The following is a 141,690-nucleotide window of genomic DNA, read 5'->3' on the forward strand; positions in this document are numbered from 1 at the left end:
AATCGTTTTCTTGGTTTGAAGACCATGATAAGAACATATCTATTCTCACATAAGCCAGCGCATATTCGGTCCTCTCAATTTTCATGCATGCATCGTACTCGAAACAAATTTTGTTGGTTTGTTAACAACAATTACATTCTTCTGATTTTTTTTAAAGTCTGCACAGATCAACACCAAGTAAAACGTTCAATGTAGATAAGTAAAGTCGAGTTGCCGAAGAGATAGTTCAATTCGGATCATTGAAAGTTTGAAATGAACCAAGCTTAACTAAAGTAGCTTGAGTGTAACTTGAAGTCCGTTTAATAAATTGAATATTTTATGTAGTTATATTATTATTGCTTTATTATTTACCTAGCTAACCAATCATCAAGATTGAAGAGACATTCTCTTGATAAAGTGTTTCCTTTCTATCCGAAATGTAAGAGGTTTAATTTTTGCAAAAATACATGTATAGTTATTAACAAAAGTAACCAGAACAGATTACCTAACTCATCAAAAGCTATGCATCTTTATCAAATGGGCTATTCCGCATTGATATTTTAACCTTATTTGTTTTGTATTGCTCAGCGCATGTAAAATGTGTATCTTATAAAGGGAGAACTTCCACCGTATTGTTAGGGATATATTTTTAATAACTATGGATTACATATCCTTAGGTCAGCTTGGATCATTGATTCTCAATGAATAGTGCAGAAAGACTGAGGATCCCGAATCCTTATTGTTATCCTAATTAACTAACAATTGTTTACTGTTTCATTAGCTTCATTTCGCAGGTATATTACGAAGTGGACCTATTCTAAGCCGGAATATCAATATCGGGGAATATGCTTCTATTCGAGCACGTGTATGAAGCTGATGACCGTTAGTGGTGAACATGGGTGGTTTGCATGAATTTCGGATAGTTAGTTGGCTAGGATATTCTAGTTATTTGAATGGGATATTGAGCTTGATTAGATAACAACACTACATTACATACACTCGCATATTGAACTCTCTCAAAAACAGATCTCATACACACTAGAATTCTCTTGTAACAAGCTCAATATCATCCAAAGTTGTAACCTTTTTTGTGCAATATAGTTGGTGATCGGTAGTTTCCATCACCCGAGAGGTTTTTGTGCCGGAGATCAATCATTGATCAAGGTCTTTTTCCTCATATAAATCTCGATGTTCATCATTGTTTACATTTCATATTTGTTCACTCAATTGTTCAACACATAAACACTCTACATCACAATCAAAGTTTGGTTACATTATCCTTAATCAGATTTTTGACCAAAACACGTATCACAATATATTACTTTTTATATCTGGATTTTATCTAACCGTTTTTTGGTACACATCTACGTTTCCGTCATGCATTACTTGTGATATGTGACCATAACAATAGTGTTTTGCATTGGTAAATGAAATTAAAACAAAGGCTATATTTGCCTAACGACATTGTTGATAATGGGTACTTAGGTGGTGTAGAATTAGAGAGTGTGTGTGATGTGGCGCAGTTCTTAAAAATAAGAAAAATAAAGTTTTATTTATTTATTTATTTATCCTTGTTATTAATTAAGGAAATTAGATATTTTAATACAACTCTGTAAATCACTAAGATTTGTTAAACTAATCATTAAGAAATATAAACTTTAAATACCATATTTGATAGTTGATATGAAATTATTTATCTGCCTACCTTTTTTTTTTAACATTAATACGATTTTTATTCTTTTTTTTTAACGACCAACAAAATTATTATTAATCAACCTAGCAAGACGCTAGACGCCAAATTTACAAACCATTTCACCCCAAACGATTTTTATTCTCTTATGCCTACCTTTTTTAACATTAATACGATTTTTATTCTCTTAAAAAGTAGATACAGTGATTAAATTATTTATCTACTTTTTTCATCCTAAAAAGTACATGGAAAGAGTTTAAAGATTTTCATTTATTAATAAAATATTTCTTTTTCAAACATCATCTGACTGGATTCGAGCCCTCCTCGCAGAACAAAAAGAGCTCATTGTGTCATATAACCACAAATCACAATCTCCTGAAACTTTAACATACTTGTTTCATAAATAAAAAAAAAAGAAATAAAAGAAATACCAACACAAAACATACAAATGTTTGTTTTTCTATATATATAAGATAACATGTGAAAGCCAGCCGTCTTTCTTTATAAAATATATTTTCTTATCACATGGAAAGAGTTTAAAGATTTTCATTTATTAATAAAAAATTTCTTTTTCAAACATCATCTAACCATGCATACATATATCCACAAATCACAATCTCCTGAAACTTTAACATACTTGTTTCATAAATAAAAAAAGAAATAAAAGAAATACCAACACAAAACATACAAATGTTTGTTTTTCTATATATAAGATAACATGTGAAAGCCAGCCGTCTTTCACATGGAAAGAGTTTAAACATTTTCATTTATTAATAAAATATTTTCTTATGATATCATCAAAGTAAAGCATGATTATTTAAGCAAAAATAATATACTTGTTATTTAAGTAAAAATAAATAAAAGAAATACCAACACAAAACATACAAACGTTTGTTTTTCTGTATATAATGTGAAAGCCAGCCATCTATTTGCATAAAAATGGACTCCCAAACAAATGAAGTTCATCATCCTGTCTTAGAACCTGTTCAAGATTGTTCAACTTCTGATCAATCTGCCGCCAGCCATGGCGGTAGTGTGGAGTTGGAGAGGGTGCTTAACGATACTGAGACACCGTTGATTAGGCGGCTTGTAGCGGCATCCAGGATTGAGCTTAATCTACTGTATAAGCTGGCTGCACCCGCGGTGATGGTTTACTTGATCAACAACGCCATGTCTATCTCCACCAGAATCTTTTGCGGCCATCTTGGAAACCTCGAGCTTGCGGCTGCCTCCCTCGGCAACCAAGGGATCCAACTCTTTGCTTATGGCCTTATGGTGAGTTTCTGAATTCAGGTAATCACGAATCTAGCCAGGGGCGTAACCGGGGGGTCAAGAGCGGTCATCAGGCTTTATTGTGAGTCTGCTTGTCAAAGAACAGACTCAAGTTCAGAAGCATTCATTGATGAGACTAAGGAGACGAGACACATATTCAATGAGCTTGCTTGCCAGGAAAGCGGTTTGAACTTTTAACTAGAGTTGCTTATTGAAGTAGCTGATTACCTAGAAACCAACATGACTTACAAACACTTTTACAATTTCTACAACATGTAGATATAAATTAAAAAAAATTATTTGACACAATGCTTATATAATTATATATGTGTGATTCTAGCTGGGAATGGGGAGTGCAGTGGAGACGCTATGCGGTCAAGCATTTGGGGCACGAAAATACAACATGCTTGGAGTATACCTCCAAAGATCCGCAATTGTTCTCTTAGTAACAGCCATCCCGATCACTATAATTTACGTATTTTGTACACCAATTTTAATTTCACTTGGCCAATCTCCATCAATGGCATCAGCCGCATCACTATTCGTCTACGGTCTCATTCCTCAAGTATTCGCTTATGCCATCAACTTTCCTATACAAAAGTTCCTTCAAGCTCAAAGTATTGTGGCTCCAAGTGCTTATATTTCTGCTGGAACACTAGCTGTGCACCTGATGCTTTCTTGGATCATGGTGTACAAGTTAGGGTTGGGGTTGCTAGGTGCTTCTTTGACCCTAAGTTTGTCATGGTGGATTATAGTTGTTGGTCAGTTTGTTTACATCTTGATGAGCCATAGATGCAAGGCCACATGGACCGGGTTCAACTCGATGGCGTTCGGAGGGCTATGGGAGTTTGTAAAGTTGTCGAGTGGGTCCGCGGTGATGTTATGTTTGGAGACATGGTATCTTCAGATCTTGGTGTTGATTGCAGGGTTGCTTGAGAACCCTGAATTAGCATTGGATGCACTTTCGGTTTGGTAAGTGTCATCTTTAATCTTTATCATGTTTTGTTTTATAGATAAAGAGTTTTGGGCCTTTTTAATTAGGCCAACTCGTATTATTTGCATTAGTACCAATCAAGTGGGCAAATGGGCCTGAATGCATTGCCACGCATATCATGTTACTAATCAATTATCAATCATCTTTATTTTGTCAAGAGGCTCACACCAATTGAGTTACGTTAACGTACAAAGAGCTTTTTCGTAATTATTTACTCGTAGGGTAATTATCAAAATTACTTTACAACTGATCTTGTACGGTAGTTTTGATCTTGTATGGTAATTTTGTAAAATGATCTTTTAGGGTAATTATAAAAATAACTCTACAAGTTTATCAAACAACATACAATTCAAATTTACCCTACAAGATCATTTGTAGAGTAATTATGTTATTCTACAAAATTACCCTACAAGATTAAAATTACCCTATAAGATCATTTGTAGTTAATTATGATACTCTAAAAGATCAAAATTACCCTACAAGATCATTTTACAAAATTACCTTACTAAAATCAAAATTACCATACAAGATATTTTTAGTGTAATTTTGATAATTACTCTACGAGTAAATAATTACGAAAATGCAACTGCATTTTTTTTAACCTTTTCACCATATTCGTACGTTTTGTATGATAAGGGTATTTGTATTTAATCTTTTGTCAATATACTTCTTGTTTTGTAAAAAGATATGTAGCATACTGACTTGTTGTTTTGTAAAAAAAAAAATATGTAGCATGGGTGTCAATGGGTTGGTGTTCATGGTCTCAGCTGGGTTCAATGCAGCTGCTAGGTGATTTCTCTTATGCAAAGATACACTACATGAAGAATAAGTATCGTCAACGGCTGGTATTCGTACCAAAAATAATAAAAAATGGAAAACTAAATTATGTTTGAAATGTATTTTCCACACCCATTTTACTGACAGAGAATCACAGACATATTACTATCAAGAACCACTTTTATCAATGGTTCTGTCTTCCAGTGAAAGTCGCTTGTTTTGTAGTGAGAGTTGACATATCTTTTCTTTTAAAAAACAGTGTTAGGGTTGGAAACGAGCTTGGAGCAGGAAACCCTAGAGCCGCAGCCTTTTCGGTGTTAACGGTTACTATAGTCTCATTTCTCATTGCCTTAGTTGAAGCGATGATTGTTTTGTCAGTACGACATGTTATTAGTTACGCGTTCACAGGTGGTGAAACCGTTGCACATGCAGTCTCTGATCTTTGTCCGCTATTGGCCATCACCATCATTCTTAATGGCATACAACCCGTTTTATCAGGTATATACACGTATATGTGTGATGTGATTATTTGAATGTTCATGCATATGTGTCAACCTTTATATATTAACATGATGGATACATCAAAGGTGTGGCTGTCGGGTGTGGATGGCAAGCTTATGTGGCATACGTGAACGTCGGGTGCTATTACTGTGTAGGCGTCCCCCTTGGGCTCCTTCTCGGCTTCCATTTCAAATTTGGAGTTAAGGTACCATTCATAACCATACGATTAATGTATCTTCAAAAAACTGGCATACGATTAGTTGTATCTTAATAGGGAATATGGTCGGGAATGATCGGAGGAACTGGGATGCAAACCTTCATTTTACTATGGTCAACATTTCGTACAGATTGGAATAAAGAGGTATTATAAATGATCTTTTTTTTTGTCTAACTATTGATATTGCAACTACGCTAAAAAGGGCACATCAGGTGGGGGGATGATTTAGATGTTTTAACGCTTTGTGTTTGAAACTAATCTTCGGCAGGTGGAAAAAAGTAAAAAACGTTTGGATAAATGGGAAGCAAACAAAGAAACCCTTTAAGGAATGAAAAGAAGTCAAAGTCAGTATCCCAATTAGTCAACTGTTCAGATCATTTGGGGTTGGACACAATCATTCATGCACGTCAAAGACTTATTCATATTTTGTATTTTGTGTGATAGTGTTTCCAATAATCATGAGAAATTACTGAATATGGCACTTGAGTTGGTAAAAGATGATGAAAGAAATGCGAAAGTTTTCATTGCATGTTTTACACAGCCAAAAACATAAAAAGGTTGAAAATTATCAAAGAGCATATATGACTACAGAATACTTGCGGAGAAATAGTATACCTTAAGATTTCAAAACATATATTAAAGATCATGAAAGCATTACATGAAACATAACTTATAGGCCAAGTTAGCAGGGAAAAACCTGAAAATTGTGTGTTTGACTCTAACCTAAGAAGATTCATTTCTGGACTTGACTGTCATTATGCATGTTCCTTTGGTCCATGTCCATTAGTTTGTCCTTTTGGTCTGAGTCAGCAGGTTGATCAGTCTGGTCTATGTCCATAGGTTGGTCCCCTTGATCGGAGTCCACGAGCTGATCCTTTTGGTTTGAGTCCACGGGCTGGATCCTTGGGTCTGAGTCCTTGGTTCCTCATGCTTTGGGGTAAATATTTGGAACCGATTATTATTTCGCACTTGCTGAAGAAAATGACAACATAAGTAGAACGTAATGTGAAAAGCTGATGATTGCAGTTTCTAAAGATACAAGAGTTGTCAGCTAAAAACAAACTCTACGGTGTGACTAATGTCAGTTGACAAGGTCTTTCAAGAATGACAATTGAGCCACTTCTCAGCTTTAATACATACATTTATACTCTTCATGAAAGAGTGGATTTACTTTGACAAGATTGTTGATATCTTAATTAAAACACAAACAAGCTTTAATACATACACTTTAAAAGAGGTAAGTGAGCACAATCAATTCACTGGATTTAGAGTGTTGTAATCTGAATACATGAGTATGGTGAATATATATAATAGTCTAACATCACTCATACACTAACTAACAGTTGTGTAACAAACTGTCTATATACTCTAATATGCACCCTCAAGCTAAACGGGGAGCATCCACGTGAAGCTTGGACCGTAGAGTGTCATAACGAACACCAGACAATCTTTTGGTCAAAATATCAGCAAATTGAAATGTAGTGGGAACATACCGAACATGTAAAGTACCACTAAAAAACATATCGCGAATAAAATGCAAGTCAATTTCCAAGTGTTTGGTGCACTGATGAAACACTGGGTTGACTGCAAGATATGTAACTCATGTAATATAGATGTAATCCATCGTAACTCGACAACTGTATGAGCAAGCGCTCGGTACTCTGCCTTGGTACTCGACCTAGCAACTGTATGTTGTTTCTTGGAACTCCAACTGATAAGGTTAGGCCTAAAAAAGACATAATAACCTATGGTAGGACGTCGATCATCGGGAAATTCAGCCCAGTCAGCATCACTATCAGCATGTAAGTCAACACAAGTAGACCGACGTATACATAACCCATGAGAAATAGTACCCTTAGGATACCGCAAAATCCGATTGACAGTGACCCAATGTCGACCAGTAGGTGTCGGTGTCTGAAGGAACTGTGACACCTTACTGGCCGTATAAGCAATCTTTGGTTGTGTCAACACAAGATACTGTAATGCACCAATAGTGCTCCGATACATAGTAGGATCAGATAAGGGATCACCAGTATATATCGAGAAAGTTGTCTACTGGAAGAGACATGAGTAGATAATGGTCAATAATCAGCAAGACTAATGCGCTGTAGTAAATCAAGTAAGTAGCGCTACTGAGATAAGTGTAAAACATCCTCATAAAAAAGTGGCTTGAATACCCAGAAAATATGACAACTGTCCTAAATCCTTGAGCGCAAACCGAGAATGTAAGCCCCCAATCAAGCCAGTAACAAAATCAGAAGAGCTCCCGGTAATAATGATGTCATCAACATAGATCAAGACACAATAAAGTATCGAATCCCGATTGTAAACAAAGAAAGATACATCTGAAAGATACTAGCTAGGTAAAACCTTCGGCAAGTACAGCAGTGGATAGCTTGGAAAACCAAGTTCTATGAGCCTGTTTTAGGCCATAAAGAGCCTTTTGCAGATGACAAACATAATGTGGTCAAGATGAGTCAACAAAGCCTGGCAGCTAGATCACATACACAGTCTCAGAAAGATCCCCATGTAAGAACGCATTGTTGACATCAACCTGAGGAATAGACCATCCTCGAGAGAAAGCAACTGGAAGAACTAGGCGAATAGTCGTAGGTTTGACCATGGGACTGAAAGTCTTAGTGTAGTCAATACCCTTAGTCTGATGAAAGCCCTTGGCAACAAGCTGGGCTTTATAACGACTCACTGATCCATCAGGATTATACTTAATCCTACAAACCCACTTACAACCAACAATGTTGGCATCAGCGGGAGCCTGAACTAGATGCCAAGTCTGGTTAGCATGAAGAGCCTAAACATGTTTCTATTAGTTAAATCACCTAATGCTTGTTTCGTTTGAAATGTAGTCCGCAACTGTATGTAATTGTTTCAAGTGATAAAGTTGAAAAAATAAATTAGTGAGGATTAATAAAACGAATTTCATAATCTTGATTAAATTTGCATATATAAGCATCTAAAAAATAATTACAACAGTGAAGTAAATCAAAGAAGTTAAACACAACTTTGTAACACGATATCGCGTGTTATGTACTTGTGTCTCAGACTAATTACAACAGTGAATCAAAACTTAGAAGTTGACATAAACATACTGATATAAATACCCATTAAAATAGTTCATGAGTCTTCATATAACGACGTATCCTAACACCCTCACCACCTTTTATTCCTTGTATCCTTCCCCCTAGACATTTCAACAAACACTTTTAAAAAACAAACACCTTACCTTCCAACCTCCACCTTTCTATACTTCCGTATCCATTCTCCCTCCTTCCCCACCTTCCTTCAATGGCTCAATTCAATTATTAGATAATGAAACAAACTGGTACACCAAATTTTACACCAATATCACAAATTAGGCTAATTAAACGACATTAGACTCATATATCAAGCAAAAACCAACAAATCTACCCATACACTATGACCAAAATATCAATACACAGTTTCTTCCAAACAATAAAAAAGAGAGCTGTAATAATTTATTAGTTTATATCCAATTAGCAATTGAAGTATGTTTAACAGTAATTTTGGGTGATATTCTATGACTCATATTCAGATCAGAAATTACAGACGCCGATTTTAACGTAAGTTCACCTACTAGTGCGTCAAAATCTAAAAAAATGATCTATGTTCACCTTTCTTTTTGTGACATTGATTTTCTTACAATCTGATGATGATAAACTCCCAAATCATAAAAATTGTAAAACCATAAACTAAACACATACCTTCAGGCACTTCTGAGATCCGGTTGTAACCCACTTTCCTGTAGGGATCGCTGGCGAGATTAAGCTATTGCGTTAGATCCGCTTCTACTCAGAATCACTGGTGAGATTATATGTTAGCATCAATTGCTTTAGAGAACTCTGTATGAATTGCATATATGTGGCAACTTAAAAAAGGAAAAGCAAACACTATAGTATAACACATGTCTTCAACACCCAGCAACACGTCAAGTAATGGCGTAAATCACACATCTTCGTGAAGTTCACTGTTCCTTTGATTCGTATATTAACATATAGTATAATGTAATTAATATCTTCTTTTAACACTATAAGAGTTAGAATGAGCATTTGGTACTCAGTATCGGTATTGGTATCGAATACCGGTACCTATTTTTTGGCATTTTCGGTATCAGTGCCGGTTCGGTATGGTACGGGTAAAATACCGAATTTTACCTTCAAATACCGATCCCGTATCGGACCGTATCAAATATTTCGGTACCGGTACCCAGTTTTCGGTACCGGTACAAGTTTGTTACGGTACCAGTACCACGCTCATCCCTAATAAGAGTACACAATTTCTACCTTGGTTAGTTGACATACCAGCATAACCTTTTTTGCACACCCTTATGTCATGTGCACGTGTATGAGTCTTCGTCGGTTTTGAGTTGAGATTCTTTCATCTGGAGATCAAAAGAAAACCAATTAAAAACAGGAAGACAAAAGCAAACATCAATAAAAAAAACCATAATCTATAGCATTCTATATTAACTAAGAGGTTGTTTGTTTACCTCTTAATGAGGCTCTTAATGGTTCAGACCTCTTACTGGTTCAGCACTTAATGGTTCAGACTGTTTGTTTCGTGAGCAGATGTCTGAATGGTTTAGACATTTGCCTCTGAATGGTTAAGTATTATACTGAGTCTGAATGATTAAGACCTTTAATCTGAATTGGTTAGAGATTCGCCTCTGAACGGTTAAACATTATACTAACTCTTAATGGTTCAGACCTCTTATTGGTTCAGCACTTAACCATTTAGAAGTTGCCAAACAGCTCCTAACTAAATATACCCTCTGATTGTGGGATCAATATCGTCTCGCCACCTTTCTCAACATTAGATAAATATGTAAGTACACTTGCTATCCTGTGACCAACTAATACATGATTGGCAAGTAACTTTTTTTTTACCATTTTCATAATGTGATACCTGTATCGCATCCCTTTTTTTCTACAGGAAGGAATATCCAAAAAAAATCCTTGATTCAATACCAGCAACCACTTGATACTTGAAAGAAAAACAATAAGTTGAAGATCATCATCAACACAGTAATCACAATATAAAACTATTGTTTTCTTAATTATTTATTAGCACAGGAAACTAAATATCCATATTTGACGTTTTGATTTGCAAAAAAAAAATATCATTTTGTATATCAAGCATTGATCCAAACGACTAAATTTATTACAAAAAAATAAAAAAAAATATATACATTTTAGTGAAGCTCTTGTTGATCTGAGCTTTCCTAATAAACATGCCCGTGTTGGTACTAACCGTGCTTTCCATGCTTTTACCAATTCCAGAGTCAGCAACCATGGATTTCTGTAGCTTATCCTTCGCTTAAATAACCAGAAATTAAAAAAACACCGAAAATTGTTCAACTTATTACTTAGAGTTAATTGTCATTTTAGTTGCCAATGAGGTGGTAGTGGAGTGGTAAGGGAGAGTCTTGGTGTTCTAAGGGACCCAAGTTCGATTCCTACCCTCCCCATTATTTTCTGCGGCACCTGCTGCTGATGATGGGAAACTAGGCGAATAGGTGGAGATCGCTAGTTCGATCCTTGAACTAAGCGACACCACACTGTCGTGCCTTCAGGCGAGTGTTCATGGGCTTCGGCCCTAGGTGACGGTTTTCCCCGGTTCGGAGGTGAGTGTATCCTGATGTGGTGAATTTCTCCAGTAGCCCATTTGGAGGATTCGTTGTCCGTTCAAAAAAAATGTCATTTTAGTCCCTGAGGTTTGACCAAATTTGCCACTTTAGTCTAAATAGTTTTTTTCCTGCCATTTTAGTCCAAATAGTTTTTCTTTCTACCATTTAGCCCCTGACTTTTGTCATTTTTTGCCATTTCTAATTCTGATTTTGATTGCTCACGTAATCCACTTCCTACACAAAACTCAAACTCTAAATCTCAATTTCATCATTAAAAACCCTAACCATAAAACCCAATTTATACTCACACCAACCTCATTCCTCTTGTTACTGTCCCTGCCATAGTTTCCTGTTCACTAGAGACAACCTCAACATATTTGCCAGAATGGTTAAGTATTATACTGAGTCTAAATGATTAAGACCTTTAATCTGAATTGGTTAGAGATTCGCCTCTGAACGGTTAAACATCATACTAACTCTTAATGGTTCAGACCTCTTATTGGTTCAGCACTTAACCATTTAGAAGTTGCCAAACAGCTCCTAACTAAATATACCCTCTGATTGTGGGATCAATATCGTCTCGCCACCTTTCTCAACATTAGATAAATACATAAGTACACTTGCTATCCTGTGACCAACTAATACACGATTGGCAAGTAACTTTTTTTTTTACCATTTTCATAATGTGATACCTGTATCGCATCCCTTTTTTCTACAGGAAGGAATATCCAAACAAAAATCCTTGATTCAATACCAGCAACCACTTCATCCTTGAAAGAAAAACAATAAGTTGAAGATCATCATCAACACAGTAATCACAATATCAAACTATTGTTTCCTTAATTATTTATTAGCACAGGAAACTAAATATCCATATTTGACGTTTTGATTTGCAAAAAAATATCATTTTGTATATCAAGCATTGATCCAAACGACTAAATTTATTACAAAAAAAAATATACATTTTAGTGAAGCTCTTGTTGATCTGAGCTTTCCTAATAAACATGCCCGTGTTGGTACTAACCGTGCTTTCCATGCTTTTACCAATTCCAAAGATAGCAACTATGGATTTCTGTAGGTTATCCTTCGCTTAAATAACCAGAAATTAAAAAAACACCGAAAATTGTTCAACTTGTTACTTAGAGTTAATTGTCATTTTAGTTGCCAATGAGGTGGTAGTGGAGTGGTAAGGGAGAGTCTTGGTGTTCTAAGGGACCCAAGTTCGATTCCTACCCTCCCCATTATTTTCTGCGGCACCTGGTGATGATGGGAGACTAGGCGAATAGGTGGAGATCGCTAGTTCGATACTTGAACTGAGCGAGTTTTTGCTCACCACACTGCCGTGCCTTCGGGCGAGTGTTCATGGGCTTCGGCCCTAGGTGACGGTTTTCCCCGGTTCGGAGGCGAGTGTATCCTGATGTGGTGAATTTCTCCAGTAGCCCATTTGGAGGATTCGTTGGCCGTTCAAAAAAAAATGTCATTTTAGTCCCTGAGGTTTGACCAAATTTGCCACTTTAGTCTAAATAGTTTTTTTCCTGCCATTTTAGTCCAAATAGTTTTTCTTTCTACCATTTTAGCCCCTGACTTTTGTCATTTTTTTCCATTTCTAATTCTGATTTTGATTGCTCACGTAATCCACTTCCTACACAAAACTCAAACTCTAAATCTCAATTTCATCATTAAAAACCCTAACCATAAAACCCAATTTATACTCACACCGACCTCATTCCTCTTGTTACTGTCCCTGACATAGTTTCCTGTTCACTAGAGACAACCTCAACATTATCGCCCCCTCGAGCAGCCGACAATAACACTACAACACCCCCGATTTATTTCCCTCTCTAGAATCCATCTTATTGTCTGCCTCTTCTTCGTTGTCATAATTCTGATTTGGTGAAGTTTGCACCCGAAGAACAAAACAATTTAGAAGAACAAATTCATTCAAATAAATCAAAGTTCAACAGATTACAGTGAACAGAGGTACAATTAGCTAAAATTGGGAGCAGAATTGAGCAAATTGGAGGTTGATTTGCATTAGGATATCTGGTGATAATCTTTCAATATCCGGTGAGAGAGAAGTGAAACGTGTGTGTTGAGAGATGTGCAACGGGGAACACGAAACATGGACGTGTATGATGTGAGCCATGGTAATCCTAAATGTTGATTGGAGCATCTTCATTTGCGTTGCCGCCACTATCGAAGAAGGGCCTGAAGTATAGGCTGTTTAGGTAGTTTTGGATATGGTTTTGAGGGGTAAGTAGGTGAAGACCAGGACGGGTGTTATGTTATCTTATGAAGAGGAGGTGGACGCGTGTTAGATTTTAAAGGAGCAAAGTGTCACACCCCAACTGATGGCGGAAACATCGGGGCGTGACACTAAGCGTTCAGATTGCTCATGAGTTTCCATAAAACTATTTGTTTCAATAGTAACTAATCAAATTTCATAACATTGTCTAATCATCGACCAAATTTTCACGACCGCAAACATATCAAGTACATAACATTCCCAAATATTGTTCAAAAGTTTTTAAATTTAACTAAGATGTGTTTCTAGCAGCATCCTAGCAAGTTTCTTGATATCCTCAGCTACTATCAACCTGCAACATGTATTAAAATACTATCAACAATAATGTTGGCGAGTATACAAGTTTGAATACGTAATAGCATAATAGTTTAAAACGTTCCAAAAACTCATATCCGGCGTAAACACATATAACAAGTTTCACCATGCTATTAAACGCAATCCAAGTGATAGCCCAAGTTTCCAATGCGTTAACAGCCTTCCCAAGACTCAAGGAAAGCTAAAATGTCTCATCTTAACAATACCCCAAAGACTAACGGGGAGGTGCATTACCCCTATAGCGCTACCATTGTTAAGGCGGAACTACACACAAGGATTAAACGTTCACATAGCATAAAAGTCTCAAGATTCACAAGTTTCAAGTTTCAAGTTCACAACGGATAGAGTATGTTTCAAATAGTTTCAAGTGTCAAGTGTCAAGTCTATAGAATACATGTTGCATCCCAAAAGTGTTTAAAACAAAAAAGGGATCGAGTATACTCACAATGGGTGCAAAGTATCTACACCATCGAAAGGAGCGCCAGAATTAGCTTGATTATAGTATAACAGTATGAGTGTTGAACAGAAAGTCGAATCACGTGAGTATCGGATAAAAGTGTATGACAGGTCTTCTGTTCGGATGGTCATCTTAGTCCAAATAGTGAGTTGAGGATATCTGGTGATAATCTTTCAATATCCGGTGAGAGAGAAGTGAAACGTGTGTGTTGACAGATGTGCAACGGGGAACACGAAACATAGACGTGTATGATGTGAGCCATGGTAATCCTAAATGTTGATTAGGGCATCTCCATTTGCGTTGCCACCACTATCGAAGAAGGACCTGAAGTATAGGCTGTTTGGGTGGTTTTGGATATGGTTTTGAGGGGTAAGTAGGTGAAGACCAGGACGGGTGTTATGTTATCTTATGAAGAGGAGGTGGACGCGTGTTAGATTTTAAAGGAGCAAAGTTTCACACCCCAACCGATGGCGGAAACATCGGGGCGCGACACTAAGCGTTCAGATTGCTCATGAGTTTCCATAAGACTATTTGTTTCAATAGTAATTAATCAAATTTCATAACATTGTCTAATCGTCAACCAAAGATTCACGACCACAAACATATCAAGTACATAACATTACCAAATATTGTTCAAATGTTTTTTAATTTAACTAAGATGTGTTTCTAGCAGCATCCTAGCAAGTTTCTTGATATCCTCAGCTACTATCAACCTGCAACATGTATTAAAATACTATCAACAATAATGTTGGCGAGTATACAAGTTTGAATACGTAATAGCATAATAGTTTAAAACGTTCAAAAACTCATATCCGGCGTAAACACATATAACAAGTTTCACCATTCTATTAAACGCAGTCCAAGTGATAGCCCAAGTTTCCAATGCGTTAACAGCCTTCCCAAGACTCAAGGAAAGCTAAAATGTCTCCTCCTAACAATACCCCAAAGACTAACGGGGAGGTGCATTACCCCTATAGCGCTACCATTGTTAAGGCGGAACTACACACAAGGATTAAACGTTCACATAGCATAAAAGTCTCAAGATTCACAAGTTTCAAGTTTCAAGTTCACAGCGGATAGAGTATGTTTCAAATAGTTTCAAATGTTAAGTGTCAAGTCTATAGAATACATGTTTCATCCCAAAAGTGTTTAAAACAAAAAGGGATCGAGTATACTCACAATGGGTGCTAAGTATCTACACCAACTATTTGGATCGAAGGGAGCGCCAGAATTAGCCTAATTATAGTTTAACAGTAAGAGTGTTGAACAGAATGTCGAATCACGCGAGTAACGGATAAAAGTGTCTGACAGGTCTTCTGTTCGGATGGTCATCCGGTCGGATGACCATTCGGCCCAGATGGAACCCGTTCGATCGGTCGGTCGTCCGGACAGATGATCAGTAGTGTGTTGCAAAATGTTTCAATCTTTTGAAGTTGTCCTTGTAGTATAAGTTCAAGTCGTTTGATCGAACGGCCATCCGGTCGGATGACCGTTCGGTCGGGTGACTGTTCGAGTGTAAGTCTTAATAGTTCAAAGTTCTGATTCAAATAGTTTAGGTACAGAAGGCTACTGGGAACAGGTCGTTCGGTCGGATGACTGTTCGATCGGATGATCGTCCGATCGGATGGTCGTTCGACTGTTGTGAACCTGTTCCTTTGCAACCTCCGTAAAATTTCTAAGTTTGAGTTTAGCGGAGACGACGTGGTAACGTACCAAGACAACGGAAACCCACCAAGGTTCATCTTGTCTGATCGGATGGGAATCACCCCGTTCGATCGGACGACTGTTCTTGACGAAGTTTCGTGTCTGATCCGTAGTTTGGTCATCTCTTTGGTGGAAATCCGTTATCGAGCCGTCTTTAGACTAAGGAACAAGCCCTAGGCCTGATTTGGCTACAGATTGCATCGTGTCTGAGTGGATATGTTAAGAAAAGTATGAAATCAACCGAAAATGCTTAGATTTTGCAAAGATTCGTAGTAAAACGTGTAGAAATCCCTTAGATCTGGACTAAATCTTGACGGGATGACATCACTTAGCCGATTGTACAAACAGCCATGATGACGTCATCTTTAAATGATTTTGATGAAGAATCTAGTGAGAAAGTGTGTAAAGATGAAAGATGTACAAGAATTACAGAGAAAACTTACAAGAATCGCGTGAAATTGGAAGAAAAGTGCCTTAGAGCGAGGGAGCGTGCGTCTGATCGGAGGAGGCTTTCACATCAGTGAAGTATGATGTGACAGCAGGTATTTATAGGTGACGTAGGATAAGGCGGTGGAGCATGGATTGGATGGCTGCTGATCGAATAGCTACCGGTCAGATGGTCATCCGATCGGATTGTCATCCGATCGGATGTCCATTCAGACAACCAATACCCGTTTGCTAGTTTCCTGATTTCGATTCGATTTGCGAGCTAGATAAGTGTTGTGTTGCGTATTATTGTGTAATATTATCACTTGATAAGATTGTATAACTAACACAAAAGTTTCCATGTTTCAAGTCTACATAAGCTAGATAATAAGTGTTAAGTTTCAAGTTTCTCGTTTAACAAAGTCTCAAAGTTTCTCGTTCCATAAGTATCAAGAGTCAAGTATCAAGAGTCTCGTTCAATAAGTATCAAGAGTCAAGTATCAAGTATCTAGCATTAAGTTTCAAGTGTCGAGTATCAAGTTTCACCAGGATTCAAGATTCATAAGTATCAAGCATCAAGAGTCAAGTTTCAAGTCTCACAAAGTTTCACAAATAGTATAACATAGTTAAGTCTCAAATACTGTAGGGACTAGACTTGCCAAAAGTTAAAAGTTTAGGGACGCAGGGCGTTACACAAAACCAGTTGTACCACCAATAAGGGAAAAAGTAGTCTGTGAAGTAATCATACGAGAAATTAGGTTGGGACTGTTTTTTTTTTCATCCAAATGTCTCACAAGCATCTCGGCGTTGTATTCCCCTATAAACAAATTAATTTTCCTCTTGTAGTTCCTAAATTCAACTTTACTTGCACCAACGTCTTCAAAACCGCCAAAACAAGTCTTCATAACATTAAACGCCTTAACTGGACCCAAATTCAACTTAGATATGTTGTGTATAACATGCTTCTAGAGCTGAGTGAGGTGTCGTTCAGTTGGAAGAAAATGCTTATCAAGACGTTCAACAAGATCATGGTTGTGCTCCTCGACAAACTTATAGACCTTCCATGATATAGCCTCAAGATTTACACATAACAGTGCACCACAAGTAGTCCTCTTTGAAAAGTTGGATCACACTAAACGTTACTTTTGATTGGGGTCCAACGTATCAACCTTCTAGTCCTTATATACCCCAGCTCTCGTACACATGTAATACTTAGTATGTAATACACCTTTGGCGTTTATCTTTTCAGTCCCTTTCCTGACTGAAAAACCACAAGCCTTGGCATACATAACATACATTGAATAACAATCATCGAGGCTTGTGAAAATCATGTCCATATAGGGCTTTATTTCTTCACTAACGTCAGGAATGATAAATGGTAAACCAGTTTTAGGGCAGAACCTTTCACTCGAGGAAACAACTTCGTCTGAGAAAACACAGTGAGGAAAAAAATTTTAGAAAAACGCCATTAAAAATAGAAAATGTCTCGTAATAACATTATAGATGAAAACTCCATTAATTGAATAATAAACAAGACATAATAAACACATAATTTGAAAACGCCCTAATAAAAACGCGAAAATACACACACCATAACTTTATTGATTAACAAATATGATGAATTAACAATACAAATGAAAACGCCATGAGATGAATAATTAAAAACAGTTAACAACATGAATAATTAACGAATATAACATGATAATGAAAACGTCATAGTTAAAAAAACTGATGTTTACACAAATTAACAAATAGTAATAACTGATGTTTACAAATACTACTAAATAATATTCAAACCTAATCAGGTGTAAATAATATCCAAATGGCAATTAAAATTAATAATGAAAACTCTAATTATCAGTTCTAACTAATTGTTTAACTATCAACTAAAATGCGAATAAATTGGATACATGAACACCACCATTGAAAGCATACAACACATTTTGAAATATTAATTTGAAAAAAAAACATGAAACAAGCATAAAAGAACAAAACGCCATATTTGGTGTTTCATGATTTGTTGAAACAAAAATATGAAACGTCATCGAATATTATTTTGTCGAACAGAATCCACGTTAGACGCCATAGATCTGAGAAAGCTTGGAAAGGATGTAACAGCTAATAGGAAATCTTTGGAGTTTTAATTTGAAACAGATTTATATCACGAATAAGGAGGGAGCGTACAAAAGGACAATCGTACCCCTGCATATCATTTAGCGCCCCCTACCACGTGCTGGGCCAGGATCTGTTCTCACCGTTCTCACACTTTAAGGCGTTTTCTCCTGATCTCATACCTATATACATATATGTGGCATGGATATCTTGTAAACTCATATAAGTTCTGCAAAACCCAACCACAATCATCTCTTTTTTTTCAAATCAAGGGTCAGGTTGATTGCTCTTACTTTTCTAATTAATTCATGTGCAAAAAGCTACTTTATGTAATAAAAAGGGCAAATATGTTAATTTACACTTCTCAGAATCCTAGAGTCTTTAGAAAGATGTCAAAAGACTATTTCTTTCATTTTCTATATACTTTCTCTCTCATACTTTTGATGAATTTTCTTTTTACACGTACTTTATTTTTCTTTTCTTTATATACTTTCAAATATATGTGTATAGATCAAAAGAATATCATTTATGTATATACAAATCAAAAAGAGCAAAGCAAAAATATATTTACATGTAACTGACACAAAAAAATGTTACATGTATAATTTATATATGTGACATAAAATGAACATGCATTTTTTCATGATCAATTTATGTTACATATGTGACAACGCACTTTATTTCTGTAACATAAAAATGTTACATATATCATTTATGTTACGTTTACATTTTTTACATTATCAATTTTATGCGACATATGTAACAACACACTTCATTTCTGTAACACAAAAATCTAACAACACACTTTAATTCTGTAACATATTTTTGTTACATGATCAAGTTACGCTGTAACAACGTACTTTATTTTTGTAACAAGCCATGTCACATGTTAGCAACAAACAACACCCACTCTATTGTTATGTAACTACAATAATCTTAAAGTAATTTGTTTCATGTAACAAAACCCACTTTATTTTTATGTAACAAAACCCACTCTATTTTTATGTAACAAAACCCACTATGTTTCATGATTATATCAAGGATATAACTTCAAATAGTAACAATAATCTAACGATAAACAAGAAAATAACTTCGACTTTAATCCAATAAACAAGAGCTTCAGATCTGGTTTCGCAAGCCGCTGCAACGAAGATGTTGCTGCCATTGTTACTCACCATAGTTACCTACAAAAACCTATACCCACAACTAAACAACCCCCAACACCCCTTACTGTGTTTATTCTTCATGTTTTCCCTCTAGAAAAAGTATCCATCTCATTCTCTCTCTTTGAATCACATTGTCAGTCCTTTCCATTCTCTCTCTGTTAATCACCTTTACAACCATCTACAAAATTCATATCTACAAAATTCATATAATGAAGAAATCTGAGGGGAATATGTCTTTGTTACATAAAAAAAAGCTTGAACGCAGCAGCAAAGAACACCGAACACATCGTGAAGTAAAGTTTTCATCAAGTCAAGGTTTTCCTTCTCATCAACTGTGTTAATCTACAGGTTTTTTCTTGTTCTCAAGATGGAAGATTTTGGAGAAGCATGTAACCTCAACAAAAAAGTTAAAGCCTTTTGTAGAGAAAAAAAGATAGTTATGTTTACAAAAACACTTCATTTAATGTTTTCAACTTCCACATATAAATACTAATTAGATTTTAAAGTAACATTAAATGTAGCAGTTTTTAATCATGAGAGAAACTTTATTCAATGCAAAAAGTTGTTACGGTTTTTTTTTTTTTTTGAACGAAAAAGATTACATAAACACTCCTAAATTACATCAATTCTACCCCATGCCAGGATTTGAACCTGTAAGGGCCTCCTAATCCAAGATCTCACTCAGCTAAAGCCACCAACAGGTGTGCGGAATCCACCTGATGATTAACCACTGTAGATGAAACACTAGTATGCAAAGATTTGTGAGAGAAATCAAGAATACACTGAGTATTCTTGATGAGGAAGATGAATGATGTCATTCACACAAAGCAGCCGCAGACAAAACACACACAATGATTAGGGTTAGGTGCACAGAATTTCACACAGAATCGCCACCTTGTCTATTCCACATAAAGGTATATATACAAGGCAAAACTCGGATTTTCAAGATAAACTAGAAAGCCCGGACAAAACAAACTACACAAAACTCAGACCTTTTGTCCTAAACAAAACTCAGACAAAAGACCATCCTAAAACTTGGACAAAATGTCCTAGGATAAAGTTGGGACTAAGTTTCACTATATGTACAATAAAGACCCTATAGAATGGGAGAAATGCACTTATCACCTAAAGTGCATTAACAAACTCCCCCTTGATTAGTGCATGGTCTTCATTGGTCTTGAAATCTTCATCCTTTCATTGGTAACATGGGAGTCATGCACTTATCACCTAAAGTGCATTAACAAACTCCCCCTTGATCAGTGCATGGTCTTCATTGGTCTTGAGATCTTCATCCTTTCATTGGGAACTCGCTTCCTGCCCATACCTTACTCTTCACACAGAATTGAACTACCTTGAAGAACTGATCAGCTAGCACACAATCTTCTTCAAGGTATTTCAGAGGCAGGCGACAAAGCTTCTTCAAATCTTCCATCTTGAGATGAACGAACCAGACGCATACAGATTCTTCAAATCTTCCATCTTGAGATGAACGAACCAGACGCACACAACTTCTTCAAATCTTCCATCTTGTGATGAACGATCCAGACGCACACAACTTCTCCAAATCTTCCATCTTGAGATGAATGAACCAGACGCACACAGCTTCTTCAAATATTCCATCTTGTGATGAACGATCTAGACGCACACTGCTTCTCCAAATCTTCCATCTTGAGATGAATGAACCAGACCTGAAACACTTAACACCGGATTAAGAAACTTGACCCCGGAGACATTGGCCCAAACCTGGATCCCAAAAATAAATTCCAATACCCCAGAATAAACAACTGAAATATTAAACAACCAACATTTAATAACTTATTTAGATAATTTTCACAACCCTAGAGTATACTTAATAAAAATAACTCGCACATAGAAACAAGAAAGCAAAATATTTTTGTGGTTTTTCAATTTTTGACTGAAATGGAAATTAAACCTACGAACGTATTTACACTAAATATCTTTTTGTGAAATCGGAGCAAAGGAATCATATCGGTTTTACTGTCAGTACCCAACACAAGAACCATAGCATTTTAGCTTTAATCTTTTAGAATGATATTGACAGTTCAAGACGTTCAACGGTATTGTGTCCACTTAAGTTTTAGCACGCTTTCGAACACTGTTTTCGAGATATGAAATTTAGTGTATTAGTAGCTGACAGTAACTATGTTTACCCACCTCAGAATATACTCCCGTATCAAGGTATGCACGAGAGATCATCTTACTGGTGAGTATACCATTTATCATCTGTTTTTTACGTATAAGCTAATGTGAGATACTCACTTATTTGGAATTGAAAACAAGTCCTTTGTGATAGAATCACTTATTGAGTAGGAACTTGAATTTCAGATGCAAAGGGCACAGGAGCAAGTCCGTGAACAGGTTAGTACCATCGTACAGACAAAGAGACGAACTTGACTCCCGCATGATTTTGTGGGACATGTGATTATTTATCACTCATTTGGGTCGAATGCATCATGTATTAAGGATATTTACACGTATATATGGTATCATGGAAGATCTAGACTTGCGTCCCCGTTATTTCTGGTAAAAGAAACAACCATGATACCCAGATGATAAACAGCATAAAGACCACGTATCTTAGAACCTCGGCAATCTATCAAACGAAATTACGGTACCAAGACCATATATCCGAGAGATGCGCCACACGAGTTACGCAGTTCATTATGTTTATATACCAAAAACAGGTTCTTATTTACGCGTAAAACCTACCGAAGCAACGTATAATGAAGCTGTCACAGTTAACGGTTAAATTTATGAATATAGCCATAGTCCTGCACCAGATACAACTAACCGATGTACTATCATTTCCCTTATATCGAATGTTTTCGTAAACAGGTCGGCAAGATTATCCAAGGTGTCTACCCTAACCACTTCTATTAAACCCTTCTCAGCACAGTCACGAATAAAATGATGCCTAACATCTATGTGCTTAGTGCGTGAGTGATTAACTGGATTGTTTGTTATGGAAATGGCAGAGTTGTTATCGACAAGGATAGGAGTTCGAGTAAAATTCAAACCGTAGTCTCTCATTTGCTGCTGAATCCACAAAACCTGAGCACAACAGCTTGAAGCAGCAATGTACTCGGCCTTGCACGTGGATAGAGAAACGGCAACTTACTTTTTGCATTGCCAAGAGACAAGACGATTCCCAAGAAGTTGTACGCCGCCAGAGGTTGACTTTCTATTCATCCGGCACCCTCCGAAATCTGCGTCAGCATACGCCATTAAATCCAGACCATCTTCAGCTGGATACCACAATCCAAGCTTAGGCGTCCCTTTCAGATATCTGAAAATACGCTTGACTGCTTTCAAGTGAGACTCCTTCGGAGTTGATTGGTACCTAGCACACAAACAAACAGAGAACATAATATCTGGTCGTGAAGCAGTAAGATACATCAGTGAACCTATCATTGCTCGATATAGAGTCGGATCCACTTCAGGATCTTTCACATTATCGGGTGAAAGCTTGAGATTTGTCGGGAGAGGCGTGTCATAGGGTAAGCTATCTTCCAATCCAAATCTTTTGAGAATCTCGTGGACATACTTTGTCTGATGCACGTATGTCCCGGTTTTTCCTTGATTCACTTGAAGACCTAAAAAGAATGATAACTCGCCCATCGCACTCATTTCAAATTTTGACTTCATCACCGCCTTAAACTCACGACACAATTCTTCATTTGAAGAACCAAAAATTATGTCATCAACGTAAATTTGCACGATCAGAAAATCTCTCCCTTTCTTCAAAATGAACAGTGTGGAGTCAATTGCACCACGCGAGAACCCATGCTCCAATAGATGCTTTGACAACGTCTCGTACCATGCTCGAGGGGCCTGATGGAGACCATAGAGAGCCTTGTCCAACAGATAGACCTTGTTGTCTAACCCTGGAGCTTCGAAACCCGGTGGTTGGGACACATACACAGTTTCATGCAATTTCCCGTAAAGGAAGGCGCTTTTCACATCCAACTGATAGACTTTGATACGCATGTGTCCAGCAAAGGCTAGAAACAAACGAATAGCTTCCAGTCTTGCCACCGGTGCATAAACTTCGGTATAATCAATCCCTTCCTCTTGATTGAAGCCTTGAACAACCAACCGTGCTTTGTTTCTAATAACGACACCCTTATCGTCTTTCTTGCACTTGAAAACCCATTTCGTGTTGATTGCATGTTGGCCCTTTGGAAGATCGACCAAATTCCACACTTTAACTTGTCGAACTGAGCTAACTCTTCTTGCATCGCCTCACACCAAGAATTATCCTTCAGAGCCATTTGATAGTTCTTCGGATCTATCTGAGAGATAAAACATTCATGTAGGCTAAGATTGTAGATTTCTTCTTTCTTGATAGCAGAGAACAGACATTGCATCTCTAAAATACTCCTTCGCGTTTGCACTCCTGCATTTGGATTCCCAATAATATTATCAACAGGATGATGAATATTTGTTCTTGGAACTGGGATAGCCGGAGCTTGAAGATTGTTTCCCAAATTCGATTGAATCTCCCCCTCAGCATTTGCATTACTACGAGAAGCTTGATCATTACCAGAAGACGCATTAACATTTGGATATGCTGAAAAGTCAACGTATAGATCTCCACTTGTAGTTTGAGCAGCTGCATTGGGGATCTGCTCAGCAACAGCATCATTTACGGTCGAAGAATCAGCAACTGGAACATTCTAAGACACATTAGTAGGAATACTTGCTCTCCAGCTCGCATCCACTTCATCTTTGTTCACAAGATGTGTGTATACAACCTCCGAATCTTCTTCTGAAACATCAGGAAGATCAAATGAATCAAATAATTTATCATAATCATAACCGCTTTTGCGACCGAATTCGGACGGTGGAGGATCGAAACTCAAGGGAGTTATATCAGACACGATCTCCACTGTTTGCTTCTTGATGTTATAAACGCGTTTGTTTGGAGTTCCATTGGCATATCCCAAAAAGAACCCAACTTCACCGACCTCTCCCATTTTAGGAGTATCCTTAGTGCGTTTGATAACACACTTGATCCCAAAAGGTTGAAAACCAGATAGGTTCGGTTTCCTATTTTCAAGCAATTCATAACACGTTTTATCTTCTCTTTTGACAGTAAGCACGTGATTTAACACATAACATGCAGTGTTTACCGCCTCGGCCTAGAAGAAAATTGGCAATTTAGATTCGGAAAGCATAGTGCGGGCCGCCTCAATCAGGGTACGATTCTTTCGTTCTGCAACTCCGTTCTATTGAGGAACATATGGAGCGCTGAACTGATGAACTATTCCCATTTCCCGACATAACTCATCCATATAATGATTTTTAAACTCAGTGCCGTTGTCACTTCAGATTTTCTTAATAGGAAGTGAATAATTTTTCTCAAGTTGTTTGAATAAGTCTCTTAAAATAACAGCAGTTTGATCCTTTGTTTTTAAGAAAAATACCCATGAATAATGTGAGAAATTGTCAGTGACAACTAAGCAATAAGACATCCCACCAATGCTAGCAACATGGATCGGGCCGAAAAGATCCATGTGAAGCAATTCAAGTGGTTTTTGGATTGAGTTAACTGTTTTCGGTTTATGAGGCTTTCGTTTGATTTTTCCTTTTTCACATGATTCACATTTGTTGTGCATATTGAAACTACGTAAAGGAACCCCCAACACTAAGTTGTTTTTCACTAAGTGGTTCATTTTTCGCAGATGCACGTGGCCCATTCTCCTATGCCAGAGATACGATTGATCTTCAGTCGCCTTTGAAAGTAGACAAGTTGATGGAGCAGACGAGTTAACCAACGGGCGCATGTCCATGACATATGTGTTATTCACCCTTGGAGCCCTCATAACAATCCAATCTTCAGGAACAGCAAATCCCGGACGCAAAACGAAGCAAGCTTTATCAGTGAACAACATCGTGTACTTGTTATCATAGATTTGAGAAACCGACATCAAGTTATGCTTCAATTCTTCAACGTAGTTCACTTTATGCAGCGTGATTTTTCCATTTGACACAGAGCCTTCACCGGTGATGTATCCACCCTTTTCACCGGCAAAGTTCACATAACCACCACGAATTTGTTTAAAATTGTTCAATAACTCTTTATTTCCTGTCATGTGTCTGGAACAGCCACTATCGATATACCAAATATAGATAGCCCTCTTCAGCTGCTCCTACACTCCCCAACAAGAGAAAATTTAGTTAGAGTGTGGGACCCAAGCCATGATGGTCTTGGGTCGTCCCGATTCGTCAACACAAGAAAACTCTTTGAAATAACCATCATCGCCTCTGTGTCCACCACTTCCATTTCGGAAATTGTTGGAATGAGTCCCTGCAAATCGTGGATCATACGGAGTTGACAATCTGTTGATATAACCAGAGTTTCCATACCCTCGGCTTCCATAGTTTTGGTAACTGTAATTTTGATTCCTGGGTGGTTCAAAATTCCTACCAAATCTAGGAGCATCATCGTGTCTTGAGAATGATCGTGGATGATTATTCGAATGCGGTCTTTGATTTGAAAATCGGGGGGGGGGGGGGTGACACATTTCGATCATTCACGAATTTGTTCTGTGCATGAGGTCTAACATAGTTGTTGTTCGAACCTCCAGAGCGTTGGTCATTCTCAACTACTTGGAAGGTAACATGATTTTGTCGTCTGTGAGGGGTTTTCTCACGAGTATCATGTCTTTGAGATGTACCTTCCGATCTGTCCCCACGATTAACAACAACGGGTTTCTCCTCTTGATCCTGATTTTGTTGTGATTTAACATTTGGTTTGACAACTGGTTTTACTTCTTGTTTAATCACTTTGTTTTTCTCAACCTTCTGATTTTTACCATTTTTCTTTTCAACATTAACTGCTTCATTTTGTGGCTTTTCAACAAAAGGTTTCTTTTGATCAGGATCAACAAGATATTTACCCTTGTCATCTGGACAGTCTGCTGCTAAGTGTCCTTTCCCACGACACTTATAGCATTTGCGAATTTTTGCAGCATTCTTTGGACGTTCCTCATGATCGGTCGAAGATGATGAGGCGTTGGTGGAATTTTTCAAAATTTGGTTCACAAACTGAGAGTTGGAACCTGTTTCGATTTTTACTTCTTCTTTGACAAAATCCTCCCCTTAAACAAACTCAGTTTTAGGGACATTTTTCAAAACCTTTTTAGTTTTCCCACGTGACTTTGGTTTTGACTTCACATTTTGAACTTGATTGAAAATTTCCAAAATCTTATTGCTTATCAAATTTTCAATGTTTTCAAGATTCACCTCATTTTTCTTTGAAACTCCACTCATCTTCGACTGATCTGAGTCAGTAACTTCATCTGGCTAAGATTCTGACTCACTTTGCGGTTCAACCGTCAGAGGGGTCGTTGGCACAAAATTTGCCAATTCAGGATCAATGCTTGGCATCGATGTATAATTATGGTTTACCGGAGGAGGCACCTTAGTATAACCAATGCCGAACATTTCTTCCTCAGTGTAACACCTCGAATTTTTGTGTCCAATGATGTGTTAACACGTGTCATTTGTTTACACGTGGCATCTATAATAAATAAAGGACTAATTTTGACAAACCTTGAAAGTATATAAATTCGAGGGTTATAAAATGTCAACAAGGGTAAATATACTGTATAGTATCCCTAAATAATGCTTAAACCTTCAAACGAATAAATTATAGATCGTACAAAAACAAAACGCGAAAGAAAGTGAGAGATTACAAACTACAGGGGTTAACTGTGTCAACATGTTTAATAATACCTCTGAGTGACCCTTTAACGTTCCAAAGACTTTGTAATGGTATTATACACTCACTAAAATAATATATATGAATTTCGCGAAGTTTCGATATGAAACGAGAAAGTTACGATCAAATTCGTAGAAGAAGGGTTAAAAGCGTCAACAGTGAAAGTTAAGGCTTTCCAATATAATTAATAAATAAACCGGGGACTTAATAGCGCGGGTAAATAACACGAGGCCCCTATCGGTAAATAACCGAGGGCCAAACCGCAAAGTTACCCCTTCAAAACCGAAAGGTCAGGTAAATCATTACGAAAGATTTCGTTATTAATGGCTGGATTCTGCAATCATTACAAAAGGATTTGAAAATCCTGAAATCTTAACCTCTCGCGGCCCGCGTAAAGGTTAAGCTTAAGTTGAGGCGGGCCGCGAGCCACCTCAATTACGCGCCTGGATTCTTAATCCCAGGCGGCCCGCGTTAAAGTGCATGGGAACTCCCATGCGGGCCGCGTAAAGTGCCCAGATGCAGAATTGTTGTAACTACTTGGCCTTTGGACCATTTGAACGATCAAACCTCAATCAATGAGGCATGGGCACCCTACAATTGACCCACATCACTCAGGGGACACCTACCCATCATCATGATCAGTAGTAGCATGTTGTGTAATGATTTTAGGCCTTGTTCTTGGCTATAAATAGCACCATTGTGCTCACAACATTCATCACATTCAAAACTCACTCATCTGATCATTCCAAGAGCTCTAAAGCATTCCCCTGTGTTCTTAGGTCTTCTCTTAAGCTTCTGTAAGTAATTCAACCTTTGTGGTTCCACATTTGCTTAGTATTTAGCTAAAAACCAAACCGTCGTAACTACGGTTTGACTTTACAATAAATCAGTAATGGTTCAGTCTTATGACGAATCAAAAGTGGTTATGAGTTGGTATTTACGTGGGTAATAAACCTCTAAAATGGTTCCCCCTGATCACCACTCTAACTATGTCAAATGTCGAGTCAAACGTGCGGTTAAAAAGTCAACAGAAAGCTATTTTAGCGATTTATGCATAATCTGTAATGTATATGTTATGGAACCTGTTTTGACAATCATAAAACATGATAATAAGTATATAAACCTGTTTGCGCTCGTTTGAATCGATCATTTACTATATTGAACCGGTTCGGAGCCGAAAGTCGCATAAGTTTGACTTTTGCTTTGACTTCAGTTCTGACCCGTTTTAGTGAGGTATAAATATACCTTAGGACTCTCTTAGGACCAGGTCACATGTTGGTATACGCCTCTGTGGTCGGTTCATGAGTTATCCGAGTCTTTTACGTATTTCCGTCATTCGCCTAAAAGTTGACCGTAACGGCCTTTTAAAATTAAAACGGGTATTTCGGACACGTGAACGGACCAAAACCTTGCTTGTTAAATTATAAGCATGTCCTTAAAGTTTCACGTCAATCCGAGGCCTAGAATGAGAGTTATGCTAAAAGGCGCACTTTTAAGAAAGTTTTGTAATTAACGGCGCAATTAGCATAACGCCCATCTAACCCAAGTTTTCGTCACCAAAACTTTTACCCACTGTGGTAAAATAATATTTTGGGAATTTTAAAGATTTTTAATAATTTTTGCCTTGCTCATAACCTGCGGTTATGGCTACGGTTCGGTAAATACCGAATATGCCCTTTTTGGCCAAAACGGGAGTTCTACAAGGTCTTTTGACCCGATTCCAGTTGCTACTGGTTTTAAATAATAAATAAAGTATTTTAAGCTTTATAAGCTGTTCGGGAAACTCAGATTTCCTGTAGAACTCGAAAAGCCCTTTTAAAGTCTTTAAAATGACCGAAAAGCCCCTACGGGGCATAATATTAACTTAAACTCGTTACGGGCATTACGGAAGGTATCCTACTGATACCAAAATACTTTTAAGGCATATTGACTTAGGAAATAAGTGTAGGACACTTATGGTTAACCGTTTCGCCTATTTGCGCACACGGTACGGCTCAAGGAACTAGTTTTCGTGCAATAGCCGATATGGGTCAAATTATATTATTTGAACCCCAAAATCCAGAGTATGAACTATAAACCCATATAAAACAAGTCACTGAACTTGTTGGGTCCAAATCATACTCCATTCTCGGTTTTCGCCTTTTCGTGCGAATTAACCATATCTATATATCGGAATCAACCGGTTTAAGCTACGGCTAATACAAGGACCGTTAGGATTCTAAGAGGTTAATTAAAACCTTCGTTCCAGATTAGGAGCCCCAGTAAAAGCTATCGGTGACTTGATCTAAATTAAGGATTTATACTTGCAAAGGTAAATACTTTAACTTATTTCCCCTATATGGGCTTGGGTTACGGTATATTAATACCGCTTGATTGAGCATTATATAATTCCATCGCTTAGGTGGTTAATTGATTAAATATGATCGGCTCATTTAAACAGTTTTGTTGCTTATAAGCCTTTGGGGGGTTTAATGACCGTTGTCCCGGATATCCTTGGCATCATTTTACGAAATGGCCACGACCATCGACATCCCGGTGTAGGCGTACACCCGGTATAAAGTGTCGACATTAAAATTAAAAGACGTAGCCGTTGGTTTTTATACTACGGTTTTACGCAAACGTGGTGTGTCTATAAATCTTTAACCCGGCACGACCCGGGCTACTGAACGCATAAAAGAACATGTAAAACGTTCACAAGATCATTATGAATTTTCCCAAGTTATAAAAGAGTTTGTGCCTTGTGCATTCAAATCAATTTTAATAAACATTTTCAAATGTGTCAGTTGAATGTATTTACCAGTGTAAACTGACGTATTTTCCCCAAAAAGATTAAGTGCAGGTACCTAAACGTAAATTGGCTGGTATTAGCTCCCTAGCGTCGGGATAAGCCTCGCAAGCTTGATTGCAGTATCTGATGGAACAATACTTTATGATTATTTACGATCCACTGTGGATATTCAACTTCTGTAATACATTGATATTATCACCAGAGGTTGAAATATATATATTTATCTTATGCTTCCGCTGTGCATTATATAATTGTGTGGTTTGACTATATTGTTGCCAACATCGTCACGGTAATCCCCCACCGGGCCCACCGGTGAGACACGTGGAAATCGGGGTGTGACACTCAGATTCTTTGAGACGTTGGCTGTTAATACAGAAATTCATCACTTCAGATGAATCCCTGAACTTTTCAATCTTTCGTTGCAAATCTAAAATCAGATTATCTTTTTCCAAAATGATTTTGTTCTTTTCCGAAACACAATTTTGATTCATTTCAAGTTCAGATTTTAATTCCTGATTTCTAAGATTTCCCTGAGCCACAAGTCTCTCAAATTCAGAGATATCATTTTTCAGCGCTTTTATCTTAATTCGGTGTTCTTTATCCGAATTAGACAAAACAGCAATGAGTTCTCTAGATTTTTCTAAATCTGCAATTAAGTTTGTGTTATGAAGTGCATATCTATCAATCTTAGTCACAAACTCAACACATCTAGCACATCGCTTATCTACAGAAGATGATGTTACCTCAATGCCAGCCATGAACGCACAAGCCTCGTTTTCAACGGAGTTTTCTTCCAACCTTTTAGCTTCTGCATCCGCAAGTGCTGCATTTCAGCTGTGGAGATGTTGCATTCAAAGCGTTCTCCCTTTTTTCCATCTTCTGTCTTGTTAGACTTTTCAACAGGCTCTTCATTCGAAGGATCTTCATTCTCAGCAACATTCCCCGAATCCATCTCTTCCCCAAAAACCTCAGCTACAACCGCAAGCTCCTCAATACTAGTCTCTTCGACAACCTCTTCATACACTTCTTCGTTCACAATTTCAGCTATAAATGCTTGTGACACAATAGCTCCTGAGATGTCTTCCAAAGCACAACCCCAGTCATAAGGCTCAGTCACACTCTGTAGAGGTTGAGCCACCATAGCATTGTTTGTCGAAGGTGCAAGATTTTCAGACCCACTTGAACGAGCACTTGAATTAGAGGTAGCAGCTGATGCATTGTTGTGAGGTCTTGAATTATTTCCTCAAGAGTTGTTGTCTCTATCAAATCTTTCCATTTTCGTCTTTCGACAATCACGTGCGAAATGCCCGTAGATACCGCAATTGTAACATTTTACTTTTGACATGTCGACTCCCATTCGAGTCTTTGTCTGACCTCATATGAACTTCCTACCCGTCTTCAACAGAAACTTCTTCGCTCTACGGACTAACAGTGCCATATTAAGTTGTAGATCAAGTTCTTCCATTTCGTCTTGATCTATCTGATCAAAGTCCTCATCGAGACTTGACGGTTCAACGAGCTTCCCAAGACAAAAGTTCTCGTAGGCAGTCATGAATGACGCCAACAGACTCATGTTTTCTTCAATCAACTTCAAATAGCTTGCATCTATCTTAGGAATGTTCAAGCTTGTTCCTTGAGATTTCTGAGCTCCACTAGAAGAGTACATCCCTTGATTGGAATTGGTTGTTCCACTTGAACTGTCATTGTTGCTTATAAAGGCGTGTTCACTTGCAGGACCTTCATTCTCCGAATACAAAGCAACACCGACACCACCATTACTACCCTTATCCGTAGGTTTTGAAGCCTTACACAACTGAGGATCTTGGATCTTCTCGAAATCAGATGCTTGATCTTCCATATTCCAAGCATAACCCCTCAGTTTCTGAACAGCTTCTTCCAATGAAAGCTCCTCATAGAGAACACCCTCTCTAATCAAAGCGGTGTACATATTCCATTCTCTGGAAAGACAATTCAGAAACTTCTCAACCTTCTCAAATTCAGTGTAGATACCCTCTTGACTTCTATCAAGTTCGCTCAGCAGATGATAAAATCGGTTCACTGTGTCATCAAATGATTCATTTCTCAAAGCCTTGAACACAACGAATTGAGTCTTCAAACGTTCGAGACGTCGCTTCTTGTACATTTCATTTCCTTCATATCGCTGGATCATACTATCCCACAACTCCTTTGAGTTACTTCTTTTATGGAACGTATGAAGTATAGATTGTGTCATAGCCATCGTTATCACCTCCTAGTAAAGTGAAACTCGGACAAGGATCAGAGTAAAGTTCCAATCAAAATCTTTTGAGAATCTCGTGGACATACTTTGTCTGATGCACGTACGTCCCGGTTTTTCCTTGATTCACTTGAAGACCTAAAAAGAATGATAACTCGCCCATCGCACTCATTTCAAATTTTGACTTCATCACCGCCTCAAACTCACGACACAATTCTTCATTTGAAGAACCAAAAATTATGTCATCAACGTAAATTTGCACGATCAGAAAATCTCCCCAAAAATTTGCACGATCAGAAAATCTCCCCAATGCTAAACTCGGACAAGAACAAACAAGCGCTAAACTCAGACCCAAATTTTGACTTCATCACCGCCTCAAACTCACGACACAATTCTTCATTTGAAGAACCCTGATCTCTCCCCAAGAGACACAAAGCCTCTACCACCCCACCAAAGTGGTGATGGCAAAAAGTTGTTACGATTTAAAAAATTGTTTTTTCAACTAAAAAAAGACTACATTAAATATATTTAATGAAACAAAAATGATGAACATGAATTAAAAAGTTGGAATCTCTTCTACTAACGATTGCATAAAGGGATCTTTAATTGGAATATTGAGATCCAGTGTAACTAGAAATGCTGGAGATATATCCTCTATGAATGGAAAGGAAAAGATGAGAGAACAATATTAGGACAAATAGGAAATCTATTGAAAAATGTTAGTTTGATAAAAGTTTATAGGAGGGTGTTGTCAAGAATAAAAGAAAAGTAACTTTTCAAGTACAAGAGAAGACATCAAATAGGATGAAGCATCAGGAGCATAGGGTTGTGTAAGACAAATGTAAAATTAATATTATAACCCTTATGGATAAAGTTGATATGGATACATGGCTCAATCTCTACTACACATCTCGGTTTTCAGGGTTTACACAACCACGGTGGGATTTCTCTTTAGAATTAGCCTATATATGTGTGTGTTGAGTAGGGTTCCTACGGAAAGTGTGTTTTTCTTAGAAAGTCTAGGAAGCAATAAGAACGCGACATGTGGCATTGAAAGATTTTAACTAAAAGGGCAATTGTGTAATTTGAATATTATTTTAATTATGAATTATTTTATTAGGATAACTAACTAACTAGATAATTATGGAAACTAAATATTCCATTTAATTTAATTTAAATCATACAATCCATACACCATATTCACATGAATTCGTAAAAAAGATTTTACAACATTGCTGGGGGATTCTTGACGTTGTGTTTTAACAGCAAGCAGATTTCTTGACGCTGTGTTTTAACAGCAAGCAGATTTCTTGACGATGTGTTTTAACAGCAAGCAGATTTCGATTTCTTGACAATGTGTTTTAACAGCAAGCAGATTGCTGGAGGATTCTTGACACTGTATTTTAACAGCAATCATATTTCTTGTCCTTGTGTTTTAACAGCAAGCAGATTTCTTAACGCTGTGTTTTAACAGCAAGCAGATTGCTGGAGGATTCTTGACATTGTGTTTTAACAGCAAGCAGATTTCTTGACATTGTGTTTTAACAGCAAGAAGATTTCCTTGACGTTGTGTTTTAACAACAAGCAGATTGATGGACATTGTGTTTTAACAGCAAGCAGATTTCTTGACATTGTGTTTTAACAGCAAGCATATTGCTGGACACACTGTCAGTGTCTTCGTCTTCAAACACAACCCAGTGTCTTCGTCTTCAACACACTGTCATCATCAACATTAAAATGGTAAAACACATAAACCTTAAAACACACTGCCATCATCAACATATTCAGATGTCATTTTAAAACACACTTTCATCATCAACATTAAATTGGTAAACACGGAAACCTTAAAACACACTGCCATCATCAACATTAAATTGGTAAACACGGAAACCTTAAAACACAATGCCATCATCAACATTAAATTGGTAAACATGGAAACCTTAAAACACACTGCCATCATCAACATTAAAATGGTAAAACACATAAACCTTAAAACACACTGCCAACATCAACATATTCAGATGTCATTTTAAAACACACTTTCATCATCAACATTAAATTGGTAAACACATATACCTTAAAACACACTGCCATCATCAACATATTCAGATGTCAAAAAAAAAACCCCGATTCAATGATAGATAAAAAAAATTGAAACACGTATGAAAAACAACAACCGATATGGAAACATCACCGGCCGACCAACGATTAAAATCATCATCTTCCTTATAATATAATATAAAGGAAGAATGACAAAATTAATAACTTACAATCTTCCTTATTCACGTGAGGATGATCAATACTTGATATGATGTTGCCGCTAATATGAATGATGATGTTTTTCTTCTCAAAAAATCGTGCCCTCCAAAACCTGTTGTCGATGTTGATGTATGATGTTGTCACAACATCTGGCTGCTGTCAAAACAAGTGTTGATGATGATTTTGTGATTGTTCCTAGAAATCCTGGCATTTTCGCAACACACATCGCCATTGCCATTGAGAGAGAGAGAGAAAGAAAGAGAAGAAATCCCATGATTTTAGGGATTGGTTATTGATATGGCAGTTTCTTGATTTAAAACACTTCCAATTACCAAAATACCCTCATTATATTAAAAGTCACTAATTATATAACTAAGATATTACGAAAATGCCATCCATATGATCTAAGCCATTAAAAACACCAAACGAAGGGCCCAGATCGCTTCCTAGACTTTCTAGGAAAAATGCACTTTCCGCAGAACTCCTACTCTGTGTGTGTTACTATGACATTTTCTTTGTGAATACTAATTCTAAATAATTATATTTAGTCATCTAATTAATTTTATTAATTAGATGATATAATCATTTAAGGTGAAACATATTTTATATATATTCACAAAATAAATATATGATCATGTAAAATTCCTACATAAATGTAATGGTAATTGAAATAGTTACATAAAATTATTTATGATACTATATATTTTATAACCTGCTAAATAGTCCATCTTATAGATTTATAACCTAGGTTTTATAACTATCTTGTATTTTTATTTAGAAGTGATTAAATTTGTAAAAAGAATTATTTAGGTTTTATAATTTGCTTAATCCTTTTATTACGAAACAATTTACCAATAATTAGGATATTTGTTACAAAAATTTTATATAACTTCATTATTTTCTATAAAAAATCAGAAATAATATCTGAGATTTTCTTTATAATATAGATATGATTATATTCATGATAAATTGATATGACGTCCAAAAATTTCACAAACTTCCATAAACTAATGGGTAAATTACACTTTTCGTCCTTTATGTTTGTATCATTTTACAATGGATAGTCTTTAACTTCAATAATTACAGTCATAGTCCTTTAGTTGTAAAACTCGTTACACCATACGTCCTTTAACACTAACCAGGTTAGAATTTTTAAGTTAACTCTATTCACACGAGGGTAGTTTTGTAATTTTACCTATTTACTTAAAAAATGAAAAAACAAGAAAATATATCCATTTATATTTATAAACCAAAATTCACACACTCTCCAACTCTCTCTCTCTCTCTCTCTCTCTCTCTCTCTCTCTCTCTCTCTCTCTCTCTCTAAAACACTGTAACCTAAGCTTCTCACTGCCACAACTCTTGTCGTCAGCCACCACCTAAAGCCTCGCCACAACCACTTCGGCCATCACTCACTCTAAACATTCCCTCATTCCTTAAACACCCAGAAATCTCCACCATATTTGCAACCCCATCGCCCCATCTCGAATCTGTTTTAGCAGATCTGCAATCGATTATCCGAATCGAGGGTTTTGATAGATAGAGAGAGAGGAAGGTGCGACTCCTGAATCTGGTGGTGGGTGGCGAAGTGGCTACGACAGTGAAGTACAGAGAGAAAGATGGAGACTCGGGAACAATCCATTGCTGTGTGAATGGTGGAGGATGGGGTTTTCAGATTTGGAGATTGTGGTTTGGTGGTGGTGATGGCTATTGGTGGTATTAGTGGCCAAATTTGATGCTTTAAGTGCTCAGTTCTTCAAAATTAGATGGTGAAAGCAAGAGTTTTGTAGGAGAAACATATTTGAAGCATTCTAAACTTGTTAATGAGACAAATGGAGGTCCTGCAAAAATATATATATAGAAAGCACATTCATAGGTAGAGCCTAACTTCAACAGATTTGGTGTTTTCTTTTGCCATTGTTTATGGTTTGAAATCCACGGGTTTCTTGTTTACTTTTACTGATGCCTTCGATGGAGACTAACTCTATGTGTGTGTGTTAGATAGGGGATTTGGATTTTGGGGAAGAAAGTTTAGAGAGAGAGAGAGAGAAAGAGAGATATCTCAGCTTAAATACATATATTTTAGTTTTTAATTAAACTATTTTTAATTAAATTGGTAAAAAGACTAAACTACCCTCATGTGAATAGACTTAACTTAAAATTTTAACCTGGTTAGTACTAAAGGACGTAAGGTGTAATGGGTTTTACAAATAAAGGACTGTGACTGTAATTATTGAAGTTAAAGGCTATCCATTGCAATGTGATACAAACATAAAGGATGAAAAGTGTAATTTACCCCAAACTAATCTAATATGATAATAATCAATATCATAAATTCAATTTCACAAAAAACAAGTTTCTAAGATCAAAAGCCCCAAATTATAGAAATCAAGAACCCTAATTAAACATGAAATCAAATTCGAATTTGTATGCCTTTCTATTAAAGAAATGGATAGAAGGGTTTGGTAGAGCATAAAAACTAAGCACAAATGACTCAAGAATCACCTGATTTGATTTCGAATTGAGAGTGAAATTTGCGTGATGAAGTTATAAGCCTTAGAAGTGTTCTTCACTTGAATTAGTGTAATTGGATGATTTTTAATGGAATTTGGGAGTGAAGAATGATGTGAAAAGATGAGAGAAACCAAATAATAAGAAAACTACAAATTAACACTCACAAATTCTACCAAACAGTTAGAGTTCTAATAAGCTTTATTGAGTGCTAATGATGTAATACACTGGTCTTTTAAGGAATTGATTAGGCAATTAAGTTACAAGGAATCATTTTTTCATGAAAGCAAATCATTTGGGACTGGTATGATGATCTAGTGTTGTGTATAACATGAACTGAAATCGGGTCATGCGTCACCTAGTTATTAGTTTCCTTTATATTCTTAACGGAACTAACTTTGTTTTATTTATAAAATTTATGTTTTAACCCGGAAATAATTATATTAGTTAAATAATTACACAACATTATGTAAAAATAAATGATAATACAATTCTCATTTTTATTTATTTATTACGCTTTGGCTCCGGTATTACAAACGAGTCGTTTTTTTATGATCCGTTTTTGAAGGATGTTTCAAAATGATGACTCATAACTCAGAGACCACTAACGATCCTTATTATATAATGACCAGTGATCCAGGTACTTCTAGCATTGTGAGATCTCACACTCCTAATCCTTCTCCGGAGTCAAGCTATTATTTTATATAATGTAATCATTTTTTGTCATTAACAAACTACTAATAATTTATTTAGTGTTTGTAGTTTTCCACTTTATTAGAAAACCTATAGGCAATACAAAGGGATATTGAAGGGCATGAGAAGGCACATGATGTGGTTCACAGTGCAAACTAAGTTGAACGCTAAGCGAAAGACAATGTAAGAATTGTTTCGAATGTCAATGGAAGAAGTGATCGTCGGAAGGAGTCAAGAACGCCACAAACGCCAGCACACACGACGACATTCTCACTACTTCGTTATGTTTTCTCTTGTATACAGTTTGTATATTTTGTATTTAATTTTTTGTTCTAGTTAGGGGACTAGGGGTGGTTCACTAGTGATAGAATTTATCACTCACAAGCACCAATCAAGTTTCGCCATGTCATTGACCATTTTTCCATCACTCACAACCATTTTTAGTGGGGGTGGTCATCACTCACCACCACACCCAACAATTTCCCCCCAACCAACAAATACCCTCACAAAAATAAACCATAACGCGTTGAATACATCACGAAAATCGGTTTCCGTGGAAGATTAACGCGTTGAAGAAACGACCGGCGGTGGGATATAACGCGTGGAAGTTTATTCCGTGATACTATCACGCATGTGCCCCGGGTCCTCTTAGAATTATGGTCAATGAAAATTTTCTTATTATACTTTGGACCTTTTTATTTTTCTTTAGCATAAACCGACAACATACTGTTTTCATTGACGGAATACCAATGGATATTTTCCGTTGGTGAACTCTTGTATTTGTATTATTGAAATTCGAGCTAGCATAACTCTAATTTCAAAATTAGATATTTTATTAAATTATATCAATTTGATTATTGCTTTATTATTTACCTAACTCATTAGTTTTTTTTTTTTTTTAATAGCCAACGAAACCTTTCATTAAAACCAAAACCGAACAAAACAAAAGTTCTCAGCCAGGAGCTGGACATCATACATATTACAAGAAAAACAGAAAGAAAGAGAACAATATGACCGGTTACATAACTACGTTAAAATCCCACCAATCCTGTCTGGTTATCGTTTGATATTTTGATCTCAGTTTCACACCTTGAAAAGAGGTTTCCTTTATTTCTTCTATGGTCGTCTGAATCACACCTTGTCTTCCCGAAAAAACCTTTTCGTTTCTGATCTTCCATAATATCCACATGGTTTGGACTACAACCGCGTACTTTCCTTATCTTCCGGCTCCTCTGAATTTCGCTTATCTCCTGCAATAGCTCTGCTATGCTCCCGTCGGCGTTTGCCATCGGAATTTTCAACCAGTTTGTTACGGCTTCCCAGATCCTTCTTGCAAAGTTACAGCTGAGTAGTATATGACATGCCGTCTCTTCTGCCGCACCACACGTTTTGCAAGTTACCTAAAGCTGATTCATCCCTTTACTTCTTAATGCCACTGCTGATGGAATTTTTTCTTCTATCGCTCTCCACACGAACATTATACTCTTGGTTGTTACCCAGTTGTTCCAAATAAAAGTGCATGGTGATGAACTAATGTCTAAACTTTGACTTAATGAGGACTTAACATTCTTCATGCTGAACTCTTGGTGCTCGTGATTCTTCCAGATCCAAACATCTCCATTCTATGACAAATTTTGTTGTTGTAAACGCTTGTTCAAGGTATCCATTTCTTGCCTTTCTTCGTCACTACCTAACTCATTAGTTATCAACGGATACTCTCTCGATAAGATGCCTCCCTTGTATCCAAAATATAAGAGGTTTAAATTATGCAAAATACATAAATAGCGAATTAATAAAAGTAATTAAAAGAATTACCTAACTCATCAATTTTGTCTAGTTTATGGAATATCATATTTCCATCACTTTTAATGTGTAGTTATTAACTTGACCCCATTTAATTTTAACTTTTTTTAACGGGAAGGAACGACGTGTCAACCACCATGACACTGGGCGATGTGGTCAAGGTCGACTACTCGACCGCCGCCAGCCCCTTGCTCTCCCTGATGCGTGGAAACCGGACCTCCCCCCGCACGAAGGCACGACAGTGGAACAATTGGTAAAACCTCGCCTCTCATCCAAGACGAACCGGCACCACCCGTATTCGCCCTCCACCTGGATGCCACATAAAATAATGGGGAGAGTGGGAGTCGAACCTGGGTCACAAGGAACACCAAGTGTTTCCCCAACCACTCCACCACTACCTCATTGGCATTTAACTTTGACCCTATGTTACTAGCGGCTAAATGTTATATTCTCTGAGTATTGAATTCATGACCTCCTCCTATCTAAACACTTAGAGGGTTATCCTTTACTACTAGGGCAAAGTCTCAATGGCATTACTTTGACCCTACTTGATTTGTATTGCTTAGGCTGGTGGGTATGGGCTAGCGCCCCTTCCACCTCAACCTTAAAAGGTCATAACGCTCCCATCTCCCATTTCCACGGCGCCACTAAGGGTTGCCATCAGAGATTCGCGAGGAAAATAGTGATGAATAACGAAAGGGAAGAAAAGGGGTCCCACTGATTAAATTGAAATTAAGATTAAATAAATAATTGAGTAATGATTGGAGAATGGAGGAGAGGGCTTTATTCGATTGCTTCCGTGTTACCGGAAGAAAGGTGTTGACGTGGCGCTAAGATGTCATTATTCTGTACCCATGAGCCTTAGCGCATGTAAAATTTGTATCTTATAAAGGTAGAAGTTTCACTGTATCACACAATATATTATTCTTTACATCGGGATTTTATCTAACTGTTTTTTGTACACATCTGTCTTAGCGCATGTAAAATGCATAGCATATGTAAAATGCATAGCGCATGTAAAATGCATTAACGTGACCATAACAAAAGTGTTTTTGAGTTAGTAATTGAAATTAAAACAAAGGCAATATTTGCCTAACAACATTGTTGAATTCTTGTCAATCAAATAGTAAGTGTTCAAACCACATTGACGCGGTTCTAAAGTAATAAGAAAAATAAACTAATCATTAAAAAATATAAACTTTAAATATCATACTTGATATGAAATTATGTATGCCTACATGTTTTGACATTAATACGATTTTTTCTCTCTTAAAAAGTAGATCGAGTGAATTGGTTATTTACCTTTTTCCTCATAATTTTTCCTCTTAAATGTAGATTCCTCTTGAAGAAAACATGGAAAGAGTTTAAAGATTTTCATTTATTAATAAAATATATATATTTTCTTATCACATGGAAAAGAGTTTAAAGATTTTCATTTATTAATAAAATATATTTTCTTATCACATGGAAAGAGTTTAAAGATTTTCATTTATGAATAAAATATTTTCTTATGATATCATCAAAGTAAAGCATGATTATTTAAGCAAAAATAATATACTTGTTATTTAAGAAAAAATAAATAAAAGAAATACCAACACAAAACATACAAACGTTTGCTTTTCTATATATAATGTGAAAGCCAGCCATCTATTTGCATAAAAATGGACTCTCAAACAAATGAAGTTCATCATCCTCTCTTAGAACCTGTTCAATATTGCTCAACTTCTGATCAATCTGCCGCCAGCCATGGCGGTTGTGTGGAGCTGGAGAGGGTGCTTAACGATACCAACACACCATTGATCAAGCGGCTTGCATCGGCGTCCAGGATTGAGCTTAATCTACTGTATAAGCTGGCTGCACCCGCGGTGATGGTTTACTTGATCAACAACGCCATGTCTATCTCCACCAGAATCTTTTCTGGCCATCTTGGAAACCTCGAACTTGCGGCTGCCTCCCTCGGTAACCAAGGGATCCAACTCTTTGCATATGGCCTTATGGTGAGTTTCCGAATTCTTGATATCACTAATCTAGTCAGGGGCGTAAGTGTTCATCAGAATTTGTTGGAATCTTATATATAAAATCCGAATTTTCTTTTACGAGAAACATGAGTTGGACGTTCTAGTTGTAACCGGTAAAGAAGAAAATTATATGATGAATCCCGAGTAAAAAGTTCTAGTTCTGTTACTGAATCTAGTAAAACATTCAATTGTGGTCTGCGGATGCATAACCATTGACTAGAGTCAGCTTATTGAAGTAGTTGATTGCCTAGAAACCAACATTAAATCAAAAACCACCTACGAACACTTTTAAAATTTGTAAAACCATGTAGACAAATAAAAAGATTTATTTGAAACAACGCTTATATAATTATACATTTGTGATTCCAGCTCGGAATGGGGAGCGCAGTGGAGACGCTATGCGGTCAAGCATTTGGGGCACGAAAATACGACATGCTTGGAGTATACCTCCAAAGATCCGCAATTGTTCTCTTAGTAACAGCCATCCCGATCACTATGATTTACGTATTTTCTAAACCAATTTTAATTTCACTTGGCCAATCGCCATCAATGGCATCGGCCGCATCATTATTTGTGTATGGTCTCATTCCTCAAGTATTCGCGTATGCTATCAACTTTCCAATACAAAAGTTCCTTCAAGCTCAAAGTATTGTGGCTCCAAGTGCTTATATATCTGCTGGAACACTACTTGTGCACTTGGTACTTTCTTGGATCATGCTGTACAAGTTAGGGTTGGGCTTGCTAGGTGCTTCTTTGACCCTAAGTTTGTCATGGTGGATTATAGTTGTTGGTCAGTTTGTTTACATCTTGATGAGCCATAGATGCAAGGCCACATGGACCGGGTTCAACTCGATGGCGTTCGGTGGGCTATGGGAGTTTGTAAAGTTGTCGAGTGGGTCCGCGGTGATGTTATGTTTGGAGTCATGGTATTTTCAGATCTTGGTGTTGATTGCAGGGTTGCTCGAGAACCCTGAGCTAGCATTGGATGCACTTTCGGTCTGGTATGTGTCAGTATCATCTTTAATCTTTATCATGTTTTGTCTTGTTACTTTAGTTATGGGACATTATTAAAGGCCTATTCACACACCAAGGCCTATTTGCATACTTAGGTTTATATACGCTGCGTATAGGGTTACACCTATACGCTGCCTATAGAGCTATATGCAACGTATAAGTTGCATAGAATTCAGAGTCTACCGAACAATCATTGGCACAAACAACCAGGGTTTATATACGCTGCGTATAGAGCTATACGCAGCGCATATAAGCCATCAGAATTTTGTTTTGTTATTTTGATGTATTTGTGGTATAAATTCTCACCCGGTTCCAACGTTAAATCGCTTAAAATATATAACCGTTAATGTTATACCATTAATATTATATACCGTTAATTTTTTTTTGAAAAACGTATATACGGTTCGAATATATTATATTGTTATCGTTTAAATTAAATTATTATACCACGTCTAGTGCGGTTCGAATGCTATTCGAACCGTACACAAGTATTTAAAAATAATTAAAATGGTATGATATTTAAACGTTAATAGCATTCGAACCGCACTAGACGTGGTATAATAATTTAAGTTAAACGATAACAATATAATATATTCGAACCGTATATACGTTTTTCAAAAAAAAATTAACGGTATATAATATTAATGGTATAACATTAACGGTTATATATTTTAAGCGATTTAACGTTGGAACTAGGTGAGAATTTATACCATAAATACATCAAAATAACAATACAAAATTCTGATGGGTTATAGACATTGCGTATAGACGCATCGTATATAAACTCTGGTTGTCTGTGCCAATGATTGCTAGGCAGGCTCTGAATTCTATGCAACTTATACGCAGCATCTAGGTGTAACCATATACGCAGCGTAGGTACAGATAGGGTTTGGTGTGCAAATAGCCATGTTGGTGTGCAAATATGTAGACCCTGTTAAATAGGCAGACCTGTAAAATTTGCATTAGTTTAAATCAAATATCAATCATCTTTATTTCGTCAAAAGGCCTTCGATCAGGTGTGTATGAATTCCCGTTCCAAGACGAACATTTTCTTTTATATTTATTATTATTGCATTGAAGGTTTTATTTAACATATTATTTTGTAACAAATTTATGTAGCATGGGTGTCAATGGGCTGTTATTCATGGTCTCAGTTGGGTTCAACGCAGCTGCTAGGTGAGTTTTCTCATGCAAACACACACTACTAAAAGACTGAGTATCACCCGACAACCGACATTTATCGTTAGTTACTTACTGACAGATCCCACGTAGAAATAATAAAAATTTGGAAAACTAAATTCTTTGTTAGAAAATGTGTTACCCACACCTAGTTTACTAACGGATTATCACCGACGAATTACTGTTGAGAACCACTTTCGTCTGTCAGTGAAAGTCATCTGCTTGATAGTGAGATTTGACATATATGTTTTTAAACAGTGTTAGGGTTGGAAACGAGCTTGGAGCAGGAAACCCTAAAGCCGCAGCCTTTTCGGTGTTAACAGTTACTACGGTCTCATTTCTCATTGCGCTAGTCGAAGCAATGATTGTTTTGTCAGCGCGACATGTTATTAGCTACGCATTCACTGGTGGTGAAACCGTTGCAAATGCAGTTTCTGATCTTTGCCCGCTATTGGCCATCACCATCATTCTTAATGGCATACAACCCGTTTTATCAGGTATATAAACGTACACGTGTGATGTGATTATTTGCATGATCATGCATGTGTCAACCTATGAATATTGACATGATGGATGAATCAAAGGTGTGGCTGTCGGGTGTGGATGGCAAGCTTATGTGGCATACGTGAACGTCGGATGCTATTACATAGTAGGCATCCCCCTCGGGTTTCTTCTCGGCTTCCATTTCAAACTCGGAGTTAAGGTACCATTCATAAACCATATGATTAATGTATCTTCAAAAACTGACATACGATTCGTTGTATCTTAATAGGGAATATGGTCGGGAATGATCGGAGGAACCGGGATGCAAACCTTCATTTTACTATGGTCAACATTTCGTACAGACTGGAATAAAGAGGTATTGTAACTGTTTATTTTTTTTTTTTTTGGGGGGGGGGGGGGGGATTCAGAAGTTTTAAAGTTTTGTGTTTTTCAGAAGACAACTAATTTTTGGGAGAATATTGTAAAAACCAGGTTGAAAAAACTAACAAACGTATGGATAAGTGGGAAGCAAACAAAGAAACCCTTTTGAAGGAATGAAAAGAAGTCAAAGTCAGTATCTCGATTAGTCAATGGACCAGATCATATGGATTTGGATACAATCATTCATGCACATCAATGGCTGAATCATATTTTGTAATTTATGTGACAATGTTACCAATAAATCATGAGAAATTTACCGAATATGCAACTTGAGTTGGAAAAAGATAAGGAAATGATAAACATGAAAAAGGTTCAAACTTATCAAGAAGCATATAGAGAATACATAATATATTAAAGATCATAAAAGCATTAGGTAGCATGGACCATAGCTTAGTAGGCAAACTTAACAGCTGAAATATAACCTGAATATTGTATGCTTGACTCCAACCTAAAAAGATTTATTTCTGGACTTGGCTTTCATTATATGTGTCCCTTTGGTCCGTGTCTTTGGTTCCTCCCGTTGGTCTGAGTCAGCAGGTTGATCAGTTTGGTCCATGTCCCTGGGTTGGCCCCTTTGGTCTAAGTCAACGGGCTGGTCCCTTTGGTCTGAGTCCCTGGGCTCCTCTTGTTTTGGGGTTGAGGGTTTGGAACTGATTATCTTTTCGCACTTGCTGAAGAAAATGAAAGCATAAGTAGCACATAATGAGAAAAGCTGATAATTGCAGTTTTTAAAAACATGTTATCAGCTAAAGCACAAACAAAAAAAATCGATTATAACTAACCTCTCAACAGTTCTATAGCACGATTAATGTCAGTTGACAAGGTCTTTGGAGATGCATGATTTTGGGAGCGACCGTTAAGCCACTTCTCAGCTTGAATACATACATCTATGATCTGCAAGAAAGCGTGAGTTCCTTTGACAGAGGATAACTGATATCTTAAATGAAGGTTTTAGTACAACAGGCACACAACTAGCGCGATTAAAGAAGATTGGGCGAAAAAACAGAATACAATATAAATTGTACATCAAGAAAACACTACCAATTTGGTTTTATGGATGTAGGGAGTAATCATTTCCACGCATTAAGTAGTAACGAATGAACAAAAGAGCTAAATTATACCTTTTCTTTCTTGTCATCTGGCAGTGACTCGGCAAGCGAGTAACAGTTTGCAATACAAGCTTGCAGAGGTTTTATTGCTTTCGCCATTGCATTTTCAGAGTCCACAGGTTTCTCATGCCTTGAGGATGAAGATTTGGACCTGGTTATGCTTTGGCATTCCCTGTAAAAAGAATGATAGCATAAGTAGAAAGTTATAAGAAAATCAGACGATTTGTAGACTCTAAGACCACCCGTAGTTGGGGGGGGGGGGGGGGGGGTTTGGGCGTTTTTCCCCAAAATAACGCCCCCACGCCCGATGACTGCCCCCTGGGCGTTTTTTTACAAAAAAAAAAAATTGCCCAGAGCGTTCTTTTTTCCACGCCTTTCTTCATTTCTTTTGGCCAATCACAGGTAGTGTTTACAGGTTTGTCCATTATATTTTTTTTGATGTTTTTTTATTTAATTTTATTTACACCCTTTTTTAACATAATGCCCCACAATGCCCACATCCTCACTACAACCATTTTAGAAAAACGCCCCATAATGCCCCCATTGCAGACTGGACTACCACATGGCGCACAACGCCCCTGGGTGGGGGCATTATTCATGTGTACCACTACACATGGTCTAAAGACGCAAGTTATCAGCTAACAAATCCAGCGTCCAGTGTAAATTGCTTTTTATCTAGTCCTACATGTTAGTAGGGTATTGGTGGACCCCGTGAGTCTCCAGGAAAAGGTTCTCACAGTTATCCAAAAAATAATTATCAACTAAAAGCGGTTTTGCACAATTCGTATTATATAGGATGGTGAAAATGACGAAAGATAAGTTTTTTTATGAAAGTCTTTTTACTAGATTTCATAAAGCCTGACAAAGATTTCTATGGAACTTAGTGAGATTAAGTTGAATTCCTATTCAAGCTAATCATCATGCTTATGCTCAACCGAAAATTTACTTGAGTTGTAGATGATTCAGTTAACATTAATTGATATCATAGATGGTCAATCCTATATGAGAGAAGATTCTATTAAAACTAACCTCTCGACAGTTATTATAGCATAATTGATTTCGGTTAACAGGGTCTTTGGAGATAATTGCTTTTGAGAGGGATCCATAAGCCATTGCTGAGCTTCAGTGCATACATTTTTAACCTGCATGAAAGAGTGTAAGTTACTTTGTGACTAGATAGTAACGTAAGAACAAAAGAACTAAACTATAGGTTATCTTTCGTGTCAGCTGGCAGTGAATCAGAATGCGAACGATATCTTGCAATGCAAATTTGTAGAGTTTCTGTTGCTTTTGCTAGAGCATTTTCTTCCATGTATCTATTTTCAATTGGTTCTAATAACTGCAAAAACAAACGATATGAGACGTTTTCATGCATGATGTTACACAAAGAGTTTAGAAGCTTAAACGTAGCATTTTCATAGACACCTTTTTAAGATCTTTGAGTTTTACAGTATAATCTTTTTCAGATTCATCATCACTGTCTTCATACAGCCAGTCTTCGGTTTCTTGTAGATTGCTAGTGAGTACCTCCTTCTCTGAATCTGTGGCAAAGCTCCAGCAGGCACCAGAAAGCTAAATTGCACAACTTCTGTCATGTTATTATGCAACTCGAAAAATCAAATGGCAACTTTAACTTCTCAAGTGGTTATTCCAATAAATAAGTACCTTGCTACGAGTGTCATAGACAAAAGACTCGAGCGTGTTTCTTTGGTCCTTGGTTTCCTCCACCTTTATATCTTGTTTTGTCGACTTCTTTTCTTTCTCTTTAGCTTCATGTAGCTCATCGTTTGTTGTTGAGACATCTAAATTCTCAGAAGTTGGAAGGTTCAATGTCTTAGTGTTGCCCATCACCATCATCTTCCATGTTTTATGGAGTTTATCTTCTAAGATCTAAAGCCACAAACACAATTAAGGATAAGGTGCTATTAATTAACCCATGTTCTATATTGGTGTAATAATTAATATGCAATGCTTACTGTCACAGAATTTATTTCAACAATTCCATGGCCATTAAGCTTCACTTTAAACTGGACCTCCACTTTCTCCGAGTCAGAGGTTTCAGATGGACCGATCTGTAAGAACAATTAACAATTATATCAAATTAAGTATGGGTAAAGTATAGAAAGTGTAAGCACAAATGCCTAAAAAACATACAATATTCTTACCCCGAAATGACCAACTATATGTGATATTCCTGCAGGGAAATCCCTCTCTTTAATGTATGCGACTTGAAGATAAAATTGAGGGCTTCCGGTATGGTTCAACAAATTCTGGTTTGGAAATTGACTGCCTTTTGGAAAGACCATACATTCTCCTTGTGGTGAAGGAATTACTATCGAGTATGGAAATGACTCCCTAATCTGCAAACAATAAGAAAACATAATATAAGCCTTTAACAACATAATATACATATTAAAGCAAAGAAAGGTGTGCAGTAGAGCATTAGAGAAAGACCTTATAGTCACGAACTATGAGTGTTGGGCTAAGCATTGCACAAAGAAGAGCACATCCTCTAGCAACACATTCGCTAGCATTTAGTGTTCTCGTTGGTTCTTTCCTAAAAAAAGAAGTTAATATTCTCGTTATAGCTGGTATGCGAGACCCAGAACCGACAAGCTCAATAGTATATAACTCATCAGCACTTAAGCCAGAGTCCTTTAAAGCCGTCCTGCAAGGAACAGTAACCCTTTCTAACAACTTTGACAACAGATTCTCAAACTCGTCTCTGGTTATGAGTCCTCTCACATCTGTATCCCCGATCAGACACTCGATACTAAGTGGTGCTTCCGTATTGGCACTCAGAACTTTCTTCACCTTATCACATAATGCCCTAAGCCTTATGGAAGCACGCGCATTGGAATAAACATCGATATTGTATTTTTCATTGAATTATGCTACAAAATCTTGAATAAAACTTCATCAAAATATCTACCTCCCAAGTTTTGATCAAAAGAATAGGACATTATTTTCATTCTCCCTTGTTCAAAAGCTGCAACCCTCACTTGAGTGTCACAGTGCCCATTGTCGATAAACATAACATACGTTGGTCCCCAATTAGAGAAATTAGTCTTGTACATACCATAGCCTATCGCAATGGCAGTACCATCATGCATCAACATCAAAGGTGTTAAACCAGCAATCTGTGCAGCATCAAGGTACAAACGCCTTTGCAAGTCTGAAAAATATGACGGGATCCCAATTACACAGTCCACAACACTGGATTCAATATTCTTCTCCGTCATTTGTTTCAAATGTTTGAACAACATCCCCAAAATCTCCATTGCCGTAAAAGTCCTTTTCTTTTTCAAGTACTCCAACTCGATCAAAATACCACCACGAGGGCCCTCACTAGTCATGAACGGCAACAGCTTAAGCTCTTCCTCAACCTCCTTATACACTTTTCCAATCAACCTCTTAATCTGAGAAATCGTTGATTTCAGATTAGCCATAGCAAATGCAGCCCCTGCAGCACCGAAAAACCTTTGCTTCTCACCAAACGATACCACAGCAGGCGTCTCACGCTTCGTCTCATTATTCAACAACACATCAACACCACCACGCTTTGCAGCGGCAATAACACAACTCTCATTCCCAATATCAAACCCTATCACACTCATCTCTAAATTCTCTCAAAATCAAACCCTACCTGCACCTAACTTATTCAAACAGCTAATCAGTTCATACACATTCAAAATAACCATCCATATACATATATACATACAGAGATATTTAGTCGATTCAGTAGCAAATAAGGTGCGAAAACACATAGAATGATCACGATCAAGATGTTAACATGTAATATACTATGTACTCTAAATCAAACCCTACCAACACCTAATTTATTCAAAGAGCTAATCAGTTCATGACATTCTAGATAACTATCCATATACATACATACAGAAATTTACCCGATTCAATAGCAAATAAAGCGCAAAAATACATAGAGCGATCATGATCAAGACGTGTAACATGTACTATACTATCTATTCAAATTCAAACCCTACCAGCACCTAACTTATTCAAACAACTAATCCCAGTACAAGACATTCCAGATAACTATCCACACACACATACAGACATACACACAAATAAATTTAGACAACACATTAGTAAATAAGGCGTGAAAACACATAAATTCAATCAAACCCTACCAGAACCTAATTTATTCAAACAACTAATAAGTCAGTGACAAACTAGATAACTATGTACATCAAGGGCGGCCCGGAGGGGGCGCAGGGTGGGCGACTGTTGGAATTAATCTTGATGTTGCGGGTTATTTCGAGTCGAGTACGGGTCGAATAATCAACTGGGTCAGTTGTTTATTTGTGGTTTATTTATTTATGAAGTTAAGTTGGCTAATGGGTCAAGCAAAAATGAGAAATGGGCTTGAAGTATTTCTGCACGTGAGAGAAGGAGTCCAAAAGGTTGACCGACTCTTTAGAGCATGTGAACGTTGGGAAGTTTGTTGAAGTGCACGATTATTTAGGTTGACTCAGTTTTAATTTATTATTCGCATGGTTCCAGTATGTGTGTAAGGCTATTTATAGCCCTATGGTTAATGAATATAGTAATCAGTTTTCCCACTTCGTTTTCTTTCTTCAAGTTCAGTTACACATATATATTAGATAGTATTATTTGAGTGTGTATAGTGAGTGATCTTGAGGGCCTGAACCAACAGCGACGGCTCAGGGCCCAAACCCTCCAAGGGTCCAAAAAAAAAATTTTTTTTAAGTAAAGCTATAGAACTTAGAATATATAACTACTGAATTGGAAATTGACAAGATGAGGCTCGTGGTTTGGTGGTGGTTCTTATGTCACTTTATTAGCAAGTAGGCTTTGGGTTCTAATCTTGATAACTTCATTTTCTAATTGATTTTTTTTCTTTATGTTTGTTACCTATGCATTAAATGCAAATGACATTAATTGACTAATTTTGTGTTAAATTAAAACAAAATGGGAATCGTAGTTATTTCTTAAATCTAGTAATTTAAAAATGCTTATTTATGTTAATTTCTTAAAATATTATTCAATCTACAATTAGTTTTGTTTTGTGTGTTCCATTTTTTTATGAAAAAAGTCTTATTTTGTTTTTTTTTTTTTTCTCTTTCAACTCTGTGTATTTTCTAAATAAATTCGGATAGGTGACGATGGTTTTACATGATCGTAAATAACGATTTTTAAAGTTACGACGTAACTATTCCACATTTTTTTATCTACGTTTCCATGTAAAAAAGTAACCCGCCGCAACATGCGGATGATTCCACAAATTTTTAATTCATTTTCATATATTTAAACGGTTGAGCAGCAAATGAAGTGGGAAAACATATAGAATGATCATGAAAGATGTACAGTACCTGATTGAATTAAACTGTGTTTTTGAGATTGACAAACGAGTGAAGAGTGTAATCTGAAATATAAATATATATCTCGATCAATTGTCGAAGCCGAAACGTCGTCAGATACTTCGTCGTATTGTTTATATGAATTTGAACTGCCAACTTGACGATGAGTTTAATGTGAATATATTTAAAACGATTACTGGGTGGAATGAATCTCCTTGCTTTTTAAAAAGTTAATGAGTTAATTACTGTTTTCGTCCCTGTGGTTTGTCAAAAATCACTATTTCAGTCCATTAGTTTAAAAATTGCGATTTCAGTCCCTGTGGTTTTACTTTCGTAACCATTTCAGTCCCCGTGGTTTCACTTTCGTAACCATTTCAATCCATAATTCTGTTAAGTACAGGGACTGAAATGGTTACGAGGTGGACTGAAATGGTTACGAAAGTGAAACCACAAGGACTGAAATCGCAATTTTTAAACTAATGGACTGAAGTAGTGATTTTTGACAAACCACAGGGACGAAAACAGTAATTAACTCAAAGTTAATAATCATTTTATTTGTTTTTATGAAAGTTACATGCTTAATCTTAGTCTTGTACTAATTGCTAGTATACCCTTCTAGATTATTTTCTTAAAGTTAGGGACCGAGCTTTAATTAGGGGGTGTGTTTGATATTTGTTCAAAACTAGTATAGAAAGTGCGCGTTGGGCGGGTTGGCCTTGAGTAAACATGTTGCAAGACTGTGTTAGGGATTTAAAAAAATAAGAAAAAAACTAGTGTTGAGCTAGCTCACTTGCATGGGCGGACCTAGTCTTTGGTCAGGGTGGGCGGCCGCACCACTTGAAGAAAAAAATTTAGTGTATATTTTAGGCAAAAAAACCCGACCGCACCCCTTGAAAATATGGTTGAACGCCTCATCCGCAACCCTAGCAAAAAATTTATGAGTCTGCCACTGCTCACTACAAATACGGTACGGTAATCGGTATCCACATTTCCTCAATTTCGGTAACGGTATTTACGGTATCGGTACCGGTACGATACCGGTATCATACCGATCTCATCCCTATTAAAAACAACTTTTGTTTATCGTTTTAAAAGGTTACATGATTATTGTTTAAAGACATCTATCTTACTTATCTAGTAAATGACACTAGAGCATGACATCACTTTGCTTAGGTGTCAATTTCATAAACGAGTCTGCTGACGGCAACAGCATATGGATGAAGATCGGAGGTAGGCTTGTGCTCATGTATGTTTTCGGGCAATGAGTTCAGATCTAGCGGTGGCAGAGGATTCAAACTCCGTCTGGGTTGTAGTGGTGGTCTAACAGCACCTTCAAGCATGAAATCCAACAGGTACTAGGGTTCTGGTGAGTTATTTTCAAAGACTACAATTTTTTATTTCTTATAACCCCCGAGTTTCTTGAGTTTTCCATATACTGGTTAATTGAATTTTAAAACTTTTGAAACTGAAATCGAATTCGAGAAACCGGATTCCGTTTATTTTAACCATGTGAGAATATAAGTAAAAGTAATATTTCTTAGAGTAAATTGCCATTTTAGTCCCTAAGTTTTGTCCAAATTTGTCAGTTTAGTCCAAATAGGTTTTTTTGTGCATCTGGGTCCCTGACTTTTACATTTTGTTGCCATTTTGATCACTTCGCCTAACTCCATCCAAAAACTCCATCTTTAACCAGGGGTATTTTGGGGATTTTCATTTTAAATGTTTTTAATTGCCATTTTGATCCAATTCAAAAAATAAAAAAAAATCCAAAAAATTCCAAAAATAATAAAATTCTAAAAAATCATAAAAATTCTAAAAAATCCAAAAAATTCTAAAAAATCCAAAAAATCCATTTTGGCGCGAACCGTTTCGACCCGTACCGTTTCGAAGCTGAACCGTTTCAACCCGAACCGTTTCGACCCGTACCGTTTCAAGCCGAACCGTTTCAAGCCGAACCGTTTCGACCCGTACCGTTTCGAACCGAACCGTGCCATATCGAACCGAACCGTTTCGAGCTGAACCGTTTCGAACCCGAACCGTTTCGAGCTGAACCGTTTCGAAGCCGAACCGTTTCGAACCGAACCGTGCCGTATCGAACAGAGCCGTTTCGAACCGAGCCGTTTCGAACCGAACCATGCCGTATCGAACCGTGCCGTTTCGACCCGTACGGGTCGAAACGGTTCGGTTCGAAACGGTACGGGTCGAAACGGCACGGTTCGGTTCGAAACGGTACGGGTCGAAACGGTTCGGCTTCGAAACGGTACGGGTCGAAACGGTTCGGGTTCGAAACGGTACGGGTCGAAACGGTTCGGCTTCGAAACGGTACGGGTCGAAACGGTTCGGGTTCGAAACGGTTCAGCTCGAAACGGTTCGGTTCGATACGGCACGGTTCGGGTCGAAACGGTACGGGTCGAAACGGTTCGGCTTCGAAACGGTACGGGTCGAAACGGTTCGCGTCGAAACGGTTCAGCTCGAAACGGTTCGGGTTCGAAGCGGTTCAGCTCGAAACGGTTCGGTTCGATACGGCACGGTTCGGTTCGAAACGGTACGGGTTGAAACGGTTCGGTTCGAAACGGTACGGGTCGAAACGGTTCGGCTTGAAACGGTTCGGCTTCGAAACGGTACGGGTCGAAACGGTACGGGTCGAAACGGTTCGCGTCGAAACGGTTCAGCTTCGAAACGGTTCGCGCCAAAACGGATTTTTTGGATTTTTTTAGAATTTTTTGGATTTTTTAGAATTTTTATGATTTTTTAGAATTTTTATTATTTTTTGGAATTTTTTTGATTTTTTGGAATTTTTTTGATTTTTTGGAATTGGATCAAAATGGCAATTAAAAACATTTAAAATGAAAATCCCCAAAATACCCCTGGTTAAAGATGGAGTTTTTGGATGGAGTTAGGCAAAGTGATCAAAATGGCAACAAAATGTAAAAATCAGAGACCCAGATGCACAAAAAAAACTATTTGGACTAAACTGGCAACTTTGGACAAAACTCAGGGACTAAAATGGCTATTTACTCTATTTCTTATTTTTTTAGGATTTTCAGAGAAGGTCTTTTTTATTGTTTAACCAAGTTTCTTTCTTATTTAAAAAATGTATTTTTAATTATTTTTTTCAAAAAACAATTTTTTTCACGTAAAGATTCTTGAAACTTTTTTCTTGTGAAAAAGATAACTTTTTAAAATAATGATATTTCAAAGGGGTGAATATAACAAGTTTTAAATTGATTTTCTAGAGGGCGTGTACGAAAAATAAGAAGTAGATTTAGCTTACCTTATGTAGTGAATTAAATAAGAGTTAATTACATCGTTAGTCTCTGTGGTTTATGCAAAGTAACAACTTAAGGTACTAATAGTTTAAAATAACAATTTGAGGTATTATCTTTAATTTTAGAGTTAAATGCTTGGTTGATCCCTGTGGTTTGCAAAAATTGCAGACTTGGTCCTAATGGTTTACTAATTACACGCGTGGTCCCTGTGGTTTTCAAAAATGCACTCGGTTGGTTCCCAACCCTAACTTCAGTTAAATTTCTCAGTTAAGTCCATGTTAAATGACCAAAATACCCTTGTTTATTAACAAAACCCACTGCATCATCTTCATCACCATCATCGTCTTCATCTTCATCTCCATCATCATCTTCATCATCATCTTCATCTCCATCATCATCTGCATCATCTTCATCACCATCATCATCTTCATCACAAACCCACACCATCATCATCTTCATCAGCCAGAGCCAAAAGATGTCAACGAAGGATTTAACTCATAAATAAATAAAAACCACATGACAGTTCCAATCAAAAATTCAGCCTAAATCAATTGAATGATAGTTCCAAGACTCAATTCTGTGAATAAATAAAAGCAATTTCGTTGAATAGAATGAGGCTCAGATCTGTAAAAAAAACTATCGGTACAGGCAATTAGAAACTCATCATCATCGCCCCTTTTATTAGAAACTCATCATCATCATCGCCCCTTTTATTCACTCACGGATTCACTCAGACAATTAGAAACTCATCATTCAGATTTGGTACAGACAATTAGAAACAATCGGTACAGACAATTAGAGGCTCAGACAATTAGAAACTCATCATCATCGCCCCTTTTATTCACTCACCGATTCACTCAGACAATTAGAAACAATAGGTACAGACAATTAGAGGCTCAGATCTGCCAAGACTTGGTATATCTCAACCACCGATTCACTCAGACAATTAGAAACTCATCATCATCTCCTCTCTCTGCTCCCTTTTCTCTGATCCCGCCGCCGCACACGGCGGCTATCTTGGTTTTCGAGGGGTATGGGGTGCGGCTTCACCTGCTCACCGAGAGAGACAAGGCATAGAGAGATGAAGGGGATGCAGGGTGTAGTTTCCGGAGCATAACCAGCCATCGGAATCTCTGGTCACCGGAGCTGAGGAAGAGACATGAAGTTTTGTGTGGTGAGTTAGGGTTTCTCCATAGAAAAGCAGAGAAAGGATGGAGAAGATGATGTGCATGATTATAAAGATGATGCAGATTATAAAGAGAGTTAATAAGCAAGGGTATTTTGGTCATTTAACATGGACTTAACTGAGAAATTTAACTGATGTTAGGGCTAGGGACCAACCGAGTGCATTTTTGAAAACCACAGGGACCACGCGTGTAATTAGTAAACCATTGGGACCAAATCTGCAATTTTTGAAAACCACAGGGACCAACCAAGCATTTAACTCTTAATTTTATAACAACCTTGGGTACTAAGACTAACAAATGTTAGTTTTTTTTTTGTTAAGTTTTTATAAAAAGACCAAAAGGACCTTTATAACCTCAAGGACTATTTATGTAATTTATTGATTTAATTAGAGGACCATTCGTGTAAAATGCAAATATATACATATGAGTAAATGTAGCATTCCATCTTTTCACACCTTCGTAACCAACAGGAAACATAAAAAATAAATATTTTTCCTCTAGAAAAACAAAAACTTGATTCACCAAACAATAAATCTTGAAAATCTTTTCCACCCAATTCAAATAACCCACAAACAATTTTTCCAGAAACATCAAGATTAGTAATAATTGTCACCAAACAAGATAAGTTAATGTAAAATTATCCTTAAAATCTCCAATTTGTTGTTCAAATTGTTGAAATTTGCAGAAAGTGGAGTTGGGTTGTTGCTGGTTTTTAATAACAAAATCAACTAGCAGAGTAAACAACGATGGGACTCATTGTGGGATTATATAAATGTGTTCGCTGTGGTTTGTAAAGGAGCCAATTTTGTATTGAAACAACTGTGTTTTGTTCATGATTCGGCAGCGCGTTTGTGAGTCCCCACCGGTGGACCAAAAGTGACGTTTGATGACAAGTGCCGTTGAGTGAGGTCTTTAAGTTTCAGCAGAGAGGCAAGTTTGAAATTAAAAGACATAGCGAATGATGATGAAAAGTTATTTGGTGGTGATTTCGGTGACATCGTTAAGCTCATCGGTAATCAAATGAAAGACGAGACGGTGGATTAAGCTCATCGGTAAGCAAATGAACGTAAAGGGACGAGGTGTTCTTGATTTGGGGTACACGAAGAGAGGGAGAGAGTCTGAGAAGAGTAACGGGCTAGATTTTGTTTTAATTTTGTAGAAATTACACAAAGAGTCCCTGTAGAATATTTGTCCCTATAGAATACTTTAAAAAAATTGATTTACACAATTGAACCCTCAAAGTTTCTATCGTATACCAGAATTTAATTATTATTTGTAAAAGGACAAAAAAATACCCTTGAAATCAGTTAAAAATAAACAAAGGTTAGTGTTAGTACCCCAGCTTCTTACAAAATTCAAAGTTAATACCTCATATTGTTATTTTAAACTATTAGTACCTTAGGTTGTTACTTTGCATAAACCACAAGTACTAATGATGTAATTAACTCATTAAATAATCTAAATAGAAATTATACTATAAAGCACTTGTATCCTATGTAACAAAATTTGTCTTAGATTCCTTAAATTTTGAGGTAAATTATAATGGTGTACTCGTCAAATGTATTATATAGCATTGTTGATACAAATATAGATTAATTTGATATTTATTTTCGTATTTAATTATTATTTTTGTATAATATATGTATTATATTTATTTTCTTTTTTAATTAAACTTTGAGTCAATTTCTGTTTTCATCCCTGAGGTTTGTCAATTTTAACTAGTTTAGTCCAAAAATCTAATTTATAACAAATCTAGCCCTGAAGTTTGCATTTCTTAATGTTTTTCATCTCTAAGAGTACTTTTTCATTTAATTCTTAGGGATGAAAAGCGTTAAGAAATGCAAACCTTAGGGATGAAAAGCGTTAAGAAATGCAAACCTTAGGGATAGTTTTGTTATAAATTAGATTTTTGAACTAAACTAATTAAAATGGACAAACCTCAGGGACGAAAACAGAAATTTACTCTTAAACTTTTTAGGGTGGTCAGGGCACCCACCGAAAACCCACGCGGGGACCATTTTGCCGATTAGGGGAGACACCGCCATCAAGGCGGTGAGGTAGAGAGAGGGAGGAAAGCGGTGGGGCTTCACCGAAGAGAGGGGGGGAGAGAGGGAGGAGAGAGGATGAGTGGACCAATCAAAACTTTTCTTTCTTTCTTTTTTTTTTTAATAAAAACCAAGTCACCTAAGAGGGGAGTGCCGCCATCAATTTAGGGTGTTAGGGGAGTTTAAGAGGGGAGTTGACGTGGCACACGAGGATTGGTTGGGCGTAAGAGAGGGGACTCACCTCTTAGGTGAGCACCCCTTACACCCTTATAGTGCTTTGCTTTGTCATTCAAAGTTATAGTAATAAGGTTAATTAAAAGCATAACCAATTAATCTGATTGTCATTTGAAGAAGAAAGAGAAAAAAAAGTCATAGAAAACATACATAATCAGTTTTTGGAAGGTCAGTAAAAAGAATTTGATGACTTTAGTTTAAAAAATCTCATATTTGATAACTTTAATATGAAAATTAGAAAATTATTTAGTTTAAAAACTCTCATATTTGATAACTTTAACATGAAATTTTAAAAATTATTAATATGTTTCTTTAGCCATCTCTATATATTAGAAACAAGCATAAACACTCTCATACAACACATCTGTTCGTGATTCATCTTGTATCATTTGCTCTGGTTTAATTGACTCAGTTAGAAGTTATACTTACGTCACAAAAGATAATTTTAATTTCTAAAGTTACTTTCAATAATTAATTATAAGACAATTTTATAAAAGCTTATAATCTCTTTTCTGAAAATAAAATCACCAAAGTAGATAGCTACAAGACAACTTTATAAAAGCTCATAGTCCATTTTGTAAAAATAAAATCACGAAAGTTGAGTAGATATATTATTAGGAGAACATGGAAAAATTATTGAAGGATAAATATAATTTTCGTACATTTGTTCTTTCACTTTTGTCGGTAATGTGTTTAAAAAAAGGGACCGGCTTTTTATCACATATAGACTGTATACTAAGTTAACGCTTTTTTTTTTTTTTTTTTTTTGATAAATTGATGAAAAGAAACATTTGTTTTATTAGAAAGATAATTTAAGTGTTTCTAAACACGTTTTAATAAGTTTTTTGGGTGGAGATACAATAGGAAGTTTATTTGGCTAGGAAGGTTAGGAAATGATTTTGACCATCCATTAAGTTAATCAAAGGCTAAGATTAAATCAGGGAAATTGAAAGGAAGAAAAGAGGCGCGTGAGTTTGTTTAAGGGCATTCTAGTCAATGCAAGCCAATAGTTTCTCTCTTCTCCAATTCCTCCCATTTTTTAAACGTTAATAACTTTTTCATACGACATTATTTTTTTATAAAAATTGCACCAAAAAACGAGCGTTTTTTTATCTTTAAAACGAGTATACTATTGCTATATTTTAAAAAAAAATTAAAACCCAATTGCGTAAAACGCAATAGAAAAACCACCAGTTACGTAAAACGCAATGAAAAAAAAAACCTAAAAAATGACATTTTTCTAAAACGCAATGCACCAAAAACACAAAGAAATGACTTATTTGTAAAATGCAATGGCCGGAAAACACAAAGAAATGTCTTATTTCTAAAACACAATAGCCTAAAAACTCAAAAGAAATGTACTTTCTAAAACGCAATGGACTAAAAACACATAAAAATGTGTTTTACCTAAAACGCAATTCACCAAAAACACATAAAAAAGTGCTTTACCTAAAACGCAATGCACAAAAAACACAAAGAAATGTCTTATTTGTAAAACGCAATTGCCAGAAAACACATAAAAATGTGTTTTACCTAAAATGCAATGCACCAAAAACACATAAAAAGGTGTTTTACCTAAAACGCAATGCACCAAAAACATAAAGAAATGTCATATTTGTAAAACGCAATGGCAAGAAAACACTTAAAATGTCTGTTTTCTAAAACGCAATGGACTGAAAACACATAAAAAAGTGTTTTACCTAAAACGCAATGCACAAAAAACACAAAGAAATGTCTTATTTGTAAAACGCAATGGCCAGAAAACACTTAAAAATGACTCATTCTAAAACGCAATGGACTGAAAACACCTAAAAAATGTGTTTTACCTAAAACGCAATGACTAAAAACACTTCAAAAATGTGTTTTTACCTATAATGCAATGACTAAAAACACTTAAAAATGTGTTTTTTTCTAAAACGCAATAGCCAGAAACCACATAAAACTCTCTTATTTCTAAAATGCAATGGACACATAAAACTGTCTGGGACTGTGAACTGTCTGAATTGTCTACGAATTACTGTCTTCGAAATGAGCCAATTTCTGGAAAATTAATTTTTCTGATGCATTTTTATTACAGCAATTTAATCATAAAGCTCAACCCCGGCCAGGGGCTCTACCCCTTGGACCCCACCAGGGGCTGCCGCCCCTGGGGGCCCCGCTACCAGGGGCGCTGCCCCCGGATCCCCGCCATGATCGTAAAAATGAAATTAAAGAATTTCTTACATGGATCAAAGTGATTTCTTTAACAATTGACGAATTTTGAATGATTGAAACACTTATCAGCGCTCGAATCGAACGAATCGAGTGATTATCTCCAAAATCACCGGAAAAAACGAGATTTTTTATGAAATTAAACTGGGTTTTCTTCAAAAAAGCTGAAGAACACGTTGATCGGGTGTTTGAATCATTGATTGGTGATGAAAATCGCACTATAATGTAGTGACTATTGAGATGAAAGTGAAGAAATGGTTGAAGATGGTGGGTTTTGAAAATGGTGGGTTTTGAAGTTACTGGGTTTTGAAAAGGAAGAAGAAAGGGTTGGATTGACTAAAATACCCTTTTTCTTTATTTTAAATGTTGCCACATGTCCTAATCCTATTGCTTCCTACACTTCCTAGCCAAAATAAACTTCCTATTTGATCTTTTCCCTAAGTTTTTTTACATCTAAATATCATATGGTCTTTCATCCGCAACAATTTAAATGTACACAACTTTTATAAGGGCTAAGTATCATACCATAAGTTATAAGTTATAACCATTTTGTCCTTGAGTAAAATGCACGGATAGTCCCTGTGGTTTGGTAAAATTTCATTCTTAGTCCCCACCTTTTCAAAATTACATCTATGGTCCCTGTGGTTTGCTCGTTTGTTACTCGGATAGTCCCTGAAGTGGATGATGGTTAATTTTTCCAGTTAAGTCTATGTGAAATGACAAAATTGCCCTTGTCATAAAAACAATTTTTTAAACATTACAAAACCCAACCCACCCTCTCCCTCTTCCCCTCTCCACTTCACCCCACCAGCATCACAACCTTCCTCCAATGTGACCGACACTTCTGCCCGCCTCCCACCCACCTACGACTGCAAATCAGATCAACGGAGAACCATTGGAACGTAACACCATCACCTCTTGATCTCAACCAATCGCAAAAGCACACACGCAGTAAGTTTTCTTCATCAAACACTCTCTGTCGATTCATATCTTACTAATTACCTTCAACTCTAGCCTGTTGTTGCTTAATTTTTCTCGCTCTCGGCATCTTGTTCATATCTATCGATTCACCCACCGTCAATTATTAATTATTCTTTTGTAATCATCTAGAAACCTAGGGTTTCCAAATAATTCACAACTTTTTTTTTATGTATGTATCAATATATTTTTTTATTAGTTATATTTTCTATTTGTTTCTTTTGTATGCTTGTATGGGGAAAATCGATTATGCAAATTTTACAAGGATTAACTTTATTAGAAAGTCGTGGATCATGTTGGTTTTTAAATTAATAATAATCTGCAAAGTTAAACTTTTGTCTTCTTGTTCTTGATTGAATATGGAATCAAGTTCTTGGGTTTATAAAATATCAAATTTGTGGAATTAGGGGTTTCAAATATTGGCATGATTCGGTTGTTGAATTGGGTGTGGGTGGGAGGCGGGCAGAATTGGCGGTGATATTAGAGGTGGGTGGTGGTGGTAGTGGTGGGGTAGAGTGGAGGAGAGGGAGGGTGTGGGCTGGGTGTTTTAATGTTTAAAATATTGTTTTTAATGACAAGGGTAATTTTGTCATTTCATATAGACTTAACTGGGAAAATTAACCATCATCCATTTTAGGGACTATCCGAGTAACAAACGAGCAAACCACAGCGAGCATACACGTAATTTTGGAAAGATGGGGACTAAGGGTGAAATTTTACCAAACCACAGGGACTATCCGTGCATTTTACTCTTTCTCCTTTAAACATGCAAACCTTTAAACTATAAACTATAATCACTTTAATCTTGATAAATAAAATAGAATTCAAATATACTTATTTTCAAGAGTAAATTATCTTTTTAGTCCCTGTGTTTTAGAGATTTTAACCACTTGAATCCAAAATCAAAAAGTTTAACGTCCTGAGTACCTAACCACTCAATTTATAACGCCAATTTTTTAACATTTGTACTTTTTATTTTGGACTCAAGTGGTTAAAACCACCAAAACACAGGGACTCAAAACGTTATAAAATAAGCGGTTAGGGACTCGAAGTGTTAAACTTTTTTATTTTGACTCAAGTGGTTAAAACAACTAAAACATATCCATCCAAAAAATAATTTACTTTATTTTCAAATAAAATAAGTGAAGTCTCCACATACACCTTTATTTGAATAGATTAAACATGTATTATAAGTATGGGTAAAAGATCAAATACAAATAGTTTTATCGTACAAAACGTATGAAAGATGTGAAAAGGTAAAAAAAATGTTGTGGCATTTTCGTAATTATTTACTCGTAGAGTAATTATCAAAATTACCCTACAAATGATCTTATAGGGTAATTTTGTATAATTATCTTCTAGGGTAATTTTATCTTGTAGGGTAATTTTAATCCTGTAGGGTAATTACGAGTAAAATAATTACGAAAATGCCAGCACGTTTTTTACCACATTTTCATGTCTTTCATACGTTTTGTACGATAAGGTTATTTGTACGATAATGTTGTGGAAGATGATGAAGTTCACTCTTCGAGTAGTGTTGCTAAAAAACAATGAACAATCAAAGGTACTTACTCCAAATGTTTCAAGTAATGTTTGATAAATTAAGATTCATTGAGAATTTCTCAGGATACTACCGGAGATTCATTGAGAATTTCTCAAGAATTGCTGCGCCCTTAACTTCTCTAACCAAGAAGAAGGAAAAGTTTATTTGGGGCCCTAAGCAGCAAGAATCCTTTGATATTTTGAAACAAAGGCTGAGCAACGCTCCTGTGTTGACGCTACCGGAAGGTACTGAAGAGTTCGTAGTCTACTGCGACGCGTCACACACTGGCATGGGGTGTGTGCTCATGCAGAAAGGCAAGGTGATTGCCTATGCTTCAAGACAGTTGAAGGTGCACGAAAAGAATTACACCACCCATGACTTGGAGCTGGGTGCCGTTGTATTCGCACTAAAACTGTGGAGGCATTATTTATATGGAATCAAGTTTGTGATCTATTCAGATCACAAAAGCCTTCAACATTTGTTCAATCAGAAGGAGCTAAACATGAGGCAACGCCGTTGGATGGAGACCTTGAATGATTATGATTGTGAGATCAGGTACCATCCCGGCAAAGCGAATGTAGTCGCTGATGCTTTGAGCCGGAAAGAAAGGATGAAACCCATCCGAATCAATGCAAGGAGGATGGAAGTAAAGAACAACTTGATTGAAAGGATATTAGCTGCACAGCGAGAGGCTGTGTTGGAAGCTAATTATCCTAAGGAAAATTAGGAGTAACTGAGGAGCAGTTAACTCTTCACAAGGATGGACTTTTAAGATTGAATGGGCGGATATGGGTGCCTATTTATGGAGGACTACGAGATGTTATCCTCCAGGAAGCCCATAGTTCCAAATATTTTGTCCATCCTGGAGCAGACAAAATGTATCAGGATTTAAAGGCAAATTATTGGTGGATAGGCTTGAAAAAGTCTGTGGCCGCTTGTGTAGCCAAATGCTTGACTTGTGCGCAAGTCAAAGCTGAGCATCAAAAGCCATCTGGCTTGCTACAACAGCCTGAACTTCCTGAATGGAAATGGGAGTGTGTAACTATGGATTTTATCACCAAGTTACCAAAAACGAGCAAGGGAAACGACACAATATGGGTTATAGTCGATCGACTGACTAAGTCAGCTCATTTCTTACCCATCAAGGAGACTTATAGCTCCGATACATTGGCCCAGTTATATGTAGATAAGATTGTAGCTCTGCATGGCATACCTGTGTCTATTATCTCTGATCGGGATACTAGGTACACGTCACATTTCTGGAAAAGTTTCCAGCAATCTTTGGGCACGCGTTTGAACTTCAGTACGGCTTACCATCCACAGACGGACGGTCAGAGTGAGCGTACCATTCAAACGTTAGAAGACATGCTACGAGCATGTGCTATCGATTTAGGTGGTAGTTGGGATAAGAACTTACCCCTAATCGAATTCTCCTACAACAATAGCTACCATACCAGCATAAAGGCTGCGCCTTTCGAGGCATTATACGGTAGGAAGTGTAGATCGCCGGTTTGTTGGGCGGAAGTAGGAGAGGTCCAATTATCGGGACCAGAGATAGTTTTCGAAACAACGGACAAGATTGTCCAGATTCGGGAACGTCTCAAGGCTGCCCGTGATAGGCAGAAAAGTTACGCTGATCCGAAGCGTAAGGATTTTCACTTTGAGGTAGGTGAAAAGGTATTACTAAAAGTATCACCCTGGAAGGGGGTGATGCGATTCGGTAAGAAGGGTAAACTGAGCCCGCGATACATAGGACCTTTCGAAGTTATCGAACGGGTCGGGTCAGTTGCCTATAAATTAAATTTACCGGAAGAGCTCAATGGAATTCATAATGTGTTCCACATCTGCAACCTAAAGAAGTGCTTCGCCGATGAATCATTGGTGATCCCACACACGGATGTGCATATAGATGAGAGCTTGAAGTTTGTGGAGAAGCCTTTGTCGATCGAAGACCGACAGGTGAAAAAGCTCCGAAGAAAACATGTGCCGATAGTTAAAGTTAAATGGGATGCCCGTAGAGGTCCCGAATTCACGTGGGAAGTTGAATCCACGATGAAAGAGAAATATCCCTATTTGTTTGAGTAAATCTCGGGTTGGGATTTATTTTAAGGGGGTGAGGATGTAACACCTCGAAATTTTGTGTCCAATAATGTATTGACACGTGTCTTAAGTTACACGTGGCGTATTATATTTAATAAAGGACTAATGTTGACAAACCTTGAAAGTATATAAATTCGAGGATTATAAATGTCAAACAAGGGTAAGTATACTGTATAGTAACCCTAAATGGTGCTCGTACCTTCAAACGAATAAATCATGGATCGTACGGAAGCGAAACGCGGAAGAAAGTGGGAGATTACAAGCTGCGGGGGTTAACTGTGTCAACATGTTTAAATTATACCTCTGAGTGACCCTTTGACGTACCCGAGACTTTGTAACAGTAAAATACGCTCACTAGAATATACTGTATAAATTCCGCGAAGTTTCGTTTTAAAACGAGAAAGTTATGATCAAAAATTCGTACGAGAAGGGTTAAAAGCATCAACACTGAAAGTTAAGGCTCTCCAAATAATTAATAAACTAACCGGGGACTTAACAATGCGGGTAAATAACACGAGGCCCTTAGTTGTAAATAATCAAGGGCCAAACCGCAAAGTTACCCCTTCAAACCCGAAAGGTCGGGTTAATAATTACGAAAGATTTCGTTATTAATTACCAGGATTTCGTAATCATTACAAAAGATTTAAAATCTATGAAAAACAACCCTCTCGCGGGCCGCATTACATTTTTGGTTAAGTTGAGGCGGGCCGCGAGCCTCCTAAATTGTACGCGTCTGATATTGAACTCAGGCGGCCCGCGTACAAAGAGCATGGTTCGTCCATGCGGGCCGCGTGGGACGCCCAGATGCAGAAACTTTGGACTTGCATGACTTTTGAGCTTGTGAAGGATCAACTAGGCAATAAGTGAGGCATGGGCACCCCCTACTCGACCCATAACACTCTAGGCCACCTGCCCATCATCCATACTCAGTTGTAGTATGTGTTGTAATGATCTAAGGGCATGTTGAACACTATAAATAGGCTTACATGGTTCACAACTCAATCCCAACTCAAAACACCTTCTCTGATCATTTCTGAAGCTCCCAAGTCTTCTTCTAGCATCCCAAATCGTGCTCAAGCTTCTGTAAGTTGTTTAGAGCATTTATGGTCTTGTTTGCTTAGTAATATAGCTAGAAATCAAACCGTCGTAACTACGGTTTGACTTCAAGATAAATCCTTAATGGCTCAGTCATATGTCGAATCAAAGGTAGTTATTTGTTGGTGTTTATGTGGGTAATAAACCTCTGAAAGGGTTCCCCATGATCACCACTCTAACTATGTCAAATGTCGAGTCAAACGTGCACCCAAAAAGTCAACAGAAAGTCGTTTTGCAACTTTGTGCATAATCTGTAATATAAACGATATGCAACCTGTTTAGACACTCATAAAACATGATAATAAATATATAAACTTGTTTACGCTCGTTTGATTCGGCCATTTGCTATATAAACCCGGTTCGGAACCGAATGTCGCAAAAGTTTGACTTTTGCTTTGACTTCAGTTCTGACCCGTTTTAGTACAATGTAGATATGCCTTAGGACTCTCTTAGGACCAGGTCACGTGATGGTATCACCCTCTGTGACCGGTTCATTGTTTATTCGAGTCCTTTACGCATTTCCGTTAATTACTTAAAAGTTGACCGTAACGCCTTTTTTAAAATAAAATGAGTATTTCGGACACGTGAAGGGACCATAACCTTGTTTACTAAATTCTAAGCATGTCCCTAAAGTTTCACGCCAATCCGAGGTCTAGAATGGGAGTTATGATAAATAGCGCATTTGTAAGAAACTTTTGTAATAAACGGCGCAATTAGCATAACGCCTACCTAAACCAAGATTCCGTCACCAAAACTTTTACCCACTGTATTAAAATAATATTTTGGGATTTTTAAAGATTTTTAATTAATTTTAACCTGCTCATAACCTGCGGTTATGGCTACGGTTCGGTAAATACCGAATATGCCCTTTTCGGCCAAAACTTGAGTTCTACAAGGTCTTTTGACCCGATTCTAGTTGCTACTGATTTTAAATAATAAATAAAATATTTTAAACTTATTAAACTGATCGGGAAACTCAGGTTTCCTATAGAACTCAGAAATCCCTTTTGAAAGTCTTTAAAATGACCGGAAAACCCCTTCGGGGTGTGTAATGAACTAAAACTCGTTACGGGCATTATGGAAGGTATCATACTGATACCACAACCTCTTTAAAGTATATTGACTTAGGAAAACAGTGTAGGACTCCTACGGTTACCCGTTGCGCCTATTGCACGCACGGTTCGGCTTATGTAACTAGTTTACATAAATTAGCCGATACGGGTCAAACCATATCATTTTGACCCCAAAATCCAGAGTGTGAATATTAAACCCATATAAAACAAGCCTCCGAACTTGTTGGTTCAGAATCACATTCCATTCTCGGTTTTCGCCTTTCACGCGATTAAACCGTATCTATCCCTCGAAACTAACCGGTCTAGGCTACGGCTAATATAAAGACCCGTTAGGATTCTAATAGGTTATTTTAAAACCTTCGTTCCAGAATAAGGAGCCCCAGTAAAAGATATCAGTGACTTAATTGATTAAGGAATATACATTGCAAAGGTAAATACTTTTAACTTATTTTCGCTTATACGGGCTTGGGTTACGGTATATAACTACCGCTTGATTGAGCATCAAATAATTCCATCGTTTAGGTGGTTAATTGAATAGTTTGATCGGCTCATTTAAACAGTCTTGTTACTTAAAAGCCTTTGGGGGGTTAATGACCATGTCCGGATATCCTTGGCATCATTCGAAGAAATGGCCACGACCTTGACTCTCGGGTGTAGGCGTACACCCGGTATGATGTCTATACTATTAAAAGACGTAGCCGATGGTTTACCCGCCTCGGTTTTACGCAAATGTGGTGTGTCTATTGATCTTTAACCCGGCACGATCCAGGCTACTGAACGCAAAGAAGGAACATGTAATTCGTTCACAAGATTATAATATTAAATAATTTTCCCAAGTTAAACAAACATGTTTATGCCTGGTGCATCTAAACCAATTTTCAATCATTTACAAAATGAGTCAGTTGATCGTATTTACCAGTGTAAACTGACGTATTTTCCCAAAAATATTAAGTGCAGGTACTACACGTAATTGGCTGGCATTAGCTCCATAGCATCATTAAGAAGTCTCGCAAGCTTGATGTCTTATCTGTTGAACGACATTTTATTTTATTTTGATCCATCCTGTGGATACTATTCAACTACTTGTGATACATTTGATATTACAGTAAATGGTTGAATTATATTTATCTTTATTGCTTCCGCTGTGCATTCATATATTGTGGTTTGACTATATTGTTGCCAACTATGTCACGGTAATCCCCCACCGGGCCCACCGGTGATACACATGGAAATCGGGGTGTGACAGGTTGGTATCAGAGCCAACATTGAGTGAATTAAACACTATCCTAACGTGTTTAATCTCAGTGACACAATTGCACATACTTGAGTCTAGACAAGAACATAGGACAAATTCGAATTGTTATTCCAACTTTGTCTTTTTCTTTTATTATTGGTATTTAAAGTTTTATAAAGCAGGAAATATGCCGCCAGTGATTTTCCGAGGAAGAGGAAGGGGAAGAAGAGGCAGAGGCGAGATCGTTACTCATCACGATCACGAAGCCGGGCCTTCAAATACGCGAGCTCCTTCAACTACAAGGAGTGAAGAACCGCAGAGGCGAAGAGACCTTTATGAACCTGCGAGGCATTCTACCTCGCACAGCTCGACACCATCATACCGGCACTCATTCGGGCCAAATTCCGAGAATGACCCCAACAACCCACAACCCTCCTTCATACCTCTACAGCGTTCGGTATCACACCGAAATTTTGACGACCCTACTCCATACTTCAGAGGTCAGTTTAATCCAGCTGACTATATCCAGGAACCTTCAGGTTTTGTTCCATTAGGGCCGCAAGATCACTTCTCCGAAGATCATATGGACGAGGATACTGATCCGACAGAACCTGCTCGTGGTACGCCCATGCACCCAATAGAAATCTCTGATGGGTCATCCTTCCATGGTGCACCCTATCAGGGACCAGATAGCTTCATGGCGTTGTTTAATCAACACGAGTGGTACCATACGCCACAGTCATCACAACAGCCGCAACATCCGCGAGATCCCTCCGAGGATCCACATTTCGTGGCAGTTACGCCACCACCTCCGCCACCGGTACAGCCAGTAATGCCTGATCCGCCAAGGCGTAGGAGGACAAATGCTCGTATGTCCACACGAGGAGGAGGGGATTTCCACTTCAGCACTCCTCGACACTCTAGTAGTAGCCACTACCCGCCACTACAAGAAGAAGGACCTTCAAGTCCTGTACAGGAGGCGAACTCCGCACCAGCTGCACCAACTTCGCCACCCTTTGGGTATGACCACCCAATACCTGCGTACACGGGTCCAACGGCTTACAACCCGTTCGAACCGTCATCGCAAGCACATTACAACTACAACTATGAGCGCGACCCATATGTGGTGTCGGCCAGGTATAATGCACAATATCCTGACGGAGCTCATGGGAACATGGGAGCACCGGACTACTCAGCTCATGGGTATCCAGCACCTCCCAGACCTCCAGTTCCGCAACAGGCACCACAACCACGTTTCTCTCCTCCTGAACAAGAAGAAATACTCCACCGTTTGAGCTGTGTGGAGAGAGAATTCGAGGAAGAACGTAAGAGCCACCGAGGATTCCTCAATGGCTTAGCAAACCTACTAAAGGGCAAGAAGAAGAAACGTGACCATTAGTCCTTAAGTATGTTCTAATGTAATATTTATTTTAAAAGAAGTCCCTGCGTGGACATTTATCGTACTTCAGTCCCTACGTGGACTTATACGTTAGTCCTTGCATGGACACTTATCTTATATTAGTCCCTGCGTGGACTTGTCTCTTGTTTTAAACCTCTATGTAGGTATGTACTATTTAAAAGTCTCGTTTAGGGCGGTGTGTAATCGTATTAAAATTTTGGAATATTATGTTATGAATTTCATTTTTTTTTCTATATATGAAATAAACCAAAACCATTCCTTTTAATTTGATCTGCCAAAATAAAGAATCCTAGAGTGAAACCTAGCCAGGTGTCTTTTAAGATCCGGCCAAGATGGTAAGACCTAATTAAAAGATTCTGATTTCCTGTTAACCTCTGTAAGCATGTTAACAAATCATGGCAGATGTGATTCGTTAAAGTCGCACACGTCATTCTTATACAAGAATCCTTTAAAGGATTCCAAAGCCCAAATTAATGTTACAATAAATCATGGGTTGAATCATCAATAAAGATGACCACTCGTTAAACATCCATTTGTGATGTAGTGCCTAAGGGCCGAATTATCAAACATCCGTTAGTGATGTAGTGCCTATGGGCCATAATTGCTGTCATAATAAGACAAAAGACAATGGTGGTTTATGACTCCCTGTCAGAAGGAGTAAAAGGACTACGGTTCAAACCTTCATACCTTGATTCTCTGTAATCTCGGCTAACATTATAATAACGTCCTCGTGACTAGGCTTTTATGCCACTAGCAATATAAATTGTAATTAGGATAAGAATGTTCAAATCCTAAATGTAATGTGAGTAACAAATTAACCAAATATGGTCTTCAATACCATGGTTAATGAATTGCCATAGAAGACAATTCAATGATAAACTCCTAAATAGAATTTTCATTATCTTCTGCAGCAGATACAAGCTACTATGGCGAATCCAAATGGAGGAAGTAGTCATACAAATGAAAATGATTATGATAATGCCCAAATAAATTTAACGGGCGCTCAACTCAAGGCTCTCGTCGACAATGCTGTGCAAGCAGCTCTGGATCGACAATATACAGAGTCCCGAAGCAGAACAGTTTCCAAACCACCATCAAAGCCAAAGACACACTCAAAAACCCACAGCAAACCACTATCCAAACCAAAGAAGGACGACGATAAACACTCGTCCAAGCCCAAGAAAGACGACGACAATCACTCGTCGAATGAAAATAGTGTCCGTCGCGAACGGGAGTATACTGATGCTTCCCGTGCTAGGGGCTGCACCTACAAGTACTTCGTATCTTGTAAACCCCGAGACTTTACGGGGGAGAAGGGTGCTGTCGAATGTATGACATGGCTGGACGAGATGGACACAGTGGTGGACATCAGTGGCTGCGCTGAACGGGATGTTGTGAAGTTTGTGTCTCAGTCATTTAAGGGCGAGGCCCTAGCTTGGTGGAGGGCGCTGGTTCAGGCCTCAGGAAAAGCTGTGCTTTACAGCATGACGTGGGAGGAATTAGTTTCTCTCATCAGGGAAAACTACTGCCCTCAGCATGAGGTGGAGAAAATAGAGTCCAATTTTGTGTCATTGGTGATGACAAATCTGGACTGCCAGGCCTACTTGACGAGCTTCAATACGATGTCTCGCTTGGTTCCTTATCTAGTCACCCCGGAACCAAGGAGGATTGCTCGTTTTATCGGGGGGTTAGAACCCGCGATAAATGTAACACCCCGTGTTCTCCCAAAAGTCAAAGTCAAAGTCAAGGGTTGACTGTTATTGGAATTAAAGATCAATAAAGATTAATTTCATTTTAGTTTCATTTTGATTTTCATATTATTTGGAGTAAGTGTTGTATAATCAAACTAATCGGCCGATAATCGAACTGTGAATCAACGACCGACTGTGAATGATAGGAAGTAACAATGCAATAAAGCTAGTCAATCAATAATCAAGCTAATCAAATCAATCATCGAACTCAAGTGTGGATAATTTTAATGCTTTTATACGTGTGTGTGTGCCTTACGTGTTACTTGTGCATGCTTACTTTATGTTAAAGTGTGTGGTGAATCAATCAAAATCAATCAAGAATCGAAGGATAATCAAACTCAATCGAAACCGACTTTGAAAATAGGTTGTAAGGATGCTTGTATGTTAGAAATAGTAGTTGGGACTGAAAGTAATTTGAATAGAAACTCCATCCTACTCTACTCCTCAATCTATCGAAATCGAAATATCAAAAATCGTCGCGAAACACTCAAAACCAGGCAAGCCGATCGAACAGGGCAACCTGATCGAACAGGCTAGCCGATCGAACAGGCTGTTCGATCGGGCAGCCGCTCGATCAGGGATGCTGTTCGATCAGCTAACCCCTTTCCACTTTTGGAGGCCTATAAATAGGGCTGCCCTTGTCAAGCTTTCCACTTTTGGAAAAGCTCTGACCGACCAGCCTTCTATTCTCACCATTTCTCAGATTTCTCTCAAACCTGTAAGTATTTTACTCCAATCTTTGTACGTTTTTGATCCTTAATCGATTCTCCATCTTTCTATCTTTCAAAATCTGAATTCCAACCGTGAAATCACCAAGATCTAGGTGTTCTTGGGTGATGTCATCATGGTGTTCTTCAAGAACACTAAGTTTGGCATCATTCCACCATGAATAACTTAGATCTAACCGATTTCCACATGAACAACCTAAAATCTACCAAAGATCTTAACATTTCACGGTGGAAAAGGATTGAAAGACGGGTTTCCATCTATCTTTCAACTCTTTTACACTCAAACCGGCGAAAACGAAGCTTGAACCGACCCATAAATCATTCTAAACAAACACATGGTTCAAGATTCGGACTTCACCACGAGATTTCCGATTACAAGTTAAACGTTAAACTTAGGTCCTTGAACGCTCCCTGGCCGAGCTTGGGTGATTCCAGCCGAGTCAGTAAGTAAAGTAAAGGCTGAGGTTTTTGGTGGTTCAACTTGTGGTCAAACTATCTTTAAATCACTCCAAGTAACGGGAATAACCAAGTGTTAACCGATAGGTTAACCAAGTCGAACAGCTGGCCGAACGACTAGACTATTCAATCGAACAGCTAGCCGAACGACTAAGCCAGCCGATCGACTAGGCTAATCGATCGACTAGCATCTGGACCCACAAACTCATGAGGTGTAGTATTGACAGGGTTCTGTTCGATCGATCGAGCCACTCGATTGTAAACATTACTCATCGAATCATGAGATACTACACTTCAACGCTAAACCTCTTCGAAACATTGGGATGTCACCCGATCGAGCATGCCACCCGATCGAGTGACAATTTGCCAAGTGTGCAATGCTAACCGATCGGTTGGACCAACCGATCGAACGGACTGTTCGATCGGCCAACTTGAAAGGTAATGCTGCAAAAACTTCAAAAATACAAACCATCATACACAAACACATCCTTCACATCAAAGGAAGAAACAATCCACTTGAAAGAACCAGCCGATCGAGCCAGCCGGCCGATCGAACGGGACGTTCGAACGGACTTTAACCCAATCGAACAGCCCACTCGATCGAACAGCCGTCCGATCGAGCGGTCTATCCGATCCAGTTTCCACTGTTCACTTTTTCCGCATTACTCATTGTATTGTTATCGAACTATTCAGGCTAACCTATTCTCAGTGCTCCTCTCAATCCACAACCAACCACTGTGAGTATACTCGATCCCTTTTTTGCTTTCAGCACTTTTGGGTGTTACATACGTAATCTATCAAATTCACAAACGACACAAACTATTTGAACGCTAACCTACTTGCATGTATTACTTGACTAAAAGATTGCTGTTTATTATGTTTACACGTGGAGTGCTATCTGCCTGCTTTAGCAACGTAGTACTATAGTTTGGACTCAGCACCCGTTCACACGGGGGTTGCTAAGGACAATTACTTGCATGGATTACAGTGGTAATCATGTATTGCGAACTGTCTCGGACAGTCAACTCGAAGTCGTTGGTATCGATGGTCCCATGTTGATAATTTACATGCATCATTTGCCCTTGTGTACGTGTTTGGTTATGCGTAAACTTTTCGAACTTTATATGCTATATCAAACTTGTGTACTCACCTTTACATTATATGTATTGACTTTTATTTTAACGTATGTGACAGGTGTTTAAGCTACTAGCGTGCTAGGGAAGCGAGGCAATAATAAGCTTCTAGGAGCCTGTGACCTTAGGACAGTGTCCACATACCTGCTCCAGGGCCATAATTCTCTGTAGATCTTGTACTGGCACCTGTAGTCAGTAAGATCTACTGTTAGCCGTCTAGAAGTCTTAAAACAATATTTAAATTCGGTTTGTAATAATTAAGAATCTGAGTTGTCGGAACAGTTCCCATATTGTTTAGTTGATTTCTATGATAACTTGTTATTATTTGGGACACGGTATGGGACGTGTTATATAACTGAATTGTATGATAGTTGTTGTGGAAACTTCTGAACAATCTGTTTCGCTCAGTGCCGCGCCCCGATGATTCCGCCATCGGTTGGGGTGTGACAGATTGGTATCAGAGCCATAACTATAGGGAATTAGGTTAGACACGATCTAGTCCGGATCGCTGTCTTAGAGACCTAGACTATAGCTAGGAACCAAGAGACCAAGTTTGTGTGCTTACTTTATGTTGTTCCCTTCTATTCTATCATTACATCCGAACTCCGAGCCAAATTTTGTAGTTTGGACGGGATTAGGAGTGAAACCCGCGAATTCCTGCCTAAATTACAAATTTTTGCCAATTACTTTGTGCAAATTTCTATCAACGAACGGGGGAGAATTATACCAAATCAGGGCTGAAACCCGTAATTTGATGAAAACTTTCCTCTAAATTTTCTTAAAACAAGGAAGAAATTTCTGAGCTAGGGGTGAAACCCTAACCTTGGCAAGTTATTCCGACTTTATTTTATCTCGCCAAGGCAATTGACGGACTCCAACGACCTGAACTCACAAGTATGGCCTAGAATGCGCATGCATAATGCCCAAGAATCGAGGCAGAAACATGTCCCCTAGAGCCGAAAGTGACGACAAGTCAACTGTGAATAGTTAAATTGCCATGGTTAGTCAAAGTCTAGTAGCCGCAGACAATCCATTTTCCGATTTTGAGTGTTGCTTCGTTGATTTTATATGATTTACCCGTTTACGTGTTTTAAAGATTCGTTGATTGCTCCATTTGTTATCAATCTGCGTGACTTTTGTTGCTATCCTATCTCGATTCAAACCCCTGTTGATGTGATCTAAACGAAACCAGTGTGCTATGCTACGCTATACGACTAAGTTAGACGATACAATGTGATGCTATCCGATATGCAAAACGAACGACACTCGACTTGTGGCTACAGGTTTCTGTTTTCTGACAGCCTCTGTGATAAAAGTGCGTACGTGTTTAGGAAATTAAGTGCTCTTTTTGCTTAATTGCTTATGTGCTCTAAATTGCTTCTGTGCTTATGTGCCTCTATGATTATGTGCTTATGTGTTTGTATGTGTTACGTGACGTGAGATGCGACGTGATTCTAAGCTTTAGTAAACTAAGACGTGCGAGATTCGAATTCGTTGTGTTGAGCCCTATGGCGATGTCTATTGCAGACCATGTCGTCATCATCAAGAACTCGCCAAAACCTTTCCCGTCAGGAAAAGAGAGACCGACGTCTCGCCAAGCTCATCTCAAGGTCTGTAGCGAAAGCTGTCAGTGAGGTGTACGAAAACACCAGCAAGTCGTCGGAAGAATCCCGAACCCTCACTGAATCCAGCAAAGCTCCGTTCAGTTTCAAGCAATTTAAGGCGTGTGGACCGAAGGAGTTCACCGGTGAAGAGGGCCCTACAGGCTTATTTCACTGGTTTGACTCTGTGGAAGTTACCCTTCGTCAAAGCGGATGCCCGGATCATCTTCGAACTCTCAATGCTACCGGTGTCTTCCAGTCGCGGGCATTGGACTGGTGGACAGCCGAAAGGAATAAGCGCGGGAACGACGCTGCCTACGAGCTGACGTGGGAGGAACTGAAGGCTATCATGCTGGACGAGTTCTGTCCTCCCCACGAACGCCAAAAGTTGGAGGATGAGTTCTGGACCATCAAGCAGAAGGAGGGTGACAACGCTGGTCTCACCGCCCGTTTCAAACAACTGAGCATTATCTGTCCAGACCAGGTCAAGACTCCCGAGATGACCATCAAGAAATACATCCGTGCTCTTCCGGATTGTGTTGCAGATTTCGTGTTCGCCGCCAAACCCGCATCAATCGAGGAAACCTACCTACTCGCTGCCGAGATTAACGACAAGCGAGTTAAGGCTGGTGTCTGGGATAAGCCATCCAAGTCGTTGCATCAAGTTACTGCCGCATCAACCGACAACCCTGCTGCTCAAGCCTCCAAGTCCTCGAGAAGAAGAAAGAAGAACAAGAGTTGCGCCACCGCAACCAATGCTGCTCCTCTTCAGTCAGTACCGCCACAACAGCAACAACCACAGCGCACTGCGCCAGTGATCAATGCGCCGCCGGCTAAGCGTGCGTACACCGGCCCCCACCCACTCTGTGCTACATGTTCTTATCATCACCCGGTGGGTGTGGCCTGCCGTTTCTGTGCCCACTGCAACGTTTACGGGCATTTCACTGCGAATTGCCGCTATGGTCCTCGTCAAACGCAAGCTCAAGCCGCTGTTAACCAAGCCCTGCTACCTGCTCCTCAAGCTCCTCAAGTTGCACAGGCCCCGGCAAACAATGTTCGGACCTGCTTTGCATGTGGTGACCCTAACCACTTCGCAAACCGGTGCCCGAACAGAGTGGTGAAACAAGAAGCCCAACAACCCCAGCAACAACAGCAGCAGCCTCAACAACAAGCCGCTCACGCCAGAACTTTCAACATCAACGCACGCCAGGCTCAAGCTGACAACAACGTGGTCAATGGTACGTTCCTCGTGAATGGTATATATGCATCATGTTTGTTTGATACTGGAGCCGATAACTGCTTTGTGTCATTTGAATTTGAGAAGCTTCTTAGACGTAAGCGCTCTTATCTTTCGTCACCCTTCGAAGTAGAAGTCGCTACCGGAAGAACCATTGCTGTCAATTCTGTGCTCCGTGATTGTACTCTCGAGCTCAACAATCATATATTTCCGATTAATCTCATTCCAATGCAGCTCGGAAGTTTCGATGTCATAGTAGGCATGGACTTTCTTCGTGAAAACCATGCTGAAGTTGTGTGTTCCGATAAGATGATTCGTTTTGTGCTAGCTAGTGGTGATATTCTATGTGTTTATGGTGAAACTACTGCAAAGGATCTCAAGCTCATGTCATGTCTTCAAGCTCGCAAATATCTCCGCAAGGAATATCGAGCCTTCTTGGCCAACATTGTTGTAGCAGAGACAGACAAGAAAAGGAGAGTTGAAGTCAAGGATGTTCCCGTTGTCCGAGAATTTCCTCAGGTGTTCCCTGATGATCTTCCTGGATTACCTCCAAGTCGTGATATCGACTTTCGAATCGACCTTATTCCAGGAGCCAACCCAGTGGCCAAAGCTCCGTATCGACTCGCTCCATCTGAGATGCGAGAACTCTCAAACCAACTCCAAGAGTTACTTGAAAAAGGCTTCATTCGCCCGAGCACTTCTCCATGGGGCGCACCAGTCCTTTTCGTCAAAAAGAAGGACGGGTCGTTCCGAATGTGCATCGATTACCGGGAATTGAACAAGCTGACCATCAAGAACCGATACCCCTTACCAAGAATCGATGATCTGTTTGACCAATTACAAGGTGCTCAGTGTTTCTCCAAGATTGATCTACGTTCAGGTTACCATCAGTTACGGATTCAAGAGGAAGACATACCCAAAACCGCTTTTCGAACCCGATACGGCCACTACGAATTTGTTGTCATGCCTTTTGGTTTGACCAACGCACCCGCGGTCTTTATGGATCTGATGAATCGCGTGTGTAAACCGTTCTTAGACCGTTTCGTCATTGTATTTATCGACGATGTCCTGATCTATTCCAGATCGAGGGCCGAACATGCGCAGCATTTGCGATTGGTTCTCGAGTTGCTTCAGGGAAACCAACTCTACGCCAAGTTCTCCAAGTGTGAGTTCTGGTTGGAGGAGGTTCAATTTCTGGGTCACATTGTGAATAGTCGGGGTATACACGTTGATCCTGCAAAGATTGAGGCAGTCAAGGGATGGGTTACGCCAAAGAATCCGTCAGAAGTTCGCTCTTTTCTCGGATTAGCCGGTTACTACCGGCGATTCATCGAAGGGTTCTCAAAGATTGCTGTACCGCTTACCTCCCTTACTCATAAAGACAAGCCTTTTGTGTGGGGAACCGCACAGGAGACTGCTTTCCAAACCCTCAAACACATGCTGTGCCATGCACCAGTTCTTACACTGCCGGACGGAAGCGATGACTTCGTTGTCTATTGTGATGCTTCAAACCTTGGACTTGGCTGTGTTCTCATGCAACGAGACAAGGTTATAGCTTACGCATCTCGACAGCTCAAAATCCACGAGAAGAACTATACAACCCATGACCTTGAGCTAGGCGCAGTTGTCTTTGCCTTAAAGATTTGGCGACACTACCTGTATGGTACAAGGTGTACGATCTTCACCGATCACAAGAGCCTACAACATATCTTTAACCAGAGAGAACTCAATATGCGTCAACGCCGATGGGTAGAACTTCTCAACGATTACGACTGTGAGATCCGTTATCACCCAGGCAAGGCGAATGTAGTTGCAGACGCCCTCAGCAGAAAGAATTACGTGATAAGTGTTCGAAACATCCAGGCTCAGTATAACCTCGAAGCTCTCATCCGCGAAGCACAACACGCTTGCTTTAACGAGCGTACGTTGAAGAAAGAACGAATCTATCACGATGGAACTCAGCTCGTGAGCAAAGCCAACGGGATATTCTATTATCTGGACCGAATCTGGGTTCCGAGGAGGACAGATTTGCGAAAGATCATCATGAACGAAGCCCACAAATCCCGATATTCCATTCATCCCGGTGCGGACAAAATGTACCAGGACCTTCGCTACAAGTACTGGTGGCCTGGGATGAAAAGGGATATTGCTCTATATGTTGGTAGCTGTTTAACTTGTGCAAGAGTCAAGGCTGAACACCAAAGACCTTCAGGCTTACTCGAACAACCGCCGATACCCGTATGGAAGTGGGAAAGCATAGCTATGGATTTCATAACTAAGCTTCCGACCACGCCATCAGGTCACGACAGTATTTGGGTTATAGTCGACCGTCTAACCAAATCAGCCCACTTTTTGCCAATACGAGAAGACTATAAGGTGGCCAAGTTAGCCCAAATCTACACCGACGAGATCATTAAGAATCATGGTACGCCTCGAGACATCATTTCTGATCGCGATGCTCGGTTTACATCGAGATTGTGGGAAACTTTTCAAGCAGCTCTTGGTACGACGCTGAATTTGAGTACCGCATTCCACCCGCAAACCGACGGGCAGACTGAAAGAACGATTCGTACTATTGAAGACATGCTCCGTGCGTGTGTTATCGATTTTGGTGGTAGTTGGAGCAAACACCTACCGTTGGTCGAATTTTCGTATAATAATAGCTATCACTCCAGCATCGAAATGGCACCTTTCGAAGCCTTGTATGGTAGGAGATGTCGCTCGCCTATTGTATGGCACGAGGTCGGTCATTCACAATTGACTGGGCCCGAGATTCTGCAAGAAACGACTGACAAGATCCACCAGATAAGGGAAAACTTGGTGAAGGCCCGGGACAGACAAAAGATGTACGCCGATAAACGACGCAAGCCCCGCGAATTTGCAGTTGGCGACTACGTACTCCTAAAGGTATCACCTTGGAAGGGAGTAGTCCGATTCGGCAAAAGAGGGAAACTTGCGCCTCGATTTGTTGGACCTTTTAAGATTCTGGAAAGGATCGGTAAAGTTGCCTACAAACTCGAATTACCGGAGGAACTCAGCAATGTCCACCCGACTTTCCATATTTCAAACCTTCGAAAATGCGTAGCCGACCACGACGCAATAATACCACTCGACGATCTTCAGGTCAATGAGACGCTACACTTCGTGGAAAAGCCTGTCGAAATCATGGACCGACAGACCAAGCAACTCAGACGCTCTCGCATTCCTATTGTAAAAGTACGATGGGAAGGCAAACGAGGCGCGGAGTTCACTTGGGAACTCGAAAGTGACATGAAGGCCAAGTACCCGCAGTTGTTCAGATAGATCTGAAGCGTCAAATTGGTAAAATCACACGGCGATGTACGGTTCTCGGCCTAATTTCGGGACGAAATTCCCTAAAGGAGGGGAGACTGTAACACCCCGTGTTCTCCCAAAAGTCAAAGTCAAAGTCAAGGGTTGACTGTTATTGGAATTAAAGATCAATAAAGATTAATTTCATTTTAGTTTCATTTTGATTTTCATATTATTTGGAGTAAGTGTTGTATAATCAAACTAATCGGCCGATAATCGAACTGTGAATCAACGACCGACTGTGAATGATAGGAAGTAACAATGCAATAAAGCTAGTCAATCAATAATCAAGCTAATCAAATCAATCATCGAACTCAAGTGTGGATAATTTTAATGCTTTTATACGTGTGTGTGTGCCTTACGTGTTACTTGTGCATGCTTACTTTATGTTAAAGTGTGTGGTGAATCAATCAAAATCAATCAAGAATCGAAGGATAATCAAACTCAATCGAAACCGACTTTGAAAATAGGTTGTAAGGATGCTTGTATGTTAGAAATAGTAGTTGGGACTGAAAGTAATTTGAATAGAAACTCCATCCTACTCTACTCCTCAATCTATCGAAATCGAAATATCAAAAATCGTCGCGAAACACTCAAAACCAGGCAAGCCGATCGAACAGGGCAACCTGATCGAACAGGCTAGCCGATCGAACAGGCTGTTCGATCGGGCAGCCGCTCGATCAGGGATGCTGTTCGATCAGCTAACCCCTTTCCACTTTTGGAGGCCTATAAATAGGGCTGCCCTTGTCAAGCTTTCCACTTTTGGAAAAGCTCTGACCGACCAGCCTTCTATTCTCACCATTTCTCAGATTTCTCTCAAACCTGTAAGTATTTTACTCCAATCTTTGTACGTTTTTGATCCTTAATCGATTCTCCATCTTTCTATCTTTCAAAATCTGAATTCCAACCGTGAAATCACCAAGATCTAGGTGTTCTTGGGTGATGTCATCATGGTGTTCTTCAAGAACACTAAGTTTGGCATCATTCCACCATGAATAACTTAGATCTAACCGATTTCCACATGAACAACCTAAAATCTACCAAAGATCTTAACATTTCACGGTGGAAAAGGATTGAAAGACGGGTTTCCATCTATCTTTCAACTCTTTTACACTCAAACCGGCGAAAACGAAGCTTGAACCGACCCATAAATCATTCTAAACAAACACATGGTTCAAGATTCGGACTTCACCACGAGATTTCCGATTACAAGTTAAACGTTAAACTTAGGTCCTTGAACGCTCCCTGGCCGAGCTTGGGTGATTCCAGCCGAGTCAGTAAGTAAAGTAAAGGCTGAGGTTTTTGGTGGTTCAACTTGTGGTCAAACTATCTTTAAATCACTCCAAGTAACGGGAATAACCAAGTGTTAACCGATAGGTTAACCAAGTCGAACAGCTGGCCGAACGACTAGACTATTCAATCGAACAGCTAGCCGAACGACTAAGCCAGCCGATCGACTAGGCTAATCGATCGACTAGCATCTGGACCCACAAACTCATGAGGTGTAGTATTGACAGGGTTCTGTTCGATCGATCGAGCCACTCGATTGTAAACATTACTCATCGAATCATGAGATACTACACTTCAACGCTAAACCTCTTCGAAACATTGGGATGTCACCCGATCGAGCATGCCACCCGATCGAGTGACAATTTGCCAAGTGTGCAATGCTAACCGATCGGTTGGACCAACCGATCGAACGGACTGTTCGATCGGCCAACTTGAAAGGTAATGCTGCAAAAACTTCAAAAATACAAACCATCATACACAAACACATCCTTCACATCAAAGGAAGAAACAATCCACTTGAAAGAACCAGCCGATCGAGCCAGCCGGCCGATCGAACGGGACGTTCGAACGGACTTTAACCCAATCGAACAGCCCACTCGATCGAACAGCCGTCCGATCGAGCGGTCTATCCGATCCAGTTTCCACTGTTCACTTTTTCCGCATTACTCATTGTATTGTTATCGAACTATTCAGGCTAACCTATTCTCAGTGCTCCTCTCAATCCACAACCAACCACTGTGAGTATACTCGATCCCTTTTTTGCTTTCAGCACTTTTGGGTGTTACATACGTAATCTATCAAATTCACAAACGACACAAACTATTTGAACGCTAACCTACTTGCATGTATTACTTGACTAAAAGATTGCTGTTTATTATGTTTACACGTGGAGTGCTATCTGCCTGCTTTAGCAACGTAGTACTATAGTTTGGACTCAGCACCCGTTCACACGGGGGTTGCTAAGGACAATTACTTGCATGGATTACAGTGGTAATCATGTATTGCGAACTGTCTCGGACAGTCAACTCGAAGTCGTTGGTATCGATGGTCCCATGTTGATAATTTACATGCATCATTTGCCCTTGTGTACGTGTTTGGTTATGCGTAAACTTTTCGAACTTTATATGCTATATCAAACTTGTGTACTCACCTTTACATTATATGTATTGACTTTTATTTTAACGTATGTGACAGGTGTTTAAGCTACTAGCGTGCTAGGGAAGCGAGGCAATAATAAGCTTCTAGGAGCCTGTGACCTTAGGACAGTGTCCACATACCTGCTCCAGGGCCATAATTCTCTGTAGATCTTGTACTGGCACCTGTAGTCAGTAAGATCTACTGTTAGCCGTCTAGAAGTCTTAAAACAATATTTAAATTCGGTTTGTAATAATTAAGAATCTGAGTTGTCGGAACAGTTCCCATATTGTTTAGTTGATTTCTATGATAACTTGTTATTATTTGGGACACGGTATGGGACGTGTTATATAACTGAATTGTATGATAGTTGTTGTGGAAACTTCTGAACAATCTGTTTCGCTCAGTGCCGCGCCCCGATGATTCCGCCATCGGTTGGGGTGTGACAATAAAGGCTAGTGTAAAGGCCTCTCGGCCAACGACCTTCAGGTCCGTGACTGACCTCTCTTTGTCCCTCACGATGGACGCGGTCCGACTGAGATCGCAGAGGAACAAAGAGGCCGAAAAGAGGAAGCGCGAGGATGATACCTCACGAAGGTCAGGAAAGAAACACCGTGGAAACGGTGATGGCAAGAAAGGGACCGAGACGAGAAGGGATGAGCAACGATCGGGGGAGAAGCCCAAATGTAAGAACTGCCAGAAATTCCACTTTGGGAAGTGCAGGTTTGGACCAAACTCACAATCCCAGTCAAAGACGCACACTTGTGGACTGTGCAAGTCTAAAGACCACAAGACTGTGGATTGTAAGAAGATCAAGGACGCGACCTGCTACAACTGTAGTGAAAAGGGGCACATCAGGAGCAACTGCCCCAAACTCGCCAAGAAGACTGACGAACCCAAAAAGAATAACGCTAGAGTCTTCAAAATGGATGTGAAGGAAGCCCTGCAAGACGACAACGTAATAACAGGTACTTTTCTCGTGAATAATATTTTTGCAAGAGTACTGTTCGATTCAGGAGCTGATAAATCCTTCGTAGACCAAAAATTTTGCAAGTTGCTGAACATACCTATTAAAACCCTAAATGTAAAGTACGAAGTAGAGCTAGCAGACGGCACTGTAGAAACCGTCTCCACTATATTATAGGGATGTATGATATCCATTAAGAACCATTCTTTTCCTCTATCTCTACTTCCCTTTAATCTAGCTGGTTTTGACATTGTTCTGGGCATGGACTGGTTAGCGCACAACCAGGCCCAGATAGTCTGCAATAGAAAACAAATTGTGCTAAAGGCCCCGACTGGTGAATCGCTCACCATTCGAGGGGATACGCAGTATGGACTGCCTGAGAACGTATCTATGCTTAAAGCTTCAAGGTGCTTAAAAAGGGGCTGTGTCATCTACATGGCACAAGTAATTATTGAAGAACCCAAAGCAAGGATAGAAGACATTCCTGTCATTTCGGAGTATCCAGAAGTATTCCCTGAAGACCTACCTGGGTTGCCACCAGATAGGCAGGTGGAATTCAGGATAGATATCATTCCTGGAGCAGCTCCCATTGCTAGAGCACCATACAGGCTGGCACCGACTGAAATGAAGGAATTGAGAACCCAACTGGATGAACTGTTAGCAAAAGGATTCATCAAGCCTAGTTCGTCTCCCTGGGGAGCACCTGTCCTGTTTGTAAAGAAAAAGGACGGATCGATGCGTCTGTGCATCGATTATCGTGAACTCAATAAAGTCACGATAAAGAATAGGTACCCATTGCCAAGGATCGACGACTTGTTTGATCAATTGCAAGGGGCTAGCTATTTCTCAAAGATCGACTTGAGGTCGGGCTACCATCAGTTGAAGGTCAGAGATGAAGACGTACACAAAACCGCATTTAGGACTCGTTACGGTCATTACGAGTTCCTAGAGATGCCTTTTGGGCTCACAAATGCACCGGCTGCGTTCATGGATCTCATGAATCGCGTCTGTAAGCCGTACTTGGACAAATTTGTCATCGTTTTCATCGACGACATCCTTATCTATTCAAGGAATAAAGCCGACCATGAGAAACACCTACGATGTATTCTCGAATTACTACATCGCGAGAAACTCTATGCCAAATTCTCTAAATGTGAATTCTGGCTACGAGAAGTCCAATTTCTTGGACATGTCGTAAGTGAAAGTGGTATCCAGGTGGATCCCGCTAAGGTAGAGGCGGTCATGAATTGGCAAGAGCCAAAGACGCCCACAGAGATCCGTAGTTTCCTGGGATTGGCAGGATACTACCGGAGATTCATTGAGAATTTCTCAAGAATTGCTGCGCCCTTAACTTCTCTAACCAAGAAGAAGGAAAAGTTTATTTGGGGCCCTAAGCAGCAAGAATCCTTTGATATTTTGAAACAAAGGCTGAGCAACGCTCCTGTGTTGACGCTACCGGAAGGTACTGAAGAGTTCGTAGTCTACTGCGACGCGTCACACACTGGCATGGGGTGTGTGCTCATGCAGAAAGGCAAGGTGATTGCCTATGCTTTAAGACAGTTGAAGGTGCACGAAAAGAATTACACCACCCATGACTTGGAGCTGGGTGCCGTTGTATTCGCACTAAAACTGTGGAGGCATTATTTATATGGAATCAAGTTTGTGATCTATTCAGATCACAAAAGCCTTCAACATTTGTTCAATCAGAAGGAGCTAAACATGAGGCAACGCCGTTGGATGGAGACCTTGAATGATTATGATTGTGAGATCAGGTACCATCCCGGCAAAGCGAATGTAGTCGCTGATGCTTTGAGCCGGAAAGAAAGGATGAAACCCATCCGAATCAATGCAAGGAGGATGGAAGTAAAGAACAACTTGATTGAAAGGATATTAGCTGCACAGCGAGAGGCTGTGTTGGAAGCTAATTATCCTAAGGAAAATTAGGAGTAACTGAGGAGCAGTTAACTCTTCACAAGGATGGACTTTTAAGATTGAATGGGCGGATATGGGTGCCTATTTATGGAGGACTACGAGATGTTATCCTCCAGGAAGCCCATAGTTCCAAATATTTTGTCCATCCTGGAGCAGACAAAATGTATCAGGATTTAAAGGCAAATTATTGGTGGATAGGCTTGAAAAAGTCTGTGGCCGCTTATGTAGCCAAATGCTTGACTTGTGCGCAAGTCAAAGCTGAGCATCAAAAGCCATCTGGCTTGCTACAACAGCCTGAACTTCCTGAATGGAAATGGGAGTGTGTAACTATGGATTTTATCACCAAGTTACCAAAAACGAGCAAGGGAAACGACACAATATGGGTTATAGTCGATCGACTGACTAAGTCAGCTCATTTCTTACCCATCAAGGAGACTTATAGCTCCGATACATTGGCCCAGTTATATGTAGATAAGATTGTAGCTCTGCATGGCATACCTGTGTCTATTATCTCTGATCGGGATACTAGGTACACGTCACATTTCTGGAAAAGTTTCCAGCAATCTTTGGGCACGCGTTTGAACTTCAGTACGGCTTACCATCCACAGACGGACGGTCAGAGTGAGCGTACCATTCAAACGTTAGAAGACATGCTACGAGCATGTGCTATCGATTTAGGTGGTAGTTGGGATAAGAACTTACCCCTAATCGAATTCTCCTACAACAATAGCTACCATACCAGCATAAAGGCTGCGCCTTTCGAGGCATTATACGGTAGGAAGTGTAGATCGCCGGTTTGTTGGGCGGAAGTAGGAGAGGTCCAATTATCGGGACCAGAGATAGTTTTCGAAACAACGGACAAGATTGTCCAGATTCGGGAACGTCTCAAGGCTGCCCGTGATAGGCAGAAAAGTTACGCTGATCCGAAGCGTAAGGATTTTCACTTTGAGGTAGGTGAAAAGGTATTACTAAAAGTATCACCCTGGAAGGGGGTGATGCGATTCGGTAAGAAGGGTAAACTGAGCCCGCGATACATAGGACCTTTCGAGGTTATCGAACGGGTCGGGTCAGTTGCCTATAAATTAAACTTACCGGAAGAGCTCAATGGAATTCATAATGTGTTCCACATCTGCAACCTAAAGAAGTGCTTCGCCGATGAATCATTGGTGATCCCACACACGGATGTGCATATAGATGAGAGCTTGAAGTTTGTGGAGAAGCCTTTGTCGATCGAAGACCGACAGGTGAAAAAGCTCCGAAGAAAACATGTGCCGATAGTTAAAGTTAAATGGGATGCCCGTAGAGGTCCCGAATTCACGTGGGAAGTTGAATCCACGATGAAAGAGAAATATCCCTATTTGTTTGAGTAAATCTCGGGTTGGGATTTATTTTAAGGAGGTGAGGATGTAACACCTCGAAATTTTGTGTCCAATAATGTATTGACACGTGTCTTAAGTTACATGTGGCGTATTATATTTAATAAAGGACTAATGTTGACAAACCTTGAAAGTATATAAATTCGAGGGTTATAAATGTCAAACAAGGGTAAGTATACTGTATAGTAACCCTAAATGGTGCTCGTACCTTCAAACGAATAAATCATGGATCGTACGGAAGCGAAACGCGGAAGAAAGTGGGAGATTACAAGCTGCGGGGGTTAACTGTGTCAACATGTTTAAATTATACCTCTGAGTGACCCTTTGACGTACCCGAGACTTTGTAACAGTAAAATACGCTCACTAGAATATACTGTATAAATTCCGCGAAGTTTCGTTTTAAAACGAGAAAGTTATGATCAAAAATTCGTACGAGAAGGGTTAAAAGCATCAACACTGAAAGTTAAGGCTCTCCAAATAATTAATAAACTAACCGGGGACTTAACAATGCGGGTAAATAACACGAGGCCCTTAGTTGTAAATAATCAAGGGCCAAACCGCAAAGTTACCCCTTCAAACCCGAAAGGTCGGGTTAATAATTACGAAAGATTTCGTTATTAATTACCAGGATTTCGTAATCATTACAAAAGATTTAAAATCTATGAAAAACAACCCTCTCGCGGGCCGCATTACATTTTTGGTTAAGTTGAGGCGGGCCGCGAGCCTCCTAAATTGTACGCGTCTGATATTGAACTCAGGCGGCCCGCGTACAAAGAGCATGGTTCGTCCATGCGGGCCGCGTGGGACGCCCAGATGCAGAAACTTTGGACTTGCATGACTTTTGAGCTTGTGAAGGATCAACTAGGGGTGTTCAAGAAAATCCGGATCCGAAACCGAATCCAAAATATCCGAAAATCCGTATCCGAAATATCCGAAATTTCGGATATCCGAAAATTCGGATATCTGAAAACCGGATAATCCGAATTTTCGGATCCGGATTCGGATATTAATTTCAAAATTTTCGGATAATCCGATTATCCGATATCCGAAAACTAATTATTTTTTATAAATATATATACTATATGAACATTATATTTAGTTTGAAGTAAAGTAAAAATTAGTAAAGTATTGTATTCGTGTGAATTAATCATTGTTTTTAGTTTTAAATGTTGGAAATTTGGAATATCGGATATAAGTTTAGTTTTAATCTATACACAAAATAAAAATTTTTGAATTTTTTTCATAAATTCGGATATCCGTTTGGATATCCGAATCCGTATCCGAAATTTCGGATATCCGATTATATCCGAATCCGTATCCGAAATTTCGGATATCCGAAAATCGGATATCCGGAATTTCGGATACGGATTCGGATATTAATATTCGCTATCCGAAATTTTCGGATATCCGGTTTTCGGATATCCGAAAACCGGATAATCCGATCTTGAACACCCCTAGGCACCCCCTACTCGACCCATAACACTCTAGGCCACCTGCCCATCATCCATACTCAGTTGTAGTATGTGTTGTAATGATCTAAGGGCATGTTGAACACTATAAATAGGCTTACATAGTTCACAACTCAATCCCAACTCAAAACACCTTCTCTGATCATTTCTGAAGCTCCCAAGTCTTCTTCTAGCATTTCAAATCGTGCTCCAGCTTCTGTAAGTTGTTTAGAGCATTTATGGTCTTGTTTGCTTAGTAATATAGCTAGAAATCAAACCGTCGTAACTACGGTTTGACTTCAAGATAAATCCTTAATGGCTCAGTCATATGTCGAATCAAAGGTAGTTATTTGTTGGTGTTTATGTGGGTAATAAACCTCTGAAAGGGTTCCCCATGATCACCACTCTAACTATGTCAAATGTCGAGTCAAACGTGCACCCAAAAAGTCAACAGAAAGTCGTTTTGCAACTTTGTGCATAATCTGTAATATAAACGATATGCAACCTGTTTAGACACTCATAAAACATGATAATAAATATATAAACTTGTTTACGCTCGTTTAATTCGGCCATTTGCTATATAAACCCGGTTCAGAACCGAATGTCACAAAAGTTTGACTTTTGCTTTGACTTCAGTTCTGACCCGTTTTAGTACAATGTAGATATGCCTTAGGACTCTCTTAGGACCAGGTCACGTGATGGTATCACCCTCTGTGACCGGTTCATTGTTTATTCGAGTCCTTTACGCATTTCCGTTAATTACTTAAAAGTTGACCGTAACGCCTTTTTTAAAATAAACGAGTATTTCGGACACGTGAAGGGACCATAACCTTGTTTACTAAATTCTAAGCATGTCCCTAAAGTTTCACGCCAATCCGAGGTCTAGAATGGGAATTATGCTAAATAGCGCATTTATAAGAAACTTTTGTAATAAACGACGCAATTAGCATAACGCCTACCTAAACCAAGATTCCGTCACCAAAACTTTTACCCACTGTATTAAAATAATATTTTGGGATTTTTAAAGATTTTTAATTAATTTTAACCTGCTCATAACCTGCGGTTATGGCTACGGTTCGGTAAATACCGAATATGCCCTTTTCGGCCAAAACTTGAGTTCTACAAGGTCTTTTGACCCGATTCCAGTTGCTACTGATTTTAAATAATAAATAAAATATTTTAAACTTATTAAACTGATCGGGAAACTCAGGTTTCCTATAGAACTCAGAAATCCCTTTTGAAAGTCTTTAAAATGACCGGAAAACCCCTTCGGGGCATGTAATGAACTAAAACTCGTTACGGGCATTATGGAAGGTATCATACTGATACCACAACCTCTTTAAAGTATATTGACTTAGGAAAACAGTGTAGGACTCCTACGGTTACCCGTTGCGCCTATTGCACGCACGGTTCGGCTTTTGTAACTAGTTTACATAAATTAGCCGATACGGGTCAAACCATATCATTTTGACCCCAAAATCCAGAGTGTGAATATTAAACCCATATAAAACAAGCCTCCGAACTTGTTGGGTCAGAATCACATTCCATTCTCGGTTTTCGCCTTTCACGCGATTAAACCGTATCTATCCCTCGAAACTAACCGGTCTAGGCTACGGCTAATATAAAGACCCGTTAGGATTCTAATAGGTTATTTTAAAACCTTTGTTCCAGAATAAGGAGCCCCAGTAAAAGATATCAGTGACTTAGTTGATTAAGGAATATACATTGCAAAGGTAAATACTTTTAACTTATTTTCCCTTATACGGGCTTGGGTTACGGTATATAAATACCGCTTGATTGAGCATCAAATAATTCCATCGTTTAGGTGGTTAATTGAATAGTTTGATCGGCTCATTTAAACAGTCTTGTTACTTAAAAGCCTTTGGGGGGTTAATGACCATGTCCCGGATATCCTTGGCATCATTCGAAGAAATGGCCACGACCTTGACTCTCGGGTGTAGGCGTACACCCGGTATGATGTCTATACTATTAAAAGACGTAGCCGATGGTTTACCCGCCTCGGTTTTACGCAAATGTGGTGTGTCTATTGATCTTTAACCCGGCACGATCCGGGCTACTGAACGCAAAGAAGGAACATGTAATTCGTTCACAAGATTATAATATTAAATAATTTTCTCAAGTTAAACAAACATGTTTATGCCTGGTGCATCTAAACCAATTTTCAATCATTTACAAAATGAGTCAGTTGATCGTATTTACCAGTGTAAACTGACGTCTTTTCCCAAAAAGATTAAGTGCAGGTACTACACGTAATTGGCTGGCATTAGCTCCATAGCATCATTAAGAAGTCTCGCAAGCTTGATGTCTTATCTGTTGAACGACATTTTATTTTATTTTGATCCATCCTGTGGATACTATTCAACTACTTGTGATACATTTGATATTACAGTAAATGGTTGAATTATATTTATCTTTATTGCTTCCGCTGTGCATTCATATATTGTGGTTTGACTATATTGTTGCCAACTACGTCAAAGTAATCCCCCACCGGGCCCACCGGTGATACACGTGGAAATCGGGGTGTGACAATATATATATATATATATATATATATATATATATATATATATATATATATATATATATATATATATATATATATATATATATATATATATATGGAACCCATTAAGTGTAACCAACTATCAAATCAATCTCAACCATTAGATTTTGCTGAGATTAAATCTCAGCCACTTAAACTCTCAAAAATAACTGCTATGGTGGAAGTTCAGAGCAGTTCAGGGCAGTTTTCTACGCTCCACCTTTTCCTAGCCATGTTCTTCACAACCACAAACCACGTTTCAAGGAGGGGAAGTTAAAGTGCGGTTTTCTTTTTCCTTCAATTTCTCCTGGGTCGTCAATTATCAATGGTCCTCGCCATTCTTTATCACCTTCCCTTCATCCCTTTTTCGCCTTAGAGAAGAAACTAGGTCATTACGGAAGACGACGTGACCACTGCATCTGCACCCCTTTCTGGCAAATCTTGGTGGTTTTCTGCATGAATCCAACCCTTTAATTTAGCCCTTCTCCCGATTCTTTTACAGTGATTATGAAATAAAACTGTTGCCGGAGTCAATTTTGTAAATTTTCTCATCTATGATTCTTTTCTATGTTTGCAGTTTTGGTGCTTTTCGATTTTCTTTATGCAACGAGAGGTAAATTAAAAGGTGTAAATGGAGAAATCAGAGACCGTGGCTGCAATAACAAGAAGGAAGCATATAATTTCGGCTTTAATTGAGGAGGCTTGAACAACAAACTCATCATTTAGAGGTTTGATTGGATATCTTTTTTTTGGGATTAATTGCTCGTATATTTAGTTTCGTTCATGGTAGATGGCTACTAGAACAGTAATATAGACATGAATACAATTATGGTTTCTAATGAGGTTTAGTTACTAATTTTGTCTTTCATGATGGGGGCTTTGAATGTCTCTGGGACCTTAAGCTTAATGTCTCCATGATAATGTGGCTCTTGAAAATATGCGGTTACTTATTGTCTTTGATGATGTGGATGGTTGTTTTGGTTGATTAAGTAATTGGGTTAGGGCTGTAGAGTACATTTCATTGGTGTTCTGTGCTAATTTTGTTGTTGAATGAAGAAAAATCGTAAGCGGTTAGGCATGAAAAGAACAATTGCTTACCAAATTGGGAGTTTTGTAAGCATTAAGGATTTATACAAACACCTTTTTAATCTTTAATTTTTGTAAGTATTAAGGATCAATACGAACATCCTTCTAATTCATCTTTGATGGTGAATCTGATTTCATCTAATTGTTAAAGATTTGAAGTTTCACTATTCCTTGCAGCCTAAGCATTTGATGAAATGCAAAAGTTCTATAATTCTCTTGTGAGTTTTCCTCCTTGAAGCAACGACCGTGCTTAGATATGGTGAAGAAGATGTGCATGCAGCAGCAGTCGTTAATTCGCACCCTAGGTACTGACTAGCGAGTCATCAAGGTAAGAAATAACCTCATTTCAGCTACTAAACATCAGTTTAAAAACATTCCAAGTTTACTAATAGAAAGTTGTTAAAAACTTGTGTTTCTATGATTTTTGAAGGTTTAAGTTGCGTGTAACAAAATCCATTTATGAAATAAACGACTAATACAACGGTTAAGGACCGCACGTGCAACACAGATCTGGTATAGGGAGTATTTTGTGGTGATTCACCATGGAAAAGGTTAAAGTTATTCATGCCAAGTCTTATTCAAGATTTCAAGTGTTTAGATGTTCAAAAGCATTGATATATGAGTTCTGACCGTAGGATTTCTCTTTGTTCTTTTTGCTTTTATTTTCTAATGCCATCGAATCTCAGTTTCCATATACTCATGGAATCTCTTCACTGGGAAGTGTGAAAAGGATGCTTGGAGATCTCTTCAAGATGGGCTATGGATTTAGAGCATGGAATCTCTTCACTGGGAAGTTTGAAAAGGATGCTTGGAGATCTCTTCAAGTCGGGCTATGGATATAGAGCATGTCAAAAAGTACAAAAAGATAAGCAGGAAATGAAAGGTCGGTGCTAAACGCTTAATTATCATATCCTAAGATTTGTTCTTATATAACCTTATATATCATTTTCAGGGATGTAACAGTTGAGCCATTTATAAGCTACTAAATATTGATTTGTTAAAAACTCGAATCGAGTCGAGATTAAAAGAGCTCGAGCAAGAACTTTTTTTTATATTAAATGAGGTGAGCTCAGGCTCGGTTTGGTTCATTTATCATTTCTTATTTATGATTTTTTATTATTATTTATCAATAGTTAATCAGGTAAATTAAGATGTTTAATCAACATGCTACCAAACAATTGCCAACATCAGGGTTGTGCCGAGTGTAAGCTAAAAGCAACCGCCTTAAGGAGTTCCTACCTTCTTCATTTATTGTAGGATGACCAAGAAATGTCCGTGGTAAATCCTGCCTTAGTAAAAGAGATTAGTTCACTAACAAGAAATGGGACCACAATATATATAGAGTTACAAAGGGTGGAACAAAAGGTAAATGTGTGATTTTGTCTTCTATTCAGAGAATATTATGGAAATTTGTCTTTGCTTCGGGCTAGCTATACTACTCTGGTTCTCAATTCTCATATTCATTATGTATTTTGTTTTCAGATACATAAAGATGAAATTTTTGGTTATGATATAGTGAGCTCTTTGGAGGGAAAATATGTGGTGTTGCTGCTATAAATGCACTTTGAGTTTGGGATTGATGTTGGGCATGTTGATGTCAAACTACAACTAGGGTTTCCTGGCCGTATAGCTAGGTATGCAACTTGATTCTGTTTATTTTTTATATTGTTCCTTTTTAATCATTCCATTCTTTTATTTGTTCTCGCCAATACCATTTTTTTTTCAATTTATTAGCTTATGGAAGCAAGCTGGCTGGGAGGACTCGAATAAGGCAACAACGATCACATGCTATATATGTTCCATTTGAAGGAACTTTATATCATTGTTTTATGAAATAACATCATAAATTCTTTGAACAAAGCAAGCAGTTCCCACTGACTAAACCAAAAGGAAGAGCAGCTACCTACACCTGGACAACTTTAACAAAAACACATTGCCCAAGTGAATGTTGCCACGTGGATGCGAACAACACATTGCCCAAGTGAATGTTGCCACGTGAATGCTAACAACCCGCAGGTGCTTGAACAACACTTGATCTGTGCATCTCTTGAATACGCACCAAGTGTGGTTCATGATAAAAAAATACTTTGGTCCTACACTAGAAATTTCTATACTGCAACTCAAAAGTAAGGAATGCGTTGATACATATCCATCTAGGGGTCTCACTGCTGAATGTGATCTACATAGGGCATGCATCATATACAATATTGGAATTTAATTTTGTTGATTAAATATTTAAATTACTTTCTTGCTATAACTTATAGTTTTTTTTATTATTTTACCTACTAGAAAATGTCTTCTAATATTGGTTAGCATTCGTGCGATAGAGTCTCGATAGAGTCTCAATAATATATGGTACAACTTAGTGTTGAAACTCACCTTTCATTGTTAACTTAGACAGCTTACATTTATTTGACAAATTTTTTTATTTTTTTTTATAATTCAGAGAAAGAATTTGTCTTTTTTGTATTATTATTACTATATATTACTATATATTAATATTAGAAATGAAATGAATAGTAATTATATTCTATTATAATAAGAGTGAATTGCAAGTTTTGTTCTTTATCTTTAGACCATTTTGCAAGTTTTGTCCTTTATGTTTAAATTTGACGAGTCTTGTCCTTTATGTTTAAAAATCAAGCACGTTTTACCCTTTGGGCCTTAAAAATCAAGCACGTTTTGTCCTTTATGTTTAAAAATCAAGCACGTTTTGTCCTTTATGTTTAAAAAATCAAGCATGTTTTGTCCTTAAAAATCAAGCACGTTTTGCCCCAAACGGTAAAACGTGCTTGATTTTCAAACATAAAGGACAAAACTCGTCAAATTTAAACATAAAGGACAAAACTTGCAAAATGGCCTAAAGATAAAGGACAAAACTTGCAATTCACTCTTATAATAATATACTATTACTATTATTACTATATATTAATATTAGAAATGAAATGAATAGTAATTATATTCTGGATTAGGATCAAATACAAAGGATCCTAATTGTAAGAAGTGTAAGAAGGATTTATAGAGTGACAAGTGTCCAATAACCTAAAAAAACCCACTACACAAAAAAACCCCACTAAAAAAAAAAAAAAAAAACCTTAAACATCAACCACCACCAAAAAACCTAACCCCCCCCCCCCACACACACACATCACCCACCCTAAAAAAAAAAAAAAAAAAAAATTTTGCCGAGGGGGTGGGGGGTGGGGGTTTAGGTTTTTGGGTGGGGGTGGGGGTTAGGTTTTTTTAGGTTTTTGGGGGGTGGGGTGGGATAGGGTGGGGGTGGGGGTTAGTTTTTTTTAGGTTTTTGAGGGGTGGGGGTGGGGGTGGGGGGGGGGATTAGGTTTTTTGGGGGTTTTTTGGTGAGGTATAGTTTTTTTTTTTTTTTTTTTTTTTTTGCCGGGGGGGGGGGGGGGGGGTGAGGGTTTAGGTTTTTTTTTTGGGGGGGGGGGGGGAGGGTAGGTTTTTGGGTGGTGGTGGGGTGGGGTGGGGTGGGGTGGGGGTGGGTGTTTAGGTTTTTGGTGGTGATGTAGTGGGCTTAGTTTTAGGTTATTGGACACTTGTAACTCTATAAATCCTTCTTACACTTCTTACAATTAGAAGCCTTTGTAGAATAACTTGACCCATTATATTCTATTATAATAATATATTGTCTTTTTTGTATTATTACTATATATTACTATTAGAAATGAAATGAATAGTAATTATATTCTATTATAATAACATATTAATACAATAATAATAATTATTACTTTACTATATATCAATATTAGAAATGAAATGAATAGAGTGAATTGCAAGTTTTGTCCTTTATCTTTAGGCCATTTTGCAAGTTTTGTCCTTTATGTTTAAATTTGACGAGTTTTGTCCTTTATGTTTGAAAATCAAGCACGTTTTACCCTTTGGGGCAAAACGTGCTTGATTTTTAAGGACAAAACGTGCTTGATTTTTTAAACATAAAGGACAAAACGTGCTTGATTTTTAAAAATAAAGGACAAAACGTGCTTGATTTTTAAGGCTCAAAGGGTAAAACGTGCTTGATTTTTAAACATAAAGGACAAAACTCGTCAAATTTAAACATAAAGGACAGAACTTGCAAAATGGCCTTAAGATAAAGGACAAAACTTGCAATTCACTCTATTATTTCTATTATTATTATTATATTCTATTATAATAATATACTAATACAATAATAATAATTATTATTATTTTCTTTGCTTCCCAGTTGAATAAGTTTGGTGTCAACCAATACTGGTATCGAAAATACAGGTACGGTCCGGTTTATTATCGGTACATGAAGGTAAAAATCGGCACCAGCCTGATACAGAAAACGCCAAAAGTCGGTACCCTTGAGTTTGAAAATCTTTTAGTTCGGGAAATTCGGTACTGCTACACGGTACCATTTGCTTATCCCTGATCACGGGTTCCGTACAAACAACAACGGTATCGTATAACTTTTTCTTGTTGATTTTCTTCAACTTTTAATGATTTCTTTTTTTAGTTTCAGGGGTAGGGATGAGCTCGGTGGCAACCGATACCGAAAATACCGGTTACAGTACCGGCATATGAAGGTAAAAATCGGTAGCGAACCGGTACTAGGAACGCCAAAAGTCGGTACCGAATTGGTACTTATGATCCTTCGGTTTGGGAAATTCGGTACCGGTACCCAGTATTATTTGCTCATCTCTGACCACGGGTTTCATACGAACAACATCATTAACATACGACTTTTTTGGTTGATTTTCTTTCGATTATTTTTTACTGTTTTTTACATTTTCTTTTTATTCTTGTTAGTTCGCCGCAACGCAGCTAAGGTGATAAACCTAGTTACTATAAAGTATTTTGATGACATTTATTTCTCCATGTTTTTATTTTTGTTGTAGTTTTTTTTACGCTTATATACCAAACTCCAAAATTTGATAGACTTGCAATTTCCTAATCAAGTTGGATCGCTTGTATTTGCCATCGTTCAACTTCTTGGTGTCAATTGCGTTAACTCCATGACAACATCCTCAAATTGAAGGCGTATCTATATAGTGGGAAAAGTCATTTTACCTTTACTTAAACTTCCTCTGCAACCATTGCTAAGTGCTAAGTTTGCTAAATTGTAATAGTGAGCAACGGTCATCAGTTTTTAGAGAGCATATAAAGTCGTTAATTCAATTTTTTGATGACGTCAACGGGTGGGAGAATATGTTTGGAATTAAATGATGGTCGTGGTCCGTATATATTTTGCTTGAGTGGACACAACTATCATAGAATTGGTACTCACTTCCAACCCATGATGATGATCGGCTTAGATTTTTCCCAAATATATATTTATGACACGGCAAATGAAATTGAAATTGAAATTGATAATCGCCTTTCATTCGTTTTCCTTTTATAAGTTAAAGTCGGTGTTTTTGTTTGTAATGTTGTTTAAATTTGTGTACACTTAATATCATTTTCATTGAACGGGTCAAATGGTTTGAAATCGATACATGATTGAAGCTTTTAGGGTGAATTTGGTATTTTGTTTTATATAGTTGAACTAGGGATGAGCGTGGTATCGGTACCGTACCGAAAATACCAAAATTCGTCAAAACTGGGTACCGGTACCGAAATATTATTCGGTATGGTACGGGACCGGTTCGGTACCAGTATTTGAAGGTAAAACTTGGTATTTTACCGGTACCGCACCGAACCGGTACCGATACCGAAAGTAGCGATACCGAAAATGCCAAAGAGCGGGTACCGCTACCAAAAAATTCGGTACGGGAAATTCGGACCCGGTACCAATACGGTATCGGTACCCAGTACCAATTGCTCATTCCTAAGTCATTTTTGTTGTGTTTGGATAATGTGTTAAGGAGTTTTTATGGGTTGAAATGAAGAAAAGGAAAAGTTATATGGTTGTGATTTTTTAAAAGTAGATGAAAAAGGAGAAAAGAAGAAAAAGAGAAGCAATCCCAAACACCCTCAATATAGATTATTTTTGTTTGTTACGCTGTTAGCGTAACCCGTCCATCGAACGGGTATTAAACTAGTTGTTTTATGTTTATATCAATAATTTATTTGATCTAATGTGTTAAAAATAATCATTTTTTTTTTGAAAGGTGTGAATTATTCGTGAATATCGGGAGGTCTAGCATACGTTGTCTTAACCGGGTCCGTGCTAGAAAGCCCCTTCGCACAATAGATCCCCAATTTAAACCTCTCAATGAGAAACCCCTATCACCCAGACTCGAACTTGAGACCTGGAGTGGAAAACTCACCCGGATCCACCATAGGTGAAACTTAAATACCCGTGGCCACCACTAGAGCAATTATGATGGTTAAAAATAATCATTTAACACCACTAATACTACTAAACACCACATGGCCAGTTCAACGATCATATCAATTTATATATCTCATGCTTAATATCACAAATTTTCAATAATAAAGGACTCTCTCTCTCTCTCCCATATAGAGAGGTAAGATTTGCTTACATCTTACTTTATCAATAGCTCTACTACGTGTGAGATTTATTGGATACTGTAGTTATTGTATAGATAGAAAGGACCCATTTGGTTTTCATGGTATAATACAATATGACAATATTAGGGGAGGGGGGTGGTCACTAGTGATAGAATTCCATCACTCACAAGCACCAATCAAGTTCCGCCATGCAGTGGCGGATCTAGGATTCCGACCAAGCGGTAACGAAATCGAAAAAACGTCAAATTTTTCCAAAATTTACACTAAAAACGTCAAAAATTTTCCGACCAAGCGGTAGCGGAGGCTATCCCTTGTTCCTATATACATCCGCCCCTGCCGCCATGTCATCAACCATTTTTCCATCACTCACAACCTTTTTTAGTGGCAATGGTCATCACTCACAACACCTAACAATAAACCCCCACACCCCCTCACATCCACCATTTTACACGTGTGATAAAAATAACGACCGTGGACATTTTTGAAATTTAACGCGTGATAAAAATCATTGGCGGTGGTCATCACGGAAGTTTAACGCGTTATTGTTGTTTATCACGCAAAAACAACGCTCGACCCCACCTCCTCTTACACTAAAAAATATGTTTGGACAAATAAGAAGCAGACAAAGAAACCCTTTTCAAGGAATAATTTGAAGAAGTCAAAGTCAGTATCCCAATTAGTCAACGGATTATTTGGATTCGGATACAATCATTCACACCCATCAATGACTGAATCATATTTTGTGATTTTATGTGACAATGTGTACAACGAAACATTAATAATTACTCAAAAAACCATAAAAAAAAAGTTCAAAATTATAACTAAAAAGCATATATGAATACAGTATACGCAGGGGCGGACCCACATTGGTGCCACCGGGGTCCCCGGACCCAATCTTTTTTAAAAAAATAGTAGATTCGGTATATTAAATTGTATATGGACCCCATAAATACAATTAGGTGGACACCATAGGAATAAAAAGAAAGCTGGTGTAGTGGTAAATCTCCCTCTTTTCCACCAAGAGGTCATGGGTTCAATCCTTGATAAGCCCATTTTTCTTATTTTTTTAAAAATCTAGTTCAGACCTCACTTTAACTCGACCCGAACGAGGACCGACCCGAAAATGGACCCCATTGAAATAAAATCCTGGGTCCGCCACTGAGTATACGTGCAGAGAATGAAGCACTGTTAAGTACTTAAGTTTTCAAAACAGAAAGTGAAGACCATGAAAGCAATATTTAACATGGAACATAGCTTAATAGGCGAAGTTAGCACCTGTGACAGAAACCTGGAAATTGCGTGTTTAATAGCATAAATCTAAAAAGATTCATTTATGTACTTGACTCTCGTGGTTTGGGTCCCTTTGGTCAAATTGATCAGTGTCCATTTGTTGGTCATAGTCGACAGGTTGATCAACTTGATCCATGTCCATAGGTTGGTCCCTTTGGTCTGAGTCCTTGGTTTCCCCATGTCTTGGAGATGAAGGTTTGGATATGATTATCATTTCGCACTCTCTAAAGAAAATGACAGCATTATAATCCCCTCTGAACTCTACATAGAAACTTTTTAAAGACCCTTGACCTTTAACAACTTAACAAGTCAACCCATTTATCAAAGGGGTCATGTTTGGTTTAACCCATTTATTAAACGGATTGTGTTTGGATTAACCCTTTTATTAAACGGGTCGTGTTCAAGCTGACCTGTTTAATGACTGGGTATTCTTAGCTGACCCGTTTATAGTTTTCCTGTTGTGTTCATTTAATGTTTCGGGTCATATGTAAATCTAAAGGTTTAAATCAGTTTTACCTCCTCTTTCTTGTCAGCTGGAAGTGACTCAGCATGCGAATGATATTGTTCAATACGAGCTTGCAAAGGTTTTGTTGCTTTTGTCCTAGCATTTTCCGAGTCCACAGGTTGGTCCACCTTTTTGTCCGATTCTACGATTGGGTCCCGGTTTTTTGAGTCCACAGGCTCCTCGTGTCTTGAAAATGAAGGTTTGGACTTGATTATGCTTATGCAATCCCTGAAATGAAGATGATTTGCAATTTCTAAAGACACAAGTTATCAGCTAAAAGCAAGTTCACAAAATTCTTATTATATAAGATGATAACAATAACAAAAAAAAAACATATTTTCTATGAAGCAAAGAAACTAGATTTCATAAAAACCTGACATGTGTTTCTATCACCCTTACTAAGAAAGAAACATGTTTTGTTAGGTTAAAATTTAAATCCATTTTTGGTAAAGATAGTCAGTGGTTAAAGTCAACAGCCAAGTCAACCCTCTGTCAAGTGGTTTTGTTAGTTGATTAGTTGCAACTCCTTTTTGTTAGTCAACAGCCAAGTCAACCCTCTGTCAATACAATCTTGCAGAGGTTTTATTATTGCTTCTGTCCTGCCATTTTCTGAATCAACAGGTTGGTCCTTTTGGTCCGATTCTACGGGTTGTTTTTGAGTGCACCGGTTCCTCATGCCTTGAAAATGAAGGTTTTGACCTGATTATGCTTTCGCAATCCCTGAAAAAATGACGGTATAAGCAGCAAGTAATGTCAAATGCAGATGATTTGCAGTTTCTAAAGCTTTATTAATATAACAGGATGGCGCCGAAAATGCGTCACAAATTTCTAACACCATATTTCCGTCGGAAATACGTTGAAAATTGCATAGTAAATAGTTTTCAACGGGGCTTTTTCCAACATCAAGGTTTTGTTGCAAATATGAATTTGCGACGCATTTGTGACGGAAAAAGGCGTTGAAAATAGTCATTTTGCTAGTAGTGAAAAGACGAGTAATTAACGAGTTATCAGCTAAAAACTAGTACCTTACTACGAGTGTCGTAGACAAAAGACTCGAGGCTGTTTCTTTGGTCCTTAGTTTCCTCCACCTTTATATCTTGTTTTGTCAACTTCTTTTCTTTCTCTTTAGCTTCATGTAGCTCATCATTTGTTGTTGAGATATCTAAATTCACAGAAGCTGGAAGATTCGACGTATGAGTGTTGGCCGTCAATATCATCTTCCATGAGCTATGGCGTTTATCTTCTAAGATCTAAAGTGACAAACACAATTAAGGATGCTAATATACTATCATGGTGGTGTAATAACTAATAAGCAATACTTACTGTCGCAGAATCTATTTCAACAATTCCATGCGCGTTAAGCTTCACTCTAAATTCAACCTTCGCAGTTTCTTCATCAAAGGGTTCAGATGAACCGATCTTTTAATAAGAAAATATTACATAAATCTTTTAACAATATAATATGCGTATTAAAGTTTTATAGTGGAGCATAAGAAAAAGACCTTATAGTCACGAACTATGAGTGTCGGGCTAAGTGTTGCACAACGAAGAGCACATCCTCTAGCAACACCTTCACTAGCATTAAGTGTTCTCGTTGGTTCTTTCTTCAAAAACGAAGTTAACTTTCTCGTTATAGCTGGTACTCGGGACCCAGACCCAACGAGCTCAATAGTATATAACTCGTCAACACTTAGGCCAGAGTCCTTTAAATAACCATCCTGCAAGGAACAACAACCCTTTCTAACAACTTTGATGACAGATTCTCAAACTCTTCTCTCGTTACGATTCCTCTCAAATCTGTGTCCCCAATCAGACACTCGATACTAAGTGGTGCTTCCGCATTCGCACTCAGAACTTTCTTCACCTTTTCACATGATGCTCTAAGCCTTAAGGAAGCACGTGCGTTGGAATAAACATCAATTTTGTGTTTTTCATTGAACTGTGCTATAAAATGGTTGAATGACACTTCATCGAAATCTCTACCTCCTAAGTTCTGATCAAAAGAATGCGGCATTATTTTCGTTTTCCCTTGTTAGGGTTGGAAACGAGCTTGGAGCAGGAAACCCTAGAGCTGCAGCCTTTTCGGTGTTAACAGTTACTACAGTCTCATTTCTCATTGCCTTAGTCGAAGCAATGATTGTTTTGTCAGTACGACATGTTATTAGTTACGCGTTCACTGGTAGTGAAACCGTCTTTGCCCACTATTGGCCATCACCATCATTCTTAGTGGCATACAACCCGTTTTATCAGGTATATACACGTACATGTGTGATGTGATATTTGCATGGTCATGCATACATGTCAACCTTTGAATATTAACATGATGGATAAATCAAAGGTGTGGCTGTCGGGTGTGGATGGCAAGCTTATGTGGCATACGTGAAAGTCGGATGCTATTACATAGTAGGCATCCCCCTTGGGTTTCTTCTCGGCTTCCATTTCAAACTCGGAGTTAAGGTACCATTCATAAACCATACGACTAATGTAACTTCAAAAACTGGCATAAGATTCGTTGTATTTTAATAGGGAATATGGTCGGGAATGATCGGAGGAACTGGGATGCAAACCTTCATTTTACTATGGTCAACATTTCGTACAGATTGGAATAAACAGGTATTATAAATGATCTTTTTTTTTTTTTTTGGGGGGGGGGTGATTTAGATGTTTTAACGCTTTGTGTTTGCAACTAATCTTCGGCAGGTGGAAAAAACTAACAAACGTTTAGATAAATGGGAAGCAAACAAAGAAACCCTTTTGAAGGAATGAAAAGAAGTCAAAGTCAGTATCCCAATTAGTCAACTGTTCAGATCAATGGTTTGGACAATCATTCATGCACGTCAAAGACTGATTCATATTGTGTATTTTGTGTGATAGTGTTTCCAATAATCATTTTACTATGGTCAACATTTCGTATAGATTGGAATAAAGAGGTGTTATAAACGATCTTTTTTTTTTTTTTTGGGGGGGGGGGGGTTGATTTAGATGTTTTAACGCTTTGTGTTTGCAACTAATCTTCAACAGGTGGAAAAAACTAACAAATGTTTGGATAATGATGGGAAATTACTGAATATGGCACTTGAGTTGGCAAAAGATAATGAAAGAAATGCGAAAGCTTTCATTGCATGTTTTACACAAAGCCAAAAAAACATAAAAAGCTTGAAAATTATCAAAGCGCATATATGACTACAGAATACTTGCGGAGAAATAGTATACCATTAAGATTTCAAAACATATATTAAAGATCATGAAAGCATTACGTGGAACATAGCTTATAGGCCAAGTTGGCAGCTGGGAAAGGAACCTCTGAAAATTGTGTGTTTTACTCCTACCTAAGAAGATCTATTTCTGGACTTGACTGTCATTATGCTTGTTCCTTTGGTCCGTGTCCATTGGTTCGTCCCTTTGGTCTGAGTCAGCCTCATGCTTTGGGGTTAAATGTTTGGAACTGATTATTATTTTGCACTCGCTGAAGAAAATGACAATGTGGAAAACTGATGATTGCAGTTTCTAAAGATACAAGTTATCAGCTAAAGCTCAACCAAAAGAGTCGATAAAAACTAACCTCTCAACAAACTCTATAGCGTGATTAATGTACGTTGACAAGGTCTTTTGAGAACGATCATTGAGCCACTTCTTAGCTTCTATACATACATTTATAATCTGCAAGAAAGAGTGGATTACTTCGACAAGATGACTGATACAAGCAAGTGCCAAAGATACTAGTATATGGAACTTTTAGATGTATTTTTGTATTGCTAAACTCTACAAACTTATGACATCAAGTGATATTTTATAAAGTTCGGAACTTTTAACTGATTCGCTAACTTTTAATAAATTTTAGTATTTATATAATATGTATTTTTACCATTAATATTATACTATAAAATAATATATATATATATAGGGTAGGGTTCATGTGAGAACCACTCTTATTGCGAGACACAACAAAATAAACCCACCCACCCCCACCCCACCCCCACCCCCACCCAAAACCTAAACACCCGCCCCCACCCCACCCCACCACAACCCAAAAACCTAAACACCCCCACCCACCCCCCAACGCCCCCCACAACCCTAAAAACTAAACCATAAAGCTAAACCCCACAACTAAACGCTAAAAAAGTTTTTTTTATTTTTATTATCGCTAACTTTCGTCACTAAAAAAAAGAAAAAATTGAACAACAGTACCGATGCACATGTGCATGCGAATATGTGCATACGCATGCACATGTGCAACGGTACTTTGTGTTCAATTTTTTTGTACAAAAAAACGCTAAATTTCGTATGCACATGTGCATCGGTACTGTTGTTCAGTTTTTTTAGTGACGAAATGTAGCATTTTTTTATTAAAAAAAATGTTTGTGTGTTTTAGTTTTTTTTAATTATTTTTGGCATATCAGGACTTTATTTTTTGGATTTCTCTCTTTCAGTTGTTATAGCGAGTGCTGGTAGCATAATGAACCGAATCATACCTTCTCTTTCTTGTCAGCTGGCAGTGACTCAGCAAGCGAACAATAGTGTTCAATACAAGCTCGCAGAGGTTCTGCGGCTTTCACCATAGCATTTTCAGAGTCCGCATATTGGTCCCTTTGGTCCGAGTCGACGGGTTGGTCCCTTTGGTCTGAGTCATCGGGTTCCTCATGCTTTGGGGATGAAGGTTTAAAACTCAATATTTTTTCGCACTTGCTGAAGAAAACGACAGCATAAGCAGAGCACATAACGAGAAAAGCTGATCATGATTGCAGTTTCTAAAGACAAGTTATTGGCTAAAGCACAAACAAAAGAGTCGATTAAAACTAACCTCTCAACAATTTCTATAACACGATTAATGTCACTTGACAAGGTCTTTAGAGACGCATGATTTCGGGCGCGACCGTTAAGCCACTTCTCAGCTCTAGTACATACCTCTGTAATCTGCAAGAAAGAGTGAGTTCCTTTGACAGAAGATAACTGATATCTTAAAAATGCATGTATTTTATCCCCCTTAAATGAAGGTTTTAGTAACACTATAAATTAAACTTCAAGAAAACACACCAATTTGGATTTACTAATAATAATTTTCATGCATTAAGTAGTAACGAACTCACGAATGAACAAAAGAGCTAAATTATACCTTCTCTTTCCTGTCATCTGACAGTGATTCGGCAAGCGAATAACACTTTGCAATACAATCTTGCAGAGGTTTTGCTGCTTTCGCCAGAGCCTTTTCAGAGTCCACAGGTTTCTCATGCCTTGAGGATGAAGATTTGGACCGGATTATGCTTTGGCATTCCCTTAAAAAGGATGATACCATAAATAGAAAGTAATGTGAAAATTAGACGATATGCAGACTCTAAAGACACATATTTACTTGAGCCGTAGATGATTCAGTTAACAATAGTCAATCCTAAATGAGAAAAAAAATCGATTAAAAATTTAAAACTAACCTCTCGACAATTTCTTTACCGCGATTAAGCTCAGTTAACAAGGCCTTTGGAGATAGATGCTTTTGAAAGAGACCACTAAGCCACTTCTCAGCTTCAGTACACACATCTTTAACCTGCGAGGAAGACAACTTATATTTAAGCATTAACCTTTGATTCCGTTGTATTATATCCCTTGCATAAAAGTTTTCGTAACAACGATTCCACAATTAGTTACGATAAAAGGACAAAACCATACCTTATCTTTCTTGTCAGCTTCCGGCAGTGAATCAGCATCCGAACGATATTTTGCAATGCAAGTTTGCAGAGTTTCTGTTGCCTTTGCGATAGCAGTTTCTTCCATGTATCTATTTTCAATCGGTTCTAATAACTGCAAAAACAAACGATATTAGACGTGTGCATGCATGGTGGTACACAAGGAAGTTAACAGCTTAAAGTAGCATTTTCATAGACACCTTTTTGAGATCTTTGAGTTTTCCATTATAGTCTTGTTCAGATTCATCATCACTGTCTTCATACAGCCAGTCTTCGGTTTCTTGTAGATTGTTAGTGAGTATCTCCTTCTCTGAATCTGTGGCAAAGCTCCGGTACGCACCAGAAAGCTAAATTGAACAAATTCTGTCAATCCGTATGCAATCCGATGAATCAAATCGAAACTTTATTTCGTTATTCCGATAAACTAGTACCTTGCTACGAGTGTCATAGACGAAAGACTCCAGGGTGTTTCTTTGGTCCTTAGTTTTCTCCACCTTTATATCTTGTTCTGTTAACACCGTTTGTTTCTCTTTAGCTTCATGTAGCTCATCATTTGTTGTTGAGACATCTACATTCCCAAAAGTTAGAAGATTCACTGTTTTATTGTCGCCCACCAATATCCTCTTCCATGCGTTATGGCGTTTATCTTCTAAGATCTGAAGCCACAAACACAATTAAGGATAGAAGCATTCAGAATTCGATTCAGATTCGAAAAATTCGAAATTCGAGTAAATTTGATTCGATTATCAAGAAATAGAATTTGATTAAATTCGAATTCCAGTCCAGTGAATCGAATACGAATTTATAATTTGAAATTCGATTCGAAATTCGAATTCAAATTATACATAGAGTAAACTTCCGTTTTGCTGCCTGTGGTCTGGTCACTTTAACGGTTTTGCCCCAAAACTTTAAAATAGCCATTTTCCTCCAATAGTTTGCTATGGTTTTTCCATTTTGCTCCTTGCGGGGAGCAAAATGGAAAAACAGATAATTTGGATGGAGTTAGAGGCGGGGAGCAAAATGGAAAAACAGATAATTTGGATGGAGTTAGAGGCGGGGAGCAAAATGAAAAAACCATAGCAAACTATTGGAGGAAAATGGCTATTTTTAAAGGTTTGGGGCAAAACCGTTAAAGTGACCAAACCACAGGGAGCAAAATGGAAGTTTACTCTTATACATATTTATATATTACATTTAGATATAATACACAAATATAACTTTAATTTGGGCTATAGTATAAATTAATCTATAAATTTAATCTAAATCTTGAAATAGCCCATTACCAAGCCCAAATAGCCCATAACGAATTTACATATCTAAATGAATTTGAATCAAAACGAATTTATCCGAATTCAATTGGAATTCGAATTGGCGTTTTATTTCGAATACGAATTCAAATGGAATTGACCAGTTTTTAACTGAATTCGAATTCAAGCAAAAAAAAATATTCGAAAAAGTCGATTCGAGTAATTCGAAAATTCGTTATTCGATGAACACCCCTAATTAAGGATAATATCATGGTGCTTTTAATTATCTCATGTTCAACATTGGTGTAATAAATGATATGCAGTGCTTACTGTTGCAAAATTTATTTCAACAATTCCATGGCTGTTAAGCTCCACTTTAAACTGGACCTGCACTTTGTCTGCATCAGAGGGTTCAGATGGACCGATCTGAAAGAACATTTAACAATAAGGCAAAAGATCAAATACAAATAATCTTAACATACTAAACATACAAATTGAAGGAAAACCCAAAAAGACAAGGTGGCATTTTTGTAATTACCACCAACTATCAAAGTTACAACCAAAAATACCTAAAAAAACACAAATTTTTTTTTTAACATTTTTTATTAAAAAATCGCTACATTTCGTTAGCAAAAAAAAAAAAAAAAAAAAATTTTTTTTTGGCTGCTACTAAAAGTAGCGATTTTTTAATAAAAAATGTTAAAAAATAAAATAAAATAATTTGTGTGTTTTTTTTTAGATTTTTTTAGGTTTTTTGGGGGTTTAGTTTTTAGCATTTTAGCTTGGGGGGGGGGGGGGGGGTGGGGGGTTAGGTTTTTTTAGGTTTTTGGGGGGTGGGGGGTTTAGGTTTTTTTTGGGGGTGGGGGGAGTGGTTAGGTTTTTTTAGGTATATTTGTAGAGTAACTTTGATAGTTATTGATAATTACAAAAATGCCACCTTGTCTTTTTGAGTTTTCCTTCAATTTGTAAGTTTAGTATGTTAAGATTATTTGTACAAGAACTTTACCCTTAACAATAATATCAAAGTAAGAATGGGCAAAGTAACAAATGCCTAAAAAACATGCAATGTTATAACATGAACGAGCACACAAATATGAGAATTTTACCCCGAATCGACCAACTATATGTGATATTCCTGCAGGGAAATTTCTGTCTTTGACGTATGCGACTTGAAGATAAAACGGAGTGTTTCCATTATGCTTAAACATCTCCTGGTTTGGAAATGAACTGCCTTTCGGAAAGACCATACATTCCCCTTGTGGTAAAGGAATTACTATCGAGTATGGAAATGCATCCTTGATCTGCAAATGATAAGAAAACATAACATAAGTCTCTAACAAATTATATACATATTAAAACAAATTTGAGAAAGACCTTATAGTCACGAACTATGAGCGTTGGGCTAAGCATTGCACAATGAAGGGCACATCCTCTAGCAACACATTCACTAGCATTTAGTGTTCTCGTTGGTTCTTTCTTCAAAAACGAAGTTAACTTTCTCGTTATAGCTGGTATGCGGGACCCAGACCCAACGAGCTCAATAGTATATAACTCATCAACACTTAAGCCAGAGTCCTTCAAAGCCATCTTGCAGGGAACAATAACCCTTTCTAACAACTTGGATGACAGACTCTCAAACTCTTCTCTTGTTATGGTTCCTCTGACATCTGTATCTCCAATCAGACACTCGATACTAAGTGGTGCTTCCGCATTTGCACTCAGAACTTTCTTCACCTTCTCACATGATGCCCTAAGCCTTACGGAAGCACGCGCGTTGGAATAAACATCGATTTTGTGATTTTCATTGAATTGTGCTGCAAAATGCTTGAATAAAACTTCATCGAAATCTCTACCTCCTAAATTTTCATCAAACGAATGGGACAGTATATTCATTTTCCCTTGTTCGAAAGATGCAACTGTCACTTGTGTATCACAGTGCCCGATGTCGACAAACATAACATGCGTTGGTCCGGAGTTGGATAAATCGGACTTGTACATACCATAACCTAACGCGATGGCAGTACCATCATGCATCAAACTCAAAGGTGTTAAACCGGCAATCTGTGCAGCATCAAGGTACAGACGCCTCTGCAAGTCTGTAAAATACGACGGGATCCCAATCACACAGTCAACGGCACTGGATTCGAGATTCTTCTCGGCTATTTGTTTCAAATGTTTGAACAACATCCCCAAAATCTCTACCGGTGTAAAACACCATTTGTTTTTCAAGTACTCTAACTCGATCAAAATACCACCACGTGGGCCCTCACTAGTCACGAACGGTAGCAGCTTAAGCTCTTCTTCAACCTCCTTATACACCTTTCCAATCAACCTCTTAATCTGAGAAATCGTTGATTTCGGATTGGCAGTAGCAAAGGCAGCCCCTGCAGCACCCAAAAACCTTTGCTTCTCACCAAATGACACCACAGCAGGCGTCTCACGCTTCGATTCATCATTCAACAACACATCAACACCACCACGCTTTGCAGCAGCAATAACACAACTCTCATTCCCAATATCAAACCCAATCACACTCATCTTTAAATTCTGACAGAAATCACAAGTTTACTCTTTCAAATTCAGTACCGATTACAATCCCTACCAGCACCTATTTTGTTCAAACAGATAATCATCAGTTCATGGGCATTCGACATTCTAGTTAACTATCAAGACAAATATCAAACACTATCACACTCATCCCTAACTTATCATAAAACTCACAAGTTTACTTTAAAAAAAATTAAGTACCGATTACGATCCCTACCAGCACCTAATCTATTCAAACAGATAATCAGTTCATAGGCATTCCAGATAACTACTATAAACATTCAAAAGAAAAAATGAAAAAATGTATTTACCAACTTAAACGATTTACAAGGTATTACGGACTCAAACCATTGCAAGGTATGGGAGCTGTCCCACATTTGTTGTATGGGCAACAAATGTGGGGTTTATATCTATGCAGTTAATGCGGTAAAATATTGGATATCGGTCAAGGACCGATATTTGAAATATAGGTTATCTCGGTGAGATATCTGTGGGATATCGGTAATTTTAATATAATGCAGAATTTACATATATATAGCAATTTAACACCAATAATTCAGTGATATATCAATGATATATCGGTTATATCGGTCAAATGTCAGTGACATATCGGTGATATATCGGTCACTATCGCCGATGATATCGGTACCGATATTTGACACCGATATTTTACTAAGGGACCGATATTCACTGCATAGGTTTATACTTTATACCAGCCACGACCAACAAGAACGATCTTAAGAATCATCGAATGTTACGGAGGGATGAGTTCTCCTGTTTGGGCTATAACAGAGTATCCTTAATTATAGAGCACTTGGATACAAATACCACACTAACAAACCCTAACAAACTACTAACTAACAGTAACTTTTTAACAACTGTCCACACAATTATCAAACCCTAGCACACTCATCTCTAAATTCTCACAATAACTAACGGTACCTGATTGAAATCAACTTTGTGTTAAGAGATTGACGAACGATTTGAACAATGGAAGTCTAAAAGTCGTCGTGAATGATGATGCTGTAAGCTGGTGAGTTGGTCTATTTATATTGGTTATTGGGTCATTTAAAATTCTAAACCGTTGAGCTTGTATAAATAATTTTTTTTTTCTTTTCATGGAAGTTTACATATTTAATTTAATCCAAGTCTTATAAATTATGATTAGTTGTTTGTATACATCCCCCACTTGTGGCCTAGTGATAGGAGACTTGGTTTTTCAAGGGAGACTCAAGTTCAATTCTCACATCTGTCATATTTTGGGTTGGATATGGGCAATGATGATGACAAACCCACTAAGGGGGGTTTGATCCCGAGCCGCACCCCGGTTTTCATCTGGCTGTTACTTCAGCGAGGCATCTTGTGTGGAGATAGTACGGTTTTCGAGGGAACGCCGTAACCAAGTCTAATCAACCCAACGTGGGCCCGGTTAAGACAACGTACCATTTAGGCTGTGTGACATTGGGTCACTCAAAAAGAAAATCACTCTTAAAAATTAAAAAAAAAAGTTGTTTGTATACAACTCTAGGTCCTCTAACGACGATTTAAGGATGAATTTCGATTTCATTGTGTTTGATATTTGTGTAATTTAGTTTCATTGCTTGATCAAATTTGAATCTTTAAAGAGGTATTACTAGGAAAGTTTAGGTTTGTGAATCATCTATTACATTTAGGCATTTTCACGGTTAAAAAAAATATATTGAAGATTGAAAATTGGTGAGAATTCAAATCAAAGATAGGACCGCCAAGAGGTAATTTAGTTAGTTCTGGACATGTTCAGAATTTGGTTGGTTCATTGTCAAGCTAGGTAGAACCGGAAATAATTAAAGAGGTAAAAAAAAAGACATGTTACATAAAAAGGTCTCGACTTTCTTAACACTTTTTAAACTTACACCACAAAATGATAATACGAACTCTTTAGCGATCCTGTCTTTAGTCTAATTTTTGCTGATTTCGGCTTTCAATTAGATAAAGTAGGATTTTTTTTTTTAATTGTGAGCAGGCCTAAATATAATAGATGGTTTAAAAACCTAAAGCTTTACTCATAATATCTCTGCAAAGATTCAAATTGAATCAAACTTGGGATATTATACAAATATCAAACAATCTCTAAATTGAAATTCTCATCCCTACTCTTACTCTCTTAGTGGGGTATACAAGGAAATAAGTTATAAGACTGGGATTAAATGTGTAAATTTTCATAAAAAATGTTAAATGGTTGTTTATATACGTTTTTCAACGGTTTAGAATTCTAAATGAAACTATGGTAGGTAGGTTTCTACAAATAATAATTTAAATTGACTTTAAATAAACAATAATTTTATTTCTTTGAATAGATACACGTTTAAACTTGGTCTTATAGTTAATAGATTGTATACACATGAAGGATGATTTTCTTAAGATTAGGTACGAATTTTGATTTTGAGATTGTGTTTAATATTTATATAATCTCTTGATCAAATTTGAAATTAAAAGAGATATTATGAGTAAAGTTTTAGGTTTGTAAACCATAGATTACATTTAGGCTTTTTCACAGTTAAAAAATCGGAATGGATCAAATCGGAGACCATAATAAGCAAAAATTAGACAAAAGACAAAAAACCGTTAAGAAATCAGTGGGTTCTTGTTTTGTTCTGTTCGGTTTAGGTTTATTCGGGTTGTTCATTGTCAGGTCAGTAAGGACCGACATATATATATTATAAGACTGAGATTCAATATATTATAAGACTGAGATTAAATGTGTAAATTTCCTAAACAATAAAAATGATTTTTCATATAAGTTCAACGGTTTAAAATTCTAAATGAACCTATGGTAGGTAAGTTTCAACGAACAATAACTTAAATAAACATTAAATAAATAGTCATTTTAGTTTTATATAGTATTTGTAGTTAGTGGAGAGTTCAAATGAGAAGAAATTCTTTGTAAGAAGAAAAAAAAGAAATTTCAACCAATAGAAATGCTTCATTAGACTTCATTTAATATTTGTACTTAATGTAACTATAAGGGTATATTAGTAAACTTACATACATCATTAATTGGTAGTTTCATCTTTAATAACTAACTATATTAAATTTGTAACTTATTTTTAAAATATATATTTTTCACAAAAAATAAAAATAAAAATTCATTTATAGTGTAGGATAAATACGAGGCGTGTAGGATAAATTACGAGTTGTGTAGGATAAATTTCAATATGTGTAGGATAAATTTCGAAATGTGTAGGATAACTTTTGATGTGTGTAGGCAAAAATATTTAGTGTGGAGGATTATAGTCTTAATGACTAATTAATTAGTCAAACATAATAATAAATGAAATGAGAAAAAAACTATTTAATGTTTTACAATTATACCCTTTTATTCTTTTTCTTCTCAATAAAATTTTCTTCTCAAATGAACTTTCCCCTTTGTAGTTATTGGTTTAAATTTGATATACAGGACACTGAACCAGTAGATATTAATCTAATTTTATGGGCCCATTACATTAGCAAACCACGCTATGTTAACCTTCTTACCTTTTGTATTTGCTAACACCGTTATCAATGCAAGAAACTAAATTTACTCACAAATTTTCATAAATACATCAAATATACTAATTTTTTTCTCCAACCCTACAAACATAGGTACTTTTTTTTTTTTTTGAACGGCAAATTTGGATCACTGACGGACCATTAGAGTATCATCGTGACACCAGCAGAATCACCCGATCATATCCATCTCCACTAGGCAATAATGCCTATACACCAATTCAGGAGGAAACCCAATAAATCTGGGAAAAACCCCCTTTGTGGGAATCGAACCCATGACCTAATGGTCATAAGCCTTATCCCACCACCAAGATACCACTAGGCTACAATGCCATGGGTAAACATCGGTACTAATATTGACATTTCCACATCACCCTCACCTTTTATATTTATATTTAATTAACAAAATATTTTTATAATTAATCATTTTTTTAGTTTTCATATTATTTAAACTAATAGAATATATTTTAAAAAAATAAAATTAATTTTAAAAAAAGTAACTTTTATATTAACCTCTTTAAAAAAATAAAATTTTTCATATTTTTTGTTATTTTACGAAATTAATCAAAATATACAAAAGAGTAATGCATCTAAATAATATTTAAAAAAAACAGAAAAAGATCTTTTTTTTTTCTTTTTCTTGTAGTTTACAGCATGAGGATTGAGGACCACTGGCGGATCCAGCCAGTTTTTTCACTGGGTTCCTTTTTCCAAATCATACAAGGTTTACACTACAAAAAAAACGTTTTTTTTTCCAAATCATACAAGGTTTACACTACAAAAAAACGTTTTTTTCCAAATTGACTGGGTTCCTGGGAATCCGTAAAAAGGCTCTAAATCCGCCCCTGGGACCACCTCCTTGGCAATAATGTCGCACGTCTCCGAATGCAAGGCAAGCCATGCATTACAAAATTTGTAAAATAAAATTACACCTAAGAGCATTAGTAGCGGTGATTGATGAGGCATGTGAATTGCCTCTTTTATGTCATGTATCGTCCACGTCATTAAGACTATTTTATTAGGTAAAATGATACGGTGATTCATCCCTTTTCATAATCACTATACCAAACAATATCAGTTTTTATACACATTCACACACTCTCTCTCATGAAAACTAACCACGCACTCTCTCTTTTACGCGTGACTAGAATCAAGACGTCTGGCCAAAATTCCACATTCACAAAATTTAAGGTTTGCCGCCATTGTTCTATTCTTTGATTACCAAAGTTTTCTTACGCCAAGACGTAGCAATAGTTTTATTTCTCCCTCTCACGATTGCAATTTGAATTCTCGGTCATTGTTCTGAGCTTTCAATTGCCATTTATGGTGTGTGTTAGTGTGTAGATATAAACAACTTTGAGGACCGTAAAGCAGTTAGTTTAGGTATATGCCAAACAATTAAAGAAGGACGAAACTTCGACAAACTTTATTAATAAAAAGAAGAGTAAATTACGATTTTGGCTCATGTGGTTATATCACTTTTACTATATTAGCCAAAAATAGGATTTTTTTAACATCTGTGCTCCCATGGTCTCTATAACTAACTATTTTGGCCCCTGAGTCTAACTTCACCCATTACTAGGGCTGAGCAGTATACGGTTCAGAACCGCCAGAACCGGGGAACCGAACCGGAACCGCTAGATCCAAACCGCATTTTTGTATATAGGGACCGGTTTCGGTTCTTAAATTTGGGTAAAAACGATACCCGGTTCGGTTCCGGTTAAAACCACGGTTCCAGTTAAAGAACCGCTAGGACCAGTTTGGATTATAAATATTTAAAACCCTATTTTATTAACGGGCTTTTCAACATCATATGACAATCCTGATTCTTATTCCCTCCTCTTATATTTATTCCACAATCACATCTTTCATCTTCTAATTCTTCTCCATCTCTCAACCCCAACCCTAACCCTAATTGCTATCATACATGTTCATCTCCATCAACACCCTACAAATACAGGTACGCTATTCTACATGACCTTTTTTATGATTGCATATATTTTCTTTCTAGATGTTTGCTTTCTGATACATATTGTTTTCTGTATGTGAAAATAAAAATTGAACAAAAATAATCAAATCAATGTTGATCAAATTGTAAATGTGTATATAAATAGTGTATCGCTTAGTAAATACAGTAGATGCATTACTGATCAATCTATTCACGTGAACCAAATACAGTAAATGCATTATTTGTTTATTTTTTTAATTGCTAACACTTGGTTTCATTTAGATGTTTATGAGAAGATTGAGAGAATAAAGATCGAATGAAGTTTGAAAATGTTTGTTTTAATTGTTAACACGATGGTTGTAATAGTTTTATTTAGAGTTTGTTTTATGGCTTGAAGTTTTTTATTGTTGCTTTGCTACTTTTATTTTGGTTGGTTTGAACTTTGAATGTTGCAACTCTTAGTTAATGTTTTAAATGGTTTAATTTGTTTTTATTGAATTATTAATTTTACGATTTAATTGTCAACCGGTTCGGAACCGAACCGGAACCATTATAATACGGTTCAGTTCTAGTTCTTAAATTTAGCAATTAATGGTTCCGGTTGGTTCCGGTTCGGTTCGGTTCGGTCTGGTTCTGAACCGTTGCACAGCCCTACCCATTACCCTGGTAAATTCATTGTCACATGCAAGTCACATGGTAGGTATTTTTGTAATTTCTCCTCCCCTTTAAAAAAACAAAACTTAAATCTAATTTCTAATCATCTGCACATCATCATCTTCTAACCCAAATCTTCAAGAACACATCATCATCTTCAAGAACACATCATCTTCAAACCTAGATCTTCAAGAACATGACCACCTTCAACCATCATCATCATCCCCTAACCAAAACCCACATTTTAGTTTCAGATCTTCAAGAACAAGAACAAATCAAAAACAAAACCCAAATTCAAGAACATCTTTTCTTCACAAATTAAATTTCTAGATCTTCAACAAATTAATACGAATTCTAGATATGCAAAATTCCAACATACAATCAACAAAATTAATCCTCTTCAAGAACACATAAAAACATAAATTCTAACAAAAAAGGAACCTACAAGATGAAAATCAGTAACAATTTAACAACAAATCCATAACCCTCATCAATTTAGCAAACATCTTGCCATCAAAATTTCCCCCAAATCACAAAATTGACCTAAAATCTCAAAAGTCAAACACCAGTAACAACAGGAGATTGAAGTGGTTGGTTTTTTAGGCTTTGCTATAGGTTCTCGAAGGTTGAATTCGAATGTGTCAGTCAGATCTGCTTCCTTCGGTTGGTAAATCAAATGGTTGCTGATGAAGAACTTCCATAGGTGGTGGTGACGAGGTGGTATGAGATGGAGGTGGGTGGCGGCAACAAGGTGTTTTGGTGGTGTTTATTTGCAGCGGTGGTTATGGATTTTGGGGAGATGAAGATGATATGGTAGTTGTGGATTTTGGGGAGTCTGATGAAGATAACGATTGAGATGTTATATGATATAGGGTAAATTACACTTTTCGTCCTTTATGTTTGTATCGGATTTCAATGGATAGCCTTTAACTTCAATAGTTACAGTCACAATCCTTTATTTGCAAAACCTGTTACACTCTACGTCCTTTAGTACTAGCCGAAGAGTGAAGGAGGAGAGCCAAGAGGCTAGACTGACAACGCGTAGCCTTTTTGGAGGTGTGTCAGGAGCGCATGTCACGGAAGCATTGGACGCATCCGGAGGTGATGCCACGTCCTGCTGTGGTTGTCAGTCCATCTGCTAGCTTTTCATGCATGTGGGCTGGCCAGCTGAGTCAGTGCCCGGACAGACAACTTGCTTGTTTGGTCACTGAAGTCAAAGTGTCAGTTCCACTTGTATCGACAATAGGATGCGGTTTTGGACCGCATTGCTATGTGCGGTAACCGCACTGATTACCGCATCCCTTGTTGTGACGAAAACACCCGTTTTCATTCACAAGGTGAGTCTTCTCATCCTTTCCCAAGTGGGAAAGCAACTGGGTTCACGCGTATAAGGCCCCTAACTTTTCTTTTTAAAAGACTACAATATGTAGGAAAATTTTGAAATTTTTGGCATGACCCATTCGTATTTAAAACACTAATTCCTGTTTTAGACTGTAAAATACTACAACGTAAAAGACCTTTTCAAAACCGAAAACGGACATTATCTACATTGTTCAAAACAAGACTACTACGACAAAGTCATTGACCATACTACAAGGACATCAAAAGACTACATAAGTTGAAAGTACATAAAACCAAAAATTAAGACCACATTAAGTTAGCATTGTCGGAAGCGTGAGGTGGGCATAGATCATGTGTGCTCGTTCCAAATCGTCCAATCGCTTATGTTGAGGATTTACCTACATTTAACAAAAATCAAATAAGTTAATCCGTCGTTTTTAACATACTTATCAAATAAACCATTTCGTCCTTAACATGACTTCACATCATTTAATTTGCACTTCTACCCGCTAAATGGTTCAATACATACTTGCCTCTAAGTAGAGGCAAAACATTCCATTCACTACATATCCGTTAATGACGGATATTAACATTCATGACATAACTTCCATTAAGTTTGTTAAAAACGAACAAAATGCATTCCTTATATTCTTACACATACTCCTCAAACCGTACATAACAGATTGAGTAAGACTTCATTCCTTTCATTCTTAACTTTCCATCAACCAGTGCGACTAGGTTGAACCGATAATGATGCATTCTTCTTCATAAATTTTCCATTTTCATAATCCATACATAATGAAATATATTATTTACTACTCAACTTTCATGAACTACCATTGTCATATTTTGGCATAAACGACAAGTGATAATTAAACAATAAGCTAGAAACGTACATGTAAACTAACATACCTCGATCTTGTGAGCCTTCCGATTTCCTAGTGTTTGAACCTTCTTCTTTCACGCCTATAACAACACATTCATTCATTTATTTAGTACAACCAAATTTCATTCCATCATCTTCCAAATTACACATATTTATTCTTTTAAGCATTTTACCAAACACTTGGTGGGCATCGTATTTACAAACATTATGTACAAGTATACAAAGCATGAATCCTATTAATTCATCTTATAACTCATCAACAATCAATCCATGTTCATATCATCCTTATATTCTACATCAATTTTATAATATTCAAGCATTACAACATCATCATATTTCAAGGTTTCACATGATTATATCTACTTTGATCATCCTATTCATGACACAATTTCATAAGTGGGTTTTTACTAAAATCTTTCAAATAACCTAAAATCAAACATGATTCTTGTTCTAGAAGGTAATCCTAACTCCAATTTACACAAATTGTTACATGAACTCAAGATTGGGTTGTGACCCACTTCTTACAAATCATAATTTCAAGAAATTGAACTTACCACTTCAATATTCGAGTTTAGATGAGTGTAAATTGAAGTTCATGCACTAGATTATCCTTGAATTTTCACTTCAATTGATTGAATATGCAAAACAAGGGTTTCACCTTGCTTTCCCCCCTGTTTGTTCGATCCCAGCCACGCACAAGTGTATGTGTTTTGGGTTTTCCATCTTCTAATACTTCTATTTTAGTATTGCCCAAGTTTAGCCCTTCTAGTGTTTACATTTCTTTTAATTAGGCCCCTTTCCATCACTTATCTAATACTTGTAACTCATTTTCCTTTTTAACTAACTAGGTTAACTTTTTAATATGTTAACTTATTTTTTTATGATGAACCTTTTGGGGTGTTACAAGTCTACCCCCCCCCCTAAAAGAGGTTTCGTCCCCGAAACCTAGACACATAACAATTTAAATAATTACATACCGAAGAGAAAAGGGTAGTGTTTCTGCATTTCCTCTTCCGCTTCCCATGTAAGTTCTGATCCCTTTCGATGTTGCCATTGCACTAATACTTGTCTAACGGCTTTGTTGCGAAGATTCTTTACCTTAACGTCTTTAATGGCTATCGGTCTTTCGACATAATTTAACCCCTCGTCCAATTCAATGTCGTCGAGAGGCACAAACGTCGTTTCATCTGCAAGGCACTTTCTCAATTGCGATACGTGGAAGGTATTGTGAATCCCGTCTAGTGTAGACGGCAATTCTAAACGATATGCAACTTTTCTGACTCGAGCCAAAATCTTAAATGGCCCAATATAACGAGGACCCAACTTACCCCGTTTACGGAAACGGATTACGCCTTTCCACGGGGACACTTTTAGTAAAACATAATCTCTGACTTGAAAATCGATAGGACGTCTTCTCTTATCCGCGTATGCCTTTTGTCGGTCTTGAGCCGCTTTTAGTCGAGCTCTAATCAAATCGATCTTTTCATTTGTCATTGCTATCAATTCATTGGGCGCAAGCTCTCTTTGCCCTACATCACCCCAACACACGGGTGTCCTACATTTCCTCCCGTATAGTAATTCATAAGGGGCCATATGGATACCACTATGGTAACTATTATTATAAGAAAATTCCACTAGTGGTAAATGGTCAATGGTCATCCCAATTGCCCCCAAAGTCTAAAGCGCACGCCCTCAACATATCAATAAGGGTTTGGATAGTTCTTTCTGATTGGCCGTCGGTTTGGGGGTGATAGGCAGTGCTGATGTGTAACTTTGTACCCATATTTTCATGAAACGTTTTCCAGTAACGGGAGGTAAATCTAGTATCCCAGTCCGAGACGATTGTCATGGGCACCCCGTGTCGAGATATGATCTCATTCATATAAATTTCTGCCATCCTCTCAGAAGAGTAAGCCTCTCGAATAGGTAGAAAATGGGCACTTTTTGTAAGTCAGTCTACGATTACCCATATTGTATCATGTCCCTTTTTCGTTCTGGGAAGCTTGGTCACCAAATCCATCGTTATTTCCTCCCATTTCCATACCGGAATTTCCAAAGGTTGTAATTCCCCGTATGGTTTTTGATGTTCTGCTTTCACTTGGGAGCACGTTAAGCATTTCGCGACATACTTAACAATATCGCGTTTCATACCCGACCACCAATAATTGGTCTTCAAGTCCCGGTACATTTTTGTTGCCCCGGGATGGATTGAATACCGTGACTTATGAGCTTCCTCGAGTAGCGCGCTCTTGACTTCCCAAAACCGTGGTATCCAAATTCGACCGAATCTTGTTTTGAGTCCGATCGAATTTTCTTCTAATTTTTCGGCTATACCTTTCATTCTTTCTTTCTTTCTTCGGGTCTTCCGCTTCAAGCGACTTTATTTGGGAGTCTCGTACCATTTCAAATAAGCGTGGTGTAACTATCATCTTCATGGATTTTACTTGAATCGGAGGTGGATACTCTTTTCGGCTTAACGCATCTGCCACCACGTTCTCCTTTCCCGGGTGATAAAGGATATCGCAATCGTAATCTTTGATAAGTTCTAACCATCTTCGCTGCCTCATATTTAAATCCTTTTGTTCGAAGAAATATTTGAGGCTTTTGTGATCTGAATAGATGGTACATCTCGTACCATATAGATAGTGCCTCCAAATCTTTAAGGCGAACACTACCGCTGCCAATTCTAAATCGTGTGTTGGGTAGTTTACTTCATGTGGTTTTAATTGTCGTGAAGCATATGCGATAACCTTTCCTCTTTGAATCAAAACACACCCTAAACCCTGCTGTGAGGCATCTGAATAAACAACCAGGTCTTCTGTCCCATCCGGTAATGTTAAGACTGGGGGACTCGACAGTTTCTCCTTTAACATTCGAAAGGCTTCTTCCTGATCTTTACCCCCACACAAACTTCTCTTTCTTCCTCGTCAGTTTTGTTAAGGGTAACGCTATCTTCGAGAAATCCTGTATGAACCTTCTATAATACCCCGCGAGGCCTAGAAAACTTCTTATTTCAGTTGGATTTTTCGGGGAAACCCACTTCATTACGGCCTCAATTTTTTACGGATCTACTAAAACACCTTTCGAATTAATCACGTGACCCAGAAAATGCAACTCTCTGAGCCAAAAGGCACACTTTGAAAATTTTGCATAAAGTTTTTCCTTACGGAGAATTTCAAGTACTTCACGCAAGTGTCTCGCATGTTCAGCCTTGCTTAGCGAATAGACTAGAATATCATCTATGAACACGATCACTGATTTATCTAGCATGGGTCGACATACCCGGTTCATAAAATCCATAAATGTTGCTAGCGCGTTCGTCAACCCAAAGGACATAACTAGAAACTCGTAATGTCCATATCGGGTTCTAAATGTAGTCTTTGCAATGTCTTCTTCTCGTACCCTGACTTGATGATATCCCGAACGCAAGTCTATCTTTGAGAACCAATTCGCCCCTTGTAACTAATCGAAAAGATCTTCAATTCTGGGTAAGGGGTAACGGTTCTTTATGGTTATTTTGTTCAGTTTCCTATAGTCGACGCACATGCGCATCGACCCATCCTTCTTTTTTACAAATAAGACAGGTGCTCCCCAAGGTGACACACTCGGGCGTATAAAGCCCTTATCAAGTAGATCTTGTAACTATGTCATTAACTCCCCATCTTAGTAGGGGCTAATCTATACGGGGCTTTCGCTACCGGTTTTGCACCCGGATTTAATTCGATGCGAAACTCTATTTCTCGTTTGGGAGGGAGTCCCGGTAATTCATTCCTCCGGAAATACGTCCAGAAATTCGTTCACAATCTCAACAACTTCAAGATTCGGGAGACTTTGTTGAGCGTCAACTACATAAGCTAGGTATGCTCTACTCCCGTTAAGTACATACTTAACGGCTTGAACGGGGGTACACAATTTCGTTTCTACATTTCTCTCTCCTTGAATACTTAGTTGCCTTCCACTTGGAGATTGGATATGTATTATTTTATTTTCACAATTAATTTCCACGTGGTGTCGCGCCATCTAATCCATACCCACTATCATTTTAAATTCCCCCAAAACCATAGGTAAGAGGTCGATATCGAATTCTTCATCTTCTATAGTGAACTTACAATTTCTACAAACCTCATGTAACACATAGTTCTTACTATCGGCTATCTCTACCTCTAAAGTTATCGGCATTCATTCGATCTTAAATGAGGGATGTTATACGATTTCATTTGAAATAAACGACATAGTGGCTCCAGTATCGAACAAAACATAAGCTGGAATGGAATTTAATAAAAAGATACCTGAAACCACATTTGGATGGGCCTTGGCTTCTGCGGATGTGATTTGAAACATCCTCCCTTTCGCCCTAGAGCTTTCCGCATTCTTTCCCTCCTTCTTCGACCCTTACTGAAGTTTAGGACACTCCGACTTAACATGCCCCTTTTGAAAACAGTTGTAACAAGTCTTCGGGTTGTTAGGACATTTGTAGAACGTATGCCCTTAATCACCACATTTGTAGCACCCCCTTCTTGCCTAAAAGGCATTCCCCATTATGGAGTTTCCCACATGTCTTGCAAGGAGTAATACCACCCTTCAACTTATCCTTCTTTCCATGGTCTTGAAACTTCGCCTTCTTAGACGGACTTGAATTGGCCCCTTTTTCCATTGATCTCTTTTCGCCACGTTCCTCTTGTCTTTTAATCTCTAGTTCTCTATCCCGAGCCCAGTTAATAAGCTCATCAAGGGTTTCACATTTTGAGGGAGTGATAAACTCCCTAAATTATGCCTTTAGTATACCATAATAGTGATTGATCTTCATTCTTTCCGTCTTCACAAAATCTCCGCAAAACTTCATCTTATCCAAGAAGGTGTTTGTTATTTCATTAATCGTCTCGTTTTTCTGTCGGAGGCGTAAGAAATCCTCCTGAATCTTATCAATAGCTGACTGAGGACAGTGATACCTCATGAAAGGTTCCTTGAATTCCTGCCAAGTCATCACTTGAAGCTTCTCCTCACCAACTTCCCTACTATATGCATCCCACCAATCCTTCGTTTGAAAGGTGAGTTGACCAGTAGCGAACATCACTTGATCTTCCATATCACACCGACTTCGTATAAACACCGCCTCTATGTTTGAAAACCATCTTTGGCATGCTATCGGATCGATTTTGCCATCATACGTTGCAGGGTTGCATGCCATGAAATCCTTATATGTTCACCGTTGTTCCTTTCTTTTACTTTTAGATCCCTCAATCAATTCTTTCAATTCTTTGATTTTGCTAGTCATCAATGCATCTACAACCCCCAACACCCGACTTTCTACTTCTTGAGCTATTTGTGGAAGGTTAGCTTGTATAACCCCTTCTGCCAGTTCTATGACTTTACTATTAAATTCTTCTTGACGAACCGTATCATCATCATCATTAACGTTCCTTGTATCCGCCATCTACAAAATGACGTTTACATCCATTATTAATCACAAGCTTTCAATATAACAAGTACTTTAGTCTTTGATCACTTCATTTGTAATCATGCATTTCAATTTTTACTCCCTTTTAAAAATTCATCATTCATTTCGTGTCACTTGACAAATTACTTTCGACTTTTACGAATTTCATTCCATCGTAACCACTAATTGTGATTACATATATCTTATTATACCTTATATGGACCCTACGTAATCATTGAATTGGCTTTCGGATAACTCGGAAACTCCAAGTGCGAAAAACAACACAAAATAGCATGCTGAGTTTACACTCAGCGTCGGCGACGGCCAAGAAGCCCGTCGGCGACGGCGCTTAAAATGTGCGTCAGCTGAAGAACCCCGCAGACAGGAAATTAAGGCGTCAGCCCAAGTAGGGGCGTCGGCGACGCACAGGTCCGGTGTTGGCGACGGCTTGCCTGTTGTCGTTTCGCTGTAGATCTTTTTCAGGGTTATTTAATCCTTTTCCGGGTCCGTTTCCAGCCATACGGTTCCTGGAACTCCCCGTTTCACCCCCCATAGTTTCTTCTTCACATACTTATCTTAAATATTTATATCACAAGCACATTATACATACTTGCATTTACCAAAACTTAAATGTTTACCTCATTGGCGATCTTGGAGCGAGCACACTTTCGAGCGAGCCGATAGTTTGAGTTCAAGCACTACAACTTGTGCTTGAATCCCTCAAACCTCGACTCTGATAAACTTATAAGGCCCCTAACTTTTCTTTTTAAAAGACTATAATATGTAGGAAAATTTTGAAATTTTCGGCATGACCCAATCGTATTTAAACCACTAATTCCTGTTTTAGACGGTAAAATACTACAACATAAAAGACCTTTTCAAAACCGGAAACGGACATTATCTACATTGTTAAAAAAACAAGACTACTACGACAAAGTCATTGACCATACTACAAGGACATCAAAAGACTACATAAGTTGAAAGTACATAAAACCAAAAATTAAGACCACATTAAGTTAGCATTGTCGGAAGCGTGAGGTGGGCATAGATCATGTGTGCTCGTTCCAAATCGTCCAATCGCTTATGTTGAGGATTTACCTACATTTAACAAAAATCAAATAAGTTAATCCGTTGTTATTAACATACTTATCTAATAAACCATTTCGTCCTTAACATGACTTCACATCATTTAATTTGCACTTCTACCCGCTAAACGGTTCAGTACATACTGGCCTCTAAGTAGAGGCAAAACATTCCATTCACTACATATCCGTTAATGACGGATATTAACATTCATGACATAACTTCCATTAAGTTCGTTAAAAACGAACAAAATGCATTCCTTATATTCTTACACATACTCCTCAAACCGTACATGACGGATTGAGTAAGACTTCATTCCTTTCATTCTTAACTTTCCATCAACCGGTGCGACTAGGTTGAACCGGTAATGATGCATTCTTCTTCATAAATTTTCCATTTTCATAATCGATACATAATGAAATATATTATTTACTACTCAACTTTCATGAACTATCATTGTCATATTTTGGCATAAACGAGAAGTGATAATTAAAAGAGTAAATTACAAGTTTTGTCCTTTATGTTTACACCATTTTGCAGGCGGTGTCCTTTAGCGCAAAAGTTGACAAGTTTTGTACTTAAAGTTCTAAAATATTGCACATCTTATCCTTTAGGCCAAACCCAGTTAGATTTTTTGGTTAAATCAGATTACACAAAGGGTATTTTAGTCTTTTTACCTATTTATTTAATACTAATTAAAAAATAATACAAAATATTTTAAAAATTATTATTATATATAACTTTCTCTCTCTACCACTCTCCGACTCTCTGTATCTTTACTACTCTCTCTATCACTACCACCTCCTACCACCATTATCGGCCAACCCACCACCACCATCAACCCACACCTGCCGCCACCTACCCCAACCACCACACCACCACCCACACACCCCCGAAAACCGACACCAGTCCCACCCGCCCCTAACTCCATCGTCGTTTTCATCTTACACTACCCACCCCCATCGTGTAACAACCATCCTTCATCGCACCCCCATTGGCACCATTTTGATTCTATTATAGTTCAACAAATTTAGAGATTTCAAGGCCAAATTTACAGCAATGTGAAATTAGGCAACTCACAGTCAAAAATAGGTTAGATATTCTACCATCCATAAAATTCTTGAAGTCTGTATTATATTTTTAACAACTATTAAATTGCAATTTATGTTGGTAAACTTCAGATCCAGATGTGACCCCATGTATTGAATTTAAAATACAAAATTCAACAACTTTAGCAAATGTGTACCGTTGTACACCGTTGTTGGATAAGAAAAGCTTGTGACCACCACCAACATCACATGTTACCGCCTCCGACCATTACCAGAGCTCTCTCTCTAAACTCTCCGAAACTCCATCACCACTGCCGCCTATGACCACCGCCACCGCCGACCTTTCTTCTCCGACCAGATCTTGCTCAGATCTGAAACCCTATGTATAACCTTTTTTCCTTAAATCTGAAACCCTCTTTTAGAAAAATGAGAATCAGGCTTTTTAGCAGGTGCGTGGTGGTGGTGGTAGGAGTTCAGATAGTGGGGAGATGGTGCTTCAACGAAGAAGAAGACCAGATGGTGTGGGTGGTGCTTCACCGGAGAAAAAGACTAGTAGGGGAGTGGTTGTGCAATGGTAGTGGTGCAGAAGGTGGGGATTGGCCATGGTGGTGGTGCTTCATCCGAGAAAAAACCAGGATTTAGAGAAAGAGAAACACAGAGTTGAGTGAGAGAAAGTATTTGGAGAGAGTGTGGTTTTATGATTTATATAAAATAAATATAAATTTAAAATAAAAGGTTGAAAGGACTAAGTTGCCCTCATGTGCCTTGCACATGACCTTTGTGTAATCTGATTTAACTAAAAAATCTAACTGGGTTTCGTCTAAAGGATAAAACGTGCAAGATTTTGGAACGTTAAGTACAAAACTTGTCAACTTTTGCACTAAAGGACACCGCCTGCAAAATGGTGTAAACATAAAGGACAAAACTTGTAATTTACTCTAATTAAAATTAGTAAGCATAAACAATAAGCTAGAAACGTACATGTAAACTAACATACCTCGATCTTGTGAGCCTTCCGATTTCCTAGTGTTTGAACCTTCTTCTTTCACGCCTATAACAACACGTTCATTCATTTATTTAGTACAACCAAATTTCATTCCATCATCTTCCAAATTACACATATTTATTCTTTTAAGCATTTTATCAAACACTTGGTGGGCATCGTATTTACAAACATTATGTACAAGTATACAAAGCATGAATCCTACTAGTTCATCTTATAACTCATCAACAATCAATCCATGTTCATATCATCCTTATATTTGTTGGAAAAATAGGTGAAAATAGCATTTTTCACAAATATAGGAAAATGAATTTTTCTTATTTTGGACTAGAAATAAATATAATAAAATGAGCGGGTTTTATGTATTTATTTGTGGGTTTGTGTTCTATGTTGGGAGAGCTTCGCAACGAACTAAACCACGTCCAAAACCGAGCTAAGATGAATGAGATATCGATGCTCAAAGTTGGGTGTTTGGAACATTCAATGCTGAAACTAAAGGGAAAGTAGCACATTGTCCCACATAGGAGGAGAGATGGAACTTAAATGGGTATTTAAGGTGGAACTCTCCATCCTTATTGTTTCATGGAAGCACACACTAGTGTCCTCGCAAAGGGTGCGGAGCACCCTAACTCGCACTCGCACTCGCACACGCTCGCGCGCGCGCGCGCGCGCGGCGTGGGCGATGAGGCGCAATGTGGCGCTTTGATGGCGCACTTTGCACTTCGCCCGCTTGAGAGCCGCCTTTGTATTTTTGACCGCGCGCGCGTGGTGGAGCACAAGGGTTGCAAGGACCAAGTGGTAGGTGATGCGGCGCATGACGTGGCAGTCATGCGCGCGCGAGTACACATGGCGCGCGGTTGCGCGCGTGGTGCATGGGTCCTGCTGTGTCGTGCGCGGCGCACCAGAGTGAGCCAATACGGCGCGACTGTGTGGCGCGCTCGTATAGGCTCACAGGTGACGTGGCGCACGCGCGCATGGACTTGAGCCAAGAGGATGCATCGGGCATGGTGACGTGGCGCACGCGCGCATGGCTAGTGAGCCAAGAGGACGCACCGCGCATGGGCGTGCAGACCTGGGCGCGCGCGCACCAGAGTGACTTGCGCGCGCGCAGAAGCTTCCAGCATTGAATGACAGTGCAGTTTCAGTCCAGCTTTGTAACTGACGAGTTAATAGGCTTTGACTGAGAATTAAAATGACGTATTAAATTGCATTGAAGACGTTTAATGCAATTTAAACCTCTCATTTAATTCATTTTTGTCTGTTTCAAACCGGGAGCTGTATAAATACAGCTCCATACCTTGTTGAAGGATACACCAACGACTACCAGCTACACAACAGCAATCCATACATTCTCTCTAGAATTTCCTTGCAGTTTTCAAGGTAACCTTCGGGTTGTAGGCGAATTCTGGCAGTACTACTGCTCCGGCTGTTGTACCCTGGGAAACAAAACGAGTACTCTTGGGAGACTCGGAATTTGTTTTAAGGGAAGCGTGTTGAACACGTGACTCATCCACTCTGCTTCTACTCCTTTCTTGTATTTTGGTTTATTTTAGTTGTAATTGTTCTAGTATTTAGTTTTCAGCTTTCCTTGTATTGTAATCAGTAATAAAAATATTTTTTTATTTTTTTATTTTATTTATTTACGCGAACGGTTCCTACAATCTTAAAACAAATTTTAAAACCGTTCGTGTAATCAAAACCATTCTGTTTGTGATTCAAACCAGTTTTGTTTTCACTCAGTTTGTGTTTTAAAAACAGATTTTTTTAGTTTTCATCTTCAAAGGAGCGACTTTGGTTGAAAACTATTTTGGTTACATTCGAACTTGTCCTAAACTTGCTAAAAACTTTCTGACTTGGTCTTCAAAGTTGGACTTAGAAGCCAATCAGTAAGTTATAACTAATAAAAATTTTCTGTTTTGGTCTTCAAAGCTGGACTTAGAAGCCTAAACAGTAAATTTGTGGTAAAAATTAAATTTTAAGTGTTTACTTCTGGTTTTTGCGTATATCAGAATTTTTTGACTAAACTTTTAAAATTTTAATTTTTCAGCATGTCGAACGAAAATGTCAACGTTAACAACACCACAAATGTTGTGACGGGAACCCCCCTTAACGTCACCACTGTGGGAGCGTCCACAGTGGCCAATCACGCTGAACGACCCGAGAAGTTCTCGGGTCTACACTTTAAGAGGTGGCAGCAGAAGATGTTCTTCTACCTGACCACCATGAACCTTGCGAGGTTCTTAACTGAATCCGCTCCCCAACCTGCGGAAGGGGAGACCAGCGCTCAGGCTCTGAACGCGGTAGAGGCTTGGAAGCACTCGGATTTTATTTGTCGAGGCTATGTGTTAAACGGGTTGTCGGATGCGTTGTATAATGTTTACTACAACGTCAAGACTTCCAAAGACCTTTGGGATGCATTAGACAAGAAGTACAAAATGGAGGATGCTGGCACAAAGAAATTTGTGGTAGCCCGTTTTTTGGATTTCAAAATGGTTGATTCTAAAACAGTTATGAATCAAGTCCAAGAATTCCAAATCATACTTCATGACATCTCTGCGGAAGGCATGACACTTAGCGAGACATTCCAAGTGGCAGCGATGATTGAAAAGTTACCTCCTAGTTGGGTTGATTTTAAGAATTATCTTAAACACAAACGAAAGGAGATGACTATAGAGGATCTTATTGTTCGTCTTCGGATTGAAGAGGACAATAGAATTGCCCTAAAAGGCAGCGTTGCGCAGACTAGTGCTAGCGCAAATCTGGTTGAGCATGGGCAATCCTCTAAAGGCAAGAAGGGCAAGGGGAAAAAGGACAAAGGGAAAGCAAAGGCTAGCAACCTTGGACCGAAGAAAGGGGTTGTGAAAAAGAAACCTCAGACGTTCCAAGGGACTTGTTACAACTGTGACGAGCCGGGGCATCGGGCTAACCAATGCAAGAAACCAAAGCGTGAGCGTGCGCACATGGTGGACGAAGACGGAATGCCTTTGGTGGCAATGATTTCCGACAAAAGCGCAATGATGGATGAGGTCAATACTGTGACCAACACTCCAAAAGGTTGGTGGGTTGATACGGGAGCGACCCGTCATGTTTGTGGAGACAAAAGCCTCTTTACCACCTTCAAGGCGCTTTCTGGAGAAGAGAAGCTGTATATGGGAAATGCAGCCACCGCTGACATCATGGGTGAAGGAACGGTGATCTTGAAGTGGACTTCGGGGAAGGAGCTCACTCTAAGCAACGTGTTGTATGTCCCAGACTTGCGCAAGAATCTAGTCTCGGGATGGTTGCTTAACAAGTTTGGATTTCGTTTAGTTTTTGAGAGCGATCAATTTGTACTAACTAAACGAGGAACGTATGTAGGCAAGGGCTATGCCCAAAATGGTATGTTCAAATTGAATGTAATGGCTGTCAAGAACATGAATAAAATTGCTACTACTTCTACTTATATGCTTGAGTTTTCTGAATCGAATAAATGGCATGGTAGATTAGGTCACGTTAATTTTAATTCAATACGCCGTTTAATCAATTTAAATTGTATACCAACATTCCATATTGATTCACACTATAAATGTGAAACATGCGTGGAATCCAAACTTACAAGAACATCATCGAAATCGGTTGAACGAATAACCGAACCCCTTGATTTAATTCACACTGATATTTGTGATTTAAAAGCGGTACCCACAAGAGGTGGAAATAAGTACTTCATCACGTTTATTGACGATAGTACTAAATATTGCTATGTATATTTACTAAAAAGTAAAGATGAAGCAATAAGTAAATTTATCTTGTATAAAAATGAAGTTGAGAATCAACTTCAAAAGAAGATAAAAGCTTTGCGAAGCGATCGAGGAGGCGAATATGTTGCACCTTTTGCCGATTTATGCGCAAAAAGTGGCATTGTACATGAGTGTACACCTCCTTATTCTCCACAATCAAATGGCGTGGCGGAACGAAAGAACCGCACATTGAAAGAAATGATGAACGCCATGTTGATAAGTTCTGGGGTGAGCCAGGAAATGTGGGGGGAAGCCATTCTCTCGGCTAATTATCTTTTGAACAAGATACCACTCAAAAAGAGAGACGAAACTCCATATGAGTTATGGAAAAGGAAGAAGCCTTCATACAAATACTTGAAAGTGTGGGGGTGCCTAGCAAAGGTCATTGTACCACCTCCTAAGGCTCTTAGGATAGGACCCAAAACTGTTGATTGCATATTCATTGGGTATGCACATCAAAGTAGTGCACATCGCTTTCTTGTACATGAGTCCAAGAATCCTGATGTACACGTAAACACTATTGACGGGTGGTCCGTTGGACAACCCTTAAATGGGTTAAAAATATTAAAATTCCATGCTTTACTTGGTTATCTGCTTGAACTTAGTAACTATGAGTGTTCGTGTGTTTTGCAGGTAAATTGCTTAATTCGGTTAAATTGGAATGTTTGGTGATGAAGCGGAACTACCAGGGATAATAGTCGAGATACACTATTTTATTCGGGAGCCGTTACGAGTCGAAGTGTAGCTTGAAATTTCAAAGGACGCAAAATAATGAAGTCTAGGGGCTTGTTGGTCAATTATATAAAGTTGAATTGGATGCAAAGTGGAATATACAAACATGGACACGTTTGCTTGTATTGGATGGAATTAAAAGGATTCACGATTTTCGAGGGGAGCCATCAGACTTTTTGGACTTTGTGGGACACTTGTTTTGACGGCAAATCCTTTGGGGCATAGTCAACATCATCAACAATTCTAAAAAGAACCTCATGATTACACATTTGGAGCACTTGTGCCGCACATGGGCTTGGAGACATGAGCTGCACATGTGAAGATGGAAGTGGGCTGCACATGGACTCCTTTTGTTGGGCCGATTTGGAGAAACAAACAAGCACAACATCATCGGATTGGGTCATTGGGGCGGCACATGTAGACGAATTAAGAGCCACTCACGTGAATTAAAGAGGCAGACACATTGGAGGATTTGGATTGGGCCAACACTCAACGCACATGTTGGAACATTGGGGGGCACGTGAAGGTTTTAGAAAATATCACATCCAACATTAATCTTTTAACGATAAAGGTTTGGGGGCTTTCAATTTAGAAGATAATCATCATCACATAGACGGCATGGTGCACATGGGCTTGGCCGGTTTAGGAGGGTTTGTATTTCTTTGATGGCACATGGTCAACAAACAAACAACATCATCACATCAACAAAAAGAAGTCACGTGCACATAGCAGGGCCATTGAAAAACATGGAAGGCTGCACATGAGGTGCAAAAGTCAAAACAACATAACATCAATTCATCATCATCGATGGCTGCTAGTTTGTTATTGGGCCGCCATATACATAGGCCACATGTGAATATTGTGATTGGGCCGCACATGTTGTGGGCGGCAGACATCATCACGTGAAGCAAAGCATATCATTCAGGCTGTCACCGTAAATTACGGTCTCACCGTAATTTACGGTGGATCTGATTTTGTCCATTTTCCCACCGTAAATCAGAAGATTTGAGCCGTAACATATTGAACATCACCGTAAATTACGGTGATGCCGTAAATTACGGTGGACATGACGAGGAAACTTGTAACCGCTCATTAAAATCGGTTTTATGATGTCTTTTGGGTGGTTCTTATCATTGGACGGTTTTGGATCATCTTGGGGGCGAATTTTGGCTACTTGCTTGTTTTGTGAACAATTCTTATCATCCGGTTTGTATTTTGAATTCGTATGAACATTGGTTTGATTATGATGATGATTCACCAAGCCATGTCCGGCTAAACTCTTCGGTGATCATCTTAGGTGAATGTTTCTTGAACTTTTGTGTGTTTAATTTCTGAATTTCTAGAATGATGACTTGCGTTGCTTGAATATCATGGTGTATGTTTGATTGCTTGTAGCTTGTTAATCGATATTGCAATTTCTAGTCTTAATCGTACGTTCTTGGTGCCGTTGGCAATCGAGATATCACGGGAAGGGTTAGGGTTGGTTATTGATTAATTGGTCATCGGGAAACAACCTCGTGTTTATATAATCCGAGTACTTTGTTCCCTTTTATCACTTCAATCATCTATACACGAGTTATGTCTATGTAACTCTTTCTAGTTGGAATCACACACAATTTTTTAAAGAAACTGAAACCTAAGGTGATCATTGTTCTCTCCTAATTTGTTTTACAACCAACATTTGATCTGAATTAGTTTTTAATTTAGTTTTCTAAAACAACAATCCAAACTCATGAATTTTAATTTCTGCAATTTAGTTTAATATTAGTTTAAGTACAAAGCTATACAATCGACACACCTTCCACATACTCCCTGAGTTCGATACCCTTTTACCACTATCTATAGTTGTTTGGGGATTAAATTTGCGTGTACCACGACTGCACGTCAAATTTTGGCGCCGTTTCCGGAGAGTAGTGCGCAACGTGTGTTATCTTGTGTGTTAGTTTGAAAAAAAAATAAAAAAAAAAACAAAAAGATTTCTTTTATGTTCATGATTTACACTTGGTAGTTGAGTTGTGTTGTGCAGGATGACATGGCATTACACAAATTTCAGCTTATTTACGTGTAGATTGTGCGGGGGTCCACGACATCCATGTATTGGTTGCCACGAGGCTCACTACAGGAGGGCACATGGAAAACCGGTGTCTTATGTTTCACAGCTTCCACCTCCATCATACGTTGACGATTATGAATCAGAAATGGAGGATGACTATTATTCATATGGATACGAGCAGGACGAGGAAGTTTATTATGAGGCAAGGATGGATGGTCTATGTTTTTGTTGCGGTCGCGATCACACTTATGATTATGATGTGTGCCCGGTGTATTCGGAACACCCGAAGTATTGGAATAAAAAGATGATGGAAGCGCGCATCTATAGACCGTATCAGGGATATCGACAATATCATCCCGAAGAATATTATGAGCCCGAGGGTGTTTATGTTTATGAGACCGAGGAGGAAAAAGAGCTTGCTGTATTGGAAGTAACTTTGTCCAAACTCGAGCAATATTTAGCAACACCCAACCTGTCCGATGTAGACCGAATCAGCTGCTTGGTTTCTAAGTGTCATACTTTAAAATTGAAGATAGAGATAGAAGAACGCCTCTCACCATTACCTGACGATATTAGAGATTATTCTCACATGAAGGAGGAGGTTGTGGAGGATAATACCACACCAATGAGTCCTTTATCTGATGAAGAGTCACTTGTAGATCAGATGATGTGTGCAGATTATGAGGTAGAGCAGGCTGATGGGATGGATATGTGCACCGAACCTCTTCCCATATCAATGATTCAAATTAACAAGTGTGGGGAAGAGGGTTCGAGGAACAAGATGAGAAGGGTGAAACTACCATACATTAAGGTATATGTCATGAAGTGGACTAGCAAAGCCCGTAGGAGCAGCTTTAACATGCCAAATATACTGACAAATCTATGGAGATGGCATGTAAATTTCCAGGCATTTGTTGGAAATGCTGCGGGTAAGTGTGCATTAAGACCACCATAATGCATATCAGGTATTGTCTGCCTGAAGACCTTTAAACTTAGCGCTCTCCGGAGGCAGCCCGAGGTTGTAGAGTATTGTATTTGTGTTTTGTTTAGTTTTGTTTTGCTTTGTTTGGTTTTGTTGTGGTGTTGTGTTTGTGTTTTGGCAGGTTATTACGTTTCAATCCTCGTGGATGCAATGATTCAAGTGTGGGGATGTTTGGCAACATCCCCATTGAGATATCGGCGAATCCAAGAGATGTTTATGAACCGGTCCGATTACCGCAGCTGCATCACTACCAACACTGCTGATTTACTAATCAGGTTGTGTCTTGTTCTCATTTTGTGCACCTTTGTATATATTCATGTTTAAGTTTACGGTTGGGCGGATGGGTGGTGTTTAATGTGTTTGATGTGTTTATGGATTGTGAAAGTAGGTGGTGTTTTTAGTTATATATATAAAAAAAAACCAAAAAGAAATTTGTGGTTTGAGTTGAACAGCTTTTGGGTGATGTTAAAGAGTTAAGCGATCAAATCTTCCCAAAACCGTACATTGGGGTCAATGTATCCCAAGTGTGGGGATGGGGAGAAATTTTGAGGTTTTTGAAAATTTTTAAATCAAGCTAAACAATGTGAGAATTTGAACACCGTGGATTAACCCCAAATGATGCACCAGCAACCCTTAATACCCTTTGTTCTTGGTGAGAGTTGAAGCCACACATGTAAATAAATAATACTTGTCTTGATGAGAGTGGCAACGGGTGGGGGTGCGTAAGAACTTGTGCCTTAATACGGTTTGAGTCCTTAGTTGAATGTGAATGTAAAAAGGATAAGGGCAACTAGGTAGCCTCGTCTTTAGAGTGCGAGTGTGGGATTTGGGGGGTTGGACCTCATTAATTATATATATGAGCTTGGTAGTGAGAGGGGCGGGGGTTTGGACATTTAGTTGCCCATTTTGTGCCTAAAAGCCGATCATTTGTTACCCCTTAGCTAGTTTCCCAAAAATTTACCCGACTTAACCCGGTCTTATAGTGTTAGTAGTTGTTTTAGTAGTGTGTAGATATGTTATAGTGTTATGTTGAATATTTGATTGAAAAAAAAAGAGAAAAAAAAGAGAAAAAAAGCAATGAAAAAAAAAGTGAAAAAGCAATGAAAAAGAAAAAAAAGTGATGTTGAGTTGTCTTGTATATAGAAGTTATGTCATGTTTATTGTTTGTTTCATTGTGTAATAAAAGACCGGGTTAAGTCCTTCGCTACTACATATATATTCCATTTCCTACTCGTACACCTAGCCACGTTACAACCTTAAAGCCCTTTGATTTGCATTCATGTTTGGCACTTGTTAGGAGAAGGACCGATTTAGGTACAAGCCTATAGTTGTGAACCACCCGTTTGCCTTTTGTGTGTCTAGCTCATAGTTGCTAGTGCTTACTTGTTGCCGAGATGAGAGACATAGCGAGGGGTGCATTGGTTGGGTGTTAAAAAGAGGTTAGTAAAAGGATTGTTTGTTTTTTCTTGGTTTACATTGATCGCTTGTTTTGAAAATGATTTGTAATGGGTTGCTTGGGGCAAGCAACGGTTAAGTGTGGGGATGTGACGGGTGGTCCATGGGACAACCCTTAAGCGTGTTAAAAGACGAGTGAATCCCTCATTTGATCATGTAATTGTCTTGAATTAGAAAACTACGGTTTCTTGTGTTTCAGGTACATTTAGAGCTTAAAAGTATGGAAATAAAGCTTCGAATAGACACGACTGAATTGTAGATTGAAAGACGGAGAATAAATGAAAAAAATAAAATTTTGGAATTGAAGAATTAAGAAGATAACATGATAGAGGATGAAATTACGAGAATGTAGGCGAAAACGGTGAAGAAAACGGAGTTGAAACGAGAAAGTTATGAAGAAAACAAAAATTGATTGCTGAAGCCTACCGTAACTTACGGTGGTACCGTAATTTACGGTAGACTCTGACAAAAACTGATGCCGTAACTCAGTTTAACTCCACCGTAAACCATTTTAAGCCACCGTAACTTACGGTGGTACCATAATTTACGGTGGAGGCCAGCGTGAAACTTGTAACTCCCTCATTTAAGGTTGTTTATGGTGCCTTTTCATCATCTAATCATTCCCATTCGTTTTGTAACTTCTAAGGGGCGAATTTGGGGTGTTCTAAGGTGTTCTTGAGTGATCTAAACATGAAGACTTTGTTTTTGATTCCAATGGACAAAGGTTCGATTGTGATGATGGTTCATAACACTATGAGCGGCTAGGTTTGCTTGGTGATCGTCTCGGATGTAAGGTTTTATTTGTGACAATTATGTTTGTTCTTTAATTTCTGGAATATTAAACTGTGCATGTGTTGTTAGTTTATTATGGTGTTTGATTGGTTGTTTGTAAATTGTTGATGTATGTTTGATCATAGTTCTAAACCATACGTTCTTGGTGCCGTTGGCAATCGAGATATCATGGGAGGGATTAGGGTTGGATATGTGTTGATTGGTCATCGGGTAACAACCTCGCGTTCTAGGAATCCGAGTACTTAGTTCCCTTTCATCACAAACAATTGATCTTACATGAGCCATGTCTATGTGGTTCTTTCCCGTTGAACATGAACGTCAGTTGTCCCTTAAAACCTGAAACTCGGGATGATCACTATCCTCTTATCTTGTTACAAAACTTAACCTTGATTTGTAATCTAATTTAGTTTAATTTAGTTAATTAAAACCAATCAACCCAAACATTGAAATTTATTTTTCTTTCAATTTAGTTTACTTTAGTGAAGTTAGACATACATCGAGGTAGCACATATTCCACAAACTCCCCGTGTTTGATACCCACTTACCGCTAGCTAATTAGTTGTAATTGGATTAAATTTGATTGTGACCCGGTTTAGGAGATTTAGTTTGTAGTATTGATGTTCGATGTTATAAAAAAAATGAAATGAAATGAAAAAAAAAGAAAAAAAAAGAAAAGAGAAAAGAAAAAATTGTATTTAGTTGCAATAGTAGTTGAGAATGTTGAAGAAGTTATGTATATATTTGATGGTTGCTTTGTTTAGTGGTAGAAATAAAAACCGGGTCAAATCAATTAGCTCTTTCATATGTATTCCACCATTTTCTTACCTTTACACCTAGCCCCGTTACAACCCGCAAGTCCCTTTGATTCTAAAGCATGTTAGATATTTGTTAGGAGGAAACTTGATTTGTATACAAGCTTATTGTCGCACACACACACACACGCATTGAGTGGTTTTGCATTACATGCTAGTAATTTTTGTCACCGAGAGTTTGGCGAGGGGTGTGTCTTATGATATGGTTGAAGGTTAGTAAAAGGACGGCACATTTAGCTTGGTTTGCATGTTTGATCACTTTGGTGTTGAAATAGTTTTTGAATGGGTTGCTTGGGACAAGCAACGGGTAAGTGTGGGGATGTGACGGGTGGTCCGCTGGACAACCCTTAAATGGGTTAAAAATATTAAAATTCCATGCTTTACTTGGTTATCTGCTTGAACTTAGTAACTATGAGTGTTCGTGTGTTTTGCAGGTAAATTGCTTAATTCGGTTAAATTGGAATGTTTGGTGATGAAGCGGAACTACCAGGGATAATAGTCGAGATACACTATTTTATTCGGGAGCCGTTACGAGTCGAAGTGTAGTTTGAAATTTCAAAGGACGCAAAATAATGAAGTCTAGGGGCTTGTTGGTCAATTATATAAAGTTGAATTGGATGCAAAGTGGAATATACAAACATGGACACGTTTGCTTGTATTGGATGGAATTAAAAGGATTCACGATTTTCGAGGGGAGCCATCAGACTTTTTGGACTTTGTGGGACACTTGTTTTGACGGCAAATCCTTTGGGGCATAGTCAACATCATCAACAATTCTAAAAAGAACCTCATGATTACACATTTGGAGCACTTGTGCCGCACATGGGCTTGGAGACATGAGCTGCACATGTGAAGATGGAAGTGGGCTGCACATGGACTCCTTTTGTTGGGCCGATTTGGAGAAACAAACAAGCACAACATCATCGGATTGGGTCATTGGGGCGGCACATGTAGACGAATTAAGAGCCACTCACGTGAATTAAAGAGGCAGACACATTGGAGGATTTGGATTGGGCCAACACTCAACGCACATGTTGGAACATTGGGGGGCACGTGAAGGTTTTAGAAAATATCACATCCAACATTAATCTTTTAACGATAAAGGTTTGGGGGCTTTCAATTTAGAAGATAATCATCATCACATAGACGGCATGGTGCACATGGGCTTGGCCGGTTTAGGAGGGTTTGTATTTCTTTGATGGCACATGGTCAACAAACAAACAACATCATCACATCAACAAAAAGAAGTCACGTGCACATAGCAGGGCCATTGAAAAACATGGAAGGCTGCACATGAGGTGCAAAAGTCAAAACAACATAACATCAATTCATCATCATCGATGGCTGCTAGTTTGTTATTGGGCCGCCATATACATAGGCCACATGTGAATATTGTGATTGGGCCGCACATGTTGTGGGCGGCAGACATCATCACGTGAAGCAAAGCATATCATTCAGGCTGTCACCGTAAATTACGGTCTCACCGTAATTTACGGTGGATCTGATTTTGTCCATTTTCCCACCGTAAATCAGAAGATTTGAGCCGTAACATATTGAACATCACCGTAAATTACGGTGATGCCGTAAATTACGGTGGACATGACGAGGAAACTTGTAACCGCTCATTAAAATCGGTTTTATGATGTCTTTTGGGTGGTTCTTATCATTGGACGGTTTTGGATCATCTTGGGGGCGAATTTTGGCTACTTGCTTGTTTTGTGAACAATTCTTATCATCCGGTTTGTATTTTGAATTCGTATGAACATTGGTTTGATTATGATGATGATTCACCAAGCCATGTCCGGCTAAACTCTTCGGTGATCATCTTAGGTGAATGTTTCTTGAACTTTTGTGTGTTTAATTTCTGAATTTCTAGAATGATGACTTGCGTTGCTTGAATATCATGGTGTATGTTTGATTGCTTGTAGCTTGTTAATCGATATTGCAATTTCTAGTCTTAATCGTACGTTCTTGGTGCCGTTGACAATCGAGATATCACGGGAAGGGTTAGGGTTGGTTATTGATGAATTGGTCATCGGGAAACAACCTCGCGTTTATATAATCCGAGTACTTTGTTCCCTTTTATCACTTCAATCATCTATACACGAGTTATGTCTATGTAACTCTTTCTAGTTGGAATCACACACAATTGTTTAAAGAAACTGAAACCTAAGGTGATCATTGTTCTCTCCTAATTTGTTTTACAACCAACATTTGATCTGAATTAGTTTTTAATTTAGTTTTCTAAAACAACAATCCAAACTCTTGAATTTTAATTTCTGCAATTTAGTTTAATATTAGTTTAAGTACAAAGCTATACAATCGACACACCTTCCACATACTCCCTGAGTTCGATACCCTTTTACCACTATCTATAGTTGTTTGGGGATTAAATTTGCGTGACCCACGACATCACGTCAACTATCATGGAGGTGAATCCTAACGTTGTGTCTTCTACACCAGTTGAGGAGGTAGTTCATGATAAGACACATGAACAACCTGAGGTTGAAGAAAGTGATCGCAGGCGAAGTAAAAGGCCAAGGGTTGAAAAATCCTTCGGCCCAGACTTCGTTAGCTATATGGTTGAGGGCGAGCCCAATACATATCGCGAAGCGGTTTCCTCTTCAGAAGGACCTCAATGGAAAGAAGCAATAAGAAATGAAATAGATTCTATATTGCAAAATCATACTTGGGAGTTAGTAGATCTTCCACCTGGTTGCAAACCACTTGGATATCGTTGGATATTCAAAAGGAAGATGAAAACTGATGGAAGTATTGATAAGTACAAGGCTAGGTTGGTGATTAAAGGATTTATACAAAATGAAGGTCTAGATTACTTTGATACCTACTCGCCTGTGACGCGCATAACCTCGATTAGATTGGTTCTTACTATAGCGGCTTTAAGAAATTTGGAAGTTCACCAAATGGACGTTAAAACCGCATTTCTAAATGGCGATTTAGAAGAAGAGATTTACATGGAGCAACCTGAAGGTTTCTCCGCCCCTGGTCAAGAGGGTAAAGTATGTAAACTCGTCAAGTCTTTGTATAGCTTGAAGCAAGCACCAAAACAATGGCACCAAAAGTTTGATCATGTCATGATTGACAATGGTTTCAAAATAAATGAGTGCGACAAATGTGTTTATTTCAAAGACACAAATGAAGGTTATGTGATATTATACCTTTATGTAGACGATATGCTTATCATTGGAAGGAATGATAAAATTATCAAAGCTACTAAAAGCATGTTGAAAGCGAGATTTGACATGAAAGACATGGGTTTAGCTGATGTGATTCTTGGAGTAAAGATCATAAGAACCCAAGATGGTCTTGTGTTAAGTCAATCTCACTATGTGGATAAAATTCTTGAAAAATTCAACTCGGGAGATACGAGTGTAGCTCGAACTCCAGTTGATACCTCCCAACATCTCAAGAAGAATAAAGGAGATGGAGTTGCTCAGTTAGAGTATTCAAGAATTATTGGCAGTCTAATGTATTTAATGACATGTACTAGACCCGACTTGGCTTACGCGGTGAGTAGGCTAAGTAGATACACCAGCAATCCGTGCGCGGATCATTGGAAGGCTATCACGAGGGTGCTTAGATACATAAGATACACAAGAGATTATGGACTGCATTATACCCGACAACCAGCAGTGATCGAAGGATACACTGATGCAAACTGGATATCGGATAATAAAGATTCCAAATCAACAAGTGGTTACGTGTTTACACTTGGAGGAGCTGCTATTTGTAACACCTCGAATTTTTGTGTCCAATGATGTGTTAACACGTGTCATTTGTTTACACGTGGCATCTATAATAAATAAAGGACTAATTTTGACAAACCTCGAAGGTATATAAATTCGAGGGTTATAAAATGTCAACAAGGGTAAATATACTGTATAGTATCCCTAAATAATGCTTAAACCTTCAAACGAATAAATTATAGATCGTACAAAAACAAAACGCGGAAGAAAGTGAGAGATTACAAACTACAGGGGTTAACTGTGTCAACATGTTTAATAATACCTCTGAGTGACCCTTTAACGTTCCAAAGACTTTGTAACGGTATTATACCCTCACTAAAATAATATATATGAATTTCGCGAAGTTTCGATATGAAACGAGAAAGTTACGATCGAATTCGTAGAAGAAGGATTAAAAGCGTCAACAGTGAAAGTTAAGGCTTTCCAATATAATTAATAAATAAACCGGGGACTTAATAATGCGGGTAAATAACACGAGGCCCCTATCGGTAAATAACCGAGGGCCAAACCGCAAAGTTACCCCTTCAAAACCGAAAGGTCAGGTAAATCATTACGAAAGATTTCGTTATTAATTACCGGATTCTGATAATCATGACAAAAGATTTTAAAAATCTAAAAAACAGACTTCTCGCGACCCGCGTGAAGGTTAGGCTTAAGTATAGGTGGGCCGCGAGCCTCCTAAATAACACGCCTGAAATTTGAACTTTAGGCGACCCGCGTTAAAGTGCATGGGAACTCCCATGCGGGTCGCGTAAAGTGCCCAGATGCAGAATTGTTGTAACTACATGGCTTTTGGAGCTTATGAACGACCAAACCTCAATCAATGAGGCATGGGTGCCCCCTACTCGACCCATAACCCTCTAATACACCTGCCATTCATCCAAGGGCACTTGTAGAGTTGTGTGTAATGATCTTGAGCCATGACATTTGCTATAAATAGCACTAGTATGCAACATAACATTCACAACATCAAAACACACACCTCTGATCATTTCAAAAGCTCTCAAGTCCTCTTCTCTGCTCCATAAGCAAGAACACAACTTCTGTAAGT

At 38.2% G+C, this 141,690-nt stretch overlaps 4 protein-coding genes, 3 long non-coding RNA genes and 1 pseudogene across 10 annotated transcripts in view; 3 read left to right on the forward strand and 5 right to left on the reverse strand.

Annotated features, from left to right (window-relative positions):
- The first annotated feature begins 2,608 nt into the window (after positions 1 to 2,608).
- Positions 2,609 to 5,972, forward strand: LOC110910843 (protein DETOXIFICATION 40). The gene is made up of 7 exons (XM_022155427.2): positions 2,609 to 2,944; positions 3,282 to 3,913; positions 4,668 to 4,724; positions 4,972 to 5,210; positions 5,300 to 5,418; positions 5,488 to 5,574; positions 5,699 to 5,972. The coding sequence occupies exons 1-7, from the start codon at positions 2,609 to 2,611 to the stop codon at positions 5,753 to 5,755; spliced, it is 1,527 nt and encodes a 508-aa protein (XP_022011119.1). The 3' UTR covers positions 5,756 to 5,972.
- A 35,286-nt stretch (positions 5,973 to 41,258) lies between these two features.
- Positions 41,259 to 102,681, forward strand: LOC110910842 (protein DETOXIFICATION 40). Of its 2 annotated transcripts, none has more exons than XM_035984198.1 (7): positions 41,259 to 41,611; positions 42,002 to 42,633; positions 43,766 to 43,822; positions 44,084 to 44,322; positions 44,410 to 44,528; positions 44,598 to 44,684; positions 102,573 to 102,681. In XM_035984198.1, the coding sequence occupies exons 1-7, from the start codon at positions 41,276 to 41,278 to the stop codon at positions 102,636 to 102,638; spliced, it is 1,536 nt and encodes a 511-aa protein (XP_035840091.1). In that variant the 5' UTR covers positions 41,259 to 41,275; the 3' UTR covers positions 102,639 to 102,681. The 2 variants fall into 2 exon arrangements, with proteins under 2 accessions (XP_035840091.1, XP_022011117.1); XM_022155425.2 differs by lacking the exon at positions 102,573 to 102,681 and adding an exon at positions 44,801 to 45,041 and having other exon boundaries at positions 41,273 to 41,611.
- On the reverse strand, positions 46,912 to 49,475 carry LOC110913346 (annotated as a pseudogene).
- Positions 92,831 to 93,805, forward strand: LOC110914832. The gene is made up of 3 exons (XR_002578631.2): positions 92,831 to 92,986; positions 93,104 to 93,255; positions 93,356 to 93,805. It is a non-coding gene; the product is annotated as an uncharacterized LOC110914832 (long non-coding RNA).
- Positions 102,682 to 102,927: 246 nt separating the features above from the next.
- LOC110910841 (heat shock 70 kDa protein 16) lies at positions 102,928 to 110,404 on the reverse strand. 3 transcript variants are annotated; one of them, XM_022155424.2, is made up of 13 exons: positions 110,287 to 110,404; positions 108,172 to 109,344; positions 107,904 to 108,098; positions 107,128 to 107,223; positions 105,982 to 106,206; positions 105,751 to 105,897; positions 105,534 to 105,665; positions 105,299 to 105,411; positions 104,986 to 105,145; positions 104,674 to 104,786; positions 104,345 to 104,558; positions 103,435 to 103,532; positions 102,928 to 103,338 (listed from the first exon to the last, which is right to left on the reverse strand). In XM_022155424.2, exons 2-13 carry the CDS (start codon positions 109,333 to 109,335, stop codon positions 103,212 to 103,214), a joined length of 2,784 nt encoding a protein of 927 aa, XP_022011116.1. In that variant the 5' UTR covers positions 109,336 to 109,344; positions 110,287 to 110,404; the 3' UTR covers positions 102,928 to 103,211. The 3 variants fall into 3 exon arrangements, with proteins under 3 accessions (XP_022011116.1, XP_022011115.1, XP_035840090.1); XM_022155423.2 differs by having other exon boundaries at positions 108,172 to 109,405; positions 110,287 to 110,367; XM_035984197.1 differs by lacking the exon at positions 110,287 to 110,404 and adding an exon at positions 110,058 to 110,130.
- A 6,592-nt stretch (positions 110,405 to 116,996) lies between these two features.
- LOC110914833 lies at positions 116,997 to 118,488 on the reverse strand. The gene is made up of 3 exons (XR_002578632.2): positions 118,253 to 118,488; positions 117,725 to 117,778; positions 116,997 to 117,210 (listed from the first exon to the last, which is right to left on the reverse strand). It is a non-coding gene; the product is annotated as an uncharacterized LOC110914833 (long non-coding RNA).
- Positions 118,489 to 118,667: 179 nt separating this feature from the next.
- LOC110913345 lies at positions 118,668 to 119,291 on the reverse strand. Its single transcript, XM_022158182.1, has one exon. The coding sequence runs from the start codon at positions 119,289 to 119,291 to the stop codon at positions 118,668 to 118,670; it is 624 nt and encodes a 207-aa protein (XP_022013874.1).
- Positions 119,292 to 123,366: 4,075 nt separating this feature from the next.
- LOC118487387 overlaps positions 123,367 to 141,690 on the reverse strand; it is a 34,210-nt gene continuing 15,886 nt past the window's right edge. Inside the window, exons 2-3 of the long non-coding RNA XR_004881721.1 lie at positions 126,265 to 126,318; positions 123,367 to 124,233 (exon numbers count right to left, since the gene is read on the reverse strand). This is a non-coding gene — a long non-coding RNA (uncharacterized LOC118487387). The remainder of the gene's footprint in view (positions 124,234 to 126,264; positions 126,319 to 141,690) is intronic.

The sequence above is a fragment of the Helianthus annuus genome, chromosome 15 (assembly GCF_002127325.2).
Source record: "Helianthus annuus cultivar XRQ/B chromosome 15, HanXRQr2.0-SUNRISE, whole genome shotgun sequence".
Classification (NCBI taxonomy): Eukaryota; Viridiplantae; Streptophyta; class Magnoliopsida; order Asterales; family Asteraceae; genus Helianthus; species Helianthus annuus.

Bases quoted from the DNA above. Each gene is read 5' to 3' on its own strand.
- LOC110910843 (XM_022155427.2), top strand. From the start codon at position 2,609: ATGGACTCCCAAACAAATGAAGTTCATCATCCTGTCTTAGAACCTGTT. The intron at 4,725-4,971 runs GTGATTTCTCTT...TTTAAAAAACAG, and splicing joins GGGTTCAATGCAGCTGCTAG to TGTTAGGGTTGGAAACGAGC. The intron at 5,211-5,299 runs GTATATACACGT...GATACATCAAAG, and splicing joins CATACAACCCGTTTTATCAG to GTGTGGCTGTCGGGTGTGGA.
- LOC110910842 (XM_035984198.1), top strand. From the start codon at position 41,276: ATGGACTCTCAAACAAATGAAGTTCATCATCCTCTCTTAGAACCTGTT. The intron at 42,634-43,765 runs GTATGTGTCAGT...AAATTTATGTAG, and splicing joins TTGGATGCACTTTCGGTCTG to CATGGGTGTCAATGGGCTGT. The intron at 44,529-44,597 runs GTACCATTCATA...GTATCTTAATAG, and splicing joins ATTTCAAACTCGGAGTTAAG to GGAATATGGTCGGGAATGAT.
- LOC110910841 (XM_022155424.2), bottom strand. From the start codon at position 109,335: ATGAGTGTGATTGGGTTTGATATTGGGAATGAGAGTTGTGTTATTGCT. The intron at 105,666-105,750 runs GTGTCTATGAAA...TTGTTTTTGCAG, and splicing joins AACTCAAAGATCTCAAAAAG to TTATTAGAACCGATTGAAAA. The intron at 105,146-105,298 runs GTTAGTTTTAAA...ATCCTTTTTAAG, and splicing joins GGTAAAGAAATTGTCGAGAG to GGAATGCCAAAGCATAATCC.
- LOC110913345 (XM_022158182.1), bottom strand. From the start codon at position 119,291: ATGGCCCCTTATGAATTACTATACGGGAGGAAATGTAGGACACCCGTG.